This window comes from Calonectris borealis, chromosome 18 (assembly GCF_964195595.1).
Source record: "Calonectris borealis chromosome 18, bCalBor7.hap1.2, whole genome shotgun sequence".
In the NCBI taxonomy this organism is placed as follows: Eukaryota; Metazoa; Chordata; class Aves; order Procellariiformes; family Procellariidae; genus Calonectris; species Calonectris borealis.
Genome location: NC_134329.1, coordinates 3445934 through 3586746, shown reverse-complemented (window position 1 = coordinate 3586746; position 140813 = coordinate 3445934). Strand labels below are relative to the sequence as shown.

Genomic DNA, 140813 nt, shown 5'->3' with positions numbered 1-140813 from the left:
TTTGTGGAGTTGGGGGTTCCTGGAGCAGATCAGGGTTCTGTCCACCACCCAAATTCGGCCCCCACTGCCTGGTGCCTCTCACTCACGCTGGCGTCTTGAGGGACAACCAGCTGTGTATTTGGATGGGAAAAAAGAAAACTCAAAAGTTTCCAGCTGGATTTGTTAATTTGAGCCAAAGGTTAAGACGTGTATTGAAAAAACATGCTTTTTTGGGTTAATTTGCATTTGTTTGTTTGTTTGCATTCTGCAAAGACTGTAATTCCCCTTGGAGGGAACAGAACTGCCAAGTTTCACGCCTTCGCTGGAGGTGAAAATTTCTCACGTTGGTTGCAAACCCACGGATTGGTTTGGGAAGAGATGGCGGGGGGGCAGCGGGGCCGGGTTTCCTTCCACTTTCATCTGCTTCTGCAAGGATGAAGGGGAAATATTGATTAACAGTTGCACTGGAGCTGCCCATCCCTCGTGGAAAACTGGAGGGTGCTGGAGGGATGTGGTAGGGGACGAGGTGGGACATCCTGAGCGATTGCCGCAGTGCTGGGGGGATGCTCCTGCCCACACCCCCCCGGCGCTGCCCAAATCCTCTCGCCATTGACTTGGACGATTGTTTCAGCCACTTGAACGCTGGAGGCAGGGAGCGGGTTAAATCTAAATAAATGTTAAATCCCAAATAAATAAATAAAGGTAGTTCTGGGGTGGGGGGTGCCCGTGTCTGGCAGGCCTGCGCTCCCCTGTGTGTGTCCCCCCCAGCACTTTGATTGCTTTTTTTGATGGCTTCTAAATAGAGGCGCCCGATCGCATCTGGGAGGAAAATGAAACAGATTTCATTTTTCACACGCGGCACAATGGCCGTGCTGACAAAAGAGGAAGGCGGCCCATTGTCCCGCTCTGCATCTTCACATCCTACCTCTGTCCCCCGAATTAACCCCTTTCACCTCCGCCTTTGTGGCAACACCACTTCGGAGCCGCCGAACAAAGGCGGCAGAAAGCCCTCGCCGTGTACCGGGGGGCGGGCGGCGGTGGGGGGGCAGCGGGCTGAGGCACGTTGGTGTCCCTCACCTCGCTCCCCAGGGCCGGCGTGGCCGTCCCTGTCCCCTTCCTATCAGTCACTTGCCAACAGGACCTTCTCCGTCAGGTCCTACCTGCGCCCCTGGCTGCGAGGGGTGAGGAGGGGGTGTTTCTTGCCCCCGCACCTCCTCTTCCACCAGGACGTGGGGTTTGCAGCAGCAGGATCAGACCCGGGGAGCAGCCTCACCCAAGGAGCCCCAGAGGAGCAGGATGCCTTCAGCAGCATCGTGGCCCCGGCTGTGCCGCGCAGTTGTACGAGGGGCCCGCAGCACCCTGTGCTCCCCTTCTGCTCCCTTGGGCTGGGACCTGCTAGACCAAGACCTGGAGCTTTGGTGGCCCCGCTCACCACGTCCTCCTTTTGCACATTAAGGGTTCATTGGGCTTTTTTTGTTTCTTCCATAGCTTTTGATTACCAACTCCATAATGATTTGACTTATCATGCTTAGATCCCAGCCGTGCAAAAATACAAAGCTAAGGGGGGAAAAAAGAGCAAAGTGCTTTTGAGCCAAGCTCAGAAGCCTTTGGGATTTGCTCAGGTTTTGATCCGAGCCCCGTGCCTCCATGCAGAGCACAGGAGGACCAGCGCGGCTGCTGAAGCCAGGACCGAGTTGCACGGCAGCGTGGGGCTGCAGCACGGCTTGGACAGCAGAGTTTTAAGTCCATGGGAAAGTGATTTCAGGGATTTCAGCATTTCTTGGGGCTGGGGGAAATCTCAGGATTTCTCTCCCCGGCATGTTGGTTTATCTCCTCGAGGTCTCATTTCGGGGAGGATGCTGCATTTTGTTTCGCCTGATCGTTTTGACTCCTGCGCTCACATCTATCTGACAAGCCATTCTGTTCAAAGATGACACCGCTGCGATGAAGCCTGTGATAATTTCCTCCGTCTCTGCAATCAATGCCCTCTCGCGCAAAGGCTGCCTTCAGCTGCGGCGGTATTTTTAGATTAAAAAAAAAAAAACTTCACACCCGGAGAATTGTTTTTCTCTTTCCGGGCTCAGTCTTCGCCACAGGCCCCGGCGTGCTCTGGCCAGCTGCTCATCGTGGGGCCCCGCAGCTATGTGCTGCCTCCTTGGGCTTCCCCGGCTGAGATGTCCACTTGCATTTGAGTAGGACGGGGGGAAGGATCAGGCCAGGCAGACGTTTTGGGGGGGATCTTGCTAGCAGTGGGATGCCTTTCCCCAACAGAAGGTCAGCATGTGCATCGCGGAGCAGACAAGGACCTGGCCAGCCGATGTCCCCGGTGGTACCCAGGGCCGCGCGGTCCCTCTCCCTCTCAGCGCGCAGCATCCCTTTAAATAGCAAGGGACTGCACTCCCACCCGGGGCCTGCAGAAGGTTAGATAAGAGAATACAAACCACAATGCTTGCCCTTTTTTTTTTTTTTTTTTATCTTTCCTTTTTTATTATCTTCTTATGGCTTTAGAATTATCTTCACAGACACTACATGAATTTAGTCAGGGCAGGTAAGGTCACGCACAGACAAGGTTGCTCATATTTATGTATATTCACCAGGCAAAGGAGATAAATGGGAAAACAGGCGCAGAGGGGGACGGGGAAGGGAGGCAGGTGGGGGGGGAGGACGGGTGCATCGACCCCAGGGTAGGATGGGGAGGGGCAGCAGGTGGGCACGGGCATCGGGGCCATGACTAAGGTGGGGTTGAGCAGGGTACCATGGCGTGCGATGGAGGGGCAGCTGGACAACGGCCAGGAGGAGGAAGAACAGCACCTGGGCGATGGCAAGGCCATTTCTCGTGCTGTGGTGTTAGAGCCTGTGATGGGAGGGTGGGCAGGATCTGCAAGCTGGTGGAAGATCACCCTGGAAAGTCTTGGGGTTTGGTCAAGCCCTATCTTCTGCACGTTTGTGACCATAGCAACCTCATGGGTGGGCTCATAAAGCAGGTCTCAGCTAGTTCAGGCTTTGATAGCTCACTTTAAACACAGAAAAGTTGGGTGAGATTATTCTAACTGCTAGTCCTCGGCACAGAAGGCAGTGCTGTGCTGGGTGATGTGTCCAGGTTCTGGCTTCTAGGTCAGACGACATCATGGAGAGATAGAGGTGATCATACCATGGAGAGGTGGAGATGACCACATCATGGAGAGATGGAGATGACCATACCATGGAGAGGTGGAGATGACCACATCATGGAGAGGTGGAGATGACCACATCATGGAGAGATGGAGGTGATCATACCATGGAGAGGTGGAGATGACCACATCATGGTGAGGTAGGTACCCTGTGACCTCACGCTGGCTGTGGAAGGTGAATCATGGCAGAAGGGTGTGAGCAGTGGTAAGCTCCAGTGCTTGGTCAAGGTCTGGCTACAAGGAGCGCAGAGTGGAGCTGATGGTATGAGTGCTACTCCATGCTGAAGTTTGGCAGACCCAGGGCATGGGAAGCCTGAGCTGGGGTTTGCCAGGTGATGAGATCTAGCTGGGCACCTTCCCCAGAGATGTGGGGATGGGATACCAGGGGCTGCTGCAGCCTGGGAACCAGCTGGGATGGCGCGAGCACAAAGCCAGCTGGAAGCTCCTTCCGCCTGAACTGTGCCTGTGTTTCCCAGGGGCACGGAGCAGCACCTTCTCCCTGCTGCCCTACCCAGGGCAGGCTGGGGGGAGCTGTGGGCGTGGGGCCTTGGAGGTGACAGAGCACCAGGGCAGAGCTCCTGCAGCAACAGGTCCCCTTCCTCGGGAAGCCCCATCGCTGCCGGGCATGCGGGAGAACGAGCAACCTCCAGCCCGAGCAATTGCAACCTCGTGTGTGGCAGAATGGGCAAGGTGACAGATGGCATTTGTAGAGCTGCTGAGATGACCAAAACACTGACCTGAGCTCAGAGTGACCCCGTACCCACTCAGCTGCTGCTTGCAGAGTGAGAGACCTAAAGAGCTGCTGAAATCAGGGTCAGCTTGTCCAACCCTTACTCATGCCGGGTGGCACCTCCCCCGTGAGCCTCTTCATCGTGAGCCGTGGGCTCACCCACCCCCGGTGTCCATGAGCATCCCAAGGGCTGAGCATCGTCTGTCCCCTGCAAGTAAAACTTGCCATGGGCTCCAAGCTGCGAGCCCACAAGCCAGGAGGCGTGGGGCCAGCAGTCAAGGAAACGCAGCGATAAAGGTGGTTTTGCAAAGGTCTTTCCCTTGCAGAGACCTGGGTGGGAGGGGAGGTGTAGGGCAGGGGCAGGGGGCAGGGGCCCGGGGCTGGGCTTCGAGCCGTTAATGGCAGGAGCCTTTCTGGGAAGCTGGGTACCAGAGCAGGGTGTGATGCTATTTCAAGGAAAATATATAATGCACCTAAAGAAATTGTACAGAAATTGCAAACAAAGCATGCACAGGAGGATATAAAATACCGAGTACAAGGGCACCCACCGATTATAACTTGATTTAAAACCACTTAATTCACTAAATAATAAATGCAGATTTACCAGAGGTGTCAGGACTAAAAGCATGCCTAACAATGCGTTTATTTAATAACTGTTTGCTCTCAATGTAAGGGCACCGTGTCTAGAAAACACACGCAGCAAACAAAAGGCTGCGATTTATTTTCTTTTTCCCAAGGCCTAGTATATCTAGGGGAAAAAAGAAATTGAGAAAGAGAAGTCAGAAATGATCCAGCCAAGATGAAACCTGGCTTCCCTTTACCCAGGGAAATAGGAAATCCCGACGGGAAGTGGGAAGCAGAACAAATCAACTGAGCGCGCTAATTCTCTGCTGGTGCACGAAGACGCGAAGGAAGGAGGAAGAGGTGCTGGTTTAAACGAAGCCTTCCTAAGTGAGCACCAGCCAAGGGAAACGGTCGCAGAAACGGCTCCTCGCTTCACAGACGGGCAGATGATTTGTGATGTCGGATCAGATGCGGTTTTGCCCAGGGAAACTGAAGGAGCTGCACGCTCTGCTGATGACTTGGAGCTGCTGTTGGGATGGTGTGAAGCTAAAGAAGTGCTTTGTTGGACTGGTTGCCCCCCATGGTGTTTTGAGGAGTAGTTTTTAGTGGTCTGGGGGACCACGGACTTTTATTGGCTCTGCACTGGCAAGATTTGGATGCCACCCACCAGGAGTTGGGGAAAACAGGAGAACTGGGGGGTTGGTGTTGACCTAGCAGAGTATTTCGCCAACACACCCAAGCTGAAGGAAAGTCTCAGGGTCTTTGGGGGATCCAGCGATGTCCTGGGCTCTGGGTTTTTAGCCATTCAACAAGGATGTGGATCATTCCGCGTATTGCATGGGTTTTCAGCTCAGTGTCATGGGGTGCTGAGCCCAGGTCCTTGCAGAAATGTACAGACCAGATTCTACCACTTGCCAACCTGTAGTTTAGCCTGTAGAAAATAATAAAAGGCCAAGAAGACCTTGTTCAGGAAGACCTGTCTTCTGCAAAGCTTGCTGAGAGATATTTGCTACAGCTTCACTTCAACATGTCTCAGTAAAATCAAAGCAAGCAACTCCCCCGCCATGACCACCCCCGAGAGAAGCTCATTTGAACCATCATTTTCCCTCTAGTTGGAACTGAGCATCCATGAATATTTTGAAGTCTTTGAACCTGACCAGGAGGTGAACTAAAATGTTCAGCCCTGCTGATGGCTCCAGCAGGGACGTGCTCTGGAAAGGGATGATTTCCCCCCAAAAGCCTCCTCCTGGTCTCTCTCTGCTTGCCTTCTGCTCCATGCCCTGCCCTGCTCAGCATGGTGTGGGAAATTCAGGCTCATTGCCTTCTACATCCTCCTTTTCTGGTCTTTATTTATAAATTCGGTCTCTATCCCCACTGCCACCATGCCAGTGAACGTGAGCTGCTCCTTGCCCAGGTCTTCCTCCCCCAGGTCTAGCCTCGTGGCTCTCTGAGGTTCACACAGGGCAATTTTCAATAGCCTCCCAGGTTCCCCAAGAACTTACTGTGCAAGTTGATGTTGACAAGGGCGTCAGGCTTTGCAAAAACAGCCCCGTGTTGATATTAGTAGGTGGTGCCCACTTCTGTGGGCAAAACATGAAGGACCCGGCAGGGCTATGACAGGACTGGCAAGCCCGAGTCAGTGGTGACTCTGCTTTGCTCATCTGAAGGGGGCTCAGCATTGCCGTAGGCTGTGCCAGGGCAGGAGAAGGTATATTAATGAATTTTTCTGTAGCCTCTGAAAAGTCTAAGGCTGGTTTGTTGTTTACCCCATGAGATATTCCATGTGCAGGGCGTCCGTCTCCAAAGCCATCTTTGCCCCTTGCTTTGGGAAAAACGGCACATGCGAAAGCTTTGTTCCCCGTAGCACCTTTCTGCTGAGTGTGGTGTTGACATAAAACCTCAGGGCTGGAGGAATCTGTCATGAGCGCGGGTGTGCAAAGGTGGAAGCTGGGGGGACGGCCCCTCGAGGAGCAGAGGAGCTGTGGTGAGCCAAGCCGGTGGGATGCTTTGCTGGGTGACGCTCCGGCTCTGTCTCTGGTGATGCTGGAGGGATGCAGCATGACGTGATAAGCAGAGATGCCTTGCTTTTAAGAGGCTAAAGCCAGGGAAAACGAATCTCTAAAGTCAAATCTTAACATGGCAGGGCTCCCTGGCTGCACGTGGGTTTCTCCAGGCCCACCCTTTTCCTTCCCGCAGAAATGCTGCTCCAGCCGGGCTGGCGGCGTTCACACCGCTCCCAGCACGCCCGAGCTCTGCAGGTTTGGCCGAGGGGCACGGGGGGTCCTGGCACGTCCCTCGCCAATGCCCCCCTGGGGTGTCCGTCACCCCGGGGAGCGGCCCCTTCTCCCGTGAGGACAGTCCCTGCCCTCCGTGACAGCATCAGCCCTCTCCAGCCGTAGCGCTGGGGTTCGGGGAGAGGAAAGAGAAGCCCGTGTTTCTTTCCGCTCTTTCTTAGTGATGCACATCCCTGAAAAGCCGGTTATCTTCCCCAAATCCTGCGCCTGTCAGGGCAGCGACGCACAAAGAGCCCCCAGCCCCTTCCAGCGCCACATCCAACCCACGGCGGAGGTCTCTGCTGGGCTCCTCTTCCTTATTCCTCCCCCCGCCTCCCCCACCACTGTCTCCCAGCCTTATCTTCTGTTGTCTTCTTGTGGAAGAAGAGATAAAAGTAATTCTTATGGATGCTTCTCCAGCGAAGGCTTGCCTCCTTCCCCCCTCGCCTCCCCCAGCATCTCCCTGCTCCATCCAGATAAAGGGTGAGGACCAAGCACATGTCATTTTCTTTGTGCAAAATCAATATTCAGCAAAGTTTATCTGTCCGACATAGCAGGAAGCGCTAATTTCATCCGCGTCAATTACTTTGATGAACGCTCATACTGTTCAGGGTGCGAGAACAAGATAAAAGAATTACTGAAATAAAAAGCATACACCCGCCAACGCGTGCCCCCCCTTCTGCTCTCCCCACCCCAAATCGCCCCTCCCGGGGTCGTGCGGTGCAGAGCGGGGCTGGGGGCGGCTGCCGAAGCCGCGGAGCGAGGGTCTGGAATGCCAGTGGAGAGGCCCGGGCAGCGCGTGCAGCCTGCCTCTGCAGGAACGAGCCCGATTTGGGTGAAAAAAGCCATGATTTGGGTTGGGTGAGAAGTCAGAGCCCCCTGCTCTGGGAACATGGGCATCGCTCGGCAGCAGGTACATCCCGCAGGGGCTTGCGTGTTTGCACGTGGCTTTTTTTGATGTGCAGAGAGGAGGTCATGGGCACATCCAAGGTTTTCCGACATGCTGCTTTCCCCCGGTGACAGTCTCAGAGCAGAGAGCAGCAAGTGCCCCCGTGCCTCGTCACGCCCGGCTGGACCCGAGCGCGGTGACAGAAATGCCAGGGCAAGTCACAGGGCAGAGCGCAGGGGGGATGGATGGATGGATGGATGGATGGATGGATGGATGGATGGATGGATGGATGGCAGCCCAAATCAAGGCTGGGAGATCCACCTGGAGAGGGTGAAAGCTGTCGCTGAGATTACCCAGGACAAAAACTGACTCTGATGCAGCTGCACGTGAGAAATGACCCCAGGGGAATAAGCTGAGCCCCTTCTGCCCAAAGCCACCGGCTCCTCTAGCCGCTGCCTCAGCCTCTGTGCATGAAATGGTGCGTGACAATTTTATAGTATTGCTACCGCAGAACTGAATAAGCAGATCTCAGGGCCCAAGTCTTTAATTAACCAGCCAGGCTTGATTTTTCCAGCAGGGCTGAGCGCACACCCACACTGTCACGCTGACAGCGTGGCCCAGACCTCGGAGATATCAGCTCTCCCCCTCCTCTGCAAAACCTGCCTGCTCATGCCTGCCGGTGCCAGCCTGGCCCTGCCACTTGTGTCCCCAAGCCCGGGGTGGCAGGAGGGGTTGAGCCCCGGTGCCTCCCGGGCTCGGGACTCAGCCCTTGGAGGATGAGGTGGTTGGTTTTTCTTAGTTCCTAGAAACTCATCCCATTAGTGCTGGGCTTTGTTGGACCTCCGCAGCAAGCCCTTGGGCACGGGGAGGCACGGAGCCGCACCAGCTCTGCCGCGGGCGTCCGGGGAGGGATGAGTGTTTTCCATGTGGATGCCTCAGGTTGTTGTCTCAGGAGAGCAACGCCGGCACAGCTCTGGGAAAAGTCTCATCCTTGGTTAGAGCTGCCTGATTTTGCCCCACTTTCTTTTGGGAGGCATCACCCTCCTTGCCAGGAGCAGCCGCCCCGGGCGGGCAGACCCTGTCCCACCGGGCAATCTGGCAGCAAAGCCTCCCCCCCCGAAGTACCCCACAAGCCTAAAGCAAATAAAAGCCGGGACTGGGGGGTTCTGCTCCAAAATCACTGTGCTCTACAAAGCCTTGGTATATATAAAGTCACGTGAGGTATAAGGAGATCCTAGAAAATCCCAAGTGCCCGGGGTCGGAGGAGCGTGGACCCACGAGGGACAGGCTGGACCCAGCTCCCTGTGTGCTGCAAGGGGACGGGGAGATGCTGGCGGTGGGGGTCCCATGGGCTGCAGCCGAAGCTCACCCCAAGGCTGGGGGGGTAGCCAGAGGGGCAGGGCCATGCCCCCATGCCAGGCCCCAGCTCCCGAGGGAGGTGGCGTTCGCCGGGGGGTGGCTGATGGCCAGCCCCTGCAGCCAGGTGACCTTTTGGGCACCTTGCAAGCGGTGGAGGAAAATGTGGCTTAAGCAAAAATGCTGCCTGCACATGTGCAGGGGGCTGGGAACGTGCACTGGAGCGATTTCCACAGCTCAGCTCGGCAGCGGGAATTTGTTAAGTCACGGCAATTTGCCAGCTCGTGGTGGTGTGATCAAGAGGCTGTCCCCATTTCCTAGCCGCCTGCGCCGTCCCCGCCATGCCAAGGCTCCCGGAGCATCGCGCTGGCACCTGCAGCGGCAGGATTGCCCCTTGCCTGCCCCGCGGGGCATTTCTAGCCCTGCTCGGTGTTAAAGCAGATCTGCTCGGTCCTATCTGAGGAGCACAAGCATCCCCCCAGCCCCTGTGTCGGTGAGGCTGTGGTCCCCCCGCTCGCACCCCGTGCCCTGCTGGGCATAGCCGGGTACCCACCGCAGGGAGGATGCTCTGTGCTGGGGCAGGTGGGGGGTGCCCCCAGATGAGGCTTTTGGGGAGCAGTCTGAACTGGTGGCATCTCAGAAGCAGGGGGACGGTACCTGGGCTGGCAAGGGACGGGGAAGCCCTGGCTCACCTGGCTGGCAGCCGGCACCCCTCTGCTCGGGGGGGCTGGGGGTGCCTCTCTCTCCACCGGCTACAGGGGGAGCCAAGACATCGAGCTAAGCCGAGATGCGCATTTTATCCGCGGATGAAGGCAGGCAAGGCATATGGTGACGATGTGGTCTCGGGGGGACCTGCTGGCGGGTTTGGGGACAGCTGGGGCAAAGCTGCCAAATCCACAAGACTTTTTTCGGGTGAAGCGGGAAGTGCAGCATCTCAGCGCCCCGGGGGTGTCTCCATCTCTTCACCCTTGCTGGAGCGGGTAACCCAGCCAGGCGCCCGCCCGTCCCGCCCCAGCCCACCCTTCGCCCCCGTGTCCTGTCCCCACCGCGGCAGGGGGACGTCCCCGTCCCCGACTTGCTGCCTTGCGGTATTTAGCACAGGGGCAGGATCGCTGGTGGCAGCGCGGGGTCCCAGAGTCACCTGTGGGGTGGCCAGAGGAAATATAACCCAGCTGCGGGGCAGGATCCTGACCTCCTGTCCCCCCCCGACCTCCCTCATCATCCTCCAGCCCGACCCAGCAGGTCCCCTTCATGTCGGTACCGAGCGTCAGCGTGTTTTGTGCCGCAAAGAGACCCAAAAGAGATGAACTGAACCGAGAACGAGTTGCGCAAGTAACAAAGTCCTTGCAACCGGCACACACACCGCAGGACGCTGTCCTTGCCACAAGCAAACCAACCAACAACCAGCAGCAAACACGCAAGCCGCAGCCTTAAAAAGTGCCCAGTGAAGAATGATTTAATTTTGGAGATAATTTCGAATCATGTAATTATTTGCTTGTTGGGGTTTTTTTTGTCTTTCTTAAATTCGACGTTGTTAACGGCACTTCAAGGGTCTTACTGCAAGCGCCAAACAAGAAGTCTGTCTAATTAGTAATACTTTGTTTGGGAAGAATAATCCTTTTCCGTTATTACTTGGAACAGGCAGGCTGGGGCTGCGTGTGTGGGTGTGTGTAAGGGTGTGCGAGAGGGACACCAGCTGAATTACGCAACTAAATATTTCAAGGCGGCTGTCAGGGCACAAGGCTCCGATTTAAGCGCGCATGAACGTGGGCTCGGCTTTAATCGGGGCTGTCCAGGCACTGGGAGCTGCCTGAGCTCGGTGCCAAAGTGTCCCCAAAAAGTCTTCATCACCCCAGCGGGGCGAGGTGGCATGGGGCTGTGCCGCCTCGGGACGAAGCCCCGCCGAGGAGGGAGGCATCGGGGCAGGATACGTCTCCCGGCTCCAAGCCTGCCCCATCCCCCCGGCCCCCGCGCCCTCCCCGCTCTCTTCTGGAGAACACAAAGCTGAGACTTGGATTATCTTCATTTCCATATGGAGAGCGATGTAAGCCCGTTCAATGCATGGCCGGTCATTTTGTTCACAACTTTACAGCAAGCGGGAGCAAAACCCACTGGGGAAATCAACTATTCAGCTCCTCTCACCTTGTGCGCACACGCCGGGATCAGGCAGCGCAGCAGCCTGGTTAAAACAGAGCTGCCTCCCTGGGCTGGCTCTCACCACCCTGGGTCTCTTGGTGCTTTTTTGGGTGAACTCCACCCTGGGGAAGCCACCTGGGCCCCGGTGGGGGACAGATGTCGGTGCTGGGGCCAGCGTTTCCCGGCGAGGGGTGGCATCACCCCGAGATGCTGCTGCCCTCCGTGCCCCTCGGCTGCATCCCAGGCCCCTGTCCCCCCCTCCGCGGCCTGGCAGCCCTGAGCTGCTCCACACCTTCCCCACCCGTGTCCCCTGCGATGTCCCCGCGATGTCCCCGCTCCTCCTGACCTGCAGCCCCCTCTGCCGTTCGCCGCTCCCGCCTCGACCCAGCCGCATCCCGCAGATGCATCCCGCAGGGAGCACATGCCCCCACCCTGCATCGCACCTCTCCAGCAGCCCTGGGTGCTCCTGGGTGCTGTGACCCCTCTGTCCCCACTGTGTCCCCTCCATCCCTCCTGTGTCACCTCTGTCCCCACTTTTTCTCGGGGGACGGAGGTGTGCTGAGGAGCCCCAGTGCTCCCCCCCCGTGGCAGCATCCCTCTCGCAGAGCCGGCGCGTTGGCACACCCAGCACAGAGCTGCTCCTTTCTTGGGCCCGCGGTGTGAGGAGGGGAATCGAAAGCGCCAAACTCCAAAGAATTCAACCCAAAACGCCGCTTCCCTCTCCCTCTTGTCCTCTTTGCAGAAAGGAGGTGAGCTCAGGCAGCAGGGACAGGCTGGGGCACTGGGCAGCCCCTGCCCAGCTGCGGGGATGCTGGGGGCACAAACGGGGCTCTGTGGGGAGGCCGTGCCCCCCGCCCCCCGGCTCGGGGCAGACCCCAGCCTGGCTCAGGACATTGTTCCTGGTCCCCAGCATGAAGCTGCCGAGTGGCTTGGCCACAGGAGGGGTTGGGGTGCCCCCCGAGGCCAGCCCCTAAGGACACCGGGAAGGGCGTTCGCTGGCTGGTGAGGAGCCTTGACATTTCTCTGCCACAGGATTTTATATCAGGCACTAAGGCCTCATTAACAGCTGCAGGATAATTGCGTGTGCTCCGGGGGCAGGCAGAGACCCCCGCCGCAGCCTGCCCAGCCGTGCCAGCCATCCCCAGGACTGCTCTGCTTCCCTCTCGCTGGCCTCGAAACCACGCTCCCCTCCCTGGCTTTTCGGTGTTGTCTTAGGCGCCAAGATTCACCCCAAACTGGAGCCCGAACACCTTCCAGGCTGATTGCTGAGCCTGGTTTCGGAAGGGGTGAAGCTGGCGATTGGTGCATCGCCCCTTCCACCTCCATTTGCCATGGAGGTGATGGGCTTGGAGGCAAGAGGCTGCTGCAATGCCAGCGCAGGCAGTGAGCTGGCAAAACACCACACTATCCATCAGGGAAGCCAGCATAGCAGCAGCCCGGACCCCCAAAAGCCGGGAGCCCCCCACTAGCAGCACACCGCAGGCACCCTTGCGGGGAGAAACGCCCGGCAGCCGCAGGCGGGGTGCCCGCACCCCGGGCCGGGCAAACCCCCGGCACCGCTCGCGGTGCTCGGGGAGAGGAACTTCTCCGCCACCGACCCGCCCTGCCGACCCCCCGCGCCGCCCGCCCGCTCCGCTCCGCGGCAGATGGCGGGAGCCGGAGCCGGAGCCGGAGCCGGAGCCGGAGCCGGGAGGCGGGAGGCGGGAGGCGGGAGGCGGGAGCCGGAGCCGGAGCCGGAGCCGGAGCCGCTGGAAGCGCGGCCGCAGCTGCTGCCGCACAGGCCCGAGCGGCCACGGGGTTCCCTTCTTCTTGTGCTTTTTCCTTCCCGTTTTATTCCTCTTCTTTTTTTTCCTTCTTTTTTCCTTCTTTTTTTTTCCTTTCATTTTTCTTCCTTTTTTCCTTCTTTTTACTTCTTCCTTTTTTTCTTTTATTTTTCTTCTCTTTTTTTCCTTCTTTCTTTCTTCTTCTTTTTCTTTCCTTTTTCTTCTTTTTTTCCTTCTTCTTTATTTACTTTCTTTTTTCTTCTTTTTTTCTTCTTCTTTTCCTTCTTTTTTCTTCTTTTTTTCCCTTCTTTTTTCCTTCTTTCTTCTTCTTTTTTCCTTCTTTCTTCTTCTCTTCCTTCTTCTTTCTTCTTTTTTCTTTCTTTTTTCCTTCTTCATTTTCTTTCTTTTTTCTTCTTTTTCTCTTTCCTTTTTCCTTCTTCATTTTCTTTCTTTTTTCTTCTTTTTCTCTCTTCTTTTTTCTTCTTTTTTCCTTTCTCATTTTTTCATCTTCTTTTTTTCCTTTTTTTCCCTCTTTTTTTCTTCTTCTTTTCCTTCCTTTTTCTTCTTTTTTCCTTCTTTTTCCTTCCTTTTTTTTTCCTTCGTTTTTTCCTTTTTCCTTTCTTTTTTTTCCTTTTTTACCTTCTTTTTTCCTTCTTCTTGTTTTTTTTTTTCCTTCTTTTTTTCTTCTTTTTGTTTTTTTCCTCCTCCTCCTCCTTTTTTTTTTCCTTTCCCATCCCTTTCCCCATTCCCCCTTCCACGCTGCTCTCCCCTGGTGTCAATGCGGCACGGGTGATAGGACACGGTAATAGATCTGCCTCGGCCACACTCTACAATAGCTCTCAGACAGTCTATTAGTCAGCAATTGTCTGCCAGGCAGCCTGGCCCGGCCCGTGTGCCGCAGCTGATAATGGCAAAGAACAAAGATGGCAGCTGCTTTGTAGAGGAACAGATTTGTGGCAAATCGAGATAAAATAAAGAGGAAGGAGAAAGGAGTGTAAGGGAAAAAAAATACATATAAAAGGGGGAACGGAGGGAAAAGGAGAAAGCGGCGGGGCCAGGGAGGGAGGAGGAAGGATGCTGCGTGTGAGCTGTCAGGCTGCAGGACCGTCGCCACGCTCTGATCTGGTGTGGTTACGGGGAGGGGGAGAAGGAAAAACACCACGGGAGAAATAGAAAGGCTGGCGTACGTGAAAAAAAAATCATTTTCAGGCTTCTGGTGTCAGAGGTGGAGATAAGCACAGACATGGAGGCTATCAGGCGGCAGGGCTGGGGGATAATGTCTCTGGCTGTGTATCTCTGCCTGTATCTTGGCGGGGGGGTGTCCCCCCGAGTAGCGGGGTGATGCCCAGGCAGCAAGGATGGCAGCATGTGGGGCACGCCAGCGCTGCCTTTGCTTCCCAGTGTCCATGCACCCGACAGGGCAGTGGGGGCAGCCCCAGCAGCACTTGGCCCCTTTTGGGTACGGAGAGCGGGGGTTTAGCCCGGCTGGGGGGTCACGGGCCCACCAAGCATCCCTCCTGCGGATGGGAGGCGGGAGGGTAACCCAGCGCTGACACGGGGCAAAGGGAGGGGGGCATCCCTAGGGACTGCTCACACAGCTCCAGCCGGGTGCAAACAGAGATGGGGCTGTGCACAACTGTGTGTCTGCTTTCCTGGCTCCCCGGGGTTTGGATGCAAGGGTTTGCACGCAGGAATTTGCACGCCCCCATTTGCATGCAAAGGTTTAAGGTGCGGAAGTTTGCACGCCCAGGTTTGCAGGCATGCAGAGTGTGCGCGCAGGCACCTGCCAAGCCGGCTTTGCTGAGACACCTGCGCTCCTTACAGCCCTCGCAACGGAGCTGCCGCTGCTGCTCTCCCTCTCCAGTTTGGCCCGTGGGTCTGGCAGGAAGGGAAACGCCGTGTCCGGTGGAGGTGACGGCCGGTGGCTTGAGGCTGGCCTGGCTCTGCTGCCAGCGAGGGGTGGTGACCCCAGTGACCACAGTCACAGCGCGATGCTCAAGGACTGTTGCTTATCATTCTGAGCAAAGGGTGGATCAAAATCAATTACAAAAAAGAAATTAAAAGGTGGATGTTGTAATTAAAATCCGATTTTTCGCTGAAGCTGGATTTTTTTAATTTAAATGAATTACATTTTGCCTTAAAAACTTAATCGAATTAAAATTAAAGTTAACATTATGGTAAACCTATGTCAAAGCCTAAATTTAGTATAATCTATTCACATTTAAATTAAATACATACACAATTTTATATACATATATAAAAAGATGATAGCTGTACATATTTGCTGTTGAAGTTTTAAAGAAAGTTACATTACCGAACCACGGAAAGTCAGCTGCTAAGTACTTAAACCCCGAACTGCCGGAGTGGTTCTTGCCAATAGCATCCTATGTGCAAAGACAGGTTTTATTGCGTTCTGGTTTTCTCAAGTGGCGCAGCTCAAGGACTGGTTTGTCCAAGTTGGGAGAGTAATTAGGATGTTGAAGGCAGGAAATCGTGGTTTTGTCTTCCCACTTCCACAGGATAAACCCACGTGAGAGGTGAAGTTTGCTGGGGGGCAATCGGTTCGGGTCCCTCGCTGCAGACACCACCTCCAGTCTTCCAAGAGTCTATTTAACAGGGAAAACTGTTTAGGAAATGCAAGACCTCTTTTCTTATGTATTCAGCTTATTTAAGGTTTTGCTAAGACAGAAAAAAAATTGTAAAGTCCTATTTTCGTAAGTGTTTAACTGAATTCCAGTTCCCATCTAACTAGTGCTCGATCTGATGGAAAAATTAATAATCACCCATGTGATCCCTTCCACTGTTCGTGTTTGGGGAGGAAATCCCGGGGCTCCCCGGGACACCCAGCACCGAGCGTGGGGGGCAGCCAGAGCCGGGCGCAACCGTTGCGGTGCCAGTGGGACCCCAGGGCAGCCCTGCTCTGCGTGGGGTGAACCCGGCGGGGCGATGCGGGGTGTGCATGGACAGGTAAGTGCGTTGACCCATGCCAGTGCCAACGGATGCTGAATTTCCCTATCCTGCTAGCTTTCCCAGCATCCCAGCATCCCAGCATCCCAACATCCCAGCATCCCAGCATCCCAGCCTGGTGATGAAGACTCCATCCATGCCTTAGACATCATCCCTGGAACATCCTGAGCTGCCGTTTCGGATGGAGCCTGGTCGATCCCATGTTAGCTGGAGGGAACAGCCAGGTCGCTGCTGCTGGGGATGCCGGCGCCGGGCATGGACCGGCTGATGTGAAAGTCCCCGGCTAACGGCAGCATCGTGCTTGCCCATCGCCTTCCCTCCCGCCTCGTCCCCGTTTTGTCCCGGGAGCCTCCCCCAGGGCCCAGCTCGGGGTTAGTTCAAGTCTAGCCTATTTAGATAACCTTCTGGTGGGTCTATAGAGAGCCGAATATCCCTGCTGGAGGATCTCACTACAAATGAGCCAATCCGCCTAATCTCCTTATCGTTGTAGGCCTCAGCCTCGGGGCCTGGTTATCTATATGGATAAAAGAAAAGGGACACTGCACAGCACCTATCCCAGCAGAGACCCCTCCCCTTTAATCCTGCCAGGGTTGTTTCTCCCTTTATGCCCTATTGCAAATCCCCAGCGAGACGCCCCCGGCCCCCCCACGCCCCGCTCCCCTCCCTTCACGCCTGAGCAGGGAGGCAGAAAGGATGCGAGAGGGCTGAGCAGCGCCGGGATGCTCTTATCGCCAACACCTGGAGCGGGAGAGCGGGGCTTGGGGGGCACAAATCCCCCCGGCCCCGGCCGGGAGGGAGGCTTAGAGGGGCTGGGGGCTGCTCCCGTGCCCCTCCGGAGCTCCCCGCCTGATAAGTACCTTAATCATGCAGGGCCAGGAGTCCCCCGGGGCGCGGGCTAAGCCCTGCGCATTCCTGCCGCACACAATTAGGGCTCTTTCTCCCTCCCCCCTTACATTTTCCCCTCGCTTTCATTCCTGCCCTCCACCCTTTCACCTTGGCGTTACCCCCCCCTCCCCTGCTTGGCCCCCAACGCACCCCCCAGCCCATCCCCATCTCTTTCCAAACCCCTTTCTGCCCCCCGCTGCAGATTTCCCTCTTTACCCCTTTTTTGTCCCCCTCCACCCTTTCCCCTCTCCTTCCCCCATCCCACCTTCTCCCCGACCCTGTTCCCCGTTTTCCCCCTTTCCCTCTCGGTTTGCTCTTTGTCCGGCTGTGCTCCAGCCCTCAGTCTGCCTCTAATTTCTGATTAATATGTTCTTAGCCAAGGAAAAGGGAGAGCGAGAGAGGGAAAGAGAGCGGGAGAGAAAAGAAGGAATCTTCTAAATAAATCATTTAGTCATGTGAGGAGCTAATCTCCAAGTGACGGCCTGTGTTTATCTAGTTTTTAGCAGTGCATGTTAAATAGTGATATGGGACTAATTTTTTTTTCCGCTGGAGCTGCTGTGAAGGGATTTTTAACTTCATTTCCCAGAAAGAAAAATGGTGAAAGCAGAGATAAGGCCCCCGAGCAGCTCTGCCCCTGAACCGTTAGCCAGTGCAATTAAACAAGGCGCCGCAGAAAGGGCAGCCGAGCCCGGGCTGCCAATTACCGACGCCTTCCCCCGCGCCAGGCACCGGCGCTGGGGAGGCCCCCGGGACCCCCGGACCACCTCTCCCCCTCCAGCCCCCCCCGGCAGCGGTGCTGCTGCCTGCGCCCTGCCTGCTCCTGGCCTGGCTCGGGGCACCGGCTTCACCCCGGGGCCCCTGCGGGACCCGGCGGCATCTCCCCAGGGTTTGGGTTGGGTGGCTTGGGTTGGGTGGGTTGGAAGAGGCCAGTTTGGTGAAGGAAACCTCTTGTTTTGCAATGAAGAGGGCAAATATTTCCCTTGGAAAGTGACCAAACCCAAATATTTTCACTTTTCTGGGGAAAAATATTTGGGTTTTGCTCTGCACTGGGCCCTTTGACAAATCTGACCTGAATTTTGAGCTCTTGCTGGATCCTCCCCCTCAAGAGATGAGCATATGCAGTGTTTTTCAACATATATATATATATTATTCCCTGAATATTTTTTCACCTTTTCTTATTACTCTACCTCCGGGGCTGAGGGAACCGTTACACCTTCCCAGGGTCACAACATCTTGCTGCAACCACTTGCAAACCCCTCATCCTTTGGCTCATTTTCCAGAGAGGCAAAATTGTTCTGGTTGGGTCCCATCTCCCTCCTTCCAGCAAGGGGTCCCACTCCCACCCTCACCCTGGTGCTTCACAAACCCTTCCCATTCTCCTACCTCTTTTGGGGGGAAAAAGTGGCCAGGCTGGGGATGCTGGGGTGGCTGCTTCTCTCTGCTGCAGGTGAGGGAGGGAGGTGGCAGCGAACCCCCCAGGGCAGGGCGCAGGGGGATGGACGGGAAGATAAATCACGGGGAAAGGAGGCTGGAAGCCATCGCCGCAGCTCAACTTCTTGAAGAAGACCTCTCCTCCTTGCAAGAGCTTCTCCAGATGTTCTCCAGCCCCTGAAACCCGGCCGCTCCCCGGGCAGCTGGAGGAAAATATGAAAGAAAATATCATCATTTTTAATGTTCCAGGCAGCTCCCATCATAAGGGGCTTTTCCCTGGAGCCCAGGAAAACCCCCAGGAGCCACCTGGACCTTCTCCCCGGCCCACGTCGGAGCCTCCCGGGCTGGGTGGATAATGAGTGGGCAGGAGAAGCAGCTAATTTCTGCCGAGAGCTTGGAGGGGGAGCCCGCAAGCAATTGCAATTAAGCCCTGAGCATTAAAAACATGGTAATAAGGGGCTACGTTGAGGGGAGGCAGAGCGGTAATTTAAATGATAGCCAGCTCAAATATGGAACGTCTAAATGTTCTCTCAGAGAGATTTATATGTGCACGGGCCTACCTCGCTCATTTATTTCGTTAACTAGCTCCTTATTGGTATAGCTGCCCGCTCTGCCTGCGGGAAGACGGGCGTAGGGAGGGCTGCTCGCGCAGGGTGCGCGGTGGGCTGGGGCTTCCTTCTGGGTGGGAGGCACCCCCGTGTGCGCATCCTGCTGAGCCCGGAAAACTCGGTGCACCCCACTAAGAGCTGGGCGATGCTTTCCATCCACTTCCCACATGGGGAAACTGAGGAAGGGGGATGCTGAGCCATTTGCCCCCCGCCGGGTCTGCAGCTCATTGATGCAACCAGAGCCCGAAATATTTGAGCGGTGACGGAGGGGTTGGGGTCTGGGGGGGTCCCGGCACAGAGAGGGTCTGGGGGCAGCTGCCCTTAGGTGTGGTCTCGCCGGTGAGATGGGCTGCCCTGCCTTTGGCTGCAGCCAACAGCTTCCCACCCTGGGGGGAATCAACTGAAAAAAAAGCTGGATTTATCCAAGAGGTAGGAAAATGGGAAGGGTTTGTGAAGCAGCAGGGTGAGTGGGGCCCCTTGCTGGAAGGAGGGAGATGGGACCCAACCAGAACAATTTTGCTGCTCTAGAAAATGAGCCAAAGGATGAGGGGTTTGCAAGTGGTTGCAGCAAGATGTTGTGACCCTGTTCAGCGAGCCAGGAGGGAAATCAGAAATTCAGCAGGAGGAATGAGAAAAGGTGAAAACCCTTGGGACAGCAAACCCTCCTCATCCTCCTGCGGCAGGGATGGAGGGCTAGCGGGAAGGACGGACCCCCAAAACCCTGGAATGGGAATATTTTGCAGGGAAAGAAAAGTGCCGACACCAAAATCCTCCCTCCCCTCGCTGGCTTATCCACCCTTCGGGAGGGCGGCGGCGTGGGGACCTCTTCCCTCCCGGCCCCCCGCCGCCCCCCGGCTGCTCCCCCTCCGGAGCATCCCTCGGGCGGGCGGCTGGGAACAGCTGTCGGAGAGCTGAGATCTAATGGCTGCCTGGAGAGCAGTTAGTGGATAATTAATATTTGCAGCACAGAGCTGTGATTGCTCTACATCTTCCTCCTGACAGCGGCGCGGGGAGGGAGCCCGCGTCGGCCGGGCTGGGAGAGATCCCAAGCCCGGGGCTTGGTGCCCAGCAAGCAAGCAGGGAGCTCGACCGGTCCCGTCACCCAAAATACCCGGAGATCTTAGCTGTGCATGGGAGAGGGATCATAAAAAGCCCTTGGATGCAGCAAAAGAGTGTCAAGACATGGGTGCATTAGCGAGGCCACCGGGGCTCAGCACCTCCGTCCCACGGCAGCACCCGCGCCCAAGCAACCCTCAGCCCTGCCCAGGGAAAAAGGCCCTCAGAGACCTCGGTGGGTGTGAAGACGCTCCTCCTCTTCACTCACTTATCTTTTGTCTTTGCAGAAAGGGCAAAAAAATGTAAGAAGAAAGGAGCCTCCGAGCAACCTCGCAAAAAAAATCGACTGGTTCTCTTCCCTGCCCTGGGGTGGGCAGGACGGGGATGCTCTGTGCACCCAAAAACCTGGCGGAGGGGGGTGAATAGGAGAAGCGGGGATCCCCCCGCACTGCCCGGGCCTCTGCACAAAGCTCCTGTTGCAACGCCACGCCGGAGCTGGCTGGGCCGCGGCTGGAGAAGATGGAGAAAGCCTCGGAGCAGCTCCTGGTTTTGGTAAAGCCAGAGGCCGGCCGGCGCGGGCGAGCCGGGTCCCCGGGGAGGGGGCAGGACTGCGTGTGCCGGGGGAGAGCACCCCACCACCAGCCAAGGGGGGATGCAGCAGGCAGGGGCTGGTGCCGGGGGCTCTGCTGGGCAGTGGGAGACCCCGGTCAGCAGCATCAGGAGTGCCGAGGGAGGGGGTCCCTGGCCCCGAGCCGGGGGCTGAGCAGACCTTGCGCGAAGCCGTCGGGGAGATGCTCCGAAGCGAGGGGGCACATTTGGGAAGGAATATCCCCCTCGAGCGCTCGGCCACGGCCAGCTGAGCGCTGCCTGCCTCCGGGCAGAGCCAGCCGGGCTTCGACCTTGGGCTGAGCTCGTGGCTGAGCCCGGAGCGCTCCTGCTTGCCAGCCGGCTGACAAATCCCCTCCCAGGCTCCCAGGAGCAGGAAGGCACCAGCCCATGGTCCGGCCAAGCCGCCGCTCCGGGCAGCCCCATCCCAGCCTCCAAACCTCCCCGAGGGAGCAGCATCCTGACCACAGGCGTCAGGACCCTCAAACCCACCCTGAAAAAATAAGGAGGAAAGGCAAAAGAAGAAATAAAAGCCTCCACGCCGCGGCGGGGACTCTGTTATCCTTCTTTATTAGCGTTGTTTTCCTGGTTTGTTTTGGCGAGGAGCAAATCCAGCCGTCTCTGGCTGCGAGCGGGTTTGCTGCAGCTCGTGGCATGCAGTTAATTCCCTGAACTGTTTAATTTAACAGCCTCGGAGCGTGCAGACAGAACACTGTCACTTGGCTCTTCGGAGAGCGGCCTCGGGACCCAGCCAATAAAGGAGAAGCGCAAATACCGTACTTGGGAGAGGCTCAAATCCCGCTCCATTCCCGCTCCCTCTGCCGGCAGCGGCTCCCGGGGCCGCAAAACCCCACCGGGGGCGGCGAAGCTGCTGGGAGCGAGCCCACCACGCTCAGGCGGTGCTGGGCAAGGGGCATCCCCCTTGGCTGAGCCTCTTGTTGGCTGTTTTCGGGGGCTGGGAGGGGAAAGGTGGCCAGTGCAGCATGCTCCATGCCCATCCCCATCCCCATCCTGTGCCTTCATCCCTCCCAAAATGCCAGTGCAGGGTCTGGTCTCAGCATCACCATCAGCGGCTTTGCATGGGTGTCTCTGTGCCTCAGTTTCCCCACTGGCGTGGCACGATAGTATTGCTTCCCGGCCACGCTGAGAGATGGATAAACCATTAATATTCAGCTGCCGCAGGGATGAGCACCAAGGAGAAGCCCGTCCCCGAGGTCTCCCCCGGGATGTGGGTCGCCTTTTCCATAGGGGCAGTGCTGCTGCCGAGGGACTGCCCGAGGAGCGGGCACAGCAGTCATTAACGGTGGCTAATGGCAACCTCATGGGCTCTCTGCAGCGTCCGTGGTGGGACCCGAACCCACCGAGGCAGAGGACGGAACGTGCTGAGGAAGAGGAGCTGAAGAGCCCAGCGACAGGAGCCTTGTTCTGTGCTCTGCCCCCACCTGCCCCCCCAGCCGTGGCCATGTCCCTTCATCCCGCTCGTCCCGCTTTCCCGCCCGCACCCCTCGTGCTGGGGCGGGCTGGAGGCCACACCGCCCCGCGGGCCACGGCCGCCTTGGGGCTTGGGCTGGAAAATGACCACCGCGAAAAAACCGTTTCGTAACGGGCTCTTGGATCCCGTGTCAGGATAACAAAATTAAACCATCGACACTTAACCCCCCCATTACCACCCGGGGAAAAGGGACCATTTTCAAAATTATTATTTCCCAGTAAAATCCCCAAAGTCTAGAAAATTCCTGCCAATATTTCCTATTGATTAAAGAAAAAGAGCAGGAATTTGGCCGCCAAGAAAAATCCCTGGGTTTAGTGTAAGCACGGAAATGCCCCCCCCGAGCCAGCACAGCCAGGTGGGGGCTGTCCCCAGGGACCCGTGGGGCTGTCCCCAGGGACGTGTGGCAGCCACCTCAGAGGATGCTCCACGGCTGATCTCTTGGCCGGGGGGTTTTGCCGGGGAGGGGTGCTGCTGTCCCTGCGCGCCCTCCGCTCGCCGGCTTTGGGGGCTGGGGACTGTGGACCTGTCACGAGTTGGGCAGGTCTCAGCATCGCCCAGAAGCTGCCGCAGGAGAATGAATTAGAACAAGCAGAGGAGGATGAAGTGGAGGGGCCGGCGGGGAGAGCAGCCCCTCAACCAAGCAAACCCCCCGCCCTTGCATGAGGATCTGGGGGTTGTGTCTCCTCACTGGCAGTGGGTGACACGGGGCACAAAGAGCCCCGTCGGGCTCCAGCGTCTGGAAAGATGCAGGAGGATGCGTGAAGCCTTTCAAAACCCGCTCCCGGCCCTGGGAGAGGGGAAAGGGAGAGCAAACCCTCGCCCGGGGGCTCCGGGGCGGGGGCAGCACCTTGCGTTATGCTGACACCCTACCGACGGGTTGGCTCCGGGACGCAGCAGGACAACGTGGTGATGCCTCAGGACAACACCACCCGAGCCGGCCTCTCCTCCAGACCCGTCCCCAGCCCTTCCTTTCGGCTCCCCAGGAGGCAGGATGGGAGCAGGGGGCCCCGGGTGCCCCCTGCCCCAGCCCCCAGCCCTGCACCCAGGGACCCCCCGACCCCGTGCCTTCCCACGGCCTGCGTTGGGGCCGAACAAGCGGAAAATCAGGCTGCTTGTGCTGTTGGATTAAAAATCCTATAAATAGCGGGGCGGCTGCGAGCGGCACCACCCCACCCCGCCGCCTGCGAGGGGGCCGTTTCGGCTCCGGCTTGATCCCCCGCCTCTGGTATTATCCCTCCAATTTCTGCCGCAAACCCCGGAGTGCCTGGGCTTGCACACGCGGGAGTTCACACCTAGAGAACAGAGCCTTATCTCGGCGCTGTGTGCAGGACAGGGCTGTTTCACTCCTCCCTCCATAACCCTCTTAGACTTAATCCCGTCTTTAATGCCGCTTGGAAGGGGGCTTTGAACGGCTGTGCAGCCTAACTGGCTCTGACCTCTCCGGCTGCTCTCTCATGCCCATTTGGAGAACTCCGACTTTCAAAGAGATAACAGAAGCCCGGTAAATCCTCGCTGGGAAGCTAAAGCGATTGTCACACTTAGGGGAAGTTTACTCGGAAAGCAAACTTAGAGCAGCTTCCTGGCCCCGGCGGAGCGGCGGGGGGGTCCCTGCGGTGGGAGGGCGCGGGTGGACGCGCCCAGCGGCTTTCGGTGATGACGGTCCCTGTTCTAGTTTTGTTAATAAGGACTTGGGATGAAGCGGTTAAGGGCTGCTCTTGGGTGGCCTTGGCGGGGGGCCGTTGGGGGATGCTGGGTGGGATGCAGGATGGGTGCTCCGGCTCTCTGAACCCACCTGTGGTGCTCCCCCCGGCAATGCAGCACCTCCCAGCTTCCCCCACCCCCTCCCCAAGGTAACGCGGCTGCGGGCTCAGAAACACCCCGCTGTCGTCCACCCCGCTATCCGCACCCCGTCCTCGGCTGCTTTCCTCCGTACCACGGCGCAGGAGCAGCCGCCCCGGCGCCCACCCGGGGCGAGCCCCCTCCCCGCGCGGCCCCGCGAGCTCCCCAGCAGCCCCGGGAATCGACACCTTTCTGTTCCGCTTTAAATTAATCAAACCCAGAGTCCCTATATTAATACTGTGGTGGGAATTAAAATCATGCAACGCATTAAAGATGTAATTTAAAATTAATAACTCATAATTATTTATCATGGCGTATCAGCGGGGCTATGAATTTTCTCTTCTATCCCGGCATTCATTTCCTTCCCTTCTCTCCTTCTTGCGCCTCTAATAGCTGCCGGAGCATTATGGATATCGGCGAGTGATTTTTTGGAGATGCTGGGCTTAAGATATAACATGCTTAATTTTTTATTTATTTTTTTTCCCCCAGTATTTCTGGGGGTGGATGGGAGGAGAAAGGCTTCGCCGTGCTGACGAGAAGGCGGGTGCTGAGCCTGGGGGTGCTGCTAAATGCCTAACGGAGGGTGCAGGCTTTGCCACGTGCGGATGGCTTTGGAGGAGCCAGCCGGTCCCTCCCCTCGCACCCAGCCGTGCTCGGCCACGGCGGCTGCGGAAAACCCGGGAAAGGCCTCGGGAATGGCGAGGGGTTTCCATCTCCATCCTGCTTCGGACAAGCGTGGGACTGCCGGGAGCTTCCCGCTGCCCTTCCCCACCAGTGCTTCAGGGGGGAACGTCACCGTGAAGTGCAAGATGGATGCGTCCCTGATGGCCATCCTCCACCATGCTCTTGTTCCCCCAGCAGCCAAGGGGCAACCCGGCCATTTCATAGGGAAAACGTGGAGAAAACGGCGGTGAAATCGAGGGGGGAGGAAGAGGGTGAAGCCCAGCATCCCCCCCAACACCACGCGGGTGCTGCGCTCCCCTGCCTCCGTCAGCGAGCCGTGCCGGTGGAGGGAATGAAATCCCAAAGAGCGGCTGGTGAAAGCTCACAGGAGGGGAAAAAAAGAGGCAAGAGCAGCTCTGGCTCTTTAAAAATAAATAAATAGATAAAGACTAAAAAAATGCAATAAGTATATGCAAATGTGTTGAGCCGAACATCGCTGTCTGTGAAACAGATGAGGGAGAAAGTGCTTGAAGCTAGAGAGGAATGAGGCAGCCAGCGCTGACCTCGGGGTTAATAATTTTTACTTCTCCATCTCATTCCCTCCATAAAAAAAAATACAAGGGGGGAGGGAGGGGAGAGGCGGCGCGGGAGGGAAGGGCTGGGGCTGGGGAGCCGCGCCGGCAAGAGGAGCCGGCGGTGCCCGGAGCCGGTCCCACCCGTGGCAGCACCCATGGGTGGGGGCTGGAGGGGCTGGGGCGGGGAAAGGGGCTGATGCGGTGTGGGACTGAGCCCCGGTGCTGAGCGAGGGGTTTGCAGGAGGAGTGAAAAGCATCGGAGATCCAGGCTCCAGCTCTCCCCCGGGTGAGGGTGGCCGTCGGGAATGAGCCATCCCATTAAATACTCCAAATACGGTGACTTCTGCAACGCCGCTGCGTCCCACGTGGGTCGGCCCAGCCCTGTGAAGACGACGGCAGACGGCGGGCGACGACGGCGGGGAAACGCCGCGGCATCTCCGGAACCAGGACAATCACCCAACGCAGCGCTGTAACGAGCTGGCGAAACCTCTGCTGGGAAAGGTTTCTTTTCCCTCAAATCAAGGGTTCTTGATGGAAAACCCATCCGGTGCCAAATTTCCACCAGCTTCGGCATCCTGCATCCCGTGGCGCCTGCCGGACTCTCACGTGCTGCACCCGAAGGTGGCCTCGAAAGTGGATGCACCAAAGACGATAAAGCTGTGACATATTTATGTGTGTAAATGTTTCTTAGCCTCCCCAGTATTCCCAAAACAACCGATCAGCCAGTTTTGGTGTTTTCTACATGAAGCCTTAAATTTTGCTGCGATAAATGAGGACGGAGGAGGCGGCGGCGCAGCACCGGAGGTGGTGCTGCCACCTTTGCTGACCTGAGTGCCTTAACCAAACCAGCGTTTCTGGTTTCTTTCCAACCCAGGCTGGTTTTTAGCTGCAAAACCCCCCGGATTCCTCCCTGGGTGCGGGTGGATTCCCCATATTATTTTTCCTAAGCTCGGCGGGTGTGCAGGGGTGTCCGGTAATCACCACGTCTCCAGGCGTTTGGAAGCACACACTCATTTTTCTTGATGGTAACACCCAAGCCTTCTCCTTCTCTGCAGAGCTCCCCACATCCTGCATCCCCGTTAATCCCCGGGACAGGATAACGGGAGCGAGGGGAGGCCGGCGGCCGGGGCAGCCTTCGCCCTCCTCCATCCCCGTGGGAGCTGCCCGGGGAGGACTGCAGCCCTCGGTGGCTGCCGAGGGGCTGCGGAGAGGAAACGCGGCTCTGCTCAGCCCTTCCTCCGCCTGGCCTTGCGGGCAAGCCCGGCTCCTTTTGCCCAGGGAGCATCTCGGTGGAAGGATGGAGCCCAAACCCCCCGAGCCGGGCTGCCTGCATGGCCAAAAGCAGCGGCAGGGCCGGAGCCTTGGCAGGAAAGACGGCGCTTGGCTCTCACCTGGCTGTCCCCGACCTCTGCAGCCCCCTCGCCAGCCTTGTCACCCCCAGCCCCCCTCGCCTGCCTGCCGAGGGCGGCATCCTCGCTGCAACCCGGCAGCCTCTGCAAGCCTGCATCCCACCCTGCATCCCTCCCTGCATCCCTGCCTACATACCTCCTGTGCAAGCCTGCATCACTCCTTGCATCCGTCACGTGCAAGCCTGCATCTCACCCTGCATCCCTCCTTGCATCCTTCCCTGCATCCCACCCCTTGCAAACCTGCATCCCTCCTTACATCCCTCATGTGCAAACCTGCATCTCACCCTGCATCTCTCCCTGCATCCTTCCCCTTACAAACCTGCATCCCTCATGTGCAAGCCTGCATTCCTCCCTGCATCGCTCCCTGCATCCCTCCTCGTGCAAGCCTGCATCTCTCCCTGCATCCCTCCCTGCATTCCCTCCCGTGCAAGCCTGCATCCCTCCCTGCATCCTTCCCCATGCAAACCTGAGCGGCACCCACCCACCCCTGCATTTCGCATCCTCCCAAATCTCAGCCCGATCCAGACCCACGCCACCACAGCCCACTCCCCCACCCCACCGTCCCCGTCCTGCTCGGCTGAGCCTGTGACCCTGCGACCGTCACCGAGGCGTCGCGCCAGCGATGCTCGGGGCCGCGCCGAGGAAACGCCTCCTCCACCCCCGCGCTCGGGCGCTAAATGGAAGCGGCAGATCGATCCCGAGTGTGCCAAACTGACACGGAGGCTCATTAGGGGTTAGTTTTCATCCTCCTGCTCCCTGGCAGCCTTCACATTATCCCATAAAATTTATTTACTATTTCATGAATACATAAGCAGCAGGCAAACGCCGGCTTTTTATATATTTACACTGTATATATTTCACGGGAGAGTTATGTGTGTCTCTGAGGCAGAGTGGAGGGAGCGAGAGGGGAGCAGGAGCAGAAGGAGAAAGCAGCTGTGAGGGAAGGAGGAAAGGGAGCCGGGGGGAGGACGGGGATGGAGCATGCTCAGCCGCCGCCGGCGCGGGGCGGGAGAGGTGGCACGAGGCGGGGAGCAGCCTGGAGCACCCCTCGCCCCAGCCCACGTACCCGTCTGGAAGCCCCCCTGCAGCTGGGGAGCCCCAGGGTTTGGGGGCGGCAGCAGGGGTTGGGGTGCGGGGTCGGGGCTGGGGGGTCCGGGGGGGTTCGAGGAGCGGGGTGCTAAGGGGTGCGTGCTGAGAGCACGGCGAGGACTGCGCCTTGTGGTTGGGTGATGCCGTGGCACCTTTGGGGACCCCTCGGCACCAGCCGACCCCCCCAGCCCCAAAACCCCATTCACCCAGCGACGGAGCTGGACTGGCACTCGTGCCTGCTGTGCAACGTCACCCCACAGCGACTCCCAAACCCACTCCGAGGCCACGGCGAGGGGCGCGCGCCTGCGCTGGGGTCCATCGCCCGAAAGCCCTGCGGCTGCCCAGGGGGACAGCATGGCTTCCGCCCCACGCCCCGCGCTGCGGCGAGGCTGCGTCGGGCGGGTGGGTGGGCGGGGGTTTACTGCAACAGCTGGCTCCCGTCTACCGCTTCTCCTAAACCCACTCCACGCTCGGGAATCGCTTAATTTTGAGTGTTTAAAGTCTCGTGGCCGTGAAGTCGATCACAGTCTGCGTTTGGGGCAAGGGGGAGAAGGGAGAAACGGCAAATAGGGGACTTCATTCGTAAAGCTTTGGCTTAGCACCGCTATATATTTCTTTAAAATCCAGCTGTGATGTTTCTATTAGCCCCACAAATTACAAGAGGATTGATCGCAATCTCATTTGCTTTTCCCTCGTTTGCTCCGCGTTTGGCCCGGCCAGAGGAGGAAGATCCGTCACCCTGCCCCCGCGGCTCGGGGCGGGCTGGCGCGGTGGTGCGCGGCTGTCGGGATGCCAGCGCCGCCGAAAAAACGTTCAGAGAGGGGGAAATAACCTTTTTTTTTTGCCTGGAGTTGATCAACTTAACTTCTAAGGAACAGACTTGGGGGGGCCCGGCTGCGTTCACCGCTATTCCCACGCCAGCGGGGGTGCAGGGAAAGCTCAGGGCCGCAGCAGCGCGTGGGTGCCAGCACCCATCACACCCCAGGAGTGGTTTCAAGCTGCAAACCCCATCCTGCCTCCCCTGCAGCACACGTGGTCGCCCCTGCAGCCCAGCCAGGAGCCGCATTTCAGGCCACTCCGTGCTCCCGGGGCCGCTACGGATCCTGCCCCGCTTCCCGTCACACGTAGGGGCGGGAGACCACAGCCCCCCGAGGCTGTGCCTCGGCCACCGCCGCCCGGCCGGTGACCAAAGCGAGGGGAGCACTAGGAGCACAGCGCAGTAGGTGGGATTCGCACAAACCCCTTCCTGGTGGCACAAGATTCGGCTTGGTTCCCCTTTTTCGGGGGAAGGGCCAGGTCCTCCAGCCGCAGGAGCGGTGGCCCCGGCATTGCTGACAGCTTGGCTTATCCTCCAGTTTTATTGGGTGAAGGCATCACAGGATCTTCCCCCTCCACCCACCTGCTTGCCACCCCAACGGTACGGGAGCACCCCATTTTAAGGCCTCTCTGCATTCAGCGAATTCAGTAGAGGTTCGGTCAAGGGGCTCAGAAGGGGACAGAGGGAAGGGGACAGGCCCCATCCCTTGGGAACCCAGCTGGAGAAGGGCAAAGACCCCCATTTCCAGAGTGAATATAAGGGAAAAAAAAAGAAAGAAAAAAAAAAAGCGCCTGATGGTGTTCATTTTAACTGTTCAGCCACTTGTAGCCTGATGCCATTAGAGAAAATAAATAGACAAGAGCCACTCGAACGGTACGTGCGAAGAGGAGACGGAACAGAGACAAAACAAGTGCTGGGAGACAGAAGGAGGCAGGATGGCTTTGAAGAAAAGCGAAGAGCCGGAGCGATGCCGCCGCTGCCTCAGCCCCCCGCGGCCCCCGGCCCCCCGCAGCCCCCAGCCCCCGCAGCTCCTGCGGGCTCTGCAAAGTTGGCAGGAGCCGCCGTAAAACTCCCTTCAAAAGGCCGCGCGCGACGGAGCCCCTCGCCACGCCGCCCCTGCCCAGCCCCCTCGCCCGTGGCCGGCGCGGACGTGTCACCTTGTCCCCTTCTGGCTGCTTCGGCGGGGAGGGAAGGGGGCAGAGCTCGGGGCCGGATCCTGCTGCTACCAAAGCATCCCTGAGCTCTTCCCCCGTGCTGCTGGTGCCCCGGGGGGCCGTGGCGGTCGAGGGGGGGCTGACACCGCCGGCACCTCTGCAAACGCCGCCCGATACCTCCCGGAGCGTGGCCATTTGCACACCGTGATAGATGTGGCGATCAAGGGGGGGCGGCCGTGGCTCCTGCCACCCCCTCCCTTGGCTGGGAAGGGGTGTAAATTTGGCAAAACAGCTTCGCTAGCCTTTGGGTGTTGGTTACAGCTTCCCGGAGCCTCTGCAGCCACGCCGGCGGCCGCAGCCCTGTGCTGGGCACCGGCCGACCTCAGCCCCCTGCGCTCGGGGAAGACGGGGCGGGAGGTGCCCGGGGCATTCCGCCCCGAGGAGGGCTGGGAAGCGCGCGGCAGCAGCGGAGCGTGGCTGCCCGAACGCACCTTGCCACGGACGGGGTTTTCTTTGGAGGTCTGGCCCAACCAAGCAGCCAGAACCCCCCGTGCCGCCCCTGCGGGTCCCCGTCACCGCTGGCAGAGGGGCAGCAGGTCCGTGCCTGGCAGACAGCTGTGCTCCACGTTACCTTGCTGCAGATCCTGCCAGGCAAACCAGCCTTGGGTCCCACCTCCTCATGGCACTACCAGACATGGGGCCTCACGCACCCCCAGCCCCCCAGAACACCCCAGTCTTACACCTCCTCCTGCACTGCTGTCTCAGCAGGACCCGACAGCTCTGCTGCGGAGGCAGCAGCAACACGGAGCCATCTCCTGGTTTCCCACGGAGAAATGAAGGTATTTCTTCTCTTGAGCTGCGACACAATTGCATAGATGCGGAGTTTTGGGTGTTTTTTTGCAAGACACCCAGTTTCTTCCTCCTCTCCGTCCTGTACCACTCCCCGCCCAGCCCACTGCGTCCGGAGGTCAATCACTCCGATATTGCGTGATGCTCCTCAAGCACCGACTAGCCCAAATCTGACGCTAAATATTCATGAGTGGGGAGATGGGACAAAAGGCCCCCAGCTGGGCCACCAAACAGCCCAGCCAGGGCTGCAGCTGTGGGAGAAAGGGAAACTTTCAGGGAGAAAAGGGGAAAATGGAAAGAACTGCAGGGAGGACACAGTGCCGGAGGGTCAGAGCAAGGAGCTTGAGGCGAGGGTGGGGAAAGCCCCGTCCGATCCAGGAGGCACCAACCGGGCGAGGGTGCTGCTGGCAAGGGGTGGTGGAAGAGGACTGGCCCCATCTGCTCCCCGTGTCACGCTGTCCCTCCTCCCGGTGCTCTCTGGCAGGCATGTGCTCCTGACAGGCTGCAGAGCTATTGATGCCATTTGCCTCTGCCCTGGAGGCTTTTTGGTGATGGAAGATGCCTCCATTAATACAGGGGAAAGCAGCAAATGTCTGGAGACAAAAAAAAAAAAAAAGAAAAATTAGGAGGGTTCGGGAGATCGATGTGACAGCCGCTGTCACTTTGCTGCTGGGGGTGCGGAAAGGGTTAACCACAGGTCCATGCAGCGCTTTGGGAAATGGGCATCCGAGGAAAGGAGCAGAAGAGCGTCAGGAAACCAGTCCTGCACCTGCCCAGTCGAGCAGCCAGCAAAAGGAGCGATGCTGCGGAGCCCCTTCGCTTGGTCCCCGACCGTCCCGGGCATCCCGGTGTCCGGCATCGCCTCCCTCCCCGCCATCCGTCATTTCTGCGCCACCGCTCCCGGAGCCGCGGCTGCGAGAAGCCGAACAAAGGGGGAAGATGGCTGTTCCTCCTCCCAGAGACGTCATGGGTGAGAAGGAGCAAAGCCCTGGCAGGTCACGGGCTTTGGCGCTTTGCAAGCCCAGGTGGAGACGGTCCGGGGAGATGCGGGCACTGCGTGGCGGGCACTGCTGCGCGGCTCCGGCAGCAACGCCGGCTCCCGGCTCTCCACGCTTTGATCAAAGCCTTGCTGGGAGCAGAGCTGGGACCTCCCGTCTCCTGCAGGGGTGGGTTGCCGAGTCGGGGACGGCAGAGCCACTTCCCGCTGGCGCTGCCATGCCTGGCTGCGGCAGCACCCTCTGTTATAACCGAGCAAACCCTCACCCATCCCCATCGGGCTCCAGCGCTGCTCCCTCCGCAGATGCCAGCTCCCCCCTGCAAGCCAGGCCGGGGGCTGCCCCTTCGCTAACCCTCCGGGTCCTCTCCCCGGCCCTCGCGCTGGATTCGGCCCCGCTATGCCTAAGCGGAGGGGGTTCCCCAAGACACAAACTTCAGAGGGGCCGTGGCACCGGGAAAGCCGCGCCATCTTAATGCACTTACACCAGCGCAACAGCATCATCCCGCAGCCTCTGCGACCGGTGCCACAGCCCAGGTTTTCCTAAGGCCAGCCCATCGCACCCAGCAGCTCCCGCTCCCAGAGCCGAGAGTTGTGGGTGAAAACCCAAGGCATGACCTCTGGGTCCTCTTGGGAAAACCTCCTCCGCAGCCAGCCCAGCCTTGGCGGACACCGCAAACATTGGCTGAGCTGCAAACGCAGCTTTTGCCCCCGTTACAGGCGAGGGCAGAGGGAGGTGGCAAGGGCTGCCTCGCCCCGTCCTTGTCCCCAGCCCCAGGGGCCTTTCCCGTGGAGGGAGGCACCAGACCTGGGTGGGCGTTTTAAATATCAAACTGAAGACCTAAAAGGAAATAAAAGAATACTCCCAGGAGTGGTGAAGTGGCTCCTCTAACACTCCTGCCAGAACATTAATATTTGCCAAAAATAATTTGTCTTTAATCAGACGCAGCAATATATTTAGTTTTATGCCCATTCTGTATCTATCTTTATTACCTTGGCCCACTTCAGCTCAGAAAGCTGCTCCTCGACGCTCTGCCAGGGACCGGCACCCCGGGAGGATGCAGGGCTGGTGCAGGTGGCACCCCAGGGAAGTGTCCCCAGGGCCCCCTGCTGCAGGTGAGCCCTGAAAGCAAGGTGCTGCGAGGGAGGAAAAAGAAAAGGAAATTTGTCAAATGACTCAAAGCTTGGTGGAAGACCTTTAATTAACTTCTGATCTGAACCAAAACAAGTTACTTTTTCCTCCCGGCCCCATCTAAAAGTAACCGTTTCTGCAAGGGGGGTTCCCAGGGCGAGCCGGTGGCTTGCGTGGCCAGCGTCGGGGACCAGAAAGCCCAGCTTCCCTGCAGGATTTCTTTATGACTTCCCGTAGGTAGATTGCTGCAGTTTGGGCAATAGCTCACTTGAGGAAATCACAACGGAGATTTAGCTAGCTACCAGAGCCGCTTCTGACGCACTGGCCGTGCCATCCCCTGGGGACGCAGGTTGAAGCCCCCCCCGTCAGCACATGGACCAGGATGTGCCCTACAGCAGGGGGCTGCAAACTCCAGAGGAGGGTCCTGGGCTCCACCAGCACATGGGAGAGCTGGTGAAGAGAGACCCACCTTCCCCGGCTGAGGGGTCTCGTGTCCTGTGGGGAGAACGAGAAGGGTCTCTCCGGGGACCCCCAGGCCCACAGACCTGCACGAGCTCCCAGCCACCACGTCCTCGCCATCAGGGAGGCTGAGGGGCAGCGGGAGCCCTGGGCATGCGGTTTGTGATGTGCCACCGCAGCCCGCCACGAGGCCTCCGAGGGACGTGGGGCAGGAGCTAGGCTAGAAACCTTGCATTTCAAGTATTTGCCTGAAGGAGGCTGAATGCTGCAGGAGGAGCTGTCTGAAGCAGCCTGGAGATGCTCTACCAGGGCAGAGCATGACACGAGGCCGGGCGCATGTCGGTGGCTCTCTCCTACCGCAGCCCCCTGCATAGGATGGGGAGCAGGAGATGCGCATGAAAGCAGGGAGACACCATGGCTTGTGTCCCTTGGCTGGGGGCACAGCCCTGCTCCACTCCAGCAACCCCCCCACGCTTCGGTTACCCAAGGCAGGTGGACTTCCAGGAGGCGGAGGGTGCAGAAGAGCATCCCGGTGTCACAGAGCATCCCTGGCCCGTGCTGGCCACCACAGCCACTGCAGCAGGGCAGGAGCCTGCCTGTCCCCCAGCGCGGGGCTGGGGCTTCTCCCCCCCGCCCCGCCTGGCTCCAGGGGAAAGGCAGAAAGCAAAGTGCCCCCTGTGTTGTTTGGGGAGGGCTGGGGGGGGCTAAAGCAACCTGCACCAGCGAACAGAAGGGGCAGGAGAAATTCCCGTAACGGGCAGCTCCTGGGGCGTGACCGAAATACTGCCGTTAACGGGGTCCCGTCGTTAACGGGCCCCTCCTCAGCCCTCCTCCCCGCCAGCGAGGGGTCTGACGTGGAGGGAGGGGAGAGCCGGGTGTTTCCAAGCACCGTCGAGGGGAGTCTCAAGATGTAAGGGTCCGGCTGTTCCCCCGGGGGACTGACGGGTGTCTCTTGCCCCGCGCCGAGGAGGGAGCAGCCCTCCGTGCAGCGCATCGAGCCGGCTGGGCAGAGCGGGGCAGACCTGCCCGGGACACAGCGGCAGGAGGACTTCAGGGCACAGTGCATTTAGGACTGCCGTGCCACCGCGCCAGCGGAGCGCGAACAGCTCGGGACACAGGGGAGGGGCAGCAGGGTGAGCAGTATCAGTGACAAGAGGGACTTCTTCCAGCAGCGGGGCGGTGGCCTGGGGACTGCAGGCGAAGGAGAGCATCGAGAGGGGCTTTGCAATGGGAGCCTGCAGCTCTTTGAGTTGTCCCTGCACCTTCACCGAGCTGCAAGGCTGCTGGGAAGGGTCACCTCCTCTCCTGGCTCCTGCTCCCGGCGCTGGGCAGCACGTGGCCGACCACGGCAGGGCAGCAGGGATGCTCCAGGCATTTCTGAGCCTCCAGAGCACCAGGATAGTCCCCAAGAGGAGAGCAGGGCCCGAGCATGCTTTTCTGTTTCGCAGCCCTATTAAAACACCCCCCTGCACCCCCCAGGCCCCGCAAGCCTCCCGGGGCTGGACATCAGCAAAGCCCATTCCAGCGCCCTGCACATCTCCACCTGGGCGACGCAAGGGGACGGCCAGCCAGCTGGGCACCCCTCAGAGCTACCCTATCGCAAACCCAATCAACCCAGTGCTAATTTAAAAAGCAACACGTTTGTCCAGCCTCCCTCCTCCAGCCGACAGCTTCGGCATGCTCAGACCCGCCTGCCAAGGCCAGCAAAGCCCCAGCGAGCGAGGGGCAGGCGCCGGGCTCCGGCGCACCAGAACATTGCCTTTCCCGCTGCCCACCTCCGGCCCGGCTCTGGAGACCTGCAGCAGCTCGAACCCGGCGGGCACGGTCCAGTGGGCGTGGGGGGGTTGGGTTGATGGTTGGACTCCATGATCTTCGAGGTCTTTTCCAGCCTTAATGATTCTGTGATCCTATGGCACGGGCAGAAGGAGCTGCAGGAGACCTTCCCCAGGCGGCAGGCACAGACCTGCCCACGCCAAGCCCGTGCCTGTAACGGGTTTGCGCTCTTCCCCGTGCCAATTAAGGGGTCTCACCGCCAGCGCCGCAGCTGGGGCCCAGCGCCGGCCCCGCACGGCACCTCCCGCCTACGCGCCCGCCAGCCTGCGGAGCCAAACCAGCCCCTCTCCCCGAGCAGGGGGTGCACAATCCCACAGGAAGAAAATCCGGCCCCAACAGCCCCTCTGCCAGCTGGGCACCCCTGCCAGAGCCTCGGCAGGCACCCGGCTGGCTCTGCTGCCACCCCCAGCCCTCCTCCCCCGGTGCTGCGGAGCTGAGCAAAGCACCTATTAATGAAAACACTGCTCCAAGGCAGCGGGGAGCAGCACCGCTCCGCCCTCGGCTACGCAGGGAGGCAAGCAGGGACCTTGCCCAGGGAGTCTCCAGCTTCCAAACCCCGTCCGGTTTGCGGAGGCAGAGCTGCGGACGGGTGAGGACTCCAGCTGACCAGGTTTCTTGTGGTCCTGCTCTGACCCACCTCCGCCGGCTCCGTAGCTGTACGCCAGCACAAGACCAGCGATCTTTGCTGCTGGCGAAGCTCCCGGCGTTCTCCTGCAGTGCTCACGGGGAACAGCCCAAACGCGGCGCTGCCTGGAACCGACCCGGCGCCCGCTGTGCTGCGCGTCCCAGGAACACCTCAGCACTGGGTACAGCATTTACCAAATTAGCCAGCGAACCCAGTGCGATGCCGCAGGTGTTCATCAGTGCTTTTACAATCACGGTGAGGCCCACCAAAACCACCCAGAGGCACCGGGAGCGCCTTCCAGCCACCAAGCCGAGCCCTGCGCATCCCTTGCCCCGGAGAACGCCACCGAGAAACCTGAAGATCTGAGGCCTGATTCACTCTGCAGCGTTTCTCTTCCTACCCTGCTCACCCTGCAGACATTCGGAGAGTCCATCTGAGAGGAGAGAAAGACCACCAGAAGGCAGAAAGCCTACAGCAAAGCCCAGGGCTTGCATGCAAGACCCAGCGCTCCCCTCGGGAGAGCTCTCAGCCCAAACCGGTGGGCAACTGTAGTTCAGTTTACAGGGTGATCGCAACCAAGAAACAGAACTTGGAGTTAGAATATTCATGACCCAGCCGCACGCTTAAAGCAGTCAGGAAAGGTTTGTTGAATACATTCAAATAATTAATACATATGAGAACATTGCAATTCCCTCTTTGCTGGTCCACAAACAGAAAGAAGCTAAATTCATTAGATTAATATTTGTTGAGACTTATTAGTTTAGCTCTAATTTCATGATCAGATGGCATTTTCGGGAAGTTGAAAGGCAAGCGCTAAAGATTCATTGAACCTAAACCGTGGCATTAAAGAGCAGGCAATTTCAAAATTTTCCAAGAAGAAAGCCTGTGCCCAGTTGCTGGTTTGCTTTTAACCCCCTTCTCCCACCAACTGGGAAATCAGCCACTTTTCTTCCTTACCCAATCTCAGGCCAGGGTTCAGGCTTTTTAATATTAAAGGAAATAAATGGCTCCGCCAGCGGACTCGACGGCGGGGTGCTTGGTGGGGGGAGTCAATACGGGATCCCTCCCTGAGGTGAGCTGGGGAAGCTCCTCGGCCAGGCTCAGGGTGATGGAGCTCCCGTGCTCGGCTGATGGAGCATTTCCCAGCCCCCGTCAGCCTACAACACTTGACCTAGCATCTGCCATTCGAGAAGCCCCCACCCAGCTCAACCATCTCCCGTGAGTAGATAACGAGAGCAAGGCAGCGCAGGAGCCTTCTCCAGCCTTCTTGAAATGGGGTTGCCTCTGGTTTTGATGGTGGCCTTCTCTGCACACCACACATAAGACCTCAGAAGAAGGTCCAGATCCTTTTAAGTCATCTTCTAACTGAATGGATGAGCAAGACTGGGCTGATCCAAGTGGTGCCCTCAGCAGCCAAGCACCAGAGTGAACCACAACCCCTTTGCACCAGGAGGCAGCAGCAAAGCAAAGACCTTGCACCTGAGTTGAGACTTTCCTGCCTTTCATTACCACCACCTGGAGACCTCATTCAATAAACCCAGTAACTGCAGTTTCGGCAGGACAGGAACATAAACCACAGCTGCCAAGCCCACCTCAATCTCGGCTGCTCCATGCGTGAGCCCCTGGAGCCAGACAAAATACTTCATCAAGAGGAAGACTTTGCACAGCAAAGAGGACTTCACTGCATGCGCCAAGGAGCTGGAAGGAGCAAGAAATGCCCAGCGCACAGTTGTCCAGCACGATTCCTGCCGCAAACAGCTCCTCTAAACAGGGCTGGATGCTGGAGAGCCTACCTGGGCCATGGTCTGCAGGTGCTGGGGAGAACCTGGACCCATCCCTGAAGGCAACCTGGGCCCATCTCTCTTGGGAAGGGCACTCCACTTGGAGGTAATAACATGCTTCATTCCCTGCTCCTTGAGGAAAGTTTTAGGGCGGCAGAATTGATTCTGAAGTGTTATTGTCTTAATTAGAGCGCACATTTGCCACCGCTGAAAAAGCCAAGGGCCAGGTCCTCAGCTGGTGGAAGCCATGGGAGGATCTCGGGGCCTTCGCACCAGCTGGGAAAAAACCCAAAACTCGGGTGATGCCGTCGCTGCCGAGACGCCAGCCACCGTCCCCGGGCTCGGATGCAGCATCTTCCTCCCCCGCCGTGTTTGCTTTGGCCTCAAGCTCCCTCTTCGCCCGGCTGGAAGGGTCAGCACCCCCCGGCAGGGGGGAGGGCAGGAGCAGTCGCCCCCGGGCGACTCCTCGCCCCGGTCCCCGCGCTGCCCGGGGCCGACGCGCGCCCAGCCAGCTGCTGGGTGGCTGACCCCCGCGGGTCCCCGCGCTGACAAAAGGCCTATCTTCTCTCCGCCTAAATGATTTAAATTCTAATCAAACATCATTTATAGCACATCTCGGAGCCGTCTCCCGGGAGCTGGTCCCACGTGAGCCGTTGCCAGGGCAACCGGGGGGTCTCATTTCAGAAATGTCAGATTGCATTATTGTCTTCACACTTCTCTGATAAGCCGGTGTCTCTCCCTCTCCCGCCACCCCTCCTCGCACGCCAGCCTTCTCCCCCCTCGCCTCCCCGCTCCCCGGAGGAAATCGCCGGCTCCGTTTCATCCCTGGCCCTGCCAGCACCACCCTCCCAACGCGAGGTCTCCTCCGGGCTCCGCTGCCCGGGCCGGCGCCACGTTGGTTTTGATGGAGAGGAAGAGGAGGGCTTGGTTTGTGTTGACCACGCCGGGGTGGAGGGGGAGATGCTCCCCTCGTCCCCCCACCGCTGCATCCCCTGCCTGGACATCGCGGTACCCGGCAGGCCAGGGTGCTCGGCGCTGCACAGGGCTCCTTGCTCTCTTCCAAAAAAAAAAAGAAGGGGCCAAGCGTGGATGCAGAATTTGGAGCAAGCTCCGGTGCCTGCCCGGGGGAGCCCCACTCTCCCGTTGTCTTCACAGGGGACCTTCCCTCCCGAGAGCATCTCCCAGCACATCTAAAGCAGGTTGTCCTACAGGACCCTGCACCGCAGAGCCGGCCCCAGGGCAGGGGTGAGCACTGGGGCCCACCCAGGTAAGGGGCCCATGGACACCTTCTGGAGCATGGCTGCTCCCCTACTCCGTGGTGTTCCCCTTGGAGAGGCTCACCTTGATGGTGGCAGCTCAAAGCCATCGCCCTGTGCTGCGAGAGCTGCCCGTGGGTCTATGGGAGGAAAACAAGCAGCACATGGAGGAAGAGCACCTTTGCACAGAGAAACTTCTGGCCTAAGGTGCCTCCCACCTTCCCCCCGCCAGGCTGGCCCATGAGTGGGGCTCCTGAGCCAGCTCCAGATCCACAGCTACGTGGCCAGCTTCTCCCAACCAGCCCTGTTCCAGCAAACTGGAGAGCCCAGGTCAAGTCTCTTGCTCCACTACTGCCTTGTAAAATGACATACTGGAACCACTTGACAATGATCTACAAACTCCCCAGCCAAGCAGAGCCCCCAGCCGCTTGCACGTACCAAGGGGGAGCAGGTTGACGCGTTAGACATCATCAAGTCATCAATTTTCACTAAGGTCACCACCATGTTGAGCCGAGAGCCCGTCTGACACAGCCAGGCAAAATAACCACCAAAAGGCAAGGAGAACCGTCACCAGAAGAAGAGCACTGACTCCCCACTCGGCGTCAGCTGGATCATAGCCACCGTACGCACACACAAAGCCTTCAGCCCCGTGGGCAGAAAGACCCCATCTCTCTCCAACTCGGCACCTTCTCCTTGACACGGTGGTCACTCCGCTCCCTCTTGTTGCTGCCGTCATGGCCAGGACACGCTGCTTCTCCTTGGAGCACCAACAACCCAACTCAAGCCCAGGAGACTCTGTGGGTTTCAGGTGCCCCTCGTCCCCACCCCCCCCAAAGGCACTGCCACCGCAGCGCGGCCATGCTGCTTTGGACCCTCCAACGCCTGTCTGCAGGGTGGTCCACCTCACCCCCGCAGAGGTCCTCACCCCCGTTCCCGAAGGCCAGGCGGGTGTATTGACACCACGGTCGGCCAACGAACCTTCAGGGAGGGCTCGCGCAGCCGTGGTCGTCACGCGCCGGCACGGATTGCCTGCTGAGCTGCCGGGAATTTGATCCTGGCGGAAAACAGTCCGGTTTGCCCAGCCCTGGGAAGGGTTTGGCCGGGAGCCAGTGGTGGTCCAACGGCCCCAGGGCAAAACTGGGGGGGCTTATGATTATTCTGCCCCAACTTAGGGGCGCTGGGGGGGATGCGCTGTGCCCAGCGTTGGGTTTCGGGCCGTGTCCTACAGGAGCCGATGTGACCACGCGTGCTGTGCCTTGCTGTCTCTCACGCCGTCCCAACAGTCCCGATGCCCCTATTTTTAACCCCGTTTCTCTGCATCCCGCTGGAAGGCGATGGGGGTGACCCCGAAGAGCCGGGCCAGTGGTGGTGCCGTCCCTGCGGTCCCCGGGCGCCGGCGCGAGCCCACGTGCGCTGTCCCGCATCCCTCCCTCCATCCATCCACCCATCTGCCCGGCGCCTCGCTGCCTGATAAACCCCTAATGAACCTCCCAGCGCTGCCTCTTCCCAAAGAATAAACCAGCCCTGGCCCAGGCGGTTAATATTTAACTGAATAAGGGCCATAAATATGGAAAATGGGACTTTTAATTAAATAAGCAGCTTTTAAAAGGGCCCTTGGGCCGAGGAGGCTTTTGTTTAAATATGATTGATTTGACATGTCCTTTCCCTCCCGCTTTCTCTCGCTCTCTCCCTCTCCTGCTCGGTGCAGGGACGGGAAGCAGGCTGGTGCATGGCAGTCCTGCCGCGGGACCCGCCGCCCTGCCCGCACCCAGCCAGGCTGCCTGCTCCCCTGCCTGCTCCCCTGCCTGCTCCCCTGCTGCTCCCCTGCCTGCTCCCCTGCCTCTCCCCTGCCTGCTCCCCTGCCTGCTCCCCTGCTGCTCCCCTGCCTGCTCCCCTGCCTCTCCCCTGCTGCTCCCCTGCCTGCACCCAGCCAAGCTGCCTGCTCCCCTGCCTCTCCCCTGCCTGCTCCCCTGCCTGCTCCCCTGCCGCTCCCCTGCCTCTCCCCTGCCTGCTCCCCTGCCTGCTCCCCTGCCTGCTCCCCTGCCGCTCCCCTGCCTGCTCCCCTGCCTCTCCCCTGCTGCTCCCCTGCCTGCTCCCCTGCTGCTCCCCAAGGGCCTGGCTGCGGCATCAAGGCGCAGATTTGGGAGCATGGCAGCACCCAGGTGGGTACCCAGGCAGGGAGAGCCCTTCAGCTCACTACAGCTCATCTGATTTTTAAGATCTAAATTGGAGCAGAAGGTTTCCCCTGGCTGCTGAGCCGTCCTCACCCACCCCAGCTGGGGACACCCTGCCTTGCACCCCCCGGGCAGGATCTGGCCTCTCCCATCCACACAACTGCGTGGTTTTCCCCACGTAGGGCACGACGGGTCCCTCACAGAGGGGATGGAGGGGAAACTGAGGCAGGGAGCAGGGACTGACCTGCACAGCCAGGGAAGGGACTTCACCCATCGCATCGGGGCCAGATTCATCCCCCCAGATTTCAGCACACACACGCAGACTTCGGCTGCAAAGGTGCAGTAAAAACGGGTCTTAATAGCTTTGCTGTTCTTTGACATTTGGGTTTTACTCGCTGCAGCAAGCGGCACTAATTACTTCTCAGTTACCCAGGCGTCGCCGTGCGACCGGAGCAGGGGGCTTACGGAGCGCCGCGGGCTGCCGGTGGGCACCGGGACGTTTCCAGGCCTGGGGAGACCCTGGGGAGGTGTCGGGGCGCGGGTGGCCCGGCCCGGCCCGGCAGCGTCACCCCACGCAGAGGCGCTGAACCGCCGGCCGTGACCCACCGTGCCCCCCCACCGCCGGGAGCATCTCCAGGCCGTCCGACTTGGCTCTTCAAGAAACAGGAGTGGAGTGAAATAATGGGAGGCTGAAGGTCATAAATCATTGGGAAAAGATGGGAAGACTGGGAAAAGGACCAAGCAGGATCGTCGCTGCGTCACGGTATAAACAGAGCTGCGCCCACCTCTGCAAGAGGGGATGCAGCATCTGTCCCCGGCTCGACCGGGGCACAGAGAAGCTGGAAAAGGCACCGAGAGCAAAACGGGTGTCCCCAAAACTGGACGGTCTTGGGGTGAGGGATGATTATAGGCTCTTGGCTGGTTTGCTCTGAGTATTTTCCACCCGTGGTTCTCTCCCATCCATCCCCCGTTGACGCCGTGGGCCTCGGGCTGCCTTCGCTCCGTGCAGCCACGGCAGGTTTCAGCCGAGAGAGCACACAATTATCCCCACAAACAACTCGGGGGAAGCGAAGTATTCCCTGGGCCTGTTGCTTCGGTGGGATTTCACAGGCGAAGATGCGGAGATGGGGGAAAAAAAAAAGAGAGCACAAACTTGGGAAAGAGGAGGTCAGGCTTCACATCGCTTCTGGGTGTCCTCGGGCGTGAAAATGCCCATCCGTAAGGTTCCAGGACGGTGTCCTCAGTCCGGAGTCAGACTGTGCTGCTGGTGGGACCTTCTCCCCCAGAAACCACAGTGAAAGCCCCTCGAATCGGTGCGATCAGTAACGCTTGAGGCAACCGCAGCTTCTCCCTGGGTCCCCCGTGGTGACACAACTCATGGGTGGTGCCCGGGTCCAAAGTCTGCTGGACGCGGGGGTCCCCAGAGGTCTCTGGGAGCAGGCAGACCAGTGCAGGGAGAGCTGCTCGCCATGGGGGTCCCTTCCAGGCGCCTTGGTGCAGCTCCGGTCCTCGACACACGAAACCCCGTGCAAAAGGACGGGCTTCTGGTTTCAGTTTGCTCATAGATAAATGGAACCTTCTACCTCAACCTCAGGCTTTCAGCAGGTCACGCTCCCCCATGGCGTCTAGCCTGGGTTCCCCAGATGTCGTCCCCCAGCCAATATCCCTCCCGGAGGGCAGCTTTCCCCTGAGCCTTCCATCTCCAGTGACGTACCCCGCTTCTTCACACACAGCGCCGAACATCTTGTATTTTCCCTTTAAAGCAGGCAGGGCAGCCTAGATGAGTTGATGGTGAGCACACACGCTGCACCCCTCCCACGGCACCAGAGCAGAACAGCTCCTCTCCTCCAAAGCACCCTCGGGCACCTCCAGCTTTGGGTGCCCTCTCTAAGACACTGCAGAGAGTCCTCATTTTTCTCCCCCTGAAATCCGGGCCCGTCTCAGCCCTGGTGCGCAGCTTTTGCACAGTGAAACGTCAGTGAATCCTGGTGTTCCCTTCCTCCTTGGTGCCTAAAATCGCCGAGCCCTTCCCCTCCGGGTGCCAGCGCCGCCTTCCTGCTGGGAGGACAAGGGACATTTCTGGAAGGGGCAGCTCGGGAGATGGAGCCGGGGGACAGACCCCCTCCTGGGCAGGGGTTTCCTGGCTCTGCCCCCCTCCTGCTAGAGCCAGCCGAGGATTTTCAGGTTTTCCTTTTAACGCCTGAACAACCTGTTTGAAAAGCAGAGCCCACACCTTTCCCAGCTGGCTCCCAGTTAGAGGAGATGGGAGAAATCTACGGTCCACATCTGGGTCAGACAGGGGTGTCCTGGATGTCCCCGAGCCACCGAGTCCGTCACACGCGGTCCCCGGCTGCAGCTGCCGGTGTGAACCTCGGCGCTTGGTCCTCAGCAGCACGAGGGCATCGCTCCTCCGAGTCCCGCTGATTTCCGTGGATGCTGATGCGAGGGGTCCCAACAAATCCCACCCCAAAGCGCAGCCGAAACCGCAGGCCAAACCAACTGAAGTGCTCAGCCCCGACAGAATCAGTGGCATTTTTTGGAATTGGGCTCAAATTCACGTGAGAAAAACAATCCGGACACACAACCCGGCGAGATGCATCGCCCCGGCAGGTCTGATGCCACAAGCAGATCTGACCACGGGGCTGCTCCTGGGGACATGAGGCAAAAGGCAGAGCTCGGCAATGCAGAGATTTTTTGTTTTTTTAAAGGTATGCAGTTCTCAAAAAGAAAAAAAAGCAGAAAAAAAAGGCCCTGTGTTTGCAGCCAACACGTGTAATCTGTTGCAGCCCTTGTCAGACAAAACAGTTTTGCCGTAAGACAGCGATTCCCAGAGGGGAAAGGGGCGAAGTGAAAATACTTTATCAGCTGCGTACATATGTAAAGCGGTACCCTGGTTGAAAAGCAAAGCCTCTTTCCCTTTGAAAGCCGGGAAGGGAGAGACGGGAGGCGATTGCCTGAGAGCGGGGACAGAAATGACACAGGCACAAAGCCGAACGCAGCAAACCCCAGGCCTCCCTCCTAAAACGCGCTTATCTCCCTATCAGACCGAAAGAACTACCTAGCTGTGGCGAACAGGGATTAAACAAACAAATCCAAACAAACCTGAGACGTGACTCAGTTTGGAAAACTCTTAAAATATACGCGTGGTTTTTAATGTACAGAAATGATTGTTTAATTCAGAGGAGGTTCTGCCGGAAGGGTCAGCGGGGGAAGGGTCCCCCTCCCCAGGTTTCTGTGCCACCAGGTTGGGCGGTTTCTGAGATGAGGGGACTCACGTTCCTGCCCGGATTTAAGAGGAGATCCTCGGGCAGGAGCCGCCGGCAGACGAGGGCTCTTCCTCCTGCTACGAATTCAAGGTCTGTTTAAAAGGCTGGGAATACCAAGACCTGGACGCGTGGCATAAATCAGCCCTCGGGTTCACAGGACGAGCGGGCTCCGCTGGCAACAAGTGGGCTGGCTGCCGAGTCCCCAGCGGAGGCTTCTCCCTCTGCGTCCATCAGCGAGAGACCTGAGAAGACGGAAAACAAATCAGTGTCACGTAGCAGCTCCCTGCCACCGCCGGCGAGACAGCGAGGGGGACTGGAGCACGCTGCTGCTGGGCTGGGGGGGACACGGGGTGCCCGGCTCCATCCCGGGCACAGCCGGCTCCTCCAGCGGGATGGAGCCTGGGGAGGGGATGAGACGCCGGGGCGCGTCCCGCGAATACAGATGCACGCAGGCAGGCGGGAGGTAAGGAACGGGATGGGGGGAGGAAGCGGAGAAAAGAAAGGCGAGAAAGAGGAGAAGAAAGGGAAGGAGGAGAGGCGGCGGGGGGAGAGGGAAGGAGCACGCGCGCGTGCCCATCTGGGCGATGCATCACATTGAAATTGTCCCGCATTAAAAATTCACCAGCCAGTGAATTTTCAAGGGATTTGTAGTAATTAGATGACAAAATGCTGGCAAATCTCAGGCTTGCCAAAGATGTTACTCAGGGGTCAAAGACTCGACACTTTTGGCTGGGTAATTTGTAAGTGTCAATCACACTCAGCCATCAGAGAGAAAGGAGAGATCTAACGGCTGAATCCTAACGAAGTCCGAGGCTCCTGCCCGCCGTCGCCCTGCCTGCCGTCACCCCCTCCCGCCGCATGCAGCCGCACTCGCTGCCGGGCGCGGGGCTCCAGGCACACCAGCTGAAACACAGGGTGGGGTCGGGTTTTTTTTTAATTAAAAAAAAAAACCAACTTCCCAGTTTTCGTTTTTCAGCCCCCATTTCAGGCGGGAGGAGCGCCTGCTGTGCGGCTGCCCGCGGGCGATGTGCCCGTCCCGTTTACCCTGCCGGGGGTGGGATGGTGAGCTGCCACCCCCGGGGCGAGCCCGCCGCAGCCCCGCATCACTTCTTCCGACACTTCAAATTGCTCCTGGGACAGTCCGTCCTCCCGTTTCCCGGGGTTTTCTTAGCCCCGGCTGACACACTGGGCTGGGTTCGGCCAAAAATGAAATTAAAACAGCTCCTGCCTGCAATCTGCCTGCTTCTGCCTCCCCATCAGGCGTTACGGAGCCTTCGGAGCCACCAGCACCACGTCTCTGCCTGGCGCGGCTCTGCTGAAATAACCTGGGCTAATTCAGACGCCGGTGGGATGCTCCCAGCCCCGGGGTGGCAGGGGCAGCCGAGGGGGCAGCCGTGCCACCGGAGCGGCTGGAGGGGGGTCCCGCTTCGGGCTGAGCCGGCGGCGGCAGCTCCTGCCGCACACCCCCCGGAGCCTGGGGGAGAAAAGAAATTAAAAGGTTTTCTACTTCATCGGCTTAGAAACCAGACCACAAAATGCAAACCCAAAGCTTTACCCAAAGCGCCAAGAGACCTCGGTCCCGGCCATACACCGAGCCTCCGGCGCGGGGCTCGGGCAGGGCTCAGCTTTGCCGAGGCTCGGCAGGAGGGATAGGCTGAGGTTAAGCCTGGGCTTTGCTGCCGGGTTTCGCGGGGCAGGGCACGGCCCCCAGGGACGGCTGCCTGGGGACTTAGCGCGTGGCCGGGACAGACACCTCCCGTGGCGCTTTGGGTGAAGCTTTATTTTGCATTCGGTGGTCCGATTTCTAAGCTGATGGAGTAGAAAACCTTCGGACTGATCAGAGGGCAGCACCCGAGCGCTTCTCCAGCCCCAGCAGCATCAGCGGGACGGCTGCTAACACGGGCTACGCTTAACTCCGGAAAGATTTTAGGTCACCAAACGCGGGAGAGGCAGGAGCACGATTTCCTCTCCATCTCTCGCGGCTGATAAAGCTGTCCTCATTACACCCGCTAAATCCCACCTCCGGTTTTGCTTTCAGCTGTAGGGAAGGGACGGAGGGACGCGGGGGGGCTCCGGCCACCAGCTTGGCAGCGCTGCAGCTGCTGGGGCATCGAGAGCATCCATCATACCCCAAAGAAAAACACTCTGCACACCCTAAAACCACCTTCCAACACACTTAAATAAGCCAAGTCACAGGGGAAAAAAAAAAAAAAAGAAGGTTTGTTTGCTGCACGCCACCCAGCGCGCTAAATTTTGCGAGCATCCTCAATCCAGCAGCACGGGAGGGGAGAAGTGGTGAGGGGGAGCGGACGGGCAGGAGGAAAATCGCCTTTGGCCAGAGTTGCTGCGGTTTATTTCGAATCCATTGCGATTCCTTGCTGTAGGACAGCGGGACTGTAATATCTGGTAACTCAGCCAAGCGGCAGCATGGTGCTCTCCAGCCATTGCGCTGCCCTATATAAGGGAGCTAAGGGGACTGTAAAAGTGGCTGTAGGTTTCTCCTCAATTTAAAAAGTCATTTAGCAGCTGCAAAACACCGCCTGGCAACAGCCGGCCCTCGGAGGGGCATCCTTCCTTCAGCTACTCATCAGCTGCATTTGGAGCTTCTATTCTGCGTATTTAAATAGCCCGCATCACAGACCGAGATCTGCAGAGGTGCTCTTCCATTTTTTTATTTATCTTAACTTCATCTAACATCGTCTTAAGATGCTGCTAGAGGAACATCTGTTGGGAAGCAGCAGCTGATCTGCGGTAGGGAAGGACGCTGTGACCTCCCGAGCTCCCGTTGCTGCTGCTCCGTCCAGCGCCCGGCACCTGGGAGCCGTTCCCAGGAGCAGGGGGTGCCCGTGGGGCAGAGCCCCCTCCCCGTCGGAGCCTGCTGCCGGCAGGTGAAGACCGAGAGCCCACCTCACTGCGCCTGAACGCAGCTCCCACCGCTGCCTCGCTTGCTCTCGCAGGAGAAAATTAAACAGCAGACAAAGCAAAACCTGATTTTCAGCTGAGTGAAAGTGAAGAAAACCTTTTTTCCCCCCCCACCTCCCGACACACGCTCCAGACACCCCTCTTGCCTTCCCCTTGATAGGCAGCGCCCCGTGCAATCGCTGTCCCGGCAGCTTTGCTAAGCCCTGAGCTGGGGACGTCACGCGTGGGGACGTGATGACACCGGCTCCGTACCCTCGGGTCCGCGCGGGCTGCGGGGCAGTCAGCCCAGCACGGTCCCAGGGCTGGAAGAAAGAGCTGAGCCTAATTAGGTGGCACTGATTACGGACTGTGGAACGCAGGGATCCCTGCTCCTGCAGGTCCGAGCCTGGCCGCCGCTGCCCTGCGGCGGGGGAGGTCGGACGCCGCCCCTTCTCCCGCTTCCCCCCTCTCGCGCTGGCATCACTTTCCGTATTTCACCGATTCAGGTCACACCGTGCACACACCCGCCTCAGCCCACGCCTGTTCTATTCTCTCTGCCTCTCTTCCGAGCTCTAGTTTGGGGTGAAAGCCTCCCTTATTAGCCAATTTGGATACCCATTTACTGTGAATTACTGAGCCTGATTATTATTCATGAATGGCTAAGTCTGAAATCTCAAGCCCTGCCATGCGATTTTGCTCCCTCTCCGATGCATATATTTAGGGAAAACAGGAGGCAGCGTGTCTCAGCCACACGCAGCCGCGCACCGGAGAAAGGAAAGCTGCACGCTGCCTCCTCGCTCTCCTGTTCTACTTCCCAGCGAGGAAGGTGGTGCTGGAAGCTGGAAGGTGGTGGTGGAAGCTGGAAGGTGGTGGTGGTGCCGAACACTGGTCACGGTGCGAGCCGGGGTAAGGTCCAAACACGCCGTAATATCAAGGAGAAGCTCGTGCTCCTCAAACCCCGAGCAAATCAGCCTGCGTCCCAGTCACCGTCCCCACGGGCGGCTGCAGCCCGGGGAGATGCCAGTTTGCTGCTGTCCCCTTCCACGATGGGGTCCAGCTACCGGGAGCCACCTTGGCTGGGGCTGAGCCCGGCTGGTCCGTGGCAATCAGTCACCCAGCGGCAACTCGTCTGATCCCTTAGACACAGTCAGAATATTTTAGTGCTGGCTGCAGGGAAGGTAAAGGAGGTTTCCGTGCAAGGCGGGGAAACGATGGGGCGGCAGCAGCGGCATCCCCTGGCTAATCCTCCGGCAGGGGAGAAGCAAACAGGGTTTGCAATTGCAAAGGGCTGGTGGAAGGAGGAAGGGAGACAATTAGGAGCTGAAGAAAAGCAAGCCCCGACTGCTGGTTAAAACAGGAGTTTGCAGCACACCTGCACACCCGGCAGGGAGCCGGGCTGCTCCCGGCAGGGATGCGGGAATGGGCACGGCGTACAGCTGCTTCCACCTGTAGGTCTGCACCGTGCTTTGCAAACGGGGAAACCGAGGCAGCGAGGGAAGGTCTCCGCGGGAGAGCATCGCTCTGCCAGCAGCACGCCTGCCTTCGTGCTGCTTCTTCCATCTCAAGGGAGCAGCAACCAAAGCACTGGTTTTTTAAAAGCCCAAACCCCTCCTGCGTGTTTCCTGCCACATCTTGCTCAGGAAGACAACGTCAAGCACCTACAGACGCCGCGCTTATTGCCTCTGCGAGCAGACAAGCAAAGCTGGTAGAGTTGCTGAGGAGAAGGGGACGGCTGCCAACGCCAACAGGCAGAAAGAAAGGCTTGAGATCCCAGAGCTCCTGCCCGCAGCCGGCAGCTGCCTGCAACGCAGGGGCTGGAAAGCAGCAAGCACGACACCGGGGGACACGAGCTCTTCCTGCAGCCCCGGCCAAGGGCTGGCGAATGGCATCTGCGTGCCTGCTGCGAAGAGACAGGCGGGCTTGGCCCTTCAGCGCTTCCCCGAGGAAGGGAGGAAGACTTTGCAAAGGCAGGAGAGGGCTAAAGAGCTGAAATTCGTGATCCAGTGCTGTAGGCAGGACCAGTGCCATGGCGATGAAAAGAAACGGCCCGCGGCTGGGCAGAGGGACGGGGGCACGTTGTAAGCAGCAGCAATTCAAGCTGCAGCTCGGGAAAACAACAGCTCGCAGAGCGGGATGCTACCTGCCTGCCCGTGCCGGCGCCGGGTCCCCTGCCCCCGTGGGACAGTGAGACAAACAACACGGACCGCGGTCGAGAGTTTTGCGAAGGCGGCGAGTCACTGCGCAACCCAAGAGGGCACCGCCTGGCTCCGAGAGCAGCGGGAGGCACCGCTCGGCGCAGGCGCGCAGCCCTGGCAGCGGAGGGACTCGCAGCGCCCAGCAAAACCGGGACCCGTGGGATATTCTCTCCGCGTTGACTTGCTTGCTGTCCCCTTAAGTAGATAACAGCCCACACAGGCCTCTGGCAACAGGCAGCAATAAAGTAAAGCTAGTTTTACATTAAAACCCGTTAACCCTCTAAATCAGTAAAAAGGCTGCATTTGAATAATATCCTAATCCAATTCCAGAGCCGCCCCGGGCAGGGGGATACGGCGGGTGCCCAGGGAACAGCCGCAGCCGTCACGGCTCCCGCTGCCGTCCAGCCCTCCGGGCTCTCGCCCCGGACGAAGCCGGCACAACCTGGCAAAAGCCCACCCGCCCGGGCAGCCGGCTCCGACCTGGGGTCTGCAGACCCCACGGGGACCCTGCACCGTATCCCCGGGACCGCAGAAGACGGGACCGAGTGTAAACTACTGGCTTCAGTTCTCCGACGGGGAGAGCACGTGCCTTGCCCGAGCCCCGACAGACTCCCCAGAGCCCGAAATAACCCCAGGGGGTTGTTATCCCCCAGGACGGTTGTTATCTCTGGCTCTTGCCCGCAGGGCGATGGGTGATGACCCGGCCAGGGGCAGAGGCTTGGGCAGCTGCTCGTCCCCTCTGCCAGCCGCACAGCCTGGATACAACGCACCCCGAAAAGGACACCCAGAGCCGCTGAGCATCGCACCCTACAAGTGCCCAGAACTGCCCCGGGCAGCCGAGGGGTGACGGCACACGTGGTGACACCAGCCCTGCGGTGTCACCAGCCAGCAAAACGAGGGGGCCAGGGCTACAGCTCATCACAGCCTAATTACAACAATTAGTGTGCGATCATTTGTTATAGACACAACCTTTCTGAATAACAGCTAAAAGAAACTACGATCACTCCCGAACAAAATAAGCGTACTGCGATGGTGTTCAGCTGCAGAAGCACCGCCGGGGTGAAGGTCCGGCGGGAGGCTATTTCCCAGGTTTGACTACGTGGACAGTTAAGAGAGTTTGCATTATTTTATCATTAGGATTGTTTCAGATCCGGAAAAAAAAAGGCAGTGGGGAGTGATGAATTTCCTGCAGACCTGCTTAGGCATTCATTTTAATTCAGGGTAATTAGCAGGTATATGCTCATTTTCAGAAAATTCCCGTTAAACCCGCTGTAATTTTAGGGGTGCAACGTGTGGGATTCTCAATACGTAACAAAGAAGTCGAGCCTTTGCTTGCAGAGTAGGAATTAACTCAAACTGTTCTCCAGAGCTGCGATCAGCACTTTCGTAATTAATGTACGGGCATATATATCTGTATACACATACACAGCCCCCCCGCACACATCAAACAGATTTCCTTGATACCAAATGGCCTGAAAAATTAACCAATGTCAAACCGCTCAACAAGATAAGTATCATTAAGGGAAAAAGAAAATCTTCATTATGTTTGAAGGTGCGGAGAAGAAAAAAAAACCATTATGAATGTTTTCTAGCCTGTTTCCAGACAGGGAAATAACATGTTTTAAAACATATCAAAGGGTTAAATTAATTTTCATTAAAATTTAAATTTGAGAAGGCTCCCTCTCTTCTTTCCTCCCTCCTCCCCCTTTGAACGTTTGACTGGCAACCATTTCATATTTCAATCTCGGCAGAACAAATTGAATTAGATGTTGAAACCAAACTCTGCTCTGTTCTCTAAAGCCTACATGCTCTGCTTGCGCTAATCCTTTTCGTCGCCGCTGCAGACCTCAGAGACGCTCAGCAAGAAACCTGCCCCGCCACAAAAGACAATGAAGGGGGGGGGAAGAAAAACAGGAAAAAAACCCCAGGAAAATCCAACCCCAACCTGCAACCCTGCAAAGCTTCGCTTAAATCATGAGCTGGGAGGGGACCCTGCCTGGCTCCTCCGTCCTCTGTGCTGCTGGCCGCCGGCTGCGTGAGCGCTGCCGCTTGGTCCCCCACCCCCGGGGTGCTAAAGCCCCGTTTCCCCGCGATGATCACCCCCACGCAGAGCGGCCCCGGGACCACCGACGGGTCCCGCTGCTGCCACCCGCCGTGCCAGTGCAGATGGCAAAGGGAGCACGGACGGGAACGCCACTGATCAATGCTGAGCAAAAAAAGGAAAAAAAACGAGACTCCCCCTCCCCGGTGAGCTCGTCACCATTTTGCTGACCCCCTTTGACAGTGCTGCTCCAACTCCCGTGCCTCAGTTTACCCACCCATCCACCGAGCTGACATAAGGGATGAGCGTTTTACACCGCAGCCCTGCAGAGGTCCCAAGGGGGCACCCCTGAATCTTGGGGGTCTGTCCCCTGAGCCAGCAGCCTCAGGTCCCGACAGCAGGAAAACCCAGGGCTGGGGGCCGGGAAGCCGCTCGGAGGCAGCGGCAGGGCTCTTGGGCTGCGGCGTGGTTTGGGGGACCGGCACGGGGTGTTAGAGCTCTGGGCGCTGAGTGCTAGCGCTCAGCCTCCTTCCCGGGGACTGCACGAAGAGCCGGGGAGCCCTGAGCCCACCGGTGCTGAGCCCCAGGCCCCGTGGGAGGACCAGTTTCGGGGAGCACATTTGCAGAGCTGGGAGAGGACACGTCTGAACGCGTGGGGCTTGCCTGGGCTCCGAGCAATGCTGCCTGTCCTGCCCCTCCTGCGCCGCTCCATCCCTGCCCACCTCCGTCCCTGCCCACCTCCACCCCTGCCCACCTCCACCCCTGCCCACCTCCACCCCTGCCCACCTCCATCCCTGCCCACCTCCACCCCTGCCCACCTCCACCCCTGCCCACCTCCACCCCTGCTCACCTCCATCCCTCCCCACCTCCATCCCTGCCCACCTCCACCCCTGCCCACCTCCACCCCTGCCCACCTCCACCCCTGCTCACCTCCACCCCTGCCCACCTCCACCCCTGCCCACCTCCACCCCTGCCCACCTCCATCCCTGCTCACCTCCATCCCTGCCCACCTCCACCCCTGCCCACCTCCACCCCTGCCCACCTCCACCCCTGCCCACCTCCACCCCTGCCCAGCTCCGTCCTCGGGCTGCCTGCTGGAGGAGGTGTTAACAGCACGTACACCTGGAGGCACACCCCTAAATCAGAGCTGCTCCGAGGGAACCAGTGTTACCTGGAGGCCCCGGCACTCCCTGCAGACGCGCTGCACGAAGCAGGCAGTTATTCAACCCAACTCGGATTATTCCTGCGGTCACGTAAGCACCTTCCCTTTCATCAGCAGGGCCCGGCGCTGTGCTCGTGCCCCGCGCCTGCGGCAGCCCGGGGAGGCAGACGCATTAGCAGGGTTATTGGTCGGCTCCAGCCCCAGACGCACTTCTATTCAGGCGGCCGGCGGTGGAGCGGGTTGAACAGAAGTCCGGTAATAAGCAAGGTTATGAGCACCCCACTGCTCGGTGTATTGGGTACCGCCTCGCAGCAACAGGCGATATTGCCGGGAGGAAAACAGCCTCTCCAGCAGTAATGTGTGTCGCGCACACAAACACACTCCAGCGAGCGTGGGGCGGCTTCCCGGTGCCGATACATGGAGGACAGCCCCGGCTTCTTCCCGGCACGGTGGGCTCAGCGCCACTTTGGAGGCACGCATCCCGCAGCCCTAGCAGCACCCCAAAACCAGGGGGCCCCTAGGCCACTTGGGTGAGATTTAGGAACCAGCAACTTTTTCTGTGGTTGTAAAAATGGGAGCTGGAATGTGTCAAAATCGTTCCCTTGGTGGTGTTGAGCAAACACAGCCTTGCTGGAGAAAGCGCTTTCTCCCAGCGTGAGGGATTCGTCAACCCAGCGCCCCGAGCCTCCTCCCCGTGGGCAGCGCGCCGGCGCGACGCACTTGTCTCTCTTGGCCCTGGATGAGTTTCTCAGCACAGGACGGGGTTTCGTCCCCATGGAGGTGGGCGGCGAGTCCCTCGGTGGGTGGAAAAGCGGAGCAGAGTGCAGTTCAAAGGGACCTAGGAGCCCCCCTGGTGTTTTTATTGCACTTCTCTGGATGCTGTGGCTGGTGAACAGGTTTCCTACCAGCAACCCAGGTTTTCCACCGTGGCCACAAAAACACGCAAGGGAGATCCATGTCTCACCTCTGAACGCAGGCAGGGTTCGCTAGGCGGTCTCAAAAGGAGGTGGGGGGCTGGCCGAACGGCATGGTGTTTGCCCACAGGGAGCTATTTAATCCTGGCTCCCTCCTGCCAGCCTCTGCCATCCCGCACTCTCCAGCCTCGAGATGCTACGCCAAGGAGACACGCCAAGGGGGAGCGATGCCAGCCAGGACTCAAGGTGGCATGAACTAAACCCTGGGCTGCACGGCGCCCTTGGGGGGAGCGAAGCCGTGGAGATGCGGGCGCTAGCAGGGAAAAGGCCTTTGCCAAACTATCTGTTTTGTGGTGGCAGCTGCAGGTTGGTTTCCAAACAGGCGCTTTTTTTTTTGGCAGCCCATCTGCTCTCCCCCAACCACAGGGAGGGCCAATTCGCGTCTCGACAGCGATTTCTGCTGCAGCAGCAATTCTGCTGGCTTCCCTTGCAGGAAAGCAAACGCACTGGGGAGCACACAGAAACACAAGCAGTGCACGCACTCGCTTCAACGCGGAGCCCAAATCTGGGCTGTACCCCCTGAGACCAGGGCTGCGGGGTGACAGGGAGGAGAGGCAGCGGCTCGGAGGCTGCTGAGCCTTTCAACGCCACCCCCTCCTCCTCCTGGCACGGCCGACCCTGCGGCGGCCCGAGGCATTTTGACCCTTAGGGCCAGCTGTGCCCGCCACGGCCCCGCTGCCCCGTACCCACCTCACCAGATGCCAGGCAGCTGCTAGAGGGCCTCGTCTTTGTTGCTCTCCTCCTCTTCCAGATGCTCCAGGATTTCATTCAAAACCTCCGATCGTTTTCTCTTCTTTTGGGAGTCTGTCCAGGCCCAGGTGGTAGCGAAGGGGATGCGGGAGAAGAAGAAAAGCGAAGATTACAATCCGGGCCCGCAGACAACCGCCTCCAGCTCATCCCCTGCTACCTCCAGCCCCCCTCAGCCCCCTCCCGGGGAAAGCCCCTCCACTGTCATTTACTTCTGCTCACCAGCCAGGCCCTGGCAGGGCACCGTGGCTGGAGGGGTGACCCCACACCCACCACCCGTGCGTTGGTTCACGGGCTTTGCTGGAAGCAAACGGTCCCAGCATCCGAACTCATTGGTGATGCCGACCCTTCCCGTTGACCCCAATTCACCCACCCGCTGTCCAAGAGCGGTCGCAAGACCAACCTAGGCACCAGCCTGGGTTCAGCAGGGCTGTGGGCAGGACACAGACCCACCGACATCCTCGCTGAGACACAAGATCGCTGCCCGGCCCTGCATCTCCCACCTCGGCTGGCAGCGGGTGAAGGCGGGAGGCTGGGCAGGGATGTCCCTGCTTCGCTCCCCTTGTCCCGCACCAACAGCACCGTCCTGTGACCCCCCCGGCATCGTCACACTCCCCAAAGTGCCGTGGGGCGCAGCCCCGTGCACGCATCCCTCCCCGTGGGTGCTACAGCCTGCGGGAGGGCGAGAAACCCCCGGGGGCTGCCAGCACGTGGGCGAGCACCCCAGCCCCGCATCAGCGCCCAGCGCTGGGGGTGACAAAGCCGTTTGGTCCCTGTGCTGAGCCCGGCGTCGGCGCTGCCTCCTCTCCGCCGGGCAAGAAGTGCCCTCTCGGCAGGAGCCGCGGAGCAGCCCCCTCTCCCCCGCTCGCTCCCCTGCCAGCGGCTCTCGCTTGCGAGCAGCACATGGAGAACAGCTGTTTAAATCCTGCTTTCAGACATCAAAAGCCTCGCTGGGTTTCTCAAACAAACAAACATACCATAGGACTAAAGAAAAGGTGTAAAATAAATAAATGGAACAAGCTGTGCATTTTCTTTTAGTATTACAGCTGCTGCGGGAGATAAACAACAAGTAAATGTCACAAAACATCAATACAGAAGAAATTAACCTGACAAAAGCTCACATCCCCCCCTCCGCCTCCCCCCAACTCCCAACAATTTTGCATTTCTGGAGTTCCCATCTAATGATTTTATTTTTCAATTAATTCCTTGACAGAGCGCCAGAACCCACCTCCCTCCCCGCCGGGGGCTGTGGGGACGGGCCGGGGGATGGGGGGGCCGGTGGCCCCCACTCCCCTCCCGGTGCCCACCCCGCCAAGCTTGGGGGAGCCAAGGGGGGCCGCAAGGTGCCACCCCGAGACCCTCCAGCGGCTCTTCCCAGTTCAATCATCCAAAGGCACAAGGGACAACCCGGAGCAAGGTGCCAGCTCAGCAGTTCTCCCCCCGCTTTCCTCTGCCCTCCCGGCTCCCGCTGCCCCGGCCAGCCTCGCGCTCGGGGCTCGGAAACGGCATCAAACGTGGTCTCAGCTCCCAAACCCACAGCAGGGAAGAGCGTGTCCCCCACCCGCCACCCCTTCCCCACCAGACCCCGACGCGCCCCAGGCGGAGAGCCCGCGCGGAGGCGATGATGGGGGTTGCGCGGCGGAGGGGATGCTGGATGCGGGATGCTGAATGCAGGGTGCTGGATGCGGGGTGCTGGGCGCTGAGAGAGCATCCCTAAGCAATGCGCCCAGGGGACCTGCCGTGGCGTGGGCAGGGGGCTGGCAGGGCAAACAGCCCCCACCGCGTGCTCCAGATTCACCGGCTCAGCCACGGCGCTCCTGGGGAGCACTGGGAGCATCCCCCCCATCCGCCTAACAAGGAGGGGAAGGGGAAAAAAAAAACCCCGGGAGGGTGGGGAAGAGAATTGGTTCGACTTCCGTTCTGCAGCTCCAAGCTGGTTAAGGTTTGCCCGCTAACGATCCCATTTGCTTCCTTTAAACAATAGCCAAAGCCAGCGGGGGTGGGCTGAGAGGGGGATTACCACGGGATTAGAACGTGGCAGGGTTGCGGATGCCACGCTAATCCTGCAGGGTTTTACTCTCCGGCTACGGCATGTGTTTGCATTAGTTACAGATGCTCTCTAAAAAAAAAAATTAAAAAAAAAAGAAAAAGAAGAAAGGAGAAAAAAGGGAGCCCAAAAGGCTGGGAGGTGAGGGCCAGCGCGGCGCGTCTGTAATGCAGCTGCGAGGTAAATGGAGCAGCCTGGGGGTCTGCGGCCAACGGAGCAGCAACCTGGGAAGGCGATGGGGACGGGGAAGGCCCTTCCCACCCCGCCGGATCGGGTCCAGAGAGGAGCATGCCTTCCCCCGCAAACCCTGCGCGTCCAGCAAACAACTGTAAATAAGCAGGGGCGAGGTGCAGTGGGGCTCCGCTGCTTTACACCCACCCCCAGCCCTCTGCCGAGACCGGGGGTCTCGCTGGAAACGCCCGCACAACTGAAATACAAGCCAGACCCCCACCTCACGCATCTCTCTCTCGTTCGCCTGCCCCGCAGCCTCCACATCCCCCCTTTCCACCCCATCCTTCCTATAAAGAAACCCCACAAGTCATTCCTTCCCCTTCCCGTGTCTCGCGCAAAATTCCCCAGCTGTCAATTTAATTCTTTGATCGATGGGAAAGAGCAGGAAAAAACGGCCCGGCACAGCTGGCTTCCCAAGTTAGCCCTGGCAGGATACCGCCAGCCCCGCTGGTGTCGGCCGAGCGCGATGTTTGTGAAGCGCAGAGAACACAAGTCAATAGTAATTTAGCTGGATTGGGAGCAAGTACCTTCCCCGCACGGACTGCGAGCTCCCGGGAGAGAGGGAGCACGCGCACGCCGAGGGTATCGCCGCCTTGCTCGCAGATCTTCCCCCAGCGAGGCTTGCCACGATGGAGCCGCACCGGCAACCGTCACCCCGTGCCGGGCAAGCGAGGGAAGAAAGGGGGATCGAGCTGTTCACAGACCTTTTGTGGGCTGCAGTTACGTGGTGGCGGGGATGTGCAGGTCTGGATGCGACCCCAGACCGCTCCCTGCTGCGCAGGGCACAGATCCAGATCTGCCCCTCACCCCAGGGCTGGCAAATTCATCTGCAGGGCATTGGGATCCCTCCGCCACTGTTTCGGCAAAGCCAAAATATTCTCCCTGCTGGTTTCAAAGACGTCAGTGATCCTTGTTTTCCAAAGGGAGGATCCCCCTCCCCAGATGAGGACCAAGATGCTGCTGGTGGCAGGGTTCGTGCACCCCTCGCTGCCCTGATGCAGCGATTGCCACGACCCTGTTCCATGTTCCTGGATCAGAGGCCCCAAGGCCAGCCACTGGCCAACCTTTCCGTGGCTTCTCCTTACCACCTAACAGCAGATAAGTCTCTTTATCCACAGCAGCATCAAATCCTCCCCTGTAGCTGGCCAAGCTCTCGGGCTCTCCAGCCACCTTGCAGCAGCAGGTCCCACAGATTAATAATGCATGGTGCAATTAAAACTCCAAGAAAGTGGGGTTTTTTTCCTAATATAGGACCTTCCTGCCTCAGGACGAAGAGAAGACACACTCAGAAATGAGCAAAAAGACTTAAACCTCTTACAGACTGTGCTGGGAGGCAGGAGAGCAAGCGCAGGGTGTAGAGCTGCAGTCCCAGCCGTCAGGGCTGGGCTGTGGCTTCGCTCCTGACAGCATCACTGAAACCCCCTCTGGCAGCCGGTGACCACTTCTGGGGTCCTCGCTTTCCCCTGGAACATTACAAAGACTCAGAACAAGCCATAAAGAATGACCTGAAAACTACACGAAATGGGAAGGAAGCCTATTCCATTTTATTGCATCTATTAGGCCTATTGAAAAGATGGCTCAGAAGTGGCTTGATTGCCACGACAAACGCCTGCACGGAGAAAAGATTTAGGAGACCAGACCTCTCTTTAACCTAACTCACAGCAGAGTGAGACCTGGGAACTGGAAGGCAAATCTCTATAAATGGTGTCTAGAAATAAGGCGCGTAATTGTTGCGAGAGGAGTCAGTGGTAGGACGTGTCTCTCGCAGTCCAGGTCTATTCTTTACAAATTATTTCCTTGCTAAGACAAAAATGATGGGGCTGACACTGGGGCTGCCGGGTGAGGGGTTTTGGCTGCTGCTACTCAAGACACCAGCCTGAAAGCTCAAGGTGGGTCTTTCAAAGCTGGAGGTGCAGGAATCTGCTGTGATGGCAGCGAGACGGAGCGGGAGGAGCTCACTGCTCAAGTCAAACCCGCCATCAACCAGGGGAGCGCAGGTCTCTGCGCTGTCCCACTGGACCTGGGTGATAACAACCCCCCAGGCCTTACGGCAATCTTCTCACCCTCTGTTAGCACTCTGCAGCCTCTCCTACACACAGATCCACGACGTGCTAACTGTGGAAACTTCTGTGCATCTCTCTTGTGCCCACAGCAAACCGAAAACTGCATAGAAAAGAGGAAATGGAAGAAGAAAAAGAAGGAGCTTTTCAAAAGACTTAAATTCCAACTGCATAAGACTTGGGAGAAATGCCTCTGAAAGCCCCGTGAGATGGGCAGCCTCAGTCCTTTGTCCTGCTTTAACACTTTTACCTCTTCTGGTATGTGCAAAGTCCTCAGCACGCTCCCTAGTTGCTTTTATTTCTGTGGAATTACCAGGAAAAGGGCCAGGAGCAGCAGAGGCCACATGTCGCCCTGCACCGATGGCACTGCACGGCCAACACAGCTTGATACAAACACGCGACGCCGCTACAGCAAGACCAGCCTGTCCAAACAGCGTGGGATGGCAATGCTCAACCCTGCAAAGAAATTTAGGGCAGGAAACAAGGAGTAGGCTGAGTTGGGTGGTGGGATAAGTCCCACGCCATCCACCGCACTGTGCCTTTTGAAGGCATCTGCCTCCACGTCCTGCTTCTCAGACGCTGCTGGCTGGGCTTGGCTTGGGGAGCAATTCCAAGCAGCAGCAGCAGTGGCTTTTGGTGGCAAAGAGCAGCTGAAGACACCAGGGACCTTTCCTGAGCCTTGACGACTCAAAATTATCTTTTCTCTCCCATTCCCAGCTCAGTCCCTTCCTACTTGGAGATACGGGACCAGAGGGGCCTGACCACTGCAGCCTGCAGAGCTGTGGGAAGACTCTCCCCAGTCACCCACACTGAGGTGGCAGAGGAAAACTCATGGGGACATCCATGAACAGCGCAAGGATGTCCGAGATGGTCCTGCACCTTTCTGGTCGACAGAATCCAGTCTGCAGCACCAGTGAAACGAGCTGCGCGGTCTCAGCCCGGCTGTTCGGTGGGCTGAAGGGGCAGGGAGGATTCAAGGCAGGGCAGCAATGCCGTACAGGCTCTGTATCCTTTCCACCCTGGCTCCACGTAGGAAAATTAGCCTCCAGCTATGCCGGGGAGGAAATGCGAAGGAGCGTCTCCACAGGGGCTGAAGGCAGAGTGGTGGCTGCAGTTTTTCCCTCATTATTGCTATCACTATTGCTTTCTGCACAGCCACAGCAAAAGGGACAGGGTGCAGCTCCCTCCCCTCCTCGGGGCGCTGGGCATCACTGCCAGAAACCCCGCGGCAAGCCCGCCTCGAAATCAGGAGAGGGCACTTCCCAAAGAAACAAAATCCCGCCCGTGAAACTCCAGCCTGCCAGTGCGGTGCGGAGAGGCTGAGACCTGGTCCCAGGCACCGGCCAGCTCCCAGTGCCCGCCAGTCTGCCCCAGACGGGCTTTGTTATGGAGATCCGCTTCTGGCAGATCCCGCTCTGCCGCAGGATTAGCTACCGGCAGTTTTGCAGCGGAGGATGCGTCTGTGCCAGACGGGGCTGAAGTCATTGGATGTTATTTCTCTCCCCTCGAGATGGGCTGGAGCGCAGCGATGACTACCGCCTTCAATCGCATTTTCAGTCCCTAAAGATGGGGAGTGATAACCTTGCTCCTGTTTTTCAGCCAAGCCCCTGGAGCCACCGCAGCTCCATGGCTTATCCCTCCTGGGAGGTGAAAACGCTCATTTGCCGCTCTCCCACAGCCCCCACCTCAGTGAGGAAGACCCCGGACAAGCAGGCTGGAGTAAACAGACAGAAATCGGGAAGCAAGCTGAGCCTGGGGGAAACAGGGAAGCGACGGAGCTCGCAGGCAGCAGTCAGCATCTGCTGCAAGTCCGCAGCTACCGTAAAGCCAAGACTGTTTTTCCCCCTAGACTGAGCAGAGCAGAAAGGGAGACAGGGGATCTCGAATATAAAATGGGGTGCATGAAACATCACACCTGCTGCCTTCCCCACCCGGGTGGAGACTCACATTACTGTGATCAAGCGTGACGTGTCCCCCCTCCAGCGCCGGGTTCTGGGTGGGCACATCCACCCCCGGCAGTGCCTGTCCTCCCCGCCGCCCCACGCACTCCCCCAGCAGCACAGCTCTACGCCAGGCTACCACATACACCTAGAACCGCGGTGCTCCTTTTGGTCTCCTTTTTGGCACCACGTCGGAGATCAGCCCACGGCTCCCAGCACATCCCCCTTCGTTCCACGCCTCTCCGGTCATATCCACCCGCAGCCCTTCCACCACCAAACTGCAGCTGCCCCAGCCTGTAACAATCAGCGCTGTGCACGCTATTTCACGAACACGAGGCCGGGTCCCGCTGGAGTCAGGCTCGCTAAATAAGCGAGGCTTGCTGCTCTCCCATCGCCGGGGACTGCGACATGCAGCCCCAGAACTGCTTATGCCAACCCCCTGGGCGATGGGCATGCGTGTGATGGAGCGGGGAGGCTGGGAGGGGATGCAGGAGGAAGAGCATTGATCTCCAGCTTAGCCCTCCAGCCCAGGGGAGCCCTGCCTACATAAATATTTGCCAAGCAATGCATTTGTGCCTGTCGATGGCTGTCAATAGGAGCCTGCAGTGCTGTTATCTGCGGAGCTGTCATTCTCGGGGACCTGATCCAAACAGCCCTCTCCGCATCTCAACCGATGGCCAAATTATTTGTCCTTTTTAATCTGTCTGCTGCATGCACAGAGCCCGCCCCCAACTCCGGAGCACCCTGGGGTGCAGGCGGACGGAGCAAAAGCATTGCGGCTGGCAGGTGGCATCGAGGTGCCTCGGCAGGGCCAGCACACGGGGAGTTAACCGGCTCACGTGCAGACAGAGAGCGGTCAGACAAAGCCGTGGCCTGGATGCCTCCTGCTTCCCCCTGCGCTTGCTCCTCAGGCTCCAGCATCTACCTGCCAGCTCCGGCATGCCAGCAGCGGCGGGGAAAGGGCTGGCATGGACCGGCAATGTGTGCCAGATGGGATGGTGCCAGCCTGTATCGACAGGCCAGAAGGATGCTGCTACGTTACCGTGGAAATGGTCTGCCGTTTTCCGTCTCAGGGCCTCCACCGTCTCCTCCGTGTCTGCCCACTCCAAGACCAGCCGCCGGCCGTACAAATGTGTGCTGTGGCACAGGGCGTTGAATGCTTTCTGCAGAATTAAGAAGAAAAAAAACAATAAGGGAGAAAATAAAAACAGGCGCACATGAGGAAAAGCAAAGATCTCCCTCCTTCTGCTCTGAATCTAAAAGGCCACCAGAGAACATCCTACTTCGAGCACTTTGCTCTGATGGGGCAGGATTCATCTCCATCAGTGGCTTTGACTCGATCATTTATCTTCTGCATACTTGCAGCAGAGCGAATACCCATCGCCATTCCTGCAGGCTGCTGCTGCTCGCTAGGGAGCAGGCTGAAATCCAGCATAGCAAGCAGCTCAAGGACGGCTGCAGCCTGGCATCGCCCTGGGACACACCTGAGCCGGGAAAGCTGTCGAGACGTGGGGCAGCACCAGGTGGGTCAACGGCAAAGCAGGGCCCTCACGGGCAGAGCACGGGCAGAGCAACCTGGCGACTCTCCGCCCACCCCGTTCTCTGCCGGCACGCAGCAGAGCACAGCTCTGATGTGAGTAGAGAGGTTGCTTTCTGCTCAGGGGCAAGGGGTTTGAAGAAGCCCGAGCTCGCTGAGGAAAGCTGCCTTCCTCCCGCCAACCGTTTGGTGATGTTGGCCACGGTGGCAGCAAATGTGGCAGAGCCAGAAGCCAATGCAGAAGTCCCCTTGCTTTTTTGCCTATGGTGGTTTGCTGTGTTACAGAAATCCAGGGGTTTCCTTATTGTTACATCTGCTTAAGAACATCTGTACAGCTATAACCTCTTGCTGATGTTGAATACAAGTGTGCTGGCCAGCACAGCAGCTCGGACAGCTTTGTATGCCTGTAGGCAACCAGCAGGGGCATTCAGGAATCAGCGACTTGATCCAGGGAAGGTTGACTTTGTCCTCACTTCCCACAGACTTCCAAGGAAATTCAGGACTGAGCAGGATTGGGCCCATAATGCAAATGCACAAACACGCCGGTCAAATATTTTCATCCCCAGGGGCGCACAAAGTGCCCCACAGCACTGCGGCACATGGCTGGGCACAGGGGTGGAGGAAAGGAGCCCAAAATGCTCTTTTAAAAACCCCAGCTAAGGCTGGCATTAGGTCGGGTTGTGAGCCCTGCAAACTCACGACCCTGGAACAAACAGGGCAGCTGTAGGAGCACAGAAACACATCCCGCTGTCCAACAGGGACGCGTCCTCCCGTCTGGAGGCCCCCAAAACAGCACCGAAGTTGTCCTGCAGAACCCAGACCTCTCCTCCGAGCCGTTTGCTGAAGGGCAATTCTGAACCACCGCGGTTGTCCCCAGGTGTCACCTCTCGGGGCAGAGGGGCTCCTCCTGCAAGAGGCTCTGGCTGCCCAAGACCGCTCCTCGGCAGCCAGACCCTGCTGAGCCGCCGCGTGCGGAACTCAAACCCCCATTTCCAGTGACCAGCCCTCGGTAACCTGCGTTTTCTCCTCCTTCCGACTGCCATTCACCCATGTAATTCTCATTCGTTACAGAAAAGAGAAACGAGGAGCACCAGCTCCACCTGCTCCGTAGCATCGCTGGGACTCCCCACCTTCCCACCTTCGCCAGCTCCCCGGCCTGCCGCCTTTTCGGGGGGCACATCCCTCTCGGAAGGGCTGCAAGCCTGGCTGGTGCTTTTGCAGCTACAGCTGTTTTTATTTGCCGCTGCTGTTGTTTTAAAGGCCTATTTTCACTTGGAATGGTATCCAATTAGCAGAGCAATGTGTTGGCTTAAATAAACACTCGGGGGGAGGTGGCAGTGGGGAGTTGTGATGGCTGTTTACGTTGGCACAAAGAGCCGTTTCCAAGGCCTGGCAAACAACTGCAGCTCTAATCGCCGGGTCTCATTTGTTAATTTATACTTTTTAATTTCTCACTTCCCGCAGCACAAGGAAGAGGAAGGGTGGAAGACAGGATACGGCCCCGGCAACCTCGCTGCGCCCCGCAGCAGGTCACGGAGGAGGGCAGACCACGCCGAATGCGATCGTGGTGCAAAGTGCGGCACTGGTGGGCTCTCATCCTCAAAGCAGCTTGCTCCGCCACATCCTCTCGTTGCAGGATTGCTTCCATGCCCCGCCGGGCACACGCAGCCCAGTCCGGGATGAGGCGTCCTCTAGATTTGCAGGGAGCACTGGGAAAGGTCATGGAGCAAGAGGGAAGGCAGATGTTGCCATCAAGTTGCGTTGCATGAAAGAAACCCGCTGCAGGAGACGCATCTGCCAGCAGCCTGGTGACACTGGCCCTTCCCAGCCGAACGCGCTCCCAAAATGGGCTGTTTTGCACCCAGGACGAAGCAAAGCTTGGGATGCCGGGGCAAGATCGCAGGGACCCTCCCAGCCCACCACTGCTCCAGCCCACGTGGAAAAGGGCAGGTTGGGACCTGTGGTCCCCATGGCTTCGTCTTCCAGATGGGCTCCCAGAGCTGGGGCTGCAGAGGAGAAGCCGTGAATTCCAGGTGAAAAACAACTGAATGTCACTTCATTTGAAAACCGGCTAAAAAATAAAACTTAGCTCTTCATTGCTCTGAGAGGAATTAGACTTTTTCAGGGGAAAAAAAGAGAAGCCACCGATGATTTAAAAGACAAAGGGATGAAGGGGAGAAATGCCATCCCCATACATCTGCATTGCTGGAAATCTTCCAGCGAGAGGAGGAAATTTGCCACTGTTGCTATTCCAAATGAAAAGATAGGTAGGGAAAAAACATACTTTAATTACACGAGAAATATGAAGAGGACAAGCAGACCGGCTTTCAAAGAAAGCGGGGCCGGAGGCAGGAGCTCTTCTCAGGGTGCGGCTCCTCCACCCGAGCGTCTGCCGTCCCAGGACACCTCCTCTGAAGACCAAAGCATCGGATGGCCAGAGGCTCGTTTAGTTGTATCCGAACTCGGGATAAAGAAAGGTGTGGTGTCCGCTCACCCGAGAGAGAGACTCAGTGGAAAAGACCTCTGATTACCACGGCTTCACATATCCAACGCCTTTAAGAAAAGGGGAGCCTCCAGCACACAAGGCTCGGTATCCTTAAATGCCAAAACTGGATTTAATTAAACCCGCTGCCAGGTAACACCGAAAGCTGAAGAGCCCTGGCAAACCTCCTCGCAGGTCTTTTTTGCTTTCCAAATGCTTCAGGGGTTGCACAAAAACCCTATGGCGCTCTCCCCCTAGAAAAGAGGATGTGAGTATGCTTAAAAACGTCATTTTTGAACCCTCCTGATTATGATTTTGCAGAGTTTGGTTCGAGCTTAAGGTCATGGCTCGGCGTGGCAGGACTTCGTCGCTAGCTCTGAATACAGCTCGGGCAGGGCTAGAGCCTGGGCGGCGGATGGACAGGCGAACGGAGCAGGGAAAAGCGGAGAGAGGAAGGGGAGAGGCTCCCAACAACAGCTTAAAAACGTTTGTGGGATTCAGAAAGGGAATTTCAAAATTAAGGGGTGGCCGATACACTCACATGAAGCCCGGGCTGCCAGGACAAGACAGACACTGCCTGGGAGCAGAGCCTGCTGCACCAGGGCGTTGGAAAGGCAGAGATCAAGAGACCGGACCATCGCGTCCGTCATCCCGAGTGCTACGGCTCCATCCCGAGATGCCTTATTAATTTGGAGGACAGTGCTGCTCTGCCTATAGATTCCCCCTTGCCCTATTAAATACTCAAGCCAAAGAGTCTCCGGGCTGGAGTCATTAGAGGGACAAAGGGTCAGCAACATTAGGAGACTGATAAATTTCCCTTCCTCACAAGAACCAGTCCCAACTGAGGATGCTCTCTGTGATGCCAGCTGCACACAAGGATTTTTCCTTCCGTGTGCGTGCATTTTTAAAGGGTTGACTGTCTTTCCCGAATGGGCAATTTCTATTTGGAGACCAGATGTATTTTTATATCGACAGGGGAGAAAAGTGGAAACTTGGCTTCCAGTTACTAGTTCAAAAATAAAAACAATCCCACAACAATTCTGCAAAGGGAACATCAGGAAAAATGTCAAACGGTTAATGCTTCCTTAACTGGAGTTAATTTGTAATTGCCAGCGGATCAAAATTCCCCTTCTCGTCCCCCAACTTCCAGGCACTCCCAGCTAGTGGTCAGCTGGCACTGGAGATTTAAAACCAAAGGCTTGACCAGCGGGTATGCAAACCCTCTTTGTGAATATTACTTTGTCCCTCCCATTGCCGTCTTTGACGTGGGTTCCTCCCCGTTTCCCGGCTTCGCACGCGTGCGTTCTGTGATCTGCTAAATGCTCGCGACATAGAAGAGAGCGAGCTGCTAATTTCATCTGATGGTGGTGTAACACTCCCAGTCGAAGTCCATCCATCACCCTGGGAGCCGTCAAACGACCCAAGAGACAGCCCCGGCTGCAGACGTCACCGCGGGAGAGCCAGGCGTGAGGCTGGGGCTCTGAAGGACGAGCATCTCCACCTCTGAAGGGGAAGATACCACCACCAGCAGCGCCCCGTGCCCTGCCTGGACGTCACCTTCCCTGCGGGCAAGGCTGCCTGACGAGCGCGGCTCGGGCGCCCACCGCTCCCACAACAGCACCTTTCGGCAGGCCTGGCTCTCCTCGAGCGGGTGGCAGAGCACCAGGGGAGGCCGCGGGGATGAAACCCAGCCTGGCAGGACAGGTCTGCAGGCACAGCATCGGGAAACTTGGAGGGCGAGCCCCACATCTCTGTCCTGGCTTTGGAAAATCTCTGCACGCGCTCCCACAGCGGCCGTGATTGCTCAGAGAAAAAGACAAACACGGGAGGTCACAGGCTTTAAATGCCCAACAAAGCCACCCTAATTATTCTATTACAAAAACATCATGTTTTATAAGATGCTTATAAGCGATTTCCAGATTACCACTCTGAGCAAAAATGTCATTGACAGTCACAGCTATTCAGCTCAGAGGTCTCCAGGCCCAGTCCCCTCCTCTCTCATTTCACTTAGCAATAAACTCTAAGCTAATTATGTTCGTGTTTACAATATTCAGGATCCTATTCATCAATACACAGCGCATCCTTTTCCAGACGGCCAATGGAGTGTACTTGATGTGCCACTTGTGAGACAATTAAATCCCTCAAAGAGACGAGGGTGGAAAAAAAAAAAAAGAAGGAAGAAAAGCTGCTTTGCTGGAAAAGAAGAAACCCCCCCGCGCGATCTTCCGTAGGGCGGCTCGCTCCCCGCACGCTCGCCTCCCAGGGCCCCCGCGAGCTTTGGGAGCGGTGCCCCGCGCAAGCGCCCTGCCCGGCTCGCTTCCCTCCAGCCGGCTGCCGGCGCTCACCAGCGACAGACGGTTTCCTACGGTCGGGATCTCTATTTGTCCAGCGCCGCTGGAACAGCCACTGCTCCCCAAGGGGCTGAAGAGGGACTGGACGCAGACACTGAGCCTGTGCCCTGCTTCCTCCAGAAACCAAGCAGAAAAGCGGGTGCTGTCTCATTCACCCCCAAACTGAGCAGCAGTAGAGAACCAGCCAGGTCCCTGTATGCACCTTTCCATCAAACGCTTGAAGTTTCCTTAGGAAAAGATTAATTCAAAAACCAGGAACAAAGCCTGAACGACTCTGGAGTGAAGCAGAGGTTAAAGCAAAGCTGCCCAGCGCCGGGGTTCGAGCAGAGCCACGGGCACAGCTCACCGTGCGGGGGGAGGAACCACGCTCCGGGGGGGCTCGCTGCACCCCACACTGCCCGGAGAGCGGGCCCTCGAGGGGAGGACGAACGCTGAGCGGAAGGAAGTTTGAATTAGGATCAATACAGGACTAACAAAGAAACTCTATGTACTGTGTTATGCAGGAGGTCAGACTGGAATGGATGATCTAATAGTCCCTTGTGATCCCGGATCAATGAATCCTGTCTAAAAACATAAACACAGGCTACGCTTGCTCCCCCCTCCTCTCTCCTTCATCTCTGCTCATGGTCTTGAAAATTTGGAGGCTCAGGGAGTCAGAGGAGCCATGTAGTCCCTCTCCTTCAGCAATAACATCGCTTGGCTTGTGCCCACAACCGTTTCTCTTCCAGATACTGCGCAAATCGCCAGAAGCCAGCAGCGGGGACGAAACCCGCGCTGCGCCGGTGCTGGCAGTGCCCGCGCAGCAGCTTACAGGGGGGCTGGGGACCCTCTTCTGCCCAGTGCGTGGGAGCCCACGCCTGGTCCAGCCTGTTCCTGAACCTCTAGCAAAGGGTGAGAGCAGAATACAATCAGACAGGCTACAACCCCCTTGTTTCTTCTGCAAAATACGGAACTTAAACATATAGGAAAGCTTTAAGAAAAATAATAGACGAGCATTTTGAACAGCAATCTATCCCAGCTTAAAATGCTATGGAGTACTTTGCAGCATAAAGTGCACACAGATTGCAAAAATTCAAGATATTGGAACGATGGGTTTTGCATTTTTTGGTTAAAGCAAAATGTGCTTTCAACTTGCAGGCTTCAGGAGCTCAGGTCTGGGTGCTGAGAAAGGCGCTGCCCAGGCACAGCTGCCTGCTGCTGACATTTTCCGTACTGCTGTCAAACAGCCAGTGCAGACCACTCTGAAAGAGCATCCCTGGCCAACCCAGCACCGCTAGGTCCCCTCTTCGGACCAAGACAATGACTGTATTACAGAACGTGATCTTTGTCCTTCTCTTCAGCAAGGTGAAGCAGACACAGACCTTTCTCTCTGCTTGCCCATCCTTTTGGCCAATTCACAACTACTGCTCTTCTGTTACGCTCACTGTCTGAAAAACACCAGGATAAGGTTGCTCACAGGGGGTCTCAAAACACACGGAGGAACTGATGAACACGGGCCTGGCGCAGTTTACAAATCAGCAAACAGCCACAATATCCAAAACTCCCCTAAAACCAAGGCAGTGGTGGAGGTGGGACTCAGGTTTCCTGATGTGGTAAAAACCATCCCTTCTCACCTTGCTTCTGAAAAAACTGAAAAATAAGTCCCTGTCCTTCTACATTACAAGAACTTTTAGCCATTGTATCAGTTGCACCAAACTTATGCCCATTGCAGCTTAGGTTGTGGTTTCTGCCGTGTAACCTCCAGTGGTCGCGCACATGGGGGTTTTAGCCTCAGTGCAGCTTTGCTGGTGAATGGTAACAGCCTGCCCCAAATCTGGGCTGCGCCTCAGTGGGACAGAGCCTCCAGGCTCCCCTCCTCACCTTCTGCTGCGAGACCAGGCTGGGAGGGTGCCAGAGGGGCAGGAGGACGTGGCAGGTCTATATCTCACCTTGGCATCCTGCTTGGTGAGGAAATCCACAAACCCAAAGCCCCGGTGGGATCCCGTTCCTGCCATTTTCTTGGGCAGCCGGACGGTCTTCAGCTCTCCAAAGGTGCTGTGAATTAGAGAGGGAAAAACAAAGACACTGTGAGGTCAAGGGAAGAACCATCGTTTTATCACAAAGCACGGCACTACCAGTTGCAGACCCACGTTGCAGGCTTGCCAGTGCTGAGGACTCGGGCAAGCGGTGTCCTGCAGCCGCCCCGCTTCCCTGTAAGCCCCATGTCCAAAGCACCTCGTAACAGCTAAAAACTCAGCTTGGATTTCAAAGGTCATCCTTTCCAGTAGCAAACCTCAACAAAGCAAAAACCTTCTTTAACAGAACTGCTGTGTTTCTCCCTCTAGGAGATCTGCGGAAACCAAGCCTGCATGCCATGCCCTGCTCAGGGCGGGCAAAGAGCATCTCCAGGTGACCAGGAGGCAGGGCTGCTCCTGACCACCATCAAAACAGGTTCATCTGCACCTTTGGAGAGAGGCACAGGATCCAGGCACGAGCCAGAGCACGGCCCCACCAGGACCCATCTCCTTCCAGAATAGCTCCTCCGTCCCCAAAGCCTGTTGTAGGCACCGTGTTCACAAAGGTGCCATCCCTCTGCTCCGCGGATGCCCGGCATCATTTTTAAGACCGCATTTCCTCACTTTAACACTTCACTTGGGTACCTGCGTTTCCCATTCTGCAGCCAGCCACCCAACCTCTTTCATCAGCTAGAATAAACTGGTTTTATTTAAGCTTGCTGAACGTATAAGGGGAAACAGGTGAATTCAGCAGACCCAAGTCCTGCACAACAACCCCCAGATCCAGCAGCGTTTCAGACAAGTTTTTGAGTGCCAACGGGATGGAAAGTCAGGAGGGGGGAGATAAGGGGGTTCCCATTTAGCTGGAGGGTGTGGGGCAGGGCTGCCAGCATCCGCGCTCGGCCACAGCCGAAACCTTGTCACAGCATGCCTGTCTCCGGAGAGGAACTTGTCACTTGAGCACCAAAGCACAGAGCCACCCCACCAGCCTGGACCTTGTCCAAAAAGCCTGAAAACAGACCCAAAGGCAGCGCTCGCCGGACACCCCTCTCCAGTGCCGTCCCCTGGAGAAATTCCAGGACAAAGCCAATGCTTTCTCTGCATCCGAGCTCCCGCTTCCCCTTCTCCTCCCCTCCCCTTACGCCCATTTATCAAACACATATGCACAAACTGCAGGCAATAAATATTTAATGCGGACTGGGTCTGAATAGATGTGTTATTTTATTTGAAAATCTACACACACGCGCGCATACACAAAAGGAGCCTGGGATGCAGCAGTGCCAAAGAGCACCTGGGAATAAACACAGTAAAGGCCATAAACGCTCTCGTGAAATGATATAAGCTAAATCCTGGGAGTTAACCTGGTGCACTGGCAGCATGACCAGGCATTCATCCACCCAATTTCCTTAGGCAACGTGGTGTGTAAATGTACCATTATGAAGCCTCAAAATGAATCTGCACGTCTCCTCCTCGGCGCTTTCCCTCCCTCTCTCCCTCCTGCCCCCTTCGAGCTGGTGCTGTGCAAACAAACAAACAAACCCGAGCGGAGGCGAGGGAGCAGCCTCGGCCGGCGGGGATGCTCGGCTGCGGGAGCAGCGGGAGCGCCGCGCGGTCTCCAGCAGCAGGAGGGTCCTCCTGCAAGGGGGTGCGCGTGATGGGGGCCCCGGGAGCTCTGCAGGCGGCTCCTCTCGCTTGCAGCATCCCTGTAGGATCTCGAACGCTGCAGCTGGGTTACGGGAGAGGCAATGAGAGAGCTCCTGGCCCAAGGAGATGGCCATCTAGCTAGGAAAGAGAGGCGGCGGGTGGCGCGGGCAGGGGAGAGCTCGCTCCAACCTATCGCTCCGTGGAAAACATCACGGGCATTGCCTGGGGGGAGCAGAATATTTGCTAAAGGAATACGAGCGGCATATTCACTGAAAGGGAGGAGGTCTCAAACAACACTCGCTCTGTGCACTAAAACACCACGTGTCTCCCTTGACACCGAGACCCAACACGCAGGATGGGCAAGGAGGCGGCCAGCAGAAGGAGGACGGTACGGACCCCAGGGCTCGGGGTGCCAGCGGGAAGCTGTGGTGACCCACATCAGCCTGGCAGACGGGAGAAGCTGGCTCTTCCCTCTGCCCCAGCTCAGAGCGGCCCAAGCCACCCACGCTGGGAAACGTGCGGAGGCGGTGGGGACCCGATCCGGAGCGGGGCTGCCCACCAGCATCTCCCTGGGGAGAGGGTTGGGGGGAGGCGGGACAGTGGCACCCACCAAGGGCTCCCAGACAGACGAGTCCGCTGGAGGAAGCTGCAGCGCAGCTCCCGAAGCGGGGAGGGCGAGGAAAGCCGAGGGGCACGGCAGAGACAGGGCTGACCCCACCGGGGCTGCGGAGTAAAACACCCTCCCTCCCACTGTGGCGCTAATTAGAAACCACAACACAGCAATTACCATCCCGGGAGCTGCGAATGAAGTGGAGAGCCCAGGCCTTTAATGTTCTCCTCTCCAGCACCAGGCAGAGACTCACACCTCTCTTTTCCAATTATTTCTTCCGGATTTGGGGGGAGAGAGGCAGAGGCGGAGGGAACCCAATTACCCCCCGCAGTGCCAGGCTCCCGGTGCCCAGGGAAGCCAGGTGCTGCCGTCTTTGCTCCCATGCCGGCTGCATCAACGCCGCAGCCTTCCAGCTCGGGGACGGCTCTGCAGGGATCGCACCATGGCTGCCACGGGCAAAGCCACGGGCGCGGGGGTGGTGGAAGGAAAAGGGATGCAGCTCATTGCCCGGGCGAACACCGAGCAAAATGAGATGGGAGGGAAGAAAGCAGCTTCTATGCAGGCTGCTAAACTGCAGCTCGCCCGTAAGACCCCACCGAGCTGCTTTAAAACACGTGGTTCCCCAGGGGTGGGGATGGCTGTGGAGGTGGGGGGGCCACCGCAGCTCAGACCCAGCGTCGCTGCCACCTCCTTCCCCGTCCAGCACGCAGCTCCGACGGGCGCAAACGGTGTGAAAACGCAGCACGCGCCCCAGGGGTGGGGGTTCCTCTCGGAGCTGACGTCTCTCTCCTCTCTCCGTGGCAAACTGGACGGAGATCAGAAAGCGCTGGCACCAAACCCCGCTGCCGCCACGGAGCACAGCACCGTGCCAGGCTCCTCGCTCCAGGCACGAGGGTTTACAGGGGTGTCCCCAGAGTCAGCATGACCTAAGCGGTTTCTGCATTCGTACCCACCGGCACCCACGTCTTCTCCAGGTGCTCCTGAGCCCCTGCACCAGTGCCAGGGCTCAGCCACAGCACAAGTTGTGGGAGCAAAGCCCTTTCCCGCTTGAGACCCAGACTTGTTTGCAGTCAGCCTGGCTGGACTTTGCAGAAGACTGTAACCTCCTTTCTGGTGAATCCTGGCCCCGCCAGACCCACGTGCCTGGCCCAGGGTTGGATTTCTGGCAAGGCACCCCTACGGTTCTTGGCGGCACTGTACCGGGCTGCGATTTCATCTGTAATGAGCGCAGCCAAGGCCTGCGGCAAAAAGAAATGTCTTAGGTGCACAGCTTCCCCATGGAGCTGCTCACAATTAATATAGGCAGTTTTGGGGGTGGGGGCAAAAGCGAAGAGCAGGAACTTTGCCACGGAGGCTTGCAAAGCCCCCAGCAAGCTGCCGTGCACACGGCTGCTCTGTCGCCTCCCGTTTCCTTCCCCGCGTATTCGAGAAGAACGGTGTCCGGACGGCAGTCCTCTGAAATCCCCAGTGGGGGTCAGGGCCCGGAGGGGAGAGCAGAGCCCAGGCACAAGCGTGGGTGGGTCTGCAGGACGTGGGTCTGCAGGACGTGGGTCTCCCGGCCTCCCTCTGCCTGTGCTCCCCCCGTGCCGCAGGCAGCTTGCCAGCCAGGCTGGCAAAATCCGTCCTCACGCCTGTGCTCGCTCTCCCAGGCTTGGCATGTTTTCAGGCCGCTGGCTGGAAGGGATGACAGCCCCGAACAAATGCTGCAACTAAGATATTTCCTAAATGAGAACCTTTGTTTTGTGCTGATCCAGATTTATAAAGGCAGAGGGGAAACCAGTAAAAGCCCATATTGGTCCTGGCTGAGCAACGATCCACATGGCTGCAGAATAAAGACAGCCACAACCTTTCCCTTCACAAGTCACCGGTCCCAAGCTCAGCAGAAACACAAGATGTTCCCAGAGATGCCAGAAGGGGCATCCCCCCGCTCCCACCCACGAGGGATCCAGCACTTCTACATGGCATTGACAGGTATCAGCCGCTCTCCCGATGCTTTGGTAGCTCTTCCAGTGGTGCTGCAGCCATTCCCTCGCTTCCCTGGCTGCATAGAGAGGGAAGAGAAGCAGATTTCTCCTCCACGATGTAAGACGTACGCTGCAAACCGGCTGCAGGTCAGAGCAACATCACTCCTTGGGATTGTAATTATATCCTTCTGGCACAGGCCAGCTGGGAGGCAAGTCCTTTGCCTGCTAATTATAGGACATTATATTGCTATTAAACAGAGCACACTCTAGCTCGGGAGACAACATACCGCTCACTTGGCTTTGCCTGTTTAGTAGAAGGTGCTTGCACACCCTTCATCGACACGACCAGGCAGCCAGAGGACAGAGGAGGACGGGGATACAGGTGATCTCCAGGAACCCTCTTCCCCCCCCCGCCAGCACGATGCGCAAGTTCCCACCCTGCAGCTCCCTCCCTTCCACCACCGCTCTCCTGCTGCAGGCGCAGCCCCAAATCCACCGCACTACCGCCAGGCACGCGAGTGCCAGCGCCATCTTCGGCCGCTGACTCCACCACCTCTTCACAGCTCCTCTTTTCCCACTGGGTTTTGTTTGAACGTCTGCCCCCCGTTTCCAAGTCTCTCCCCGCCCTCGCTCAGTGCCCGATGACTAGGTCCGGCCCTACCGCTGCCCCAGGCAGCCACGATGGCCATTGGCACACGCTCGTTCAGGGGACAGGTACCTACAGATGAGGTTGAACAGTACTCCAGCTGGGAAAAGTCCCCTCCATCTCAAATAGGAGCATTTAAACGGCAAGCTCCTTGGGACAGGCCAAGACCTGTCCAGCCCTGATCGTTATTTTCAAGTCCCAAACACAAAGATGCGTTCATCATGCTTGATCTTGGTGCGCCCGCAACTACGAGCTGATCAAGGACTCTTTGGTTGCCAAGTTCTGTAGGGGAAGGCACAACTGATACCGTGAATCCATGCGCGTGGTTGGAAAGACCAACAGCTGTCTATCGCCAGAAGAGCAGATCTTCTTGGAAAACAAACAAAAAAAATCACCCTTAGGTCTCTCCACACACGTACAGATGTCCCAGTGCACGGGGCAGTCCTAAACCCCTCTCTCTGGTTTATATCCCTTCAAGAAAAACAAACTAGCAATAACCACGTTGAAAAGCTGGTCATGAAAACCTCTAGCAAGGCTGCCAACCTTCTCGTGGGTTGCCATCTACCGCTACCACCTCCTCCTCTCTCCCCTCCTCGCCTCTCGCTGCCTTCTCATCCCCAAGCCCTGATGCTGCCTAAATCCCCCCTCGTGACTGCTGGCAGCCCTAGGATGGAGCTCAAGCGAATGAGCCAGGCAGCGTAACCGCTCATCAGAAATGGCTCTGGGCAGGGGACACCGAGTCCAAAAGAGACAGAAGCCCTTCCCTTCCTTGCTGCACAACCTCTTCCCCAGCAGCAGGCTGCAGCCACACGTCAGCCCAGCAGAATTCACTCAATCGCTTTGCAATGGTCGTCTTCGTTTTATTATTTTTCCCCCTCGCCCCCAAATAGGACCTTCCCTCCCCCAACAAATTACCTCCCTGCCAGTCTCTGCTTCTGCGCCGATTTGCTGATTATAGGGGGGGCGGCAAATAATAATGGTCCTTTTTCTTTCTTCCTCCTTTAGGAACGCAGGACCCTGGCAAATGGTTTTGCCCCTGGGCTGAGCCGTGGCCAGTTCCACCCCCTGCATGAGAGAGTTAATGAAATACGCAGCGGAAGGTCCCTCCCGCCTCCCGCTCCAGGACTTCAGCTGACTCCAGTACGGCTAATCCCATTACAAGAAAATAACGTGGATAATTCAAGCTAATGAAATCGTTACAAGAATGTGGACAGCCAGGGGTGGACATTCAGAGCCAATTTAACACTCCTTGGTGTTGTTATCCCCAGCACAGGAAATATCTGAAAGGAGGAAGGGAAAGGAGAGAGGAAGGAAAAAAGCCCTCCTCTCTTGTTAGCTTAAATCCTGTCAGAGAGTTCAGGAATTAATCTGCCACCTATCTCCCCTATTACCATTATCATCATCATCATCATCATCAATAACGTCTCCTCGGAAACCTCTGAAAATTAGCAAATGAATGCGCAGGAGGGCAAGGCAGGAGCGAAGCCTCCTGACACGCTGAACCAAGTGCAAACTGCCGCTGCCTCCCTCTCCGGCGGAGCCGCGGCGCCAGGAGATGACGGGTGCAGGGACTTTGCGGCAGAGCAGGTGCCCCGGTGGACCCCAGCCCACGGCTGACGCGATGTGGAAAAGCGAGTCCTTGCCTGCCCCAGCCCCACAGCAAAGCTGATCCTTCATTCCCGCAGCGGCTCCTAACCTGCACCGGGCGGTCCTGCTGGATAATCGAATCGCCTCCAAAACCCCTGTGAAAAGCCGGCGGTACACAGGAGGAGGACAGCCATGTCTGCGCCTTGTTCTTTACTACGTGGATCATCAGTTTTGCCAGCTTCCTCTCCTCTTTGCCCAGGAGCATCATCTTTGTCTGGAGGCCTCTTGACCTGCTGCTGCAGCAAAACTGGGTTTTGCTTTATGCAATTCCTGTTCTTCAGTACCAGCCTCACGCTGCCGGGAGAAGTGCTGCTGCCTTCCCCGAGCTCAGCTGCTTCCAAGCGCTGGACCCCTTCCTGCGGCCAGTTTTCTGGGGGAGACCCGGCCACGCTGCGCAGAGCCTCCCGCGGCAGGTCTGAAGCCAGGCTCCCCTCTTGGCCGCCCACGCCGAGGGAAGCCGGGCACCGACGGCCCGTGTCCGAGCTCAGCCGCAGCACTTCACCACGACCCGCTCTTTTTGGCACCGAGCGTTTCCAGGCAGGAGCTGCCGGTCGTGCTGCACTGGTACCTCCTCCACACCACCTAAACGAAGCGCAGCTTGGGGTCGGAGTTGGGGGAAGCCTCACCACAACAAAATTTTAGAGCTCTTCACGCCTGTATCCTCAGCTCACATGGGATCACGAGTGTTCAAACACCTCCTGCATTTTCAGCTGGATACGGGCGATTCCCACTTGTCCCTCTCCTGCGCTGCTGGGTGACGGCAGGACAGGGTCACGCAGCCCCCCCGGAGGCAGCTGCCCTCCCAGGGTGCTGCCATCTCACCCAGACAGCTTCGTACTCCCCCCAAAACACCTGCAACTCCTTCCCTGGAAGCTTTAACGAACAGGGCAGTGAAACAACACAGTGAAGCGAAGGGGAGAAACTCCAAGTCCCCGCAGGAGACAGGGGTCTCTCTGAAACAAGGCTATGGGAGCGCCGTTTCACGCAGTCCTACCTAAAGGGCCCACAAAAATTGGGAACAGCATTTTCAGACCAGGAGGTTCTCTGGGATCAGTGGTGACCGTCAGGTCCTGATGAGGCAGGAGCGAGCACTACGAGATGCTGCAGCCCTTGAGCTACTGCTGAGGGGCTCAGCAGCCAGCAGCGATGCTGGGGAATGAAGCAGGGACCCCCGGCTCCTTTTCAGCCTCCGCTCCCCCATACAGGTGACCTTCCGATGCCGCACCTCTCCTGTTTTTCCAGCTCACTGCCTGCAAAGCCACGGCTGCTGTCTACCAACCTCACTCAGACATACAACGCTTCGATCAGTCCACGAAGGCAGCAGAAGGACACGTGGTTAAAAAAACCCTGTGCAATGTGAGCGTCTTCGGTTAGTGAAGGAAAGCAAAAGCCCCGCAGCAAAAGCAGCAGAAAAGCTGGAAGTCCTGCGAAAGGGTGACCTGGCCTTGCAAGAAAAAGAAGTCACCTAGGGATTTCTCTTTGATGGGAGAATCGGGGCCAGAGAAAGGTGCTCGAGAAGCATGTTGCTCCGAGGGCTGTGTGATGGGACACGTGGTGTCCAGGCTGGGTGGCCGTCCCCTCCCTGTCCTGCGTGGAGAGTCTCTGATGTGTCGTAGAGAGGAATTTTCCACCTTTCTGCCACTGCAGCACAAATAACTCCTTTCCCCTTTTCTCAGGCTTTATTTCCACCAGACTCGTAGGAAATCTACACCAGCCCGATTCCCACCTCACGTCCCCCCAAATTTGGCTGGAAGCGACCAACGCTTCCCAAAAGCAGCCCTGCCCGCGGCAGGGGAGGGGGGAGCGGGACCAGCCCCCTGGGACGCGCCCGGCGCGAACGGCACCATTCAGTGTACCCGGGATGCTCTCTCGCGAACACGCCTAATTACATCCAGACGGCGCTTTCGGCACACCTGCCACAGCAACTGTTTATCTTGCCAACGACTTAAAGAGCATCATTTGCAAAGTTTGCTGGGAAGGAAAGCCAATTAGCATGTCGCCGGCTAGGCACAAAGATCCTCTTGCTTTATCTCCGCCGGGGCTGCTCAGCAGAGGACCCTTCAGTGCTAATTCCCTCCCGCTGCTCCCCCCACATCTCTGCGGCTCCTCCAGTTGGAAATACACGGCCGTGCTTTCTCCCAGAAAAGACCCAAAAGCAAAGCGGGGGGGTTGCGAGGGGAGGGGGCAGCGGTGGCGAGCCAGCCCAAGCTGCCAAACCTGCCCGCACCAGGAGACGTCGAGAGGCAGCGGGGCAGAGCCGTGCTCGAAGGAGGAGAGCCCGAGGTCCAGGGGCGAGGGGGGCCGTTGCGATAGGTGTGGCGGAGCGTCTTGCAAACAAAGTGCGTGTTTGATTTATTTTTTTTTAAAACTGTGAATCTGGGGAAGAGGCAGGCACCATGCCCGTGGCAGAATAAAGCGATGCTTTGCCACAAATACACGCCAAAAAAAATCATCCTGGTAGACACAGTGGCCAGGGAGATGTGGTCTGGGAGCCGAGGCGAGCCTGCAAGGCTCCCCGCATGCCCGTCCCCTCTCCAGCCGCCACACTGGCCTGGCACGCTGCCCCAGCCCAGCCTGGCAGCTCAGGCCCCCCCCGCACCCCCTGCCCACCGCAGCGCCTGCACCAGGCCATCCTCATCCATCTCTCCTCCTTCGTCCCCATCACCGCGCTGGTTCAGGGTTCCTCTGTCCCAGCTAAAGCCTGCGCCGGGGCCCTCCTCTCTCCTACCTGCAAGTCTTGGCGTCTCCTACCCCTCCTTGTCAGCTCAGCGCCCACCTCTCGCCGGGGACCACCGCTTGACTCATTTATCCGTGCTGTTGGTCTAAGTTTCACCGTGGTGTCTCCCTGACATGCCCCCCGTGCTCCCCGGATTAAAGGCGGCACTGGTCCCAGCTCCAGCACACGGCGGAAGCCCACGAGATCCACCTAGAAACCAGCCCTGGAGAAGCTAGTCCAGCTTTTGGACTGCCCTTGCTCCCCATCTCTTCTACGTGCGGAAAACTAAGCAAAGTTTAGCTCTTTTTGGATTTATCAAATTTTGGACCAGATCTGCAAAAGATATTCAGATGCTCGGTGTCACAAATACTGAGAGTACATGGACATAGATGAGCTTCTTCCAAGCAACTGTGAATTAACCCACAAGACGCCTGCTAATATTAAGTCCCATTTTTTGTGGGCTCAGCTCACTCAGCAGCAGCCTCCCTTGGAGCTCGCAGTGAAGCAGGATCAGAAACGCGGCAGCTCTGGCCCCAGACCAACACGGCAGCGCAGCCACGGGACCTTCCCCCTCCTCAGGATGCAAGACCAGAAGGCAGTGGCTGTTTCCCATCGCTCAAACGGCTTGTTTAAAAATGTAGCAAAACATCTTACCCCTTCTCAATTTGTTTTCCTTAACAGTTGCTTATGAGGGACCTTATCAAAAGCTTTCTGAAATTCCAAGTAAATTAGTCATTAGGCAGGTTTTCAGAACAGTAATTAGGCCACTCCATGCCCCTGATGTATTATTTACCTGAGAAGATATACATAATTAGGGCTCTTCTTTATAACTGGTATTACACGCACTAAATTCTACTCCAGTCTATCGTGTAATTACGCAATTAGGCTGCATGCTAAACAGAAAGAAACCAATTCTGAAAACCAAGCAAAAAGAAAAAAAAAACCAACGGTAATTATTATTTTTTAAATCCTCCATCACCAGCACAGCAGCAGGTCTTAAAATGTTAATGTCCCTCCACTTAAGTCATTTTTAAACAGGTGCTGCAACCAGGTTTGGTTTCTTAATTTTGCCGCATTTAATCCTACTTTGCGAGGTTTAACGTCGTGCGAGAGATTCGGTTCTTTGAAGAGATTTGCTGTAACGGCTGATGTTAGAAGGGGCCTTTCCCTTCCCCAGCCAGCACAGACTGGCCGTGCCGGTGGAAGCGGCCCCGCATTGCCTTGCAGCCTCCCTTCGCCGCTCCTCGGCCCCCCGCTCCTCCCAAACGATGATGATTTTTCAACAGCTTCCCGGCTTGCCGCTGGCAGAGGCAGACAGGTACAGTTGCTATGGTACGACCGTCACAGTAATTTAGCCCTACAGAGCTGGCTCCCACGCCGGAATTTAACGGGGCAGCGTGGCAAAAAGAAGGGTGGGGAGCGCTGGGGCGGGGGATGCGCGCCAGCCCTCGGGTGCCTGCGGCAGGAGATGCTGACGTGCAGAAAACCACCCAGCAGCCTCCGCACGCCCTTCGGCCGGAGGGGTGGACCCGGTCATCTTCCGATTTCTTCCTGGCTTCACCCCGGTCCCACTGCAAAGCGAGATCTCAGCTCTTCCGCAGATCCCTCCCTACCCGCGCCTGCCCGCAGGGTGTTGCGCAAGCGGAGTCACGTCCGTCCTGCCTGTTTCCCGGTCCTCGCTGATGGAGGAGCGTGTGCCATGGGGTCTAACATAGGGCGGGGAGGTTTTTTCCATCTACCTATTGTTACACATTTATTTTAGAGTTGGCGAGATCAAAAGAAAGCGCTCAGGACTCGCTGAGCACACTGACACCTCCCGGAGAAGATACCTGCCTATTATCCGCATATATTTTCATGCTTCAAAGACACAAATGATTCACTATTTAGTTAAAGCATGAACAGATTTCCTTCCGAAACTTTACATCTCAATGCTCAAAATTTCCAAGCCCGTTCCCCAGGCACAAGGGAAGGTGCAGAGCTGGCACGGGGAACGCCACAGGCCTTAGGGTTTAAATAACGCTGTTGGACTTGCATTGAACTCTGCAAGAGAGCGGGGGGTTCAAAGTCATCTGCTGGTCCCAAAGAGCGTGAGCTGGTGACTCAGAGGACTTAAAGATGACTTCTTTAGGTTTTGCTGCTGCTTCTCTCCTCCTTCGCCATCTTACAGAGGAGACCTCTGCTCCCAGCCCCAGCCACCGCAGGGCTCTTCCCTCCCCTGCCGCCGCGTGCCAGCCCTCTCAGATTCTGTGATTTCACCTAACCAGTGGCTTTCTTCTTGATGCTACTGGAATTTTTTTTTTTCCAGGGGGAGAGAAAAGACATTCAAGTATAGTGGAAAAAAGTCCAGCTCTAGCAGGACAACTGGAAGAGGACTTCTCTCGAGCCTTCCCCAGCCTCCCATCACGCCCACCAAACCACGCCAGGACCAAACTACAGCTTCCGACGCCCCCTCCCACGGCGGCTCTCACCGAGATGTACAAACCACCACAGTCGTGACCCTTATGTCCCAAACCCTGTGGAATCTCAATCCTTGCAGGGACTTCAATGAGAGCCTCCAACGCCTGCAAAGCCTTTCGCAGCGCTTCTGCTCATAAGCCACAATTCTCCCGCACACGGCGCCTTGCAGGACCAGGGCTTAGGAGCCACCAAGTCACCACAGTAATCACCAGCAGGTCAGGATTTCAAAGGAACCCGCAGCTCCAACAGCGCTGAGATTTGGGGATTTATCTCTCCTGGGCTCTTTTGAAAATCCTGATCAGAGTGCAGCTCTGGTCAAAAATTATGCTAAAAATAGTGCTCACAGGAGGGCCCGGTACAAATCTCCGCTCCTCTCGGATTCTTATGAGTCAGCTCGTTTCAAAGACAAGAGGAAATTTGTACAAGTAGCAAAGCAGTAAACAGAGAAGGGAGATTTAGCCAGGTCTCGTGGGCCCCCATAGCATCCTTTGGAGAAAACAGCCTTGCTGTTAAGATACCGGCTGCACCAACAGTCAAAAAAAAAAAAAAAATCTCAGATTCAACTGTAGAACCTCCTGCACTGAGCTGGAGAATAAATATAGAAGCAATGAGATATTTATAGGCAGACAGCTATTTTAACACAGCTCTGCTTTAAAGAGAATCCTTATTTAAGTCTTGTCCCTGTAAAGCTGCAGGATGACTTAGAAAAATAACCAGATTAATTATTTTCATCAGGAGAACAGAGAAACACGTAGGGAAGATCAAATGCACGCAAATGTATTAAGAATGTGGGAGCTCGAGTGAAGCGCTTCTGTTCTGGTGACTCAAATACAAGAAGGATGGCGAGATCTCCTGAGCGCAGGCTAGTCTCTGAAGAGCCCAGCCTGACCACATCTGAAGTCTGCCAGGGATCAGAACAAGACAAAGCGTTAAAAACAGGCACCCATCAGCTCGCTGGCGAGGCAGGCTGAGAGCCACCCCGCCATCGCGCTCCCCTGACCAGCACCGTCCTCTCCAGAAATGCGACCAACAGCAAAACATTCGATTTTCCCATTGTACTGTAAAAGCAACGTGAGCAGAGGAGTATTTCTAGACGTACTGTATTGACTCCGACAACAGTCCGACTTGCTCACCCTGTCCCCAAAACTGGAGGTGCGGCTGTTACCCAAGCTCAGGTGGTTGCTCTGTCCTTTGGTCGCCCTTTCCCAACCTGCAACAACTACAACGCCTGCTAAAGCTCAGAGGCTACTTTATGCAGTGGGACACATCTTTACCAGTCACCTGGAAAACTCTCGGAAGACAAAGCGGGGAGCGATTGCATGGTGCAAGCATTATCTGAGCCATCATGGGATTCAACGATGATGTTTCTACTCTATTTCTGCAGAAAGCTTGTTGCTCTCCACCCTTGCAACGTCTGGATGAAGAGCAGAGACATTTGCAGCACCGCAAACAAGCCCAGCCGATCCACGACCGTGGGACTTTCTGGGCAAAGAAAACTGCAGTGGAAGTAACCGCTTGTTGGGTTTGGGTTTTTTAAATTTGTTCCCTTATTCCTGTCTCAGCATGGAAGAGCATTATACGTGCAGCAGGGGTGCACTGCAGTAACAGTGCCAGGAACTGAACAAGCAGGAGTGCACGCGTCCACGCGCAGGGAAGCTGAAGTCCACGCTCATCGGCGCTGCCCCAGGGCCAGGCACCGCATCCCACCCCCGCAGCAGAGGCAGATCCTCCCCGCTGGGGTGGACCTTTGCAAGCCACCACCGGGCACTTACCACCTCCTCAACGGAGGGAGATGTTCCAGAGGTGGGGACACGCCTCCCCGCCCGGTCCTCGCCCAGCATCTCGCTGTATCACTATGCAAACGTCGGCAGCCACGAACCCTGCCAATGCAACCTTGCTAATTTAATAAATGGACTTTGACGAGGCTAAGAGTCTGCTTCAGTGCTCCCCATCCCCCTGCCCCAGCCCTGCCCACCCCTCCCAACTCAAAGCCTCTTCAATAAAATAAATTAAACCACCCAACAAAATCACACAGCCTGAACATTTTACAGCTCTGCTTTCCAGCGGGAGCCAGAAAAATGGAAAAGAGGGCAGAGCTGGGCAGGACAGCTCAAAGGCAGCACTGAATGCCGACTGGGGCATCTGTGCAGTGGGATGCAAGCTCTCCCCATCATCCCCCTTCTGCTGTCCCCCCCCAAAACCTTCAGGAAGGCTCATCCCAGCGCCCTGGGTGTTCACGATCGACTGCAGGCAAGAGCAGACGCTTGCACCTTGCTGACAGATGCCGTCAATGCAGCGTGGCAGCCGCAGGCTTGCTGAGAAGGTGAACGCGAGGTAGAAACGAGGGGCTACAGAAGAGGAAGAGAAACCATGTTCTTCTCCATCTGCCGGCGATGCCTGCACCAGCTGACCTGAACAAGCTGTAATGCACGCATGGATGCCAGGAGGGGGAAAAAAAGAAAAAAAAAAAAAGAGGCAATGACACATCTAAAAATAACCTGACAGGGCCGACTGGGATCCAAAAGGGCTGGAGTTTGCCCTCCCCAGAGGGGGCATTTCCAACAGCTTTTGCCCGCTGGCTGCCCGGGCAGGGACACTCGGCTTGCAGGGAGCTGGAGGCAGAGCCCGGACCTCATTTCTCCATGCTGCGGGCTTCCAGGCCAGGGGCTTTCAACAGAAGATCCTAATTTTTAGAGGCAAAACAGATAGGTGCCGCTCTCTGAGCTGGTACACAAGTTGCCATGCCCATGCTGGAGTTGAGGGACTACATGGGACGGGAGTGGGTAACGACTGCCCGAAAAGAGATGCTCTGCTTGAATAGATGCACTTGCCGAGTTATGAGCCTTCCTCCGACTCTTGCACTGATATCAAGCAACAGGGCTTGGGAAACACCTCCCACCATGGCTTGTCCACCTCTGAACGGCCGCAGCATCCCACGTACCTGCCAGAAGCAACATCTCTGCTGTTTCTTTCTGCTCTAAACCCATGCTCCAATGTCAGGTACGGACTGGGACACGCTTAAGGTGTTGATACTTCCAGTCGATGATGTCCCCAAAGCAGAATCCCTGCTGCCGGAGAACCTTACGGGGGGAGAGAGCTGCCAGCCGGGATGGGCTCGGGAGCACTGAGCCTGCGTGGGAGCTGTCAGAGTCCCAGCCCTACCTCGTGTGATGGTGAGAAGTCCCTGCAGAGGTGACGGCTCTGGCAGACGCAGCGAGCAAACAGCCAAAAAGGGGAAGAAACGAGAGAGGAGGCAATGGCAGCCGGGGAAGCGATCTTTGCCAGCAGAGCCAGGCTGCGCTCGCTTGCATTAAAAAAGGAAAGGGAGGCAACTGGTTAAAGACCAACTTTTAAGCAGCATCCTCGCTGCCCACAGGTAGGGCAGGGCAGGTTGGCAGCTCCCCTCCCTCCCTCCCCCAGACTTCCCTGCTGCAGCAGACCTAATTTCATGGGGTTTTTGCACAAGCAGCGGGGTGGAAAATGATCATCGGGAGCCAGCGTGTGGCGAAGCACCCCCCGTTCCCCAGATCCCCCCGCAAGGTGAGCAGCCCCAGCTCGGTCCCGCTGGTACTGCAGCAAGGAAAGAGGCCACCAATGAGCTTTCCAAATCGCAGCCGTGGTGCGGAGGGGGGACCCGCGCTCCCCCCATCCCCGTCACCCTCCTGGATGCTGACGAGAGAGACAGCGCAGTCCTGCGTGACAGCGTGAAATTAATATGATTTTGGGGGAAGTTGGCAGTGAGTAATGAGCATCTGAAATACCTCATCTCCACCCCCTCGCCCCCCCAAACTCTTTTAACCCTTCGGCTGCTAGCACAGCGGCGGGATCAAAGGGTGGGAAGAGCAAGACCTGGGTTAAAGACAACCAAAGAGGGGTCACACAGCCCACCCAGCAACTGGATTTGCAGGGCAAGTTTTGGCACAAATCCCGACGGTGCTACCTGCGATCAGGCCCGGCCTGCGGAGGTGCCCAAATCAGTGCTCAGGGGCTTGGAAAAGTCATCGTTGCTGCCTTTCCAAGCAAGGCTCTACAAGGAGGTGTCAAAAAACCTGGGGGGCTCGAAGAGAACCAAGCCTGTCCTCCAAACCTCCCTGGTTTGTCCCAGAAGGCCACCCATGACGGAGACAGCCCAACGTGCCCAGCCCACCGAGAGGCAGCCCCCACGCTAACAAGCGGGTCTGTGAGAAGCAGAACGAAGGAGATGACTTTCCCAGGGTCGGTTTCCCTGGTGTCTGTCAGAAAAAAGGTCCCATCTTCAAGGGCTTCTTATGTGAACTCCTGGATGTCCAATAAGGGTCAATCCCATAACACCAGCTCCCTGGGAAGACAAGCCTTAGGAGCTTCCTCCTATACTCGCTTGCACCAAGTTCTCAGATTTAAGATCTCCTCTCCTCTGCCCGATGCCTGGAAGTGGTCAGGATACTGCTGGGGGAGGAAAGGGAGCTGAGAAGACAGATGGTCAGCCCCATCCGCCTTAGCTTGGTTTCTTCCGGAAAAACAACTCAGGGGAAGGAGCACAGACAGAAACGCTCACGGTGCCACCAGCTGCAGAAGCCAACACGGTTCGAACGCCTTTGGCAGGGGCTCTGCCCCAGGCAAGGTAAGGGGCCGTGCAACGGAAGGTCCTCAATTGTAACCGTATCCCAAAGGCTTAAAACTCGCTGGATTGGAAGAGGTCGAAATGCTGTAGCAGGCTTGAGGTTAAAAAAAAAAAATAATGCAGAGATGCAAATAAAGGACATGGTGTCACCCTGAAGAGAAAACTGTGATTCATTAGAGGATTGTTCAGGACCTTCTCATGAAGTGAGACTGAAAAATACCCACACGAATATGCTAGCGAAAGACAGGAAGGTGGATGGATCAACATCACCGTGCAAGATCTCTAGTTAAGAAATGCAACAGAGAGAAGAATCTTAAGATCAAGAAAATAATTATCTTGATTGCTTCTTGACTTAAAGGCTAAGGCACAAGCTCAAACGTTAGTCCAGTGTCATTTCAACACTGCAGATTCTGGAACCCCCTGGCTGCCAGCCCCTGAAGTAGCCTCAGTGGCCAAAATGAACAAGAAATGGCTACAACATAAGGCAAAAAAATAATATGTTTTTCCTTCCTTATACATAGACACACACATACTCTTCTTAACAATTCAGACAAAAGGAGACCTTATAATACTAATAGCCCTGAGCGGGTTATTTACAGGAGACAGGAGCTCCTATAGGCTTTGTTTCTTGCTTCCTATCGAGGAGAAAAAGCCCACGTGTACACACACACGTGTGCCAGTCCCACTCAGTGCAGAAAGACGGCAAAAACCCCAAAGCAAAATCCCAGAGTTACATTTGAATAAGACATTTTGAAAGCAGCCCCTTCCCCACCTCTCTCCACCTCCCCGAGCCCCTCCGCGCTGATGAGCAAGGAGTCTGTGCGTAAAACTAATTAAGTTCCACTGGGAGGTTCGGCTTGGTGCCCTGGTGAGGGATGCTTTGGCAGAAGGAAACAGCCTAGAAACTCCCTTCATTTGCATTGGACAACTGGGCTGCGCAAAAGCGGGCAGCCAAAAACTCCTTGGCAGAGGTTTTGGGCGAGCAGAAAAGCGGACCTGTGGGTATGGAGCACGTGGAGTGCAGAAGAGGGCAAAAAAAAAAAAAAAAAAATCAAGTATTGCAATGAATATTCAAGACAGGGAAAGAGATGTGCTGAAAAATCTTCCTTCTGCTCTTGGGAAGATCCACCTTTTAAAGCAACCCTGTCAAGATAACACCGAGTTAAACATTTCCTTATCTATGTTAAACACCTTTATGATTCAAACCGAAAAACAGCGCTGAAAACCTATTTCACTCTCCCCCACCCCATGGCTCATTTTGGATAGTCAAATTAAAGTGGCCAGTTACATTTCTGGTCTCTGAGTATCAACCCAATGTTGCCGTGTTTGTGTTTCCAGCACATAAGGGAAAGGCTTGAAAAAGGACCAAAAAAAAAAAAAAAGAATGTTTAATGTAGGCTTTTTGAGATAGTAAGAGAGATAATCCAGCCCAGCAGTCCCCTGTATTCTCATCCCTGTATTCTCTCTCAGCTCACGAGGCCGGTGCACATACCGCAAGTTGCTGCCCAGAAAAGCACCTGCACCCTGCGTTTCCCTGTGCGCCGCTCCCAGGCACCTGCAATTTGGACAGGGGAGCACACAGGACCAGTAAATCCCCTGCGCTGAGCCGGGCTGTAAGGATGCACCTGGGGTAGGCTGGGCAGGAGAACAAGGTCGCACACAACCCAAAGGCGTTGGAAGAGCGGGCGGCACGGCGTGGTCCGGGGGTCCAGCCTAAGGGGCAAGACTTAAATATTCCAACAGCCCCCAGCAAAGGGGGAAAATGGGGTGGTAACAGAGACCAAGGGCAGGAGGAGAGCCAGGTTGTGCGGTGGGACCACAGGGGAGATCACAGCAGCACTGCAGCCAGGACCCGGTGCAAACGCCAGCTCCGAGTCTGCTGAAGGCTGCAGGGAGGAGACACGGCCGGGGACACTGGAGGGCAGGGGAAATGTAATAGCAGAGAAACTCCATCTTCCCCTTGCAAACCAAAAAATCACTAAAAGCCACCAGTGGGGCAGAGCTCCTCAGCCAGGAAGCGGGGAGCAATCAACCAGCTTCCTAGCCACGCCAAAGAAAACACGCCAACAAAGACGCAGTTTTTGCAAGTGCCTTGGAATCACGTGGGCAGAGGGGGCCCACACAGCAGGCGGGCGAGAGGGGCAGAGCTGCACTGGGAGCACCAGGGTGGAAAGCTTCAATCCAGCGCAGCATCCTGCAGCCCCCCATGCCAGACACGCTCCTCCTCAGACGCTCAGCAGCCCAAGGCACAGACCTCGCATCCTAATTAGGAAGCTGAAATCAGCATTAATGCAAAGCGCCACATGATCTGCTGGCACCATCGGAAGCCGGTTGCATTTACAACTCCTGAGGATGTGGCCTTGAACCGGCGCACTGATGCTCCTTCCAATGCATGTAGCCCTGCAGTGCTCCGGGCACGGGTTTGCACCACGGTTTTGGAAAGCCGCCTTTAAAATGGGAACCAGACGTTATTATCCCCAGGGATAGACCAAAACAGGGCAAAAGCACTGTTAGATGGGAATCCACCCCTACGCTGAAGACACCAGAGCACACACGTGCACCTACGCATGCGCTCGGATGCGAACCACCACCGGGGAAGCTGCCCAGGCTCTGCCTGTAACCTCAGGGCATTGATGGGCTGGAGCAGGAGCCGAGCTGCTCGCCCGCGGTGGCCCGGGCTGCCCCGCTCATTTGCCTGTGGCTTTGCCACCTCATCCGAGCTCCCCGTGCAATTAGGAAGGCATACCATATGAAGCAAAGGCTTGATATAGCCACAGCCACTGGGGACCACCCAGGTGAACTCACGTTCCCAGCTAATCACCGTCACGTCCCACCCAAGAGCTCGACACCAGGCAGAGCATGTGCTTTCAACACCGGAGACCCACGCTGCCACCAACCTGAAAGCACCAGCCAACTCAAACCAGGCTTCCCCGGCCAGGCGTTCAGCCTGGAGATGGCTTTGGAGATCGCAAAGGAGGGACGGTCACATTTTTAAACCACCTGCTTGTTTCCTCGAGAACATGATACAGCGGTCCCACTCAACACCAAACCAAACTCAGAGGCATCATTACTGCTGTCATCGCTCAAATGTGTAATGAGACATGTTCCAGTTCTTGCTCCTGAAACTGTTTTTGACAGGTTTCCACCTGAACGCATGCCTCTCTGCAAGATACACGTTCCACGGTCCTTCCGTGTGCTGGCACCAACGTCCCAATTCACAGGGGAAGCCAGAAAGCTGGGATCCAACACCAACCCGACGGACGGGTGCAGAGTGCCCACCGATGCCAGCTGCTTCCCCGGAGCCCTTCTGCTGGTGCAGACTCATTTTTGTGCATCCCCTTCGAGCACAGGCTTGCAAGCACGGTACCCTGGGACAAGCAAAGGTGCGAGTATTGCAGAGGAGCTCAGTTCAGCACAAATACCTCCCGGCAGGGCACAGCCCTGCCACTATTGCATCTGGGCATTTGCTTTAACACAGTTATTCTCCCAATCCTTCTCAGGAGTTGTGTCCCTTCTCCGACGCACCTAAGCCCCAATCCACAAAGGTCGTTAAGTGAGTGATCAATACTGGCCTGAATTACATGAACAAAGAATTGAGCAAGGTATCCAGACCGGATCCCACAGGACCAGGCTCTCTCCTCTCATCTGCAGATTGCTCAGTACAGGATTTTGTTCATCTGACTCCACACCAAGCAACAAGGGAAGCTGTGGAAGACCAAGAGGCTCTTCCCTCGGCAGAAGTACCCTCCTGGGGAGAGGGGGTGGCATGTTGCTCTGGGGAACATCTCTGTATTCACCGATAAGGGAGCAGAAACTACTAGCTTTAAACCAGTAACTACACACAGGTAGGGCAAGAAACATTTAGGTGGTGGGCTTTGCTCATCACCCAAACAGCTACCCCCTCCTTTCCAAGTCCTTCAGACTGGATCTAGCCGCAGACTGACAGTTGGACCACCTTGATAAAATGACTCAGAAATGCAGCTTAATCTGTTCATGGATATAACCCAGATGAACTGGGAATGAACCCAAGAGTGGCTTCTACCACAAGAAAGGGTCGATGATCTGCTCCGCTTCCTTCCACCAGTACTGTAGCCCAGCGTGCCCAACACCTGCGCATCTAGCAACTCTGCCCCATCCCCCCTGCCTCTCAAATATTCTCAGTATTTTATTTTATTGTAAAGGGCTAAGAGCATAATAAATAGGAAGTTTTATAGTCCTATGAATCACAGCCATGTTTGCAATGCACACGCCCTTACCGAAACTCTGTAGGGTGCTGGAAGGAGTTTCCAGCTGTGGAACAGTGGAGAAAGATCTGCACTTTGGCTTTTCGCAGGAGGGCACAGTATGCGCTGGGGGACGTCACTCCAGCAGACAGGAAGGAGCTAAGCAGGAGGAGATGTCTCACCCAGGACAGATTTGCGGATGCGGTCGGATGGCAGAAGGAACAGGCAGACCAGTGCACCCATGGTTACTGGTCCGTCTCCAGACCAGACCTCCAGCATGGGCTCGCAGCTCCCGGGGCTCCTCCCCAACATCCCACCCACCAGCTTCACCTCCCCGGGCTGCAGTTGCGCAGCCCCTGCCCTACCCCCAGCAGACCCTTACACCACGAGGAGGTGCTCGCTGTGACTTCTGCAGCCCCCCCCACCTTCAGGGACCATCTAACTGCAGGGGGACAGTACGGAGAGAAAAATTTTAAGCAGCTCAGAGGAAGCAGCAGCAATGGATTTCAAAACATTTCTAGCACAACATCTCGGGGTTTAAAGCAAAAGCTTGCAGAGTAATCTGACCTTAGACTGTTCAGCAAGCAATGCTTGCAGCACTGTGCATCCTAGGGCTGTTTGCGCTGAATATTCTAATTAATACTGCCCAGCACTTGCTTAACAAACTCACATGTTTATGAAGAGACTGATTTTTTTCCTCCTCTGCTTTTCAGTAGCACAGATTTCCATGGCTTCAAGAGGGCAATGTTACTCTGGGAAGGAGAAATTGTCTCCAGTCATGTAGACTCCATTACTGGGAGAAAGGTGTGAACAGCAAGCATGTCTGGCAGACGGATTCATTATACCACCATGTCCTTTATAATGGGAAATGAAAAGCCCATTCTGATAACTACACTTTATTATAATAGGTCAGAAGAAGTGAAAGGCATCATCTTATAAAATTAACTTCATAAAGACTGCCTTAAAAAAAAAAATCTCTGCCAGTTTATCCACCGTATCTTTCTTCAGAGATTTTTCTTCTTCTAGAAGAGACATGACTCCAAGCCTTGTCCCACTGGCTGTCTTCGCTTTTACCCTCTATCAGAGGGAATAGATCTGTTTTCTCCTAATCAGTCCCAGGCACTTGTTTTGCCAGATGCAATAAATGCCATGTCTTTGTCAAGACGGAGAAAATAGTCAGCAAAGGAGTTAAAATTAAAAGAGACACCCACCCCCGAAGGTCTTAAGCAGCAGCGTTACTTTCTTTATAGGGAAGTCAGAATATGGAGATAAATGCACCTGATAACCTGTTCTGTGCTCTGGCATACCTTTCAATTGCTTTTTCTGCTAGCTGCTTCTTTAGTCAAACTCAAGTCCAGTGTCACAGCTGATAATAATTTTACGATTTTACAGCTTTACACAACGTGTTTGAATTCAGTTCCTACAGGTGAAAGGCGGGGATAGCCAGATGGACATTAAAACACCTTCCACACTCGCAGCGCTGACATCTGGTCTCGTCTGAATTTTGAGGGTTAGGGTCTACCGCAACTAATTGGCAGGAAGGCTGGAAGCGATGGTCATTGCAATTTTAGGAGAATTTATAAATACAGACCCAACGATAAGTTCTCAGATATATTTTGCAAAGAAAAGAGGAAACAATGCCAGCCCCAAAACATGCTACTTGAGATGCAACTCTAATAACTGCTTCCTTCAGTAGTTTAAGCATCAGGTATGCCAAAGTCTAGGCAGACTTTCTACAGTATCTATCCCTCAGGTTGCATTTGATTGGGTAGAAATCTTAAGAAGTCTTTTTCTAATCGTTCCCCCTTCGGGGAAAATAACACATACATCTCCTTGAAATGTTATAGACCAACTGCAAAACAGCCTTATTTTTAATATTCATGGAAGTTGGTGCAGAGAGGGGGCAGGAGGATGGAAGAGGATGCTATGAAACAAATAGTTAATTGGAACTTCCAATGAAGGCTGCATGGATCTAATGTGATAGATTTTAAAGGAGCCTAATTTTCAGAAATTGCCGGAGCTCCAATCTGTGAAAATGTGGCCTTTCACAGATCTCCAATTCAGCTTGCCACATCTAGAGTTCCTTTTGAAAAAAATCTTGCCATAAAAGCCCCCCAATTTGGTAGCAAAAATTAGCAGCCCTCATGGGATACCAATCCCTTTGTCTCTCCTCCCCTAACTATGGCTCTTTGGAAAGAACTAAGGACCATTTGTCTTCTGTTATTTTTCCAGGTAGTAAAGATAAGAGTAGAATGTAATAAAGAACAAAAATGGAGGAAAAAAAACACACCCACAAAAGGTAAATCTTCACACCTAGCCCAAAAACAGCCCCTATAATTGAAAAGCGTTTCTCCCTCTGAAGAAAACAACACCTATCGGTCTCAAAAAAAAAAGTAAAAAAATCCCCTGACGGTGCAAGAGAGACTAACACCTCCAGCAGAAGATGGCAAGACACGCTCTGAACCGGCGCCGCACACCCCAGCAAAGCCATCGGCTCCGGTGTGGAAGGTGGGCAGCACCTAAGGCTCATGGAGCCCTGCAACAAGACATTTATTTTGCAGGCGGAGGACTTGAGCTGTTAACCAGAGCATTCGTGACTCCCGTACAGAGAAAATTAAGCACCACCTTTCTCCAGCCCAAGAGTTAGAACTCGATATCCCCAAACTCCAAAATTAAGAGAGACACATTTGCTTTGAATCTCCTGCAACCTATGCGCTTGGGGAAAAATCAATTTGAATGTTACACCCCCTCACAGACCTTTCCCAAGGGACCGGCTGGCCTCCTTCCTGCCAGGGATCCACCTCGCCGCCGGGGACGGGCAGGAGGAAACTCCTGGGGAACGCGGCTCCCCAAACCTGCTGGTGCTCCTGGTGCAGAGGACGCGCGCGGTCGTGCGATGGGAAGCACGCGTGTCACCAACCGCTCCCGAACCACAGCGAGGTCCAGCCCGGAGGAGGGCGCGGAGCCTTTCCCCGTGGCTTGCACGGATCGCTCGAAGCAGCTGGGGAAGGGCAAGAGCAAGGGAGAGCACACGCAAGACAGCCACGGTCTACCCTCGACTGCTGTAAGAACGCGAACGATGGTGCAGGGCAAGTCCAAGCATTTAAGTGATGGATCCATAAACAATGATACTAAAAAGCGTAAAGACAACCAGGGCAGGATAAACGACGATATTAAAAAGCGTAAAGACAACCAGGGCAGGACTTCCTGAACTGCCAGTGCTGAGCAGCACAGGTACAACAGCTTTCAAAATTCACTATTCAAAACACCCAACTCCCTTGTTTTGCTGTTCCAGTATCATTAACGCCTACTGCGGGTCCATTTAAAAAGGAAGACACAGCTCCTTGACAAAGCTCAAAACACAGAAATATTTGTTTGGGGAAAAAAAAAAAAATATATATTTGGAAACACATATTTGCATAATATATGTATTTGTCTGGGGTAATATATATACACCCAAATATATATAAAAATATAAATATAAATACATACACACAAACTATATTTTATATATATGTATTTATTAATTTTTCTCCTGCCCAGGCAATCAAAAAAGGAAAAAGCAAGCAGAGAAGGAAGCAGGTTGGGAGCCAATATCAGCTGCAGGGCTGGAAAGTGGCTTTTGAGCACGTGAAACAATAGAGGAGATGCTCGCCCTGCGAAGCCTCCCACCTCCGCCGGGCCGGGGCTGCTGCCCTGCATGGCGATGCCCGGCGGCGCGGCCCGGTGGTCCCCAGGCTGGCGGTCCCTTGCTGTCCCCAGGCTGGCGGTCCCCGGCGCGGTGGTCCCCAGCCAGCCTTTCCTGGGCAGGCTAAGAGTGCCCCCTGCAGCCCTGTCGTCCCTGCCGCCTCTGCTGCCAAGCGATTGTTCGCAATTTCAAATAAATAAATAACGAAATACAAATAAGACAGGTTCCTAAATGCAGAAAGAGCTAAAAGCTCCAGAGCAAAGGCATCTGATTTAAAACCACAAAAAAGCAATCTAGGAGGATGAAGTGTTTAGTAGCGCTCCGTCATGCCCGGTTTTAGCCACTCTGAAGGGAAGGAGGGATGGCAGGGGTGGAGGGAGGATTGTGGGTCCCCCCCCAAGCCGTTGGCTTTTGTCTTGAGGATAAAACACACATCTCTGAATATCCTAGGTAAATGAAACGGATGTTCACGCATCGCTCAGAGAACGCTGCCAACAGCGCACGCGGCTAGAAGCGGCATGTTCCTTGCAATATTAATCAGACTGCTCCTCCACCCCTCCCCTCCGCAGCACTAAGGTGCTAGACAAGACAGGAGGAAAAAAATCAGCAAAGCCCCCCACAGCCTCTGCTGGGCTTGTCTATCCTCATGATATACATAAGCCTCCCAGCTCCTTGAACTTAACCCAGGGCCCTAGAAGGCAAACAGATCCCCCTGGTTGTGTTTGCTCCAGCTTTACAAAGGTCACGTCTGTAGCCACACGATGCCGGGTTTTAAATTAGCAGTGCCCCACGTGCTAAGAAAACCCGGCACAGTAACTTGGAAGTGCAGGTTTTTTGCCCTGTTTCAGTAGGGCCTCCAAGGGCAGCGTTGAAGCGAAAGCATCCAAGCTGCACAGCATGAGCAAGAAAAACCTTTTGCTCTTCTACAGGGATCTTTACATTGTACCCTTCCAGCAACGTGTGTCCGAGAGCCAAGTCACGGTCTGCGTCCAGTTAAATCCCCAGAGCCCACCCCAAAACAGTGTTGCAACGCACAGCTTTCCTGGCCACCTTACACCTTGCAAGGAAACAGCCTACCAGCCACGCAGGAACCACTGTCCTTACCCGTGGTCAAGCCAGGAGAACGTCACACGCTAATGAAGTAGGTAGAATTCACCGTACGTAGGGAAATGCGTAGTTCCCCCCGCAACGGACAAATCGCCGCCCTGCGGCTCCTCGCAAGGCAGTTTTCACTGCATGGCCTGGGGGGGTCTCAAAGGGTTAAGCGATTCCTCAACTCAGTCCCTTTGGAAAGAAATGCCTGACCAGACAAAAGCGCCTGCCTTCTGCTTAGACAGACCCACACAGAGAAGCCACCTCCTAAGGCAGTACTTCGCCGTGCCCTGCAGATGCGAGCCATCATTTTTGCAGATGGGAAAAACTGATGGGCAGAGCCACCGATTCCCCCAAATTCCTTCCGCAAGCCAGCAGAGGAGCAGGGACCATGGCCTGGGTCAATGAGCAAAAGATTCTCATCCTGGGAAGAAAAGATGCCGTATGCTGTATTTTACAAAGTTTCACCTCTTTTCTGGGATGCATTACAAGGCTTAACGAGTCACCACACAAAAGGCTGAGGATACAAAGAAAACAGATCAGCCAGCGCGCAGAAGAATGCAGGCTGGGATCCTAAAATCCCTATTCAACGCTCAGCGCTATCCCAAGCAGCTCTCACGGCTGACAAGGTATTTCTTGCCGGAGAGGGTGTTACGAGCAGCATAGTCCCACGTCCTTACAGGCACAGGGCTGCCAACCACAGGGCAACACCCCACCGGCTACGTGAGGCACACGCAGCGAAACACTCGTGGAGGGGCAAGCAAGATGTAAGTGCTCCCTCCACGACGGGAAGGAGCTGCACCATCACGTGGGCAAGACAGATGGAGGAGGGAGCCAGCCCCAGCTAAAACCTTGCACACCAGCTGCCTGCAGCGGCTCTCGGTGCTCCTCCCCACCCAGGTGTGCCCGGCATCAGGAAAGCTGCTGCACGCCTCTCAGGCAAGAGGGGAAAAACATCCAACGCTGTCATTTACCCGACAGGCGGGGAGATCTGCGAGCTCCGCGGATGTCTGCTGCACGGTGATGGGCCACCGGGTCTGACAGCTCACAGCGGCTCCAGCCAAAACGCTGGCTTATGTGATCGCTGTCTCACCAGCAGAATTTCTATACTGGTATAACCTGCCAAGCCATTTGTATTTATATTCAGCAAAAGGCTTGTTTACTTCCACAAAGAAAACAAAACTCGTAATATTTACAATCCGATAGCAAGATCCCGTATGCAAATCATACCGGCTCCGGCCCGGAGCACTCCGCAGACCCGACAGGAAGCGCTTTCCTACCTGAAGAGTTCCCTGATTTCCCTGACGGTGGCCTGGAACGGGATGTTTCGGACCAAGATCTTGGAAGTCGTCTGCTTCTTGACGGTTTGTTTCTTTCGGGATGATTTCACAGCAGGCCTATGAAGTCAACAGAAAGTTGAAAGAAAAACGTGCCAGCTAGCTCACATCGACACCCTCGCTGGCATCTCACTGGCGACGATGGAGATGTCATACAGTACACCAAGAAGGAATGAATTTAAGTGATTTAAATCCTACATCTAAAACCAAAGTTTCCAGCTTGCTGATTGCAGCCTCAGTTGAGATCAGCCAGCAGGCCTGGACTCACATTTGCCACTAACTTTTGTTTTGACATCAAATCTTCTCTGTTCAGTTGTCAGGAGAACGTACTATTTGATATATTAAAAAAATAGCTTAATGCAAACTAATTTTGATTCTTTTTCTTACTGGCTTAGAAAAAAGCAAATGAAATTTTTTAATAGATGTTTTTTTTTTTTTAACTTCAGAATTGTATTGCATTTGGACAAGATAAGAATTTACCTAATAGAAAACACAGCAGCTTATTTCATAAAGCACAGCATTCCGCATTGTAGGCTGGATACCTACTGAAGGGATTTTAAAAATCAAAATGGATGAAAATGGTTTATTAAAGAATTGAAATACCAGTGCAGACATGGAGCTGTCAGACTGCTTCTGGTTCCCAGGGACCCGATTTTCAAACAAATTTTGACATTTAAGATACACCTCCTCCAGCAGGGTTTCCAAAGTGTCTGAAGGACAGTTTTTAGGTGCCAACATTCACCTTCAAACATCTGGATTAATTTTCAACTTTGCACTTAGAAGTACTGAATAAAAACTAAGAAGGAAACCCTAAAAAAGCAGGACTCAAACTCCAAGTAAATTCATCCACAAGTAACCATCTCCTCTGCACCTGACTGCCCAAACGAAAGAAGATAAATCCAAATTTTTTTCAAGCAAGAAGGAAACCTGTATTTGTCTTGATTTGATCAGAATCGGCAGCAGAAGATTATTCTTAAGCTCCTGTTCTCCCTAATGAACTAGGGTAAAAGATCTCATCACCCAGAGAATATTTGTCTTCAAGAACTCTTTAAACCCACTGGAACTTGGGCCATCAGTTGATTTTGCAATGCTGACCGAACTGTCACCAAAGCAGAGCTTTTAGAGGAGCCTTTTCCTTGAGTGTGGAAGAAAACTCAAGTGCCTGGTTCTCACTTCGGCCTCATTTTTGGGGTCCCACTATTGCATGCTGCTTAGGGATTTTAAGTGGAAATATGTCATTTGGTGAGTGAACACCTTCACATCAGCTATTCATCATTTCTTTTTTCTTTTCAAGTAAGACTGATTAAAGTGACTCTGAGTAAAGCACAACAAAGGCTGATGTGTTCAACAGTCAGAGCACTACTGATCACATCCCTCATGATGCAGAGATGCTAGGTAAGAAGTGAAGAACCTACCCAGCGTTACCGCAGCTGAAGTGTAACCGTGTTACAGAGGTGAAACATAAGCTTTACCTGATAGCTCGCTCTGAGATTTTCACTTCCAGCTTATGGCCATCTACAGAGCAGCCCTAGAAGTTAAAACAAAGAAACAACAACAGAAATAAATAAATAAATTAAAAAAGAAAAAAAAAAGAATCCAAGTCACAACAGCTTCCAAGCTTCCAGAATACAAGCACAGCATTTCACATCTTGCTCTTTCCCACATATTCCTCTCCTCCTCCCTGCCAAAGTTGTTCCCTGTTGAACACCGCTCATGCGAGGCAAGGCTTCTGATATGAGGTTGGAGACAGCTTGACTGACTGAAGCAGCAGCCAACATCCCTGATCTAGCTGTCCATCAACCTCAGCTCTGCCACTAAACTGGCAAAGACGAGTCACTTCACTGCTTTGGGCTATGGTTTCCTCTACCTCTAGACTGCAAACTCTTCAAGGCAAGGACTGAAATGAGCCAAGGATGTCTTACTGGCCATCAGTAGCCAATGCAGCAAGAAAGTCTTCTGCCTCTTGCTTCCTGCGCCTCAAAGAACTGCCTACAGTTCAGCACCGAAAACAGGCAGCCTCTTGCCTAATCATCCCCTACAGGGCACACCACATGCAAAGGCACTGCACTGGGAACCCAGAGCCCTGCTGCCCACTCCCTCCCTCCTGTTTTCCTGCTTTCTCTCTTCCCCAGGATTCTGCCTTTCAAAAGGATGGAGAACACACGCCTACCCCCAACTACCTAGGCTGTGGAATGGGAAATGACCACCTGTTGAAGGTGGGACTCACGGATCACAGATTACACAGAGTAATTCCTTCACATCTGCCTAGAAAGGGATCACTCGCTGTTCTAGCAGCAGAGGGAATGATTTATTCCTTCGGAGTGCAGCCAAACCCTGGGGCATGTGCCATGGGGAAGGCAGGAGGCTAGAAGATCCTGAAGCAATGGCAGATTCACAAATTGCTGAACTCTGCTGCACTAAATACTAAGCAATATTTATTCTCACGGTGAGTAGGGGCCTGGGTCTCTGTCACCTCTGCAAGGGGAACCTTGCAGAAGAAACTAACTAAATTTCAATCATTGCCACCTCCGTATTGGATCAGCGCTAGGAAACACACTTCTGCATGAGGTCTTGTCCCTTTACACACTCTCTTTCCTCACAAACCTGGCCCATTTTAGAGCCTTCTCTATCTGCACAGTGTAACTCATAGCATTGACATCCTCAGCTACATTTTGAACCTCACGATTCATCCAAGCCTTTGCCCACCATCTCTGGAAAGAAATCTGGACTGACAATGCCTAAGCTTACCTGGAGCCGGCGCAGGGCTTTCTGGGCGCTCTCTGGCTTCTTGTACTCCACAAATCCAAAGCCCATTGAAAGCAAGGTGCCTGTCAGAAGAGAAAGGGGACTCGTTAAGCTAGCAGGAAACAGTGATGATATTAAGCAGAAGATTTAAAAACAAATCAGAAGCAAGCACCGATTGCCAAAATCGCAGGGACAAAAACTAATACCCCAAGCAAAGAGCCAGCCTGCCCACGCCCTGACCCTGACTCCTCATGAGCACCCCTTACTGACTTTTTGAGCAAGACGCTGCTCTAGAACAGCTTGTTTTGGTGCCGATGTCGAAGAGGAGATAACCAATGTTGCATGCAAAACAGATTTTTTGCTCTGCATAATTTCAGTGCAACCTCCTTAAGTAAAACACTAAGTCCTACAAAACAACCACAGTCATAGTCAGGGTAAGCGATCCCATTACGGACACACAAACATTTGTTTATACACAGGACTATTCCCTCACGAGTGAAACGAGACCTTCATTTGGAAAATTTGCCAACTACCCAGAAATGGGTATGACTGCTGTTGCAGGATAGCAATATGCAGGTTGCAGGTTGGCCCCCAGAGGGGACACTTCTAACCTGCAACCCTTCAGAAATTCGTTCTGGCCAACACTTTACAAGCAGTCAGTTACTGACCGCTGCCGGGAGCTGAGCATTTGAGATCTGTTGCAGTTTGGACTGCCACGTGCTGTATTCCCCGTCATCACCAAGTGCAAGCCCCGCGTTTCATTTGAGAGACAAAGTGCCTTGGAGGTCTGCAAGGCACAAAAGGAGCAAACACTTCTAGAAACGTGGGCGGGCAGCTGCCGGTTCCACGCCAAAGGAGGAGACATCTATTACACCTCCCTGCACAGCAAAGGTTTGCAGCACCCACGGTCACGCCACACTTCTGAGAAACACACTGACCATTTTGAGAGCTATAAATAAGTGGGTGAGGAAAGGAAAAAATCCACAAGCAAAACCGTAACACCCAGTTTCCACCTTCAAAGCCTCAGTGGTTGCAGGCTATAGAGAAGGGGATTGCTTTGGTAGGTGGTATGAGATCAGCCTAGGCTCAAATGTTGTTGTCTGGTCATGAGCACGCCTGCAGCCAGGCACGTGAGCAGTACTGAAGAGTTCGCTTTCTTTCTTTTTCTTTCAGTGGATCCGAGTCTTCAAGCACCCCATGCAAGAGGAGCCCTGTTAAGGCAAAACGCTGTAAAGCCGTGCAACTCCCTAGCTAAAGTCCAGCAAGACGCCAGCCCACCTAGCCAGTGCTTGCCTTAAGCAAACTCTTCCCCGTCCAACCGCCCAGAAAGCGAGGGCAGTCAAAGCAACAGGCATAACCACTCGTCACCGCAGCCTGTTGGGTTCGAATCTGGCAGGCAAACGAAGCCCGCTCAGCACAGTATTCAGCTAGGCATCCTTGAAGATCCCGGATAAAGCACGTTGTGCACAGGTTTAATCATCGCAGGGCACCGGTTCCTTTCAACTTGCATCCCGCTCTCTTCTGTGATACTGAAGGAGTTGGCTTCTCTATCCTGATCTCAAGAGAAGGCCACGTCTCCACAAATCCCACAATTGAGCTTAACCTTCTAGACTGAACCCCAGGGTATTTTTGGTTGCTGCTTTCAGCCATTTCAACAGCCACACTTCTAGAAATATTAAGGATTTCGCCAACGAGAACACAAATGCTCAGCCAGATGAATGCTAAATCAATGCCACACCTGAGCCCTCAGCAACCAGCCGAGAGAAGGAATTGAATGGCAACATCTAGAGTACCTGCTTTGTCTTTCTTCTTGGATATTGTGCAGCTCTTCACAGCTCCCACTTTGGAGAACGTCTGCAAGGAATTTGGACACGTGATTCAGTTCCCTTTGTCGCAGGCTCACAACTCAACTCGAGTGACAACGTGGCCCCCTCCCCGAGCCAGAAGCACATGCTCGCAGGCCCACCTCCCCCCGGCGCACACCTGACAAGCAGTCAGTGCAGCTGTGTCTTGTAAAATTATTTCTGTACAAATACACACCCACACACGCACAGACTTTTAAAGAAATCAATATACGCGTTCCCAGAAATCCTCCACCGCTCCTCAGAAACTGCACAGAGAGCTGGGACGGCTCTGGAGGAACGCTACGGATTACAAGACGCCCTCACAGCCAGCGGGGGACCTTAGTGGCGGGCGATTCCTGTGATGCCCCTTGAATACGGCTCCTTCCAAAGCCATGCAGGAGGGGTTGCAGGGTAGCAGGGGCTGCCCTACAGTGACAAGCCATCTATTCAACTCCTTCATAAAACGGCAGCCAGAAGGCAGAAAAAGAGGAGGGGACAAGTCCCAGTCCTCCTCTGAACATTTACATTTGTCCCCAGACCCAACCAGACCAGGGTGTCTACTAGTACCGCAGTCCCAAGGAGGAGGAGCACAGGTCCAGGATGGACTGACATTGCGCCAACATTCTTGGGCCATGAAATGTGGCTTTTCACATGGCTACAAAACGTGGCAGAGACAGGAACTCCCAGTTGCTTTTCCCTATTTCGCTATTAATATCCCACATGGCTTTAAAAATGCTACGATCTCTCCCAAGTGTTCTGCTGAGGTAAAGCACAGACAGCTCAACGTTGGTAGAAGCTTAGATGAAAAGCACATCTCAGTGAAACGGTCATTATTTCTTTATTGCCTTAACACAAAGCAGCATCACAGCTGCACAAGTGCTCGTCCCAAGGAGAAGCATTACAGAAAGCACGGGAAACAATGCGTCTTAAAAGATTTCCTACTGCCTCCACCTGTCCCAAGGTGGAATTAAACCCCATCAAAACTGTTTCAGATCCGTTTGTCTTAATTGACGCATGAAACCCCAAAGCAGAGGTTCCCAGTCCCAGTACAATCCAGTGCTCCCTCATCTCCCATTAGGTCATGCTGGCTGCAATATAACTCCTTTAAACGCTTTATCCTCAGCACAGCAGCAGTGGAGAACAGCTTGCCCCTTGCCTTCTGCAGCAGAGTAGAGCCCTTTCTTCTAGCCCATGCTGGGAGTGGGGGCTTTACTCCATCAGGCGTCTCAGTTTGGCCCTCAATCACACACTCAACCCCCTCCCGCTCCATGCTAAGCGAAATCCAGTCCCCCCTCCTTGCTTATGGCTCACCTCCTTCAGTGTGTCTTCCGTGGTGGCAAAGTTCAGGTTTTTGATGAACAAGGTACACCCGGGAATGCTTTCTTCTTCCTCCTCCTCTTCTTCTTCCTCCTCTTCTTCCTGTGCTGCTGTTTCCTCTGAGCCCTTTATAGTCGTGTCAGTGTTATCACCTAAAACAAAAAGAATAAGCCCAACTTTGTAAGATGTAACAAAGCCAAATTTTGGAGGAGCTTGCCCACTACCCCAGCTAATAGTTACTACTCCAGCAGGAACAGGCCACTCCTCTATTGGCTCTGTGAGGGTGGACATAGACTGAAACAAGCTCAACGCACAGTATATGAACATGTCCCCATGAAAGCTAAAATATTGCCTAGTCTTTGAGTGTAGAAGCTCCACAAATCTGCTTTCCCAGCAGTCAGACACCTGCTGAACTAAGCAAGGGGCCCCAAACTTGCTTGAGCACCCTTCTGCATTGCTCTGAAACCTCATCTCTTGCCAATACGTATCCGCAGGATGTGAAATAGCATCCCCATCAGCACGTGAAGGAATATGGTCTGTTAAGCCCAAACCATACTGAAGGGCAATAAAAACTGCACCGAGCACAGAGGCTGTGGTCTTAAAGGGCTTCACTATAGCATTAAGACTTCCAGAGCCACGGGTTTATACTCTGTGACCCACAAACCTTGCTCAGGTCAACTGTAATGCACACCATTTTGTACAAATCTTGCTTTGGGATTCTGCAAAGACAAATCTGTAAAAAGAAAACCAATTGCAACCAAAGTCGCAATTCAACAGTCAGCGCAACAGCTTCCTCTGGCGCACCGAAGCCCCACGATGGAGCTGTGAGCGTCTGTCCACAGCTGGGAAGTTAACAGAAACCTGGATACCGTACAGCTGATCAATGGGCAAGTCTGCCGGTATTTGCGGTTGGTCTTAGCAAGGAGGGAGGCTTTGGCAACTGCATTTTGACTCTCTCCATCCATCCATTTCCCTCTCTTCCCAACTTCTAAAATGGCTTAATAATTCCTACTGTACTTAACACGACGAAGATGCCTCAAAGCTACTGAGCACACGCGACAGGGGAGATCTGTTAGAGCCTGCACCGAAGCAGAGACTGCAGTGGGACTAGGCCTTTATTAGACATCAGAGAATACACACGAGCTCACTTGCTCCCTCTCATCCACTGACTTAGCAACTCCTTTCCTCGCTAGACCACTTGTCTTTTAGAGCAGCTTCAACCCGTACAGCACAGCTGATGCTGTGCTCAGAAGGGGCAAACTACGCATCTCCTTTGGCATTAAGACCCCGCTTGGCCATTTTTCTAGGCGTTTCTCCCTGATTTCGTACGAGGAGAAGCTGCACTGGGCGAGGGGTGTGCAGAGACCCCGCAGCTCCACCCCAAGAGCTATCTTTCCCTATGTGGCTCCATCTGGCTGCCCTCCCTGCCCCCAGCGCCACACAGCCCAAGCCTTTTCGGTCGGGTGGTCCGACTCTCCTTGCTCCAGCCAGTGGGGTATTTGACAGCAAGGCACAGATAAAAACCATCGCCTTTGAAGGAGGCTTGTTTGAGGGAAGAGGAGGGAAGAGATTCAGCGAGACAGGGGTGGGATGAAGAGGTGCCTCCGTCTGTGGCTGGCACAATAGGACACGGCCATGCGCTGCCGCCCCGAGCCCTTTTGTGAGCGAGGTGTTCACTGCGCACCCCCTCCCTTCCCTCTCCCAGATCCAGAGGCCGGCAGCAAAGACCATTATCAGCCCCGAGCAGCCTTCCAGGAGCTCCTGTGCTTAAAGCCCCTTATCTGCAGGTGAAGGTCTCGGTTACTGGGAGATAAAGTGGCCCCCCACCTTCCCCTGGCTCCAGCCTTCCCCTCTGACCCAGGCGCAGAATGGCAGCTCGGGAGGAGGCTTGTCATCAGCTTTCCTCCCCCCTCCCAAAACCTCAGAGTCCTGAAATAGCTTCTAGAAAAACAAACCTACGTAAAGCCATGCTTCTCCAGCCTCCTCTTTTTTCTTTTTTAAAAAGATCTTGAAATGCTTTAAATCTACAGGCAAGATTTTATTTTTACAGCCCCTGGGACAGTGAGAAAGAGGTATACTCAGGGAGGGAAGACCAAGTCCTTGCAATTGGGAGCAGTGGGAGGTCACCCAGGCAAAGCACACAGTGGGCTTGACAGAAGAGCAGAGAAACACGTACAGGGACCCACAGCCTGTCACGAGCAAGTCAGCCTCTCCGTCCACTGCTGCCCAGTACTCCCGTTGCTGCAGCTTAGCTGGCAGGGACAGCGTCCTTGCACAGCACACAACCGCACGCGCGCTCAGGTCCAGCTTACAGAGAACAGCTACTGGTCTCCCGACGGCTGCCGCCAAGACCAGACTGGACCAAAAACCTCTTCCCAGAGCTCATGTTAGCCCAGTCCAAACCAGGCCTGTGCGCCACGAGCCACACTTCACTGCCCACGCCTCATCCAGGAGGCGAGGAGGGCAGGGACAGGAACAAGCACAAGGTTTGTGTGGTACGACCAGCTAATACACCACAGAGCAGGTGATCCTAAGGACCATGCAGAGGACTTTGTGGGGCTGGTTCCATCCCCAAAGGGTCAGGAATATCAGCATTGCCGCTTTACACGTAAAGGAGTGGAGAAACAACCAGAGATACCTCTGTCCCAAAGTCAAATCTCTTACCAGCTACCGGCCTTGATTTGCCCTCCTTTTCTGGAGCCTCAGGGTTTTTCTTCCGAGGGGCTGGGCTGAAGAAGACACCCATTGGAGCCCATTCCAGATATAACGGCACAGAATGAAACTGTAAAGAGAACACAGGAGATACATGAAGAGTGCTCTCAGCTTTATTTTACCCTCAAACGTTCTGTTACGGAAAACAGCAGTGGAAAAGCTGAGCAACGTTTTCAGCTGGCTCAACTCTTTCACCGAAGGAGAGAGTCTGTATCCAACCTCACACCGGACCACAGTCCGCCACGTGACAAGCAGAGGTCAAGGAGAAGGCCACCGCTAGGCAAAGGCCCTCCAAGGGGAGCTCCAGGCTCCAGTACCACACTCCTGTATTGCGAGAAGTAAAAGAAACCCTCTCCAGGCCACCAAGGCTTTTCTAGATGCGTCCCCTCCTCCAGCTGTCTTCTGCAGGCTGAGCGCCCTACTCAGCCACTGCCGCACAAGGATGCGCTGGGCATCTCCCTAAACCCAAGAGACAAAAAGCAGTGGCTCTGGGATAACTCACCTCCCTCAAAAGCCCTCTGCCCCCAACGTTTGTAGCAAGCTCCTTTCTGCAGCTTCACAACTAGCCAAGATCCGCACTCTCCAGGCAGCTGCCTGCCCCTCACCACGCTCACCTTGGAGTAGGCCAGCTTGGTGAACGCCTGCTTGGCCTCAGTTGGCTCCAGGAACTCCACAATGGCCGTGATGCCTCCTTCTGGCAGCAGCACCCGGCCCAGGCTGCCGTGTTTGCCGAAAACGTCCTCCAGCTCTGCTACGCTCGTGCTGGCAGGGAGGTTCTTTACCAGGATCACCGTTTTACTCCGCTCACCAGCAGCCTGCCACGTTCCGCGGGAGAAGAAAGGGGAGACTGGATTTAAAAAAGCAAAACCCAGTCTCTTACTAACTGAAGATTTCAGATCCAACATGCTGTGCTCTCTCACTCCATGTCACCCCTTTCCAGGATCCCAGGGGGCCAACAGCCATTTAAAAAACACTTCCTATATGATCCACACCCCAGTACAACCTCCCTATTCCACGACTGCTCATGTATGGAGGTTTCAGCTCCAGATCCACCCTGGTATAGACACAGGACTCCTTCTCTGCCTACAGCAAGCTGACCATCATACTATAACACGTCGTACTATGTATTTCAACCATCCCGAGCGCAGCTGCATTTTCAAATGGACAGAACATTTCCAAACCCACGTAAGGGTTCAATCCTGCTGAGGATTTAATTACTAATTTCAAAGAGAGCTGAGGACGCGAGGACTAGGCCATCATATAGAAGAGGTAGGTCCACATTGCTGCCGTCAGCTGGGCATCTCACCTGACTGAAGGAATCCAGGCTGACTCCGTTTTCAATGAGGAACCGGCGAATTTCCTGGACCAGCTCGGTTTCTCCCAGAGCGACCCTCACTGCCACGCTGTCTTTACTCTCCTGCAGGCAAGAACATCAGTTGACAATGTGACAAAGCTCAAAAGAGGGAAGCAAAGAGCCTGATCCAGGAAGATGCTGGGCACCTGTTGTTCCTGCTGCTCTCATAAGCAAATGCAAAGGGAATTTGGGAGTGAGCTTGAAGGTAAAATGCTCCAGCTCCTCTGAAGCTGCTAGGAGTTTTGCTGTTGGAGTCAGAACGCTTCCCAAGGCAAAACAAAGTTTCCAGGAAGGATCTGAGCTTTAAGGTGCAAATTCCCAATAACAAGTTATGTAGAAATGCAAAATTCAGTCATGGAAAAGCAGAGTGGGCGGGTGAGTTGGGAGTGTGACACGTCTTCTCAGATCCCACAGAGAGGCTACAGCACCACTGATCTCTCAGCCTGTGTGGTGTTCGTGGATACACAGAGGCTTTTGTTGCACAAAAAGACCAGGCAGGCTCTGGGCACGAGGAATAGGAAAATGATCTCCCATCCCAGCTGATCAGTAACCCAACTCACATGATCCAGCACTTGGCTTTTGGAAGCATTGTACTTCTGAGCGATGGCATCAGCCACGGCGTTCGTCCCCACGAACAACGTGTTCCAGTTGTGAGAGCTGGAAAGAGAAAGAAGAGCCAGGTCACACAGTCCCTTCTTCCACTGGTGTCTCTCTCTCTAATGGACCTGGAAAAAACAGCTTTGAATGCCACCATTAGCAGCCAGGATGAAAAGCTAGAGGGAAAGAAGGGTGGGAGATGCTTAGAGATGGGTCAGGATGAGGGAGGCATGACTGGAGAGGCAACAGAAAGGCAGCAGTGCAGGCAGCTTTGCTCTTCTTCCCTAGAGGTCACTGGCCACAGCTCTGCAGTTACAGCTGGAAGTTCAGATGTCGGCTCAGAGGAACACGTTTTTTTCAACTAGTTTCCTAAAAGCACGAAGCCTGTGCGAGTAAGGTTGCATTCCTTTTCCTTCGAGTTTGAAAGTATCGGCCACTTATTTGTCAAACTAATTTGTCACACAGAAAGATAGAGCTCCTACAAGTTTTACAAATACAGGTGGCCCAGTCAAGGAGAAAGACCCAATTGCTCTGAAACCACTACCCTAAAGAATTACAGCATCAGACCAACTTTTATTAGACTTCAGAGAAATAAACTCATACACAAAGCCATTGAAAACCATGTTTCTCTCAATTTCTGCTGCTCATTGAACTACCAGAGCTACTTGGACAAAGGAATCAAGTAGGTAAGAGATAAAGGAAATAGAAAGCTGTGCAGCAAATGCTTTTTTGACTTTGGTAATCTATACAGCCCCTGCAAAGGCCCCACATGCATTCCTGCCACTTGGGAATTTGGCAGGTTGTGATGTCTTGCCCTGCTACAAGACACCTCTGTACCTGGCACTGTTGGCTTTGTCCTTGGCCTCTTTCTGCTTTTTGTAGGAGGAAGACTCTTCTGCGTCTACATCTTCGATTTTTTCCTTTTTGATTGTGGATGGTAGAAGATGCATCATTCTACCCTAGAAGAAAGGAAGAAGAGGTCCAGCAGCTCTGAAATAACCCACAGAACTTCATGAGCTAAGCAGAGTGGAGGAAATTCTCTGGCACCTTTCCTAGTCAAGCAGCCTAGGTGGAAGGAGGGAGCCTTCCTTCCCAAAGGACTGCAAGTCAGATAGCCACGCAATGTGAGAGACCGAGACTCAGATCTCCTTCTCCACCTCGAGCTCAGATTTTGGTACCCGTGAGGCTGTTCAAACCAGGCTACTCTACCAAAAGCAACTGTGTTCCCATACAGCAAGTCAAATGAGACTCAACCTTTTCAGCAAAGCACAGAAGCAAACACTCGGCCACGTTAATAACAAACATTCCCACCAGCTGCAGTCCAACAGCACAGGAAAACCATCATCACTGTACCTGGAACACTTGCCCATCCATTTCTGCGTAGGCCTTCACCGCGTGCTCGGGAATCATATAGGTGATGAAAGCAAATCCTTTGGGTTTCTTGGTCAGTCTGTCTATAGGGAAATGGATCTCCGAGAGGGGTCCTGCAAAAGACAAGGCTTTACCGTGACAGACGTCCTCGCACAGCTGTCAGACGCTCTGAACTGGCACCTCCTGGCCAAAGCCGGGGAGGAGGGGAGCCAGGGAGGGCAGAGCAGCTCTGGATATTGCAGAGGGTGTGCGGCGAGCCACCAGCCTGGGTGAGGAGCTGCTGGCTGCAGACCGACAAGGTGGGCCCAGCAAAAGCACCCCAAGTCTGATTGTGCACCGTGTGGCAGCTCACACGGCTTTGACATGCGACGCAAACCAGGCAAGCTCTGAGCAGCTGCATTTACCTTCAGTCAGGAATAAAGATTTCTCTCTCCCCCAGGACACTCTAATGCCAGGACAACCTTAAATTTGTTCAACTTTGAGCTAGAAAAGGGAAGCTTCAAGCTTCCACCTAACATGCCAAACAATTTGGGGTGTATCTCAGAGATTCACCTCTTACCTACAGTATCTAGAAATCTCCTGCATGATCACTATTTCATGCAGCAGGTGCTTTTGGTTACCTTCTCCTCACCCCACTAGGACTCAGAGCCTACACTGACTGGCAAGAGCTTTCACTGTCGCATCAGAGATGCAACGAGAGGGATGAGGGCAGATGCACAGAGCAGCACACGCTTCGAGTGAAGGGGCATGGAGCCAGCACCAGTTTCAAAGCCAAGCAGCCACCCACTACCACAGCAGGCAATAAAGAGGAGGGGAGCTCCATATCGGAGCGTGTGGGACACAGAGCTTTGTCCATTCACACCCAGCAAGAAAACCTCTGTGTGCACAAAGGAAAGATGTCCCAGTCCCACAGCAAATACTTACCATACTTGGAAAAGATCTTCTCCAAGTCCTCTTCAGTGCTGGTAAAGGGAAGATTCCTGACAAAGAGTCTCCCTGATTCAGACAAGTCCTCTTCTTCCTCATCGTCCCTCTTCCTTCTTTGCCATGGCTGGTTATCAGGTTTCGCTGTAACAGTTTCTTTTGGGGTATTCCCACATCGGAATACCTCAATGCATCGTCCACCTAATCCGCAAACACACACAGAAGCACATTAGTTGCTTCCCAAGGCCATGGGCTTACAGCAGCGACACAAGCAATTACAATTCCACGAGCTTTGAGCAGAACTCTGCCTGATTTAGGAAAAAAGGGGGGGTGGGGACTGCAAGAGATCAGTTTTCATAAAAACCAGGATAATATTTGCTAGACAACTCCAGTCTCCCTTCCCTTGAAAGAGCTCCAGCTTTTCTGCCTGTGCCTATCTAGTCCACAGGCTTCCATGTAGATATTGCCATTCTGCATATGATTTTTGCAAATACAATTCTAGTAGTTCCACTAAGGGCTAGGCCAATAACAGGTTTCAAATACAGGCTTACAGAATCATTTGCACAAATGCCCTGGCACTGTCCCAACCAGATTTAAACAATATCATTTTTATACAAAGAGCAAGATACACTTCAAGCACGTGAGGGCCGAAGAGCAACACGCACAGCTCAGTTACTCCCCAATTCTGTGCTGCTCCTGACACTGCACCTGGTTTGTCCCACGTCAGCTGAGCAGAGGAAACCACCCTCACCATCTGCCTGCAAAAAACTAAAACAACGGGAGATACTTCTGCAATGAACACTTCAGCAGCTGAGCACCCTGCCATCGACATCAGGCAGAACAAGAAGGAACAAACAGCCCTTACCTATGTATTCTTTTTTTCGCTTCAAGGCCCTTTGCACTTCTGCTTCACTCTTCAAGTCAACAAAGATATAACCTTGGAGGAAGGAAAGGTTCAACTGAGCATCATGTGGGGAACACACAACCACTAATTGGCTAATTAAGGGTGAATTGGGCTTTCTTTAATGTAGATTCCTATAGATAAAGCATTCAGCTCCCATTAAAGTTTCAATCCAGCCTGAAAATGGCCATGGCAGACTGGAAGGCTGCCTTTTGGAAGCTTATTCTCTACATGCAAACCAAAGCAGCCTGACTTTACAGCTGAAGTAGGCTTTCACAGGTGTCTCCAAAAGCAAATAAAAGGTGCAACCACTGCTAGCCTACGAAAGGAAAACAGCATATAGCAAACCTCCCTACCAGCTCTGAGGACCCGCTCCACACTCTTGCTGATGGGTACCTGCAGTAGCCACAGCCTGGCAGGAGACCCACCTTGGCTAAAGACTGCTCTGCGGCCGATATGCACAGCTCAGCAAAGTCCCTGCGTGCTGCTGCAGCTATCCCAGAGGAAGAGGCCTTCCTTGGCATGGTTTGGGATGTTTAGGAAAGTTACAGAGACAGATCAAAGAAAAGGCTCCTGCTGCTACTCCTAAGGGAGCACAGCCAACATTACTCTGCCCACGGCATCCTACGGACAACAACTAGGGCAGGTGAGCTGCAAAGTCATAGAAAGGTCTGTAAGAATCGGGACACGAGCCAGCGATTTGGAATTGCAGACGAAAAGAGCAGAGGTGTGATTGAGAGGTCCTCTAACTCACAGATCCAACGCCCCTTCCGCATGTAGACATTACCTGTATTTTTACCCTGGGCGTTTTTTCCTATCCGGATTGCCACTGGCTTCAGAGGCAAGAAGAATTCACGAATCTTTTGCTGCAGGAAGAATTATAATTGTTTAAATAAGTTCTCAGATACAGGAAGCAGCAGGTTTCAGACTTAGGTTTTTTATATACACTATAAAAAACATCTCGTGCAACATACTACATCTCTGCACAAAGCCAGTTCAAAAGTTTCCCCGACCACCCACAAAACCCTCAAAACAGCTCCATAAGTGAGGATGGAAGCCTCTGCGAAGATCGCGCTGAGTTACACACTGAGAACACCCTTGAGCCTGCATTCCCAGCTCGGTAACAAAGCTTGCCTCAGTGATGTTCAGGGGGGCACCACGAAGTTTCACTGTGTATGGTGTGCTGGCTTCCACTGAGCTGCCTTGGTTCTGGACAGAAGGATGGGGGGAAAAAAAAAGAGAAAAGAAGCTGAGTGAAAAACAATAAAAGTCACAGCACAACAAGCTGGTCTTGTCCAACAAACAGGGGGCTGAAGAGTGGGAGAGAATATCAAGAGATTCTGACAACTGCACCAGCCTGGGCAGGAGGTGCCAGACGAGGGTGCAAGGTTTGGCTGGGATAGTCAAACCCAGTCACTAAAAACTGAGTTCTGCAGAACAGCGTTTTCTGCAGACAGAGACGGACACAGGAAAAACAGAAAAGCCTCTGAAACGGGCACTGGCAGCACTTGATTGGAAGCCCCGTCTTTGGGAATTCAATCAGCATTAAGAGGAGATCCAGCAAACTTTTTTAATGGCTCCTGCCCAGTGAGCCAAGAAAGCTGGTACCTAGGGGTCCCGCAGACCTCAAGCTTTCAGCTCATCCCTGCACTGACTGACAGACACATACTGTCCCATAAAGCTCCTGCTTTAGATTAGACAGAAGTCTAATTCAGCTATACCTTACCTCTTTTTTCTTCTTCTCCGCTGGTGCCTCTTGCTGTGTTTCTTGGGCTTTTGGCTTCCCCCTTTTACCTGTGTGGGTGCCAATGGTTTCTGCAATGCCCGAATCCTCCTCACTCTCACTTTCCTCTTCCACCTCCTCACTATCTGTTTCTTCCTCTGTACTGGATGAGGAGGAAGAATCCTTCACCACTTTAGATTTCAGGTAATCCATATCCGAGAGGTCTTTGCTGGTAGCTGCCTTCTTTGTTTCTTTCTTTGCTGTCAGAGAGGAGAGACCAGAGAGGTTTTGCACACAGATGCTGCTCTCTCCCCAGCCAGGTAAAAGCTGAGAACGGACACAATCACAAGAATCACCTTCCTCTCCTCTACCCTTGTCGCGGGGAGGAAAGGCTTGAGAATAGCAGAGCAACTTTACCTCAGCAACTTTACTGACATGTCTGGATGACTGTTTTTCAAAGCAACAGTTCACGTACAAAACAAATCAGAAAGGAGCTTGAGGAACTCCATGGCAGAGTATTTTGTCTCAATTTTAACTAAATACTTCAGACAGACCCCAGTGAAGGTTTTCAATTGTTCAGTTTAGTTTTGCAGGGTAAAAGGACAGAGGAAGTTGCTTCTCCCCACCAAAGATCAACTGATCATTCCAGTTACCCAAAGAGAGGTGAGAAGCAGCAGGAAAATGCCATTCACTCCAAAAGAACAGCACAAGGAAATACAATACAAGGAGGGAGAAAGGCTCCAAACCCACATTCATCACTGGTGCAGGGACACTGGAGACTAAGACGATAGACACCAGACTGCAGCCCAGATCTCTCCGTCTTCTAAGTTATCCCATTACTCCACTAGATAGAGTTTTCCTTTCAGGATCCAAGGTACTGAACTCTGTCCGTTCCCATCAACCCTGACAGGGCCCAAGGACACACCAACGTCTCCAGAAATATGCATCAAAGGCAGACCAGACAGGTTCACAGACATCAGCTACAGGTTACTAAACAAACAGAAACCACATCCAGCTCTGGAAATCCTGGAGGTGAAAGCGGCTGCTGGCTAGGAGAGCATTTAATGAGAGACACAGCCCTGTTACTCTTTCCCAGGCATTGACTTAAGGGCCCGTGGAAAGCACAAATGCCATCCCCTTAATACCAGAAGCTGCATTTCCCACATTTCCCCAAAGTTGGGAAAATGTCCATACATCCACAGCGCACAGAATGAGTCTCATGCTTGAGAAACCACCTTCCTGATTACACTGTCTCCATCTGAGGCAGGACCCCGAGTTAGGTCCTGTCAGCGCGCCTGCTCTCACGTTCACTGAGACAAAGACAAGCCAAGGGTGATAGTTCCTTTCGGTACCTTTAGTTTCCTCCTCATCTTCAGAGGGTTCATTCCCATCTTCCTCCTCCTCACTCAGCTCCTCAGACTCCTCTGAATCAAAGTTGAGATAATCAGCTGCTGGCTTCGATTTTCCTTTCTTGGGCTCCTCTGCCAAAGTGTCATTAGCCCAGGTGGCCACCTGAGACCGCTTCTGGTGAACCACCAAGAACTCCTGGAATGTCTCATCTTCTTCCAGCTGTTGAAAAAGAAACCGAGCAGACAAGCCGTGAAGACGGACGCAAGAGAGCTAGCAGTAAGTTTTAATTCAAAGATGTCATCTCATTTCCAGCAATGTAAATAAAACCCTAAGAGGGGAGTCAACTTTACAGTCACAAGGTGAGCACTTAAAGTGACTAGTCCTCTCATGATCTCCCAGTCCTACTCTTTCTTTTTTGTAACAATGTTTACAAAGCACTCTAAAGAAGAAAACAAAACATTAAAAAGAGAAAAAAAAATGTACAAGTTAAACGTGACAAAACTCACATATGGTTAAAAACCAGAATTGTTGTCCTGGATGCAGTGCTCACATAGGAGTAGCTGACAATTAAAAAATTGGTCCCCGATGTTGGGATTGTTAAAATCATGGTTTGTTACAGTAAAATTGGACTGTCACGGAGCTGTTTAAATCATACACCTTGCCTGAATTAACAGCACTGGAAGCAGTACAGAAAAGTTATTCGGCTCTTGCTCTTAATACAAGCTAGCAAGAACATAGGGATCGCAATTCAACCTCAACTCACCTCCTTTAAGTTTTCCGTTGGATCTTTCTTCTTTTTGTCCTAGGAAAAGAAACCATTTTTAGAAAGGCTTATTAGAAGCACAGCCAAGATCATTTCTCAGGTAACCTAATGGTACAGGGAACACAGATCCTAAGGCAGAAAATACCAGAACCAGGGCTCCAACATCTGCTGTCCCAGCTACTCTGTCCCCTTCTGCACGCACCAGGCTACCCTTCTCTCTGCCAAGTCGCTGACATACATCAGAGCCTCAAGAAAACAAGCAGGACTCACTTTCTTTGCGCCTGCAGGAGCTGCACTTGTCACAGGTTTCTCGGTCTGTTTTTCTGAGGCAGGGGCCTTCTGAGAGTGCTTACTCCACGCTTTGGGTTTTGAAGGGTCACCAAAAGACTTGCATAACTCAACCTGAAAAGAATCAGATCTTTAATTAAACATATATTCAACAGTCTGCTTCTGTAACTGCTGGATAAGCCTCACTCAGGAACCCCTGTTATAACCCTGACGGGATGGAGGGGGTGTGTACAGGAGAACAGGCAACTTCATAGAGATGTTCATTTTAACAGCACGGGGCTACGTGTTCACTCAACATGGGGAACAGTTTGCTGTGCTCATTTAAGCACCGTCAAATAAGTTGTCCTGTTTATCATAAGTCATCCTCTGTCCAGAGCACCCAGATGAACGACTTTAAATGAAAAGTGACCTCAAGTTCAAAAGTTCAGATTATGACAGCTCAAAACCTGACACTGTTGTTCCAACCAGCGCTGAAATCACTGCTCATGCACGAACACAGCCCATCGGGATCAAGCACCTGCTTGAGACTCCAGCAGCGAGGCCCAGTGTCAGGCTTTGCTGGTTTGCTGCAGAGGACACAATCTCTAGGCTTTCTCGGCCCCTGGCTGTTTATCCCTAAGACTACCAAAATCTCCAATATCAAAAGAATCAGAAGAAGGTATTTTTAAAGATCAACTCACTGTGACTCTGGAGGTGTCTATGAAACTTCTATTGAAATGGTTCAGCGCCATTTGAGCTTCATCTTCAGACTTGTAGCCAATGAAGCCAAATTTCCGGAACTTGCCATCCTTGGTGAACTTCAAGCAACAATCGGTCAGCGTGCCAAAGGCGGCAAACAGTTTCCGAAAGCGATCCTCCTTCATCTGGGAAACGAGGAAGGACAACAGGAAGGCAAATCAGCAATGCAATGAGAGATGCTTTGCATCCAAAGCAAAACATTTGCTACCAGAGGGCTTCCGAAGTGCCGTAGGAACCACACTGTATTGTGGCAACACTGATAATAAAAACCACGTGTCAGCTACCGAACCGCTTCATCTCCTCCATGAATCCACGACATGTACAGATCTCTGTCCGCAATGCTCCCACAGCTAAAGGCTGCACCCCGCTCTCGGGGAGCCCAGGGCCCCGCAGCACTGACCTGCCACAATCAAGCCCCCAGTTCAACCACGGGCACGGTGACACCCTCACGGGGGACCCGGACGGCGGCAGAGCAGCACCGTGCGCACCTGCGCCCAGCTCCTGGAGAACGAGGGGAGGGCAGTGGCCACAACGAGCTCCACTCCCCCACCCTGGGGGCTGCCAGCTCCCCTCCCCAGCCCATGCCCCTCGCTCTGCCGCCTCCCCCCCAAGGCATCACCCTGACCTCTCCTGGGGCACCCCCTGCCCAAGGCCCCCCACCATCCCACCCCCAAGGGTGCCTCCCCGCTCCCCCACAAGGACCCCCCCCCAGCACATCTGCACGACCCCTCACAGCCCCTTCCCCCAGGACACCTCCCCGCTCGCCCACCAAGACATCTTCCCCGCCACACCCTGAAGCGAGGACCCTCTCTCCCAGGGAATCTCCCCGCTCACCCCCTCCGCTCCCGGGGCCCCTCCTTGTCCAGGAGCCCGCGACCCCCCGGAGTGTCCCCTCAGACCCATCTCTAGGCCCGGAAGGCCCCCTCGACCCCGCAGAGGCCGCAGCCGAGCGGCGGGCTCACCCCGTTGGGGAGGTTCTTCACGATGAGCCGCGACATGGCGGCGACAGAAACCGGGCGACGACAGAAAGCGACCGCCACAGCGCCAGGCCCCACCGCCCTCAGCGCCGCACACGCCGGCCCGCGGGCGCCGCCATCTTCCCGCCGAGTCACGTGGGCGCGGGGCAACAGCGCGCAGGCGCCAGGGGCGGGGCCCGGGTCCTGGTAACGGCTCCCTAGCAACGGGCCCCTAGCAACGGCCTCCTAGCAACGGGGCGGGGTTGGCTGGCGCGGAGGAGCGGGGGGACGGCGGGGAGCATCAATGGGGCAGGGGCCGGGCGGCGCATGGGGAGGAACGGGGGGGATGCGGAGGGGACCGGGGACCGGCCGGGCGCGGAGGGAGCCACCAGCGCCTCCCCGGCGGGGTCACCCCGCCTCCCCCGGCAGCCCCTTGCCGGCCGCTGTTAGCACCCCCTCGGTGATGCTGTCCCCTCCCCCTCGGGGGGGACCCCGCTACCCACCCCCGGGATCCTCCGAGGCCTGCGGCGGCAGCCCCCCGGCTCGCAGCGCTGCTCGGCGGGGCCGGAGGAGGGAGCTCCGCGCCCGCCGCTGCCCGCTCCGCGCCGAGCAGCCCCGAGCCGGGCACGGCAGCGCCCACGGCAGCAAAACTCCCGCGGGGGCTGTCGAGGAGATGGGTTTACGGGGCGGGGGGAGCCGCAGCGTGCCTCGCCGCTCTGCTTTCCCACCTAAAACCCACGCAGCAGGAGCAGGGAGGGAAGGGTTCCAGGACTAAGCAAAAGCGGCTTCTCTCCAAGGAACAGCTAAATAACCACGCAGCCTGCGGATGCTGTGGTTGCAGAAGCTCCCACGGGCAAACGAGGCCAAAAATCATGGGAGAAAAATCCCTTGAGGGTTATTAAACTCTGAGGGTCCTCTCCTGTCCTGAACATCCACTGCTGGAGGGAGAGTGTGTTTTGGGGAAGCAGGACTATTCTCCTTCTAACACCCCTCTAGCTCACAGCCCTCCAGCCCAGCTCTGCCTGTCCTACATGAGGGGCAGTGGGCCGGGCCCGAGGTCTGGCTTTACTCCTTTATTCCCAGAGGAGGGTGCTCAGGACAGCTCTCAGCTTCAGCGCAGCCCTCCATAGTTTTTCACCCCGGTTTGGCTCCACACCTGATGTACCCCAGGGACGGAGGCTGCCTCTGCCCAGCCCAAGCCACCCTGGCACAGAGGTCTTCCCCCCCCGCCCCGAACAACGTGGGCAGGGGCACCGTCTCCTGGTGCCCCTTCGAGGTGGATCCAGCTGGCCGTGCCCATCCCAAAGGCTCGAAGGAGCAGGGAGCACATGGCGGCAAGCTATCTGGGGAGTCAGTCCTCAACCCAACCGTGTCCTGGTGGGACTGGGGTGCAGGCTTATTAGCTGGAGAGCCCAACTTGAGCCCACACTCTCCCCCCAGGTGAGCAGCAAGGGAAACACTTGCATTTTCCAGGGAAGGGCAGCTGGGGAGACAGCCAGGCTCAGCGCAGAGGAGACTGGAGTCCTGGCATCATCCCACCCTTTCCTATCTGGTGCCCTGCTCAAAGGGAAAATGTGCAGCACAAACTCCTCTCACCCCACAGCCCTGACTGGGGGCACCCAGGAGGAGATGCCCCCGTTCACCCGGCCCTTCAGAAGGGTCTCCGTGAGGTGTTGCGGTACAAGGGACCTAGCTCCCTCCCCCCCTTGCCCTCTGCTCCTGCCTCGTCCTTGGCCGGGCTGTCATGCCCGTCACTTGGGATGAAGGCTGGCACTGACAGGGTGCACTTGCACCATCACTAACACTTCCAAACCTTGCCCTTGTCACTCCTGTCCTCTCCAAGACACTTGTCCCCCTCCCTCCCTCCCCATCTCCTCCTCACCTGCTGCTCGCAGCCGGCAGCAGTGCCCGGCTCCTGCCCACGCTGGCAGCACCGTCATTGCCTGTTCCTGCCCCCTCACCGGGCACAGCCGGGACAGAGATGTGCCCTGGCCATAGCCAGCCCCTCTGCTCTCAGGGGATCCTCACCTCCAGCCACCACTTTACCTGGGGCTGCAATTTCCCCCCTAGAAGCCTCTCCTGCAATTGGGGTTGATTTTCCCCAGGTGAGAGCTCGGCCCCAGCACTGGGCTGCTGAGGCTGTGTCCTCTGGGGTGCCCGGGACCAGGAGGAGCCAGTTCTCCACTGATGCTTGGCAGAGAGGTGCTTACCTGAGCCAGGCTCGGGGCCAGGTACCCCAGCTGACTCTCGATCCCAGCAAAGAAGCCTCCATGTCCAGGCAGGGACGTGGGTTTTGCGAAGTCCGTGGAGATGCTCAGCTTTGCTAATCTCCCTTCTTTGAAAACAACATATTTTAGCCCTCCCCAGATGCAAACATTCAATACAGAAGCACAAGCTTTACAAGTACTGACTTTAGATTTGATTTCCTTTGTGGTTTCTGCTCCCCAGGGTGGGTCAAGTTTTTAAGTTTACAAACGTGAGAGTTGGAACAACATCCTTTTTCTGGAGAACTGGAGATTTTGGGGGCATCAGAGAGATAAGAGGGTTGCTGCTTCAGCAGGTGGTTCTGCTGCGTGGAAGGTCCTTCCCCAAGGCCGGCTAGTTTCTGATCAGAGGTCCCAGCCCCGAGCAGACAAGAGGGAAACCGAGGCCCTGTCTTGAGGAGGCTCAAAGGAGGTTTCGGAAAGCAGCTCCCAGTGCTTGAATATCTGTCCTGAAGATCATCCTTAACCCTTCTGCTGCTGGCAGACAGCGCGGGCAGGGGATGGACCCGGTATTGTAGAGCCAGCTTGGCTGGCTCACTGGGTGCAGGTCGAACAGCCCTGTTCCAAAGCGGAGACTGGGGAAGAGACTGAATAAACTGGTTTGGGGTTTTTTTTCCCCCGTGTAAACTATTGTCTTTGACGATGCCAGTGTGAGGTACTCCTGTCCTCGTGCCACAGACTGTCCCCGCCGTAGTGCCAGACCTGCTCCCGCCGAGGGGTCCCCAGCAGTGGGTGGGACGGACGCAGGCGGCCACGCTGGGAGCTGGGCGGGGAAATGAAAGAAAAAACAACTCTGCCCAAGGTCTCTTTCTTAACCTGGCTTATAGCAACGAGGGGCAGAGGTAACTGGGAGGTGACGTGCCTGGCAAAGGTGGCACATCAACCCACAGCCGGGGCTGTCCGGAGAGAGCACCAGGTTTGCCCTCCTGTCCCCCCAGTTGGCTCCGTGTTGGGGTGTCCAATGGCCCGGTGGAGGGTGCGGGTGATGACCGTCCCTTCACCCTCCCTCTCCAACCCCCCCGCTCGGCAGAGGGGGACCCAACGCTCTGCCAACCCCACTGCCGACCGGAGGGGGAAGACGCGCTCCCTCCGCGAGCTCCATCCCGTCGACCTGTCACAACGCGTTAGGTGGCCGGCTCGTCGGCCGGCCGGACAGGGGGTTGCACAGCACCAAAGAGCAGGGGTCACCTTGCTGTAAAATGGTATTATGGGCTGCCTGCAGTCAAGCAGCTGAACTTTGGAAAGCAGGGTTAGGGCAAGGGACCACGGTGTCGGGGGCATCTCTCAGTGGGGAGAGGCAGGGGGCGGAGGGGCAAAGGGTCCCCGACATTGTGCTCCAGGAGGTGAACGCGCCGGGGGTAAAGTGCTGTTGAGAAGGAGAGGAAGGAAGAAGCTGCTGCAGATCCCGTCTGTCCCTAGGTATGATAAGAGAGAGGTCAGATGCACAACTACCGTGGTCTTTGGAGAGATGCTTCTCTTGGTCTACAGCCCCCGCAGTGTCCAAAAGGGCACCAGAGGTTTCTCCCCAATTTCCCCGGTGCCACAGCACAGCCTGTCACTCCCGGCATCCCGGGCCGGCGGGGCTGTGACCCCGAGCCGCGACGGCTGCTGTGGTGACAAGCCAGCCTGTCCTCGGCTGCCAGCCCTGCCCCAGAAGGAGGAGCGCAGCCCCGAGGAGCCCTTCATGCCTGCCTGACCCGGAGCGCCTCGGCCACCGCTGGGCGCTGGTGGAGGAGAACAGGGCAGGTAAGACCCGTCCGAGCCAGGGTCACCCTTGCTGGGACAGCAGCCCCCGCGCAGCCTGGCCAGCGCTTGCAGGGTGCTGCCGAGCCGGTTTGGGGGCTGTAGGGGGGTTCTGAGCGTACCCCCACCCCTCGATGGCAGTAAGCACTAGAGGTGCTTAGTATCCCTGGCACAGACCTTGAGTCCCTGCCTTTTCTTTTAGATGTGGATAACGAGCAAAATTCAGCCCCGGGGGATTCCCACAGAGGGCTGCAACCCGGCTGAGGACCTTCTTCAGCTGGTTAAATTAACCCACAGATACCAGCGGGGACAGGGATGAACACGACCCAGCCACACTCACCGCCCTGTTTTGGCGTGCCGGCACCCCACCAAGGCACCTGCTTACGCGGGTAACGTTACATTAACGGCACCGCTGGAAATGTGCCCGAACCTCCCCGGTTGTGCTGCTGGAGACGTTCGCTTTTGGGAGCAGAGATGGCTGAACTCTCCTCGTACGAGCAAATTGTCCTGCCCAGTCCTGGAGAAAGGGAATAAAAGGCTGCCTTTAATGATGGAGCTGGTGCCGGGGAATGCCGTGCCCGACACGCCTCCCCCGTGTGTGCACAACAAGATGGGGCCAAGGGAGGAGCGGGGGGAGAAACTGCCCTGCTGCAGGGCTTCAGCCCTGGCTCCTGGACCGCCCAGCCTGGTCTGCCGGACCTCTGCTAGGGGCAGAGGATGCCTCCCTGCCTGGGGGATGTGATGCTGCAGTGTCACCGTGGGCAGCAGAGTTTGGCTTTCGACGGATAAACCCTCCCCTGGACCTGCCGCCTCAGCTAAGGAAACGGTCTGCAGCGTGTCCCGTGGTCCTGCTCCCTGCCCCCTTTCTGTCTGCAGCTTTGGGGGAGACTGGGTCTTTTCAAAGCCTTAAAGCTAAATTGTGATGCTAAGTAACAAGCAGATGGTGTGAGGATGAGGAAGGGCAGGAGAGATTTTCCCCATCACGTCTCCGAGCACAAACGAGCTGCTGCCGCCAGTGGAGAAGGATTCAGAAAGGACGTGGAAACCCAGACAGACCAAGTCCTTTGTGTGACAGGAGCTGGGGAGCAGAGATGAATCATGTGCACGAACAATAAATCATCTGCCAAAACACAATTAACGGGACCACACTTGCCCTGGAGAGCAGCCACCACCAGAGCAGGTCTCAGACCTCCTTCCTCTCCTGGAAGAGCTGCTGCTGGTGCTGGCAGAGCCAGCGAGATGGTCCTTGAGGTCAAACCCCTCCTGGCATCGCTCTGCCAGGGGCTGGTGAGGAACATCACCACTAGCCCACGTCCCCAGCGACATCTCTCCCTAGCAGAGCCACCCACGGTCCGGAGGGGACTGCGAGGACCTCGGCATCGAGCACACACAAACTGCCGAGATGGGAGCGGGCTTAAAAGAAAGGTTCACCCAGTCTCCCCCGGACTAAAGCCACGGGAGATGTTGGCTGTGCTCTGCCGCAGCTGCGTCTGGCCCAGGCAATTGCTGTCACCCACCAATGACGCCGTTTCCTCCAGGTGACAGACAAGGTCCAGCTCCCTCCCGGGGTGCCCCGAGCCAGCCTGCAGCATCTCTCTGTCGACCCCCACCAGTGTCCCCAGCAGCCTTCCCCTTGGCTGTGCCTGGGACCCTCTGCGAGGAGAGCAGGGAGAGGGATTTTGCCCGGGCTCTCCTCCATCCATCACCCCTTCCACCTCCTTCAGTTCCCTTTGTATTTCTGTATTTTTGGGGGGTGGGGGGGTGTGTAAATGGACTCGGGGGAGGGTCCAGGCAACAGCTGCCTTTGATCAGCGCAACATGTGGGAGATGGAGCACTTCAGGAATGCCGACTCCTGATCAAAGGTGGGAACACAGTGACAGCCGGGACTTGGCAAAATCCCATCCCCGCTAATCCCTGCCAGGGAGCTGGGGGGTCGGATCAGCGACCCACACAGGCAAGCCGGCCCTCGGCCCACCGAAGGGAGTGATCCGTGCCCTGATGCAGGGTGAGGGGCAGGAGGGTCCTTCCCGTCTGCCCCGCGGGGCTCTGTCCCGAGCAAGGCGTTACCCCCCCTGCAACAAGGCAAGCCATGGGATTTCCACCTCTTCTTTTGCCCTCCGTGCCTTCACCCCCGCTCCCGCATGCGGAGCGACCCTGCCGGCCCCCGCCAGCCCGGCACCCACCAACCCCTGCAGCTCCTGCACCTCCGCCTCGGAGGGGATGCCGAGGGGAAAGCGAGTCAGCGATGCCCTAACACTTCTATCCCCTCCGTAAAGATGAGGCGAGGGCTGAAAGGTCTCTTGCTATAAAAACCGCCGGGAGGAAAAGGGAAGACAAATCAGCCTCCTCCTGAGAGACACCCGGGGTTTGGGGACAGCACGGACAGCCTGGCAGCCTCCCCCATCCCAGGCACACGGGAGGCAGCGAGTGGTTTGTGGGCTTGGCCCCAGCGCCGAGCCCCTCCGGTGTCACCTTCCCCCAGGGACGCTCTTATCTCCCGGGGGCCTTTCTCCCGATAACCCCGGCGGGAAGCCGGGAAGCCGGACTGCGTGGAGCAGGTGGACCCAGGCAAGGGGCTGGGTGAGGGCGAGCTCAGCCCCCCCCGCGCCGCAGCCAGCCCCCCCTCCGCCACGATGCTCCGCTCTTCCCATGGGAACCGGGTCGGTGTTTTCACCCAGGCGGAGGCTCTTCCCAACCTCAGCAAACACCCTCACGCTCTGCCAGCAGAAGTAATCCCACCCCACGTGCCCGATGCTTCCTGCACCCCCTTGTCCTCACCCCCACACCTTCCTCACCCCCGCGCTATTTAGGTATTGCTTGGCTTGGCCGGGGCTCCGCGGCACATTAAAAAGGGAAGCTTTTAAAAAGGGCCGATAAGGGTTATTCCCGTGGGGTCACCCCGTCTCCCCAGGCAGGGTCACAGGTCGCTTCCTCGCCGCGCGTTGCCTGATAATGAGTCAATCAAGGCCGGGGTTACGGAGACAGGATTTATCAGCAAACCCTGGGAAAATAAAGACATGAAAATGTCCGCCCATTCGCCAGGCTGGGGGATCTGGCAGGGAGGAGCCTTTTTTGCGTGGATGGAGGGCTCCGGGCTTAAGAGCTGATGGGGCTGGCAGAGCGGAAGGGTGGGGGGCGATTCGGGAGGCAAAGAGCAGCGGGAGCAGACCGGCAGCTCCAGGGTTAGGCTCCCAGCTTACTCCAGAGCGGTGATGCTCCCTGCCGTGATGCTGCTGACCGTCTCCGCAGCACGTGGAGGGGCTGCCGCGTCAAATGGGGATGGCTGAGATGTCCCAGTCCAGACCAGGACGGGCGGCAGCCGGGGAGGGGGAGCCCAGCCCCAGTTCTGCAGCGATGGGACAGGCGGTGCCGTGCCCCACGCAATGCCCTGCCCAGACCCGCTTTGCTCTCCCTGCCGGTGCCGGCACGACGCGGGGCTGGGGGTGCTGGGTCTCCCCGGGCAGCGAGTGAAGCTGAAGACCCCTGGGAAAGATTTGCAAGAAAAATGAGATCCCAGGAAAGGGAAGTAAGGCAGGAGGGATGGCCTGACCAACACTGCCACATGCCCACAGACACAGTCACGTCAGACAAGTCCCAGCCCAAAGGATTTACCTGCCAAAATATCCCACAGACCACAAAATGCTTTTTCCCCACCTGGTAACAAAGACCCGCAGCCTCCACCTCTGCCTGCGCAGAGTCCTGCGTCTCAGCACTCGGAAGCCGAGCATGAAAACCGAAGAGCAGAAAGGGAAACTGAGGCACAGGGAGGGGAAAGCCTGGTGACACAGCCAGGGACGCAACCGCAGCCTGCCCTTGCCATACCTGGCCTATTTTCGCTCCAGCACTAGGAACAACCCACGGACCATGCCAAGATGCTCACTTTTGTGGGGGTTATGGGGGTGGCCGGAGGCTTCCCGAGCTGCAGAAGCAGCCCTCGGCGCAGGGGTGCAGCTGCCCCATCCCGTCCCAAATGGGAGCCAGCACCCGGGCAGGGGTGGAGGGAGGCTTTAGGAGGGCAGAGAGGCAGCAGCGAGGGCAGGCGGCTATGGGAGGGGAGGGGAAAGCATCGGGCACCGCTCCAGCTGCTGCGAGGCAGCGCGGGGTGACGGGCCACTGCCGCCAGCTCGGGAGGGCCGCACGCAGCAAACGTCAGGCGGCAGGGGAAGGGCAAGACGTGACGAGGGACGGCTGCGGCCGTGGGGCAGCCCGGACCAAGGACTTGCTGCCTACCCAGGCTGAACTCCCTCCTCGGCCTCTCCTCCACCATATGCGTCTTGCAAACACTTTTCCCTATCAGAGAGGCTTAGCAGGGCGAATATTGAAAGCACCTGCCTCCCTTGGCCGGGAATCAAAGGCCCCGGCGCTGGGATCCTGCCGCTCGCACAGCACAATTATCCCCGACCAAATGCCGCGTGCAAGAATGTAGGGCACCCTCGCTCCTCGCCGACCCTCCATCGGAGCACAATGCAATTAAAATAAGCAATGCCAGATGGTTTATTAGCAACTACAGAGCTGGGAGCCGACACTTGTTTTCTTGTTCCAGCGCAGAGGCATCAGAAGCGGGTCCATCACAGACGTGTTTCCCCGCCAGCACCCCCCCCTCCGCAACAGGGCAGGAGGGGTTGGATTTATTTGGGAACGCGGCGCACCGATACCGCAGTAATGAGTTCAGCAAGTGGAGGGATGGGGTTAGAGTAGGTTGGGGCATTGAGGCGGCAGATAAGGGAGAAATGGAAATTGTCGCCAGGGTTAATCGTCGTTTGTTTGTAGCGTTAAAGGCCAATAAGGTGCTGTGCCGCAGGCTGCCCCGGCCCCGCCGCTCACCCTCCCGCCCAGCAGAGCATCAGAGCTGGATGCAAAGACCAGGAGCGGTGTCAGCTCCGCTGCATCCCGGGGGCGTTTCTTCCTCCCCGCCCACCCGAAGCACGCAGCCGCCCCGGGGAGCCAGCCTGGCCGAGACGGACCGGACCGCCGGCTTCCCAGCAGGCTGCTGGCAGAGCCAAACCTCCCCGCAAATCCCGAAGCGCATTCAGTGCCCTCACGCTTTTTTCTAAGCAAATTGTGTGATTTCAGCAGCGGGTGGGCTCTGCCCAGCCGGCGCGGTCGGGCACCGCGCTGCGTCTCGCTCAGCGTCGGTTCGGTGGGAGCGAACAGGACTTCAACGGCAGGTGCCCCCGTGGAGGAGCAGCCTTTGTTAGGGCAACGCCGCCCGGCCCGAAAGCCTGCAAATCTGAAGCATTAAATAAAAGAGAAACATGGGAATCCTTTGAGAAGATTTCCACACCGAATATAAAGACATTTAGGGGGCATTGCATGCTTCAGGCCATTAACTTGTCCCCCCACACCGGCTCCTCTGCTGCAGCTCCAGAGCTTTGGGCTTTGCAGAGACGCAAAATCTCCCATTTTTGCCAGGGATTTCACTCCCATTTACATCTTTTGTACCACCCTAACCACTCATGTCCCGTGCGTCTCAACCGTTCCTTGCAAACAGAAAAGTTGGTCCCAAGCCTTTGATGCTGAGAAAGCCAAAAAACCCGGCTTTCACGTCATCTGCAGGCTGCTGACGACCTAGTCCAATTCCTTAGAGGGGCTCACCAGGCCCCCAGATCCGGAAGCAGATTTGAATTCTCCACGTTTATTATTTGCCCGTTGCTATCACATCGTTGGGGACAGTGCCCCCAGCACTGGGAGGTGACCTTCAATTTGACCAGCATGCTGTGGTCCCGCACAGGGTCACCCCGAGCAGCCCCACCAAGCTGGAGGGCGCAGCAAGGCGCAGCCCTGCCCGCAGAGCACCCACAACCTTCAGCTCATCTCCTGCCAACACGCAGCTGAGGCCATAGCTCTTCTTAGGAGAGCACGCTGCATCTCCCGGCTATGGCAACACGCAGAAGGCATTGCGGGAGCGGCCGTCCGATGCTTTCATCTGCGAGGTCCCTTCCTCTGCTTCCAAGCACACCTCCAGGGATATTTTGGTTGGAAGGAGCAGTTTCATCCTGCCTGGGAGGTGTTAACACCCTCCGGGCAGAGCGAAACACAACGTTGCTCCCTCCTTTCCCTGCAGCTTGGTCTTCAGCATCACCGCCCCAGAGTGCCCACCGAGCTGCTGCAGCCTCCGGGCTGCCCTCCGCAGCACCTCCCCTCCCCGGTGCTCACAGCCCCGTCAGCCACCGCCTGGACCGCGCACCGGCCCCCTCGGGCAGGCCATGTACCGCACCGGCTTCCCCGCCGCTGGGAGGGGGAATTTTACTGCCCTTCCAAGTCGGGTGAAGTGCTGCAGCAGAGCGAGCCAGCGAGGGGGTGGGAACAAGCTGTTTTGATGGGGGAGAGCGCTGCAGCCCCCCTCCTCCTCCAGCACGCGGGCTTGGCTGGCTCCCTGCGAAGCCCCACTCCCCCCCGGGATGCTGACCAGAGGTGCCGAGCTTCACACCCAGCACGGCAGCAGCTGGGCTGCGGGGGAGAGCGCAGGCTCCCTGAACCCCACGCCACCCCGGGAGGAACAGACACCTATTTGGTGGGCGTTTGGCGCAAGCGGTTTGATCCGAGCTGGAAAGGGTGCTCCACACCGGCGGATCAGCCACGGGAGCCAGTGCGCAGGGAGGGGCAGCAGGCTCCCGTGCTCCCCAGCCTCCCGCCTAGAGGGGGGTAGGGGTCCCCCAAAGCAAAAACCCACCCTGGCTGCGGGAAAGCGCAGTGCATTCAGTGCCCTCACGCTTTTTTCCTAAGCAAATTCCGTAATTTCGGCAGTGGGTGGGCGCTGCCCGACCAGCGTGGCTGGGCACCACCTTGCATCTCACTCAGCATCAGCGTGACAGGAGCAAGCAGGACTTCAGCAGCAGGTGCCCCGGCGAGGAGGAGCCTTCGTTAGGGCCGCCGAGCCCGGCCTGGGGACGTGCAGGGTGCTAAACCTCGCTTTTTGCAGGGTGCTGCTGCAACTGCAACTTGGTCTCCTGCAAAGACATCTCGTGCAGTTGATTTTTCTGCTGGCGAGGCTGGATGTTAGAAGCCGCCAGGCAAGGGGCTCTCTGAGCGAGGAACTACAAAGAGGGCTGACACCTCTAATGAATTACAGTAACACCGGCTCGGGGTGAACTCTAAAGTGCCTGTTTACACAATCACTGACCTCCCTTCACCCGCGCTCTGGTGCGAGTCCCCCCCGCCTTGATGGATCGCAGCTGAATGGAGGCAGACCCCGGTGTTTATCATCTCCCAGCTCCGGGAAGGGAAGAAATAACAGCATTTCCTGGCACACCGGCCACCACCGGCGATAAAATGCCCACCCAACACTTGCTGCGGGAAATACCCTCTGCATCTTCCTCTTTCGTGAATCCCTTTTTATTGGGGAGGGTCCCATGCACAGGAGGTGGCTTTTGCAGCATCAGGTGCTGGGACCCACAGGCGAGCCCCTCGCATGGGCCAGGGGTGGGTGCCGGGTCCAGGGGTGTGTGCTGGGTCCAGGGGTGGGTGCCGGGGTGGGGAGCAAGGACAGTCCCTGTGCCCGCCTTGCCCCGGGTAGTGAGGCCGCAGTGCCCTGGGGGGATGCCGTGTCTCCTGGCCAGGAGACACCCTCTGAGGTGTTATTCTGACTTTTCCCACTTTGGTGCAGGATTTCCCCCTGTCCTGGTGCTCGAGGGCTGTGCCGGGTCCTGGGTCTGACAGCTCAGGGATCGCCAGCCCAGCCGCTCCCTCCCAGCACAAAGCTGGAGGGAACGGCTCCGTCGAGGAGCCCCGAGCTCAGTGTGAGGGTGGGAAACTGGTGCTTCCAGTGGGGGGGAAGAAGCCAGCAGAGCCGCAAGTTCCTCCTTCCACCACCTGCAACGCTTCCAGCCAGAGCTCCCCCGGGGCCAGCGGAGACGCGGCCCCAGCACCTCGCTCTGTCCGAATCAAGCCCTGCGCTGGGAAGGGGAGCTGGAGATTGGGCCCCAGCTACGGGGACGTCAGATGTCCTCGTGCCTCTGCTGGGGTCCTGCACAGCAGACCCCAACCCTTCCCCCCTCGCTGCTGACCTCCCCTCTGGTGCGGGCAGAGCCTGGTGCAGCACCACAAGGTGTTTCCAGCCTGATCCCACCCTGGCCCACCTTCATCTCCAAGGGCAGACAGCCCCGTGCCTGGGCACGGACAGCACACGCTGGGGTAAGGGACCAGTGGAGCAGGGGAGCCCCTCGGTGTCCCTCCTGTCCTGTGCCACCCCTGCCACAGCCATGGGGGGTCCTGGGGGTGGGGAGCAGCCACAGCATCACCCTGCAAAAGCCGGAGGCAAAAGCCGGGCAACGAGAGCTCCCACCAGCACAGACGTGGCCATCACCGTGATGCCACCGCTGCCGTGATGCCCCGCCACGTCCCGGCTCTGACAGCGCGGAGGAGAAAAGTTCAGTTAGAGGATGGGCTGGGGGAGGCTCAGCCACAAACAGCGGGGGGAAGAAGGGCAGAAAGGTGTTCTGTGCCACCGTCACCCGGCCGTGCTCACACGTGCCTGCGCTCACCGTGCCACGACTTGTTTTAGCCCTGGCAGCGGGAGACGGTCTTTAATATAGCCGAGCTTTCCTTCCTCGGGTACTCAGAGGATGAAAACTTCAGTGCTGGCCCCTGGGGAAGGTACTTCTTCGTTTCCCTGCTCACCCTCCGACCTCTTCGTTTTGTTCCAGAGTTATTTTTGGAAGTAAAAGCTTTTTCCTTCGCCCTTCCCCTGGCCCCCATCTTTCTGCCAGCCAAAGTGGCATTTTAAGCCTTCTGCCCACCAGACCAGAAAAATGGTGGCTGAGGCAAGGTAGAGTTAAACCTTTCCATCCAGGAGGCCTCCCTGACTCATTAACCCTCCATCCACTCAGCCGCCCGAAGAGGGGCTCTCAAAAGTCGCTATGGGAAGTACCTGCCCCCAACATGGGTCCACGGCGGGAGAGGAGAGCCACGACCCCCAAAACAGGGGCTCACCCCGTGTCTCCTTCCCTACAGCACTACAAAATCCGCTGATTAATGGCAGCATTGGGGTACCTAGAGCCTCCCCATCATAGACAAAATCCCAGCTGCACCCCGAGTCCTGTTGGCACTCAGAGCTGTACAAACCAAGAAGGTCCTACCCCAAAAAGCCGTGGGGACTCAAACCAGGGACCTTGCACCATCAAAAACACACACGCCGAGTGGGAGATGGACCCTGCTTCGTGCTGCTAGTGTCAGGAAGGGATGTCAGAGCCAAAGAGCAGGGCCCAGTGACCTACAGGTACCAAAACCCCCAGGGTCACTTTATTCCTCGCTTGCTGCTGGAGCAGCTCTGCTGCGCCGGGTGCCTGAGGCACGGACACGCCAGGGACACGCCGGGCACTGCCAGCTGCAAAGGTCGAGGCTGCTCCCACGGCAGCTCGGAGGAGACAGGTCCCTGTCACTCATGGGACAGTGGCAGGAGGGTGCAGGGAGCCAGGGGACAAACGATGCTCAAGGGGAATGAGAAAACCCCCGAGCTGCTCAGCAGTAGCACAGTCCCAACCACCACCCCCCTCCCAGGGATTAACCTTTTCCTCCACAGAAGAAGCAGCGAGAGCAAAGCCCTAAAGAGCCAGACACTCTTAAACCCTCCCCATCTCCCAAGACAGAAGGGTGCTAGTCCCTCCTCTGCGTGCCAGAGCACAAGGACAGGCACTGGCTGCAGTGTGGGGTGTGATGAGTTTTCAGAGCTCTGCCCCAATGTTTATATCTCAACATCTGCGACTGAAACAGATTCCCAAAAGATACAAAGTCCAAAAAAACCAGCAACAAGGGGCCAGTCCAGACACCCAGCTGGCTCAGCATCCTCCTCCTCCTCGCACCAGCCAGCACCGCGCACTCAGGCAAGGAAGCAACATATGCATGGAGTTACTCCTGCCTCAGCTGCCAGAGGTCAGTGGTCCACGGACATCCCAAGTTATCTCCAAACCATGGTGTTCAAGACCCCCCGGTAGACAGCCCTCTTCTTTCTCAAGGTTTCCAGCCCCTTTTGAACCCCCTGATATTTCTGGCTTCCATGGCATCTCACAGCAGAGATTTCACACTTGACTACAGACCCTCCACTGGGTTTTAGCCCACTGGGTAGGACAAGGTCTTGCTGCAGAGCATCAGGGTGGACGAAACCGAGCACCCCGTGTCCCCATCCAGGCACGAACGGGGGAAAGCCCAGCCGCAGCCGTGCTTACTAGGATGGCTGAAATCCTAAGCTGGCGGAGGTGCTGACTGGCAAGAGAGAAAAAAGGATTTCAGCCTCCTGCAGGGCACCGGGGCTGCCCCGCCATCGGCTTCATCCCCACGCCCTGGCCGAGCCCACGCCGTGCGTGTGTGCGCGGCCGCTCCGGGAGGGAGCCAGCAGCGAAACCTCGGGGCACGGCCGGGCCCGGCGGGCCGGCGGGGCTCTCCCCGTCCCAGGCCCCGGGATTTGAGCCGGAACGGCCAAGCAGCCTCTGCTGTCGCGGCCGCATCACTGCACAGCCCCGGCGAGGAGCCGTGGCCACAAGATGTCACCCGCACCCTTCGCCCGAAGCCCCCCGACAGCCCCCGCAGGGCTGCAGTCCCGGGGCAGCCTGCCCCGAGGGTCCCCCGGCCCCCCTGGGGTGCTCCGGTCTTGCCATCTCAGCCCCTGCAACACCAGTGGGGACCAAACTGCATCTCAGACCCAGCATCTTCCCGTTTCCATGGAAACCCCCTGGCTGCAGCACCCCCCCAGTGACCGGCGCTGGACCACAGGATGCTGCGGATGCTCAGCACAGTACAACAGGGCCAGCCCTCGCAGTCCCAGTCCTGAACCCCTTCGGGGACTGGAATCACTTGTCCTTAAATCCAGAGACCTGCAACCCAAACTTTTTAGATCAAAAACTAGTGGAATAAATTGCTTTCAAACTAATAATTATAAGCTTTTTGGCTCCATAGCGCAATAGCAGGTATCTGTACAAGAAAATGTTCAGCTGAATTAGCAGGGGGGGTTTGAGTAGTATTATCCCAATTCAGAACAAAACACCCTGGTTTTGCGAGTGAGTAAATCCAAATTTCTTCAAAGCATGGACTCATCAAGATACTTTGCTCCAAAGTAATTAAATTTGAACAAAAAACTCAAAATTCAAGATTAAAAAAATTAAAAGGAAAGATTGCTCCAAACCAGACAAACAGCAGGACTATTCTACAAATACAAAGAGGTAGGCAGTTTTGACTCAAGGGGAAATTCGGTTTTCTAAAGCAATATGCCAGAGAGCCTGGTATTCCCCCAACATTCCCAGACTGTCAGGTCTGTATTTTTTCCGACCAAAAATATTGTTGGAAAGTGCAACCAGCGCCAACCTCCGTGCCAGCACACAGACCTGCAGCAAGCCTCGAGCGTTTTCCAGTGACCCCTTTTCCTCCCCCAGCCCTGGGAGGGAGTAGAAGACCTGCCAGCAGGTAAAAGCCTCAAGTTCAAAGAGAAATACCAAAGCACTCGGGGAAGGACAAGCGTGTACAGGTCTTTCCTCGCTGCCCACAGCCTCCTCGACCGGCACGAAGCTGCTCAGCTCCACTCAAACCACAGCAAGTGGTAGCAGCTGAGGACCAAGGGCAGCCACTGCAGAGAAAGGACACCAGTGGGGTTCAGCAAGGCTAAACTGGATGTCAAAATTATAGCTTTGTTTCTTTTGTCCCCTCTCCAGTTTAAGTCCACCATGAGTTTTGCTTCAGCCGGGTGATCCCCAAGCCCTGCACGCAGCAGGCTGGGCACCCCAGGATTTCCACCCCACTGCCTGCGAGGGGAAGGGCTGGAGGGGAGGGAAGAATTTAAGTGCTCTGGATGGCTTTTTCTTGAGAAAACGCCAACAGATTCAGAAAGGGAGTAAGGCAGCAAGTGCCTGTGCCCTTCGCACACAACCAGGGCGGGTGGGGGCTGTGCTCACGGGGGCTTCACTCATCAACAGCTTCTCCTGGCTGCTGCGAAAAGCGAGTGCTTAATCCCTTCTTCTCCCCTTCGTCCATAGCAAAAACAGATGGGCAGGGGCACGCAGACGGGGCAGGGATGTTGCATGGTTATTTCCCACCTCACAGCCCACCGAGCCCGGTTTTCCAGCTCAGCATTCAAGCAGGGAACCCAACCCCTCCTCGGGTCTCCAGGTTTCAGGGTGTCCCATTTTGACCCAGAGCTGCTCCTGCTGTCCATCCGCCCCCAGCAGCCCCGTGTCCAGCGGTGGCAGGGGCAGCCAGACTCTGGGCAGAGAGAGCAGACAGGGCACCCGCTCATCCTTTCCCACAGCGCAAGAAGAGGACCTCGAGGTGCTGATCAGGTGGCAGATTTTAAAGAGGAAAGAGAGATTTTTTCCCTTTAAACCTGTAATCCAGTTGGAGAACACCCTGCCACAACTCATGGAGACCAACTGAGAGCTCAGAAAGATTTGAGAAGTTCAAAGGAGGGCTGGCTGCCCTCTCCGGCTGCGGACATCCCTCAGCCAATGTCCCCAAGCACGTGCCACCAGGGTCTGCAGAGGCATCTCACGCTGCTGGCTGTGGCCCCTGCCCAGACAGCGAGCACATCTCCTTTCTGCGACCCCCCCAGGAAGGTGGGTCCCCCTGAACCCCTCCAAAACACACCTTCCCCCAGCGCCCCACGGAGCTGCAGCTTTCCCATAGCAGCCGCCGCTCTTCCAAAGAGTCACAGGCTTTGCTCTGGGGCCAAAGCCCGCCCGGGCAGAACCGGGAGCCCAGTTGGAGACTGTGCCAGGACCAACAGGAGTGCCCAAGAGCCATGGGGTTTCAGAGGAGCTTGCGCAGGACCCACACAACCCCGGCAGGGCTGCACTCAGGACCCTCACTGCCCACTGCATCAGGGGCTTGCGGGCAGCGAGGGGGAGAGGAGGCTGAGCTCAGCAACGTGCTCCGTAGTGCCAGTTACAAATGATCCTTGAAACGCCCTCCCTGCCTCCTTCCTTTTCTGCTCAGGAGTCACTGACTGCTGCAAGACACGCTGACAGCAGCGTGCTTGGGGATTTCTCAGCCTCCGTGGTCCAAACAAGACCATGGAGACTTTTGGCTTGGATATTTTAGACTGCATGCTCAGAATCGAATTTTTCATCCAAACTATACGGCATCATTGTGCTAGCCCCTGCTCTCACCCACGCTGCTCGAGTGAGCGTCCAGAAACCTCCCCTGTGCCAGCAGGGATCCTGACGATCGCTGCCCCCCGCGTTGCTGCCGGAGCTCCTGTGCCACCACGCTCTCACTGCGTGCAAACAGCGCAGGGGAGTGCGAGTCCTGCCCTTGATGCTGGAAGGCAACAGGTCCTTCCTTCTCCTGCAGCCCAAGAGAGACAATTTATCATCAAAATTCACGCTGGCTCTGTTTGAGGTAGTTTCCAGGAAATGCTCCTGGCCCTGTATGGTAGCTGGAGAAATTGTAACGCAGCTACGTGGAGTGCCCAGAGCCACCGCAGCCACACCGTGCCCAGCAAGAGATGGGAACACGAAGCTACAACGAGCAACCCGTGGTGCCCCAGCAGGTTGGGGACCATGGCCCAGCACACAGCCACTTCTCCCGGGCTGCAGACCAATGCAATACCCACAAGATCACACAAAACCTTGGCAAGAGAAACCTTCTCAACAAGGATCCAAAAATCCCAAGCCCAGGGCTTGAAGCACCACCAGCAATAAAACCACATGGACCAGCAGCATTTTGGCCAACTGATCCCGTCGCAACAACGAAACCTGCTGGAAAAATGCCAGCCTGGGTCTTTTCGCACTTGCCCTTCTCTGCAGCAACACATTAGCCTCTCTGTACAGGCTCTTTGCTGCTTGAGCCGTAAGTGGGATGCTGCTGAGTTTATTACAGAAGCAGAAGGGTCGGCTCGGCAAGGTCCCCGGAGGCTCCGTCCCTCACCGCTGTTTAGCTCAGGTTGCGTCGTTTAATGGACTGGTTTACAAAAAGCACGTCTGTTGTAAGCCCCCACAGTGTCTTATAAAAGTCAGCACCAACAATAAGCCGCAAGCTTGGCTGTGTGGCTTCGCTGCTCTGCTTCGCAAACAGGTTATTGCTTGTAAAAGTCCCTCGCTGGAAGGAGCAGCGCCCCATGAGGGCGAGTCAATGATGCCTTTTGATATGTTAAATAAAAAGACCCCCACACTTGATTTCTTTCCCAAGAAATATTTGATATGTGTTGCTCTGGGGTGTCCAGAAAGGAGGAAAATTACTGGTCCATTAACAACTGCCCCTTGGCCTGTTTTTCCGGATTTAAAACAATGTACTCAAAATTGGCAGCCAAGTCAGCCTTAAACATTTGTTTTGCCTCAGATTATTTGCAACACCCTGTAAACTCGGTGGCTTTTCACTCCCTCGCTAAGGGGATTTCTCCTATGCATTTTTCCATGTGTCTCCAACATATGGAGCAATAAAAAAATCTAGCTCATAGCTGGTGTCACGAAATATTTTGGGGGTGGGGGGGCCTTGGGGAGGAGGTGTGGGACTCGGATCAGTATGACCTGGCGGAGACCCGGGCCTGAAGGAAGCTCATGTTTTTATGAGCCAGGAAATTGCAGGCTCAGCTTGGGCCGTGCCAGTTGTCCGTACGGGTCCAAGTTTCACATCATAACTTGGGTCTCGGTGGAGTCGTGGAGGTGGAGGGAGATGTATACAGGGACAGATGGCAGCTGCACGGGAGGGTCACCGCCATCGAGAGGTGGGCACCAACAGACGACTCAGAGGGATGGCCAGGAGGAGACAAGTTGGTGGTTGAAGAAAAAGTCCAAGAGCCACTCAAGGGAGAAAAAGGAGAATTCATCTGATTTACTTTTTTTCCCCTGGCCCCACAAGTGCCAAAAAGCTGATGAGGTGGGAACAAGCTGCTGAGACTCCCCATTTCCGAGGGGTGTGAATGAGCCTGGAGCACTTCCCCGTGCCATTTAGCAGCAGAGACAACCAAGCTCCTGCAAGGTCCCCACTCTCCACGAAGCCGGTCTACCCAGGCCTTCCCTGCCCAACAGGATTTACGTTAAGGGTAGGGACAGAGGGCTGGCAGAGGAGGTGGTGGGCAGAAGCACTCAGCGAGGTGGGACCGAACGATGGAGAACCACAAAGTTAAGGAAGAGAAGAAAACCAACACGCAGAAACCTGTAGAGCAGAGAGAGCAGCCAAGGCAAGACCTAAGGATCACTGAGAGCATTTTCCTCTATACATCAGTGGCAGACCGGAGTTCAGCTATGCCCGAGTTTCCCAAACATGTTTTCTCTGCCTGAAAATTGTACCAGGGTCAGGGATTTCTGGACGCCTCGCTGGCTGCCCTACAGTCTCAAATGCGCCTGCCCCCCGGGCACTGCTGGTGAACCGTGGCATCGCTGGCAGCAGTCCTCCAAAGCCATGGATGTGTGCAATGCAGATGAGACCAAGGCGCACGGGGCACAGGCAGCGAAGCTGGTATTTCCCAGAGCACAGCGTCCAGCACGCCCTGACCGTGCCGCCCATCTGCGCACGCTGCTCTCTAGGAAATCCCGCTGAAGACATGGGAAACTTTGGCGAGACACTCGACAACCTGAATCCCCTTTCTTCACTGAACGGCAGACAACAGTGAAGACCCCGATGAGCACAGCTGGCACCCAGCCTTCCCAGGTGCTCCCTCTGCTCCTACCCACAGATTATCCCCATTAAATTACAGGGCTGAGAGCTCAGTTTTCCAGCCATTTCAGCAGCGGGTGGGCATCCGAAAGCGCAGGCAGGCAGCCACCGTGTCTCAGCTGCTCCCCCCACCTCCTCGCATCGGTGCTGCAAATAGCCCAGGCACAGCGAGCGCAACGCGCCTGCACACGCATCGCTCAAGCGCCATCGGGAAATCCTCAGCAGGGCACCCCAACCCAAGGGAATGGGGTGCATTTAGTCTCCTACTTAAATAAGAGGCAGAAAACTAATCAAGCATCCCAAATTCTAGTATTTCTCAGCTTTCTTGGTTTGTCACTTCAACGATGTTGTTTCAGTGCAGGTTTTAGGGGTGACTTGTACAGCTCAGTAATGCTCCAGCCACAGCCCAAGGGCTCTTGCCCCGGCTTAGCAGAGCAGGGAGTGAATTCCCTTCTACCACCTCCGCTCAGCTGCGTGGTCACCAGCAGCCTCAGCCCTGTCTCCTCTTGCCCAGGCTGTCACGGCTCTTCAGCACAGTGCCTAGGGCAACCCCATCAAGCCGGACAAGTCCCTTTGGGCACCAGAGCGAGGTTTCTCCAGGGCAAAAGCCACATCTAGGGACAGCTTTTGAGCCAAGCACTGGCACAGTCAAAGAGTCCAGGAGCCTCAGCCAGAAGTTTTCAGCCAAAACCTTCCTGCATAGTGAGAAGACACTGGTTTCTCTGCCTGGCTTCACTCCTTGCACCGGGCAGACATTAGAGGGTGACAAAACCCCACTGTCCTTTTGGGAAAATCCCCATCTACCTGCTCTCTGCCTTCAGCCGCCCTGCTTGGGGCTGCTCCGGGCACCGTGCTGCTGGTGGGTCCAGGCACATGTCCCAGAGGGGAGCAGCTCGCACCCAAGGTCCCCACAGCCCCTGGCCCATGGCTGCGGGCTCAGAGAGGGCACTAGGTACAAATACCCCGACGAGGTGAAGGGGAGCACAGCTCTCCTCCCTCGCCTCTCTTGGGGCGGGCGAGCTGCAAGCAGGGCTGGAGCGAGGGCCAGCAGAAGGCTGGAGTTTGTAAAGTGGCGTCCAGCTGTCATCACTGGCATTTGTCAAATGAAGTGACCACTCTCGGGACAGGTACTATTTCAAAAGTGGACATCACTTTAAAAAAGTGCTAATGTACAAGGCTGTCAGGTCCTGGCCTCAGGAGCAAGATCGGTTCTCTGATGTTTGGGGGAAAGATAAGGCCACGGCGCGATCGCCGGCCGCGGCCGCTCCCCGGGAGGGATGGCAGCCTGGGCTATTTCTGCGAGTCACTCAGCAAAGCACACACAAATCTGGTCTTCCAGAAATGTTTGATCAGCAGCCTCCTCCTCATATTGCTGCTACAGGCAAGTCACCCTGCGCTGGGAGGTGGGCTCCAGCTGCTGGTCCCCAGCGTCTCCCAAAGCCTTCGCCCTCCCTCCGCACCCCATGTACAGGGCTGTGTGGTGCATCACGGAGCCTGGGCAGAGGAGACCAGAGACAACGGACCCTCAGTTAACAGCAGAGAGCTGAAGCACCCAGCAAAAACTTTACACAGTTAAAACTTTGCACATTTCAAGTCCCTTCCCAAGAAACCTGCGATGCAGGACTTATTTATATAGAGCAGGCAGTAGCTTCCACTCCTACCTCCCACTACTCTGCTCACCAAGGCTGCTTCTGAAGCATTTGCCAGCTCTCCCCAAAACCAATACCCCTCTGGAGGCCAGGAGGGAAGGTGCAAGCCCTCACCCGGGTGTCCATCACCCCTGCCCCCAGCCAGCGACCAGAGCATGACCCCCACCAGGCTCCCCGAGCCCTCACCTCGCCTTGTTTAACACCACTCCAGCAGAGAAGTTCCTCAGCCCTCACTTCCACAGCAAGGCCACCTGAGAGCTGTCTACCCATTGCACTTCAGGAGAAAGAGGAAAGAAAAAAACCCAAAACCCGGAATTCAGCACATCCATTTCTCCTTCCTGCTCTCGCTTCTAGAGACAGCCAAGCCCCAAGCTGGATGCTCTTAGGAGTTTTAGAGATTATCCCCCTGGTTTACTGTGTTAGCTCCAAAACTGCCCCAGCTGGGACAGCCGCTCTTCCCTTTGAAAAGCACGAAACAGCCCCTGTCTGGCAGAGGGACTCAGTGTAACGTTCATCTCTAGAGGACAGGGAGAGGTTTACTCCTGCCCCTCAGTCCCCCAGGGCTCCACACCCTGGGCACATCTGGACCCTCGTATCTGCACAGCAGGGCATCCCCTCCAAACATCGCTCCCTGAGCACCAGCAGCACCCAGGGCAGAGCGTTTATGACCCCCAAAATAACACAAATAAGCAAACACCACCTTCCCACTCTACGTACCCTCCTCCCACATGAAAAAACGCCACATACCTCGTGGAAAGCACATCTTGCCATCACCCAAACACAACCAGCATTGCTGCAACTGCTGTGGTGCTGGGGCTTATATAGGGTTTGCCACCCCAGGGAGGGAAAGTCCTGCCCTTTCTCTAATTACCAGCAGGTTGTTCAGCTAATTAGCCCTCTTTCCTTCACTCCTGGGTCTTTACCAGCTACGCGGACAAGGCCATCCCATTCCTTGTTAAAATCAGGGTGGAGGTCTTCTTACTTCTGTCTCTGCTGTGTGGAGCCCTACAGCCGGTCTGCGGTGCATGGTTGGAAACAAAATTATACTTAAGAAGTATTTCCTTAAATGATGTAGTATTTATCATGTATGTTACAGCATATTACACCTAAATAGCACAGACAAATGAAAACCAAAGGACCAAAATGATGCTACAGAAACACAGAGGGCACCTTACTTGTTGTGCAGCCTTTTGATCGTTGATTGTTTTTTGCAAGTGACTCTTTTAGGGAATTTTAGTGGGGAAAAAATCCATTCTAAGGCAGAGCATTTTATTAAATGTAAAAAATTCCTATCCATGGATAAGGAAATATATCTATTGATTTATAATAGAAACACCATTGTTTATTCCTTACTAATATAAGGAGACCATGATGGGAGGACAGAGTTCGGTATTGAGCTATAGAAAAAAGTAAATTAATAAAGCACCCCAGAGAGCAAGCCCCGAAAAACTGCCCAGGTTCTTCATCAGGGTTCCGAGCTGTGCAGCCAGCGCTGCGAACTCGCCATGCGCCAGCTGTGGAAGGGTCTGCGGTTCTGTAAGGAAAAGCAAAAGACGACTCAAAAGCTGAAGCCCTGCGAATTCCAGTGAGAAACGAGGCATGCATATTTAAGTGAGGGTGATTAACCGCTGGCACAGCCCACCATGGGAAGTGATGGATTTGCCATCTCTGGATGTCTTCAAACCGCGGCTGGATGCTCCCCGGGAGCCCCGTCCCCAAACCCAGCCCAGGGGCTGGATGTGACCTTCCCTGGCACTGCAATTGCTACCGTTCACCTCACAGCCCCCAAAAAACCACTGCCGGGATGTGCATGAGCTCCTGACTGTTCAATGCACAAATGCGTAGTCAGAGGCAGGTTTCTCATCAGGAGCCATCAGTGACACAGGCTGAGCGGGCATCGTAAGGGGTTAGGAAAAGAAACACAGACTTTGAGACCCAACCTCTCCTCCCAGCCCTGCCGCCGACACGCTCTGTGACTTTATCAGTCATTTCATCTCGCTGTGCCTTTGGCTGTCGGTTCTTCGTCCTCGTTGTCAGTGTTTAGGGCAGGAATGCCTTGGACGATGGGTTGTATTGTGCTCAGCGTGATGGGTGGGTGTGATTTTAGGGCTTTAACATATTGTTTATGTAAGAATTTTCAAAGGTTACGTACCTTTTGGTGGGGATGAGAAGTCTGGAGGTATTTCATTGCCATATTGACAATTAACATATTAACTCTACAAAAGCTCTTAAAATTCTTCCATGCAAAACTTATTTTCATCTGGAACAAAAATAGGAATTTACATAAAGAAAAGGATTAGAGGATAGAGGACTTTGAAGAGGGAAGTGGATCAATGAACAGGCTACGGGAGAAACCATATATCAATGAACAAACAGCTTCAAATACGTAGGGTAGAGCATGAATGTTTAAGCTAACCTCCTCTGGGAGAAGGACGGGTTCACTCAGGGCCAAGAAGCCCAAAGGGGGAGGTTGCCGTTACTGAGACATCTCCAGGGGGTGGAAAATCAGGAATGATCAACCAGAAGAACACTGCGGACACAAAGAAAGAGAGAGGGGAAAAAAATCTGACCAAGGAGCTGGGCTGGATCCATGGGCTTGAATCAGATGGAAACATCAGGTATTTCACAGTGATTTTTATGGAAATTGTTAATATTAAGCATCACATAGAAGGAAACGTTTTTACCAGCTGGACTGGGAGAGAGGAGATGTCAAAGCAGAATTGCAAGATTTTTCTTTTTTTTAATGGACATTTTAACAATTCAGTGGTCAAGCTACTGTGTGAGTTTTGGCTTCAAGCCACGGAAACGGTTCATGCATCAACCCAGGGGTCTGTCCCACCAGGAGCAGAGGAATGGGACAGTGGAGGGCAGCTGGAGCAGGCAGGGACAAGGCCGGGAGGGCGGTTACACAGCATCTCCCTGGCATCTTTTCCCAACTTGAGCTGCAAAATTTTGTAGACTTTGCTGCAGTAGTTGCAGGGAGAAGGCGGTGGTCTAGAAAGGCCCATGGTATGGTTTTGATAGATCTTCACAGTGTTATCAAGCATGGCGAGTCAAAAAGAGCAGGGTTTTAAAGACATCTTCATCTGGGCACCAAAACAGAAGTGCCCCAAGTCGGTCACTTGTGCTGACCTGTGTCACGACTTCGGCCCTTCCTAGAACCCGAATTTCAGAGCTGAGCTGGGCACGAGCTGCAGGCGAGCAACGTTTTGGTGTTGCTCCTCTCTCCTCTCCCGGGAAGGGTCAGCCCAGTGGCTCTGGGAGCCCCGAGGAGGAGGAAACCCGCCGCCTCCCATCCCAGCTCCCTGTTTGCCCCCCTCCCATGCCACGGTCCCGACTCCGACCACTTCCCCTCCGCTCTGCTCTGTTTCCAAAAACCCATCCTTATAACTTTTTTTTTTTGGCAATGCTGCAGGGAAATATCAGAGGCACCCATGTGGCCTCCACTGGCTCAGAAAGGAGGCACTGGCTGTGGAAGAAACACCCAATTATTTAGCAGCTGTCAGGGTTAAGCTAAATAACCCCGGGATGGGGAAGGCTGGGCTCTGTGTGTGTGTAGGAGCAGAGGAGGCAGAAAGCATCTTCCCCGAGGCGGCCGAGGAAAGCACAACCCGCGAACCAAATATATTGCACAAGGCTGCCCGGCGGGACGCCGGGTTTCGAAGAATGAAAAGAAGCCGGGGATGTCCTGGCAGACGCCGGGGCAGGGCTACGGGCAGACGAGCTCTGCCCATTCATCAGGGCCCGTCAGGCTCCCCGAGCCGGCCGTGGGATAAATCAAACGGCAAGAGGGGAAGGGGGGAAAAAAGTGTCCGAGGGGGAGGTGGGGGGGCTGTGAGCGGGGGGAGAAGAGGGAACGAAAAGGCAGCGCGAGGGAGAGGAAAAACTAGATCAAAGGCAGAAATTCATCAGAGATAACGGAATTATTTATTTTTCCTGCTGCTAGTGGGGATTTTTTTTTTTTTTCCCCCTTTGAGGCCCCCCAGGCCTTCTGGGCTCCTACGTCTCCAGCCAGTCTGTTATTCTCAGGCGTCCCATCACCCCACCCCAGCCACAGAGCAACATGTTCACTTCATCACACGGCTCTGCTCAGCACAGCAAGACCTTTTGATCTCCGTCTCTCCAGTGTTTATGTGTGACAGTGCAAGAAATGTATTTACAGTACACGGGGCTCTGTTAGACACTGCCTGCCTTCATTGGAACATTAATATTGGGAGCAGGGGAGGGGGGAGCAGCTCTCCTTTAATTCACCCATCATTTATTAAAATGTTTATTTGGAAATCCGCAGGCCCATTTATCTGGTTATTACTCAGAGCAGGATCAAATAATAACTCAGGTTCTCTGTGTCACACAAGACAAACCAAATATACGCTGGCTGAGGTCTTTCAATGGCCCGCATATCCATCCTCACGCCTGGCGCTTGGCCGGCTGCAGGGCCCTGGGTGGGCTCCCTGGACCTGGAACGCAGCTTTTCATCTCCCGGTTCACAGGCTCCCATCCAGCCCGAGCCAGCTGCTACCGCTGGCGGTGCCCCCAGAAGCCCCCCAATAGCAGTGGGTGCCTGGCTGGGCAAGGGGGACTCTGCTTAGAGCTTTTCCCCAGCTCTGGCTGACTCACCCCGCTTTTAAAGCTGTCTCCTTCCATCTTCATCACCTCTCCCAGGAGCAGATGGGTGTCTGCAGGAGGACCAAGCCATGGAGGACCACGTCAGTGCGCTATCACATGTCGGGAGCAGCCGGAGAACTTGGAGTCACCACAAAGCTTCTGTTCTCAGAGCCCGAGACCAGGAGAACAGCCCTAACTCTGGGGTATTCTGGGATGAATCTTGCATTTCTGGAGATGAAGATAGTCGATGGCCACTGAGCGCCGGTGGCCTCCTTCCTCTCTGTCT

General features: G+C 56.0%; 1 protein-coding gene across 1 annotated transcript; it reads right to left on the bottom strand.

Annotated features, from left to right (window-relative positions):
• Positions 1-43669: 43669 nt before the first annotated feature.
• On the bottom strand, positions 43670-115306 carry RBM19 (RNA binding motif protein 19). The gene is made up of 25 exons (XM_075167256.1): positions 114696-115306; positions 113676-113858; positions 112978-113109; positions 112708-112746; positions 111947-112163; positions 110598-110854; positions 110006-110080; positions 109659-109737; positions 108836-108907; positions 107971-108171; positions 107029-107159; positions 106513-106634; positions 105639-105735; positions 105031-105141; positions 104339-104539; positions 103677-103794; positions 101007-101164; positions 99645-99705; positions 97855-97934; positions 96579-96634; positions 95050-95166; positions 68417-68522; positions 61161-61281; positions 53784-53897; positions 43670-44062 (listed from the first exon to the last, which is right to left on the bottom strand). Exons 1-24 carry the CDS (start codon positions 114729-114731, stop codon positions 53806-53808), a joined length of 2862 nt encoding a protein of 953 aa, XP_075023357.1. The 5' UTR covers positions 114732-115306; the 3' UTR covers positions 43670-44062; positions 53784-53805.
• Between the last annotated feature and the right edge of the window lie 25507 nt (positions 115307-140813).

Excerpts from the sequence above, each read along its gene's own strand:
- RBM19 (XM_075167256.1), bottom strand. The coding sequence starts at position 114,731 with ATGTCGCGGCTCATCGTGAAGAACCTCCCCAACGGG. Across the intron at positions 105,142-105,638 it reads AAAGCCAAGTGCTGGATCAT|GAGAGTAAAGACAGCGTGGC; the intron begins GTGAGTTGGGTT and ends TCTTGCCTGCAG. Across the intron at positions 96,635-97,854 it reads AAGCCCTGCGCCGGCTCCAG|GGCTGCTCTGTAGATGGCCA; the intron begins GTAAGCTTAGGC and ends TTTAACTTCTAG.